The sequence below is a fragment of the Gymnogyps californianus genome, chromosome 1 (genome assembly GCF_018139145.2).
Source record: "Gymnogyps californianus isolate 813 chromosome 1, ASM1813914v2, whole genome shotgun sequence".
NCBI lineage: Eukaryota > Metazoa > Chordata > Aves > Accipitriformes > Cathartidae > Gymnogyps > Gymnogyps californianus.
The window spans coordinates 156,411,964-156,549,963 of record NC_059471.1 but is presented as its reverse complement, the minus strand read 5'-3'; the positions used below and the strand labels follow the sequence as shown (position 1 = coordinate 156,549,963).

General features: G+C 36.2%; 3 protein-coding genes across 3 annotated transcripts; 2 read left to right on the top strand and 1 right to left on the bottom strand.

Moving 5' to 3' along the window:
- Positions 1–52,852: 52,852 nt before the first annotated feature.
- PMCH (pro-melanin concentrating hormone) lies at positions 52,853–54,096 on the top strand. The gene is made up of 3 exons (XM_050894602.1): positions 52,853–53,101; positions 53,618–53,819; positions 54,047–54,096. Exons 1-3 carry the CDS (start codon positions 52,853–52,855, stop codon positions 54,094–54,096), a joined length of 501 nt encoding a protein of 166 aa, XP_050750559.1.
- Positions 54,097–54,108: 12 nt separating this feature from the next.
- On the bottom strand, positions 54,109–109,993 carry PARPBP (PARP1 binding protein). The gene is made up of 11 exons (XM_050894592.1): positions 109,962–109,993; positions 108,416–108,568; positions 99,372–99,602; positions 97,508–97,618; positions 95,769–95,939; positions 92,087–92,241; positions 76,352–76,535; positions 70,861–71,039; positions 66,340–66,421; positions 55,436–55,586; positions 54,109–54,791 (listed from the first exon to the last, which is right to left on the bottom strand). Exons 2-11 carry the CDS (start codon positions 108,563–108,565, stop codon positions 54,463–54,465), a joined length of 1,743 nt encoding a protein of 580 aa, XP_050750549.1. The 5' UTR covers positions 108,566–108,568; positions 109,962–109,993; the 3' UTR covers positions 54,109–54,462.
- Positions 109,994–110,122: 129 nt separating this feature from the next.
- On the top strand, positions 110,123–136,415 carry NUP37 (nucleoporin 37). Its single transcript, XM_050903606.1, has 10 exons — positions 110,123–110,159; positions 111,510–111,729; positions 113,985–114,109; positions 115,081–115,153; positions 121,226–121,320; positions 132,059–132,149; positions 133,979–134,160; positions 134,698–134,748; positions 135,133–135,226; positions 136,056–136,415. The coding sequence occupies exons 2-10, from the start codon at positions 111,574–111,576 to the stop codon at positions 136,167–136,169; spliced, it is 981 nt and encodes a 326-aa protein (XP_050759563.1). The 5' UTR covers positions 110,123–110,159; positions 111,510–111,573; the 3' UTR covers positions 136,170–136,415.
- Positions 136,416–138,000: the final 1,585 nt, after the last annotated feature.

Below are 138,000 nucleotides of genomic sequence, written 5' to 3'. Positions count from 1 at the left end.
CATCAGCCTTGTCTAAGTGGTGGTTTTTTTATTTGCACTTCTATACAAGCAACAGGCTGTTTGTTTTACAGTGTCTGATAACATTGTTTATCTACCCCTTCATATTTGCACAGTTTGACATTCCCAGTAACAGCAGCAGTAAGGTAACATATACAGTTTTAAACATCCATTAATTCCATCTGTGGCATTTTGACAGAATATGGGTTATAGATGCATTTGTTTTAAGACAGTTTTATTTTTCCTTCTCTTGCAAAGATGCAGTTTATTGCAATTTGTGAGACAAAAGATTTTTAAAAGCAGTTAAAGCATACATAGGCTCTCAAACCATTAATGATTCTTCCAGGTAATTATTTTGCAACAGTATAGGTAACTTCTTTCTTCCTCCATATAATGCAGTATGTAAATTTTAGCATATCAATAATACACATATATCAAACAGTATGTAAAAATCTCTGTTTTATAGTACAACGGTGCTATTTTATAGTTTGTTACATGAAAGGGTCTGGCCAAAACAGTAATAGGTAAAAGCAAATATGAAAAGATCAAGCCAAAGATTAAATAACAAAATAGTTTTAAAAATACGCAGTTTAAATGAACTAAAATGGCTTCAGATTCCACCATGGAAATAACTTTTCCATCTTCAAAAGAAAATTCAGATACTTTTTTCCTTTTAGATGTTTGAATGGTGGTGTTTTCACTTACAGTTATGTGGAACACAAATTCATAGATGCCTAGGCCCAGAGAAGACAATTTGAAAACAGCCCTCAAATGACTTCAAAGAGTAAATCTTTCTGAAGTATCATCTTTCTATTCAAACGTAACAGAGGGTTACCCAAGTTCTCTGCCATTTTAATTCTTCCCACAATCAGATGTGACTAAATTTACTGTTAGTTAGGCTGCTGCATCTCTCTGTAAATCAGAAAAGCTAATCTAATCACCAAATTACAGTGTAGAAAGAGTCCTCAAGAAGAGAGGAATGATAGTCCTTCAAACTGCTACTTACAATAGCCTTTCATGCACTCTTGTGGGAGACATACATTTCCGGATAATCTCTGCCATGTAACCTTGATAGGTACTGCACTGATTCTAGCTTGAATAACACTATGTCCTATGCTCCACTTTTGTAAATCAACTCAGTGCTAGATTGGCCATGCAGTAAAGGGGGATAGGTAGCCAACAGTGTCCCAAGGTGAGCAATACACTTCTCTGTGAGAGAAGGGAAGAGAAGGCAGGGGAGAATGCACTATTCCACCCCGTCCAGAACTGCAATGCAGTTCCACTCGATTTCTTCCCCGCATCACCCTGCACACGGTAAGTTCAGACAAGGGATGAAGTATCCTTAGTCAGCCCGAAAGAGGGCAGGGAGAATACTGTATGAAGGGAGTAATTAGGGAGATGTTAGATTAGATCTGTAAAGGAAGTACCTCTTTTTAGAGGCTCAAATCTGCCTTGCTTTCTACTACATCCACGGGGGTAGATGACTGAACTATTGATTAAAAAACAAGAGAAGAATCTCTGCAGACTGCATATTGTACAGCTCCTCAATAGTTTCTTGTGAAACAGACAGCAAAGGTAGGTCTAAAAGTCTAACAAATTATTATAGTTCCTTTTTTATTCCCATAGAAAATTTGGGGTTTGTATTTTTTCCAAGGAAAGTGCAATGTATTCCTATGCAATTCTTTAAACCCTCTGCTTTCTGTGAGATGCATGTTTATATGCACAATAGGCTGCCATTGCAATGTAAAAACAGAACAGTAAATGAATAAAAAGAATATGTCACAGCTGTCACTGACTGAGATAGTTATGTTGAAAAAGGAAGAAAGTACAGAGAAACAGATGGGGAAACTAACCTAAATTATTTACCACCAATTCAATAAACAGAGGTAGCAATTCTGATATCTATCACAGCTCTTACAGGCCTTTTTTCAATGGAGGGGATGGAGAGGGAAGTATTTTTAGTTCAATGGCTGTTAAGAATTCTGAAATGCATTCTAAGAATAAGCCATTATTTTGATGTCACAGACATAATACATATTTCCATTTCATGTCCCATGACTCTTTCTGTCCCCTACCTCCTCTGAAGTTCTAAGGGGAGGAGGGAGGAAAGGTGTGAGCGCAAAAAGCAATTTGCAGATCTCTGTGGTGGCAAGTTTCTTGGTAGATAACATTTTAATGATGCACTGTTAACATAACTGAATAACCATACATCATTGTGCTATTTAATTCCTGTAAATTAATTCAAATTTTGGTCTTATTTTGGGATTCATGCACTCACATTCATGCCACCGTATTTCTCCTGTTGAAAAATCATACTTAGAAAATGTCACTCATAGACAGTGATATCTAACATCAGAACTTGACAACTGTCTAAGCAAATTAGAACAATTCTTGAAAGCAACTACAATAAATAATGAATAGCTACAAGCTTCAAAGGCAACACTTTGCTTTACTAGAGAATAAACGGTATCACAAAATGGAGAGTAGCTCCACCACCATAGAGGTGAGAAATGCATGGATGGGAAATGCATACTTGTATAAGAAATCTCCAGTCATACGGCAGGGAGCACATGACATACCAGCCAGTGTGAAAGATAAAGGGCTGCATTAGCTTAATAATCTCAATAAATCCGCTACTTAAAGAAGTTGAAGCATGAGCCAAAACATCTCCCTCCCAAAAGTACGAAGTAGTCTGACTTGAAAAACTTCTAATTAGAGAAATTGAAGGGTTCAGCTGGATTTTCAAAAGCACTCCAGATATTTAGGAACAGGGCTCCCACTGGGTGCCATTGATTCTCATAAATCACTTAAGTGGTAAAGAAAATCCCACTCTCCATCCTTCCATATCATGTAAATCACATGACAGAAGTCACAGATTTTTGCATTCTAGAATAGACATAAATCTCCAATTATTACACAGAATGTCACTGAAGTGCAGAAGTAAAAAAGTGAATTAAGCATCATTATTTTCAGTTAGTTCAAAACGAACTGCAGATCTAAACCCACTGAAGTTAATATATCTCTTTCATCAAGGCAGCAAAATTTGAGCCTCATCTCCATAGTAACCATAATTAATCATTAATAGTTTAAATGGAAAATGAATAAATTCTACATTCTGCTCAAAATGTACTTACAAACCCACACTTATATTTGTGTGAAAGACTTGTATGAGGCTCATCTGTACCATTCAGTCAAGAGAGAGAAGAAAATCAAATAATGGGATATTGCATTCAGTCTCTGTAGATACATTGAAGTAGGCACCTTTTGCCCAAGACGGATTACAGTTTCAATTCCTTTTTTAAGATTAAAGGGTAAATTAGTGGTAGACTTTCTTTACAGAAGTGAATTCCATACACAACTAGTAGTTGTGTTCAGTTGCCCTATGACCTGGTTGTTGACTCAGTATCAGTGGTTAAAGCTGATTAATGAAGACACTAGGCCAAACACTGTGTTCTTCTTGGCCCTCCTTTTTAACAAGTAAGCGCATGATAAGACAAGTTCAGAAAAGTGTATGTGTATTTGCTTTACCTGTTACTGATTTGGCCAACAATGCCAAAGTGGTGCTATTGTTTTGTTTAAGAAAGTACTTGACTAAAATATAAAAGTAAGCATAAATATTTTTTTAATGTATGAAAATGACAATTATATAGGTATGGTTATTAAAATAGAAATACAACTAGCCATAACTTTTCAACTTTTTGTCACTCAGCAACGGCAAAGAAATCTTAAATCGATGGAGATGGGGCAGGAATAAGAGTCAAAATGCCACAAAAATTCATAGACTTGAAATGCAATTCTGAATCTTTACTCCAAGTCAGAAATACAGATGAAGAAAAGCATTTAAAGTCAGGGAACAATGGATATGACTGAAAGCCTGTTCAGATTAATGGGAGTCCTATATCATACCAAAGATTTTTAAGCCACACTCTAGCCGGAAATCTGTGCAGAGTTTGGCTTGAAGTTAGTGGCATGATATGATGGAGATTTTCACTGAGCACATGCTTTTATTTTTACCTGATTACCTTCTCTCTCATGGCATGCCCCCCAAAAGTCAATATTCTTTAAAAAAAAAAAAAAAAAAAAAAAGGCACAAAGAAATGCATCTGATTTTAAAAAGGAATGAAAAAAAAATATTTCTAACATGAAACTGATGCTATTTTTAATTCTCACCAGTTTCAAATTGTGAGAAAAAGTTGAAATATATGGCTAACAGTCTGTGAATTTTTTTTTAACTTTATGTGGTCACTATGAACACCCTAATGTGCAAAAATTCACATTTCATTGTTTTGCTTTGAAATGATGGTAAGTTAAGCCCAAATAGAGATTCTTGAAACCTATAGGCTAGATAGAATACTTACGTTCTTATGAAGGTATAATCAATATATTTAAAATGTTTTATTTTTAGTCTGAAAAGGAATAGTAATAATTTATTTGGGGACTCAACCTATACTGGTCCCTCTTTTAAGGATACTGTTCAGTGCAAACAAGTCTTCCAAACGCCAAACTTCTATTCAAAACAAACATTCATTCCTCCCTCCCCCTCCCCCCAGCAAACCTACTTAAAACACTATTGCAACATAATTTTATTGTTTGTCTGTGTGTTTTGGGGGTGGTTGTTTTGTTTTGATTCACTTTGTTTTGGTTTGGGGGGCAAGGGTAAGGAGGAGGACATGAGGCTTTCAAGTGATTAAGATTTTTTCCTCTCGGGTACAATCCACAAAAAATAAAGAATTTGCCTTGATGCGATTACTAATTATCCAATTCATCTGTAGAAGTAGCATTAAGTAAAGCAACTAGATTAAAGTTGTCTTGAAAGAAGGAAAAAAAGTTATTAACACAAAGTTTTTACTCATTCTAATCCTACACTATACATTTTGCTTCTCACAGCATTGGAATATTCTACTGGACTATAACTGTCCAAACACACAGTATCTGATATATACAAATCTTCTTTGATTTTTTACATGAAGGGTGTTATGGGAATATCTGAAACTTGATTACATATAGTACAGTATAGAGATACCAGTCTAGCAGAGACCAAAACAAGAAGGACCTCCCTAATGCTTACATTAGGAAATCTTATACTAGTTGCATAAAGGGTGTGTGTATGTATATATAGATATATACATATATAGACATATGTATGTATATGTGTATATATATAATGTTATAATGTGTGTATGTGTGTGTGCATGTGCGTGCACACATGTATATTATGCTTTTCTTCTTTTTCCTCAAGTAAAATTTGAACTTCTTGCTTTTTACACATTATTTCTTATGGATTATATTCAATAATCCAATTGGAATCTAATTTTAGAAGAACATTGTATAATATGGGTGTCACAAGTTAGGTCCTACCTTTGTTTTTCACACCTAAAGAAATGACTTGATTTTTAAATCATAAGACACTTTGCTGTCATCAGGCAGACCTATTTATCTGTTTAAGTATAGGTATAAAATACTAACTCTGAGGGCCTTATTATGAAAACATTGATTTAAAAATTTTCTTTTATTTCTTTCTTCTCCAGATAACTTCTGTTAAGTGAAACTTTTTAAGTGTAAGCATCCCTTCAAAGTAAGAATAATGGGTAATGTAAACAGAGAAGAATGAAAATTTCTGTCCTGTAATAATATCACCTCAATTATTCATTTGTAAATTACATGGTTTTTGTAAGAATAATTCATGCTTCTCTATAGTACCCTTAACTATTTCAGAAGTGGAAAAGACTTAGCACTGTAAATTCCTATATCCCAAATTATTTATAATAATTTTTGATTTCTCTGTATTCTTCAGTAACTTTTTATTTTGCCAGCTTGGCTCACAAAAGTCATAAAAAGCATCAACATGATACTTCTGCTGCTAAACATTCTTTCCCACAAATATTTAACAGATGTACACCCACCTACAATATTTACATATTCACACTTAATTGAAGTTCTTAAGAAACAGCACAGATATAGTTGGGAAATTTTTTTTTTTCCACATTTTAAAGCTATGAACCATTTTTTAACTAAATCAAAGACATTCCATCTTACTGTATTTTACATTCATTAGTATCATGTCATTCCTCTAAAGCAACAACAAAATACCTGCAGAACAAAAAGGACTCTATCTTGATAAATAGGATCATGCTTCATGTACTCGTGTTAAAGAAAAACGTTTAACCAGATAACTATATTTACAACTGATTCAATGAAATTCATATTTTGTAGTGAAATATTTAACTTTGTACATTTTAAAATCAAATGAATGTTCCACTCTTCCTGGTTTCCTGGCATTAACCTGGTTTATGGTATGAAAAAGCCCACTTTAACAACGATAAAAGAAAGAAAAAGGATTCAAGACCAATAGACTAAAGTGCTACCAATGAAAGAGGTACAATGTCCTTATTTTGTGCACAGGGACTAATTCTATCATCTTTTTTTTTTTTTTAAATTAGAATTTCAAATCAAATTGATATAAATACTGCGTAAGAATTATAATACTCTTCATTATTTCCACTTAGAGACAAGTTTGAATATAATAAAGCACATGCAAGTTACACTGCATGATACAGTATGTAAATCTTACCTTTTCATTTATTACCGTTTCTAAGGAATTAGTTCAACTGAATTCTATAGAAATCCTGTGCAAGACGAAAAAACAATTGTTAAAAGTGTATAATGATAATAGTTGCCTGATTAAACTAAGTCTCATGAAACATGAGTCATAAAATGCTTCACTGAAAGCATACTGCTACTTCATAATGTTCTGAACAGCTTCACCTATAGTCTGATACTTCGTGTTGCTTTTATCAGAATGTGATGGTTCTGTTTCATAGTTTCTTAATCCTTGGAGTCTTTGGATTGAATATTAAACATGTTTATCAAGCCTCAGGATTTTAGGAAACAAAGTTAAAGCAGAAGAAGCAGCACCACCTGCTGCTGATAATCAAATCGTATATGAGCTTTCTCTCCTCTCAAATTATCTGCAAAGCCACCCAGAAGTGCTAAATGAAGAGATCAATAGCACTTGGTTTTCAGGAGGGCAAGCTTTCCAATAGGAATATTAACTGTCCTCCCTTTCTTCACTGTTGGACTTCAATTGGTATCCTGACTAAAACTGGGGTTTCCATGATGCAAGCATGAATGTGGATACATGAATTTCTGATTTCACTACTGAATAATGCTACTATTAACATTTCAAGTCATTATAACCAAACAGTGACAAGTGTTAAATGTTCATTCACTAAAAACCATTTAAACTCTCTATTAAAGTTCTAACTGGATTTATTCTTTCTTTTTTATTTTCTTGTGCTTACTCATAATACAATGTCACTACTTGATGACAAATAATATTTCATACTGTGTATGTAACATCATTGTGTTGCAGAATCCCCCAAATACCTCAACAATGTCTTTGTTGCGCTATTCTCCCCATTTAGCACTTATAAGCTTTTCTAGTAACAACCAATAAATCAAAAAACGGAGCTCTTGATATGTACAAGTATAAAAAAAAAAAAGAAGAATTTTTGCTAGTTTGCAGTTCACGTAATGTCATCTTGACCATTCTCTTCCCTGTTCTACAAACTGTCTAGAACAGTAAACTTTGCTCCATAAATAATAGTGTATTCATGCTTTTAAAGGCTTTTATATGCATTTATGGTAGGTAAAGGTTGGAAGAGGTAGTTGACTGATTTTCACTTTTATCTACTTTGATTTCAGTAAAGGGCTTTGTCACTCTGTATACATAAAGGCTAATGCACCCTTTGGTTTGTAGAATGTACTGAAATGTTTGCAACCCTCTTGGTATCAGGTCCAAAATGTGAAGCATTACTGTTAAGAGGGTATCTTTCTAATGTATTTGTATGTATAGTTTACACCTCTGTGAGGTCTAATAAAGGATTATGGTTAATAAAAAATGCGTTGAAAATTCCTCAAACACATAGATTTTGCAGTAATTTGGATTCTTCCTTTCTTTCCCTGGCATATACATTTCAATTCTCAGAATACATCAAAATCAGGACATACCTTAACAGGATGAGCAGGCTTCACTCCTAAGATAGGACTGACATGGAAAGTTAACTAGTGGCTCAAGAGCCTTGATAAAATGAAGTGTCAGCAGAATGAATTATGGAACCTATAGATAAAATTAATAGTAATGAATGACCAGGAACAAACTGCATTCACCCACAGATGAAGATATCTGAACTCTGCTATACAGCCACTCACTCAAAAGCTCCTTGTTATATGAGAACTAGGTGGTAGCTAATGTATACTGACTCTTCCAAAGATATCCAAGGGACATTTAAGGAACTACAAACTACTATGCTTTATATCTCTATCACTTAAATTGTTCTCAAGAACAGAATCTGTGGGTATGTGAATAAATATTATAGGATAAATATGGTATCTTGCAGGAAAAGGAAGATGGTTGTTGTGAAGTTAAGCCTCAGAAATCTGTTGGGAGTTCTTTGGAAGAAAGGACAAGCATGTAGTCAAGGAAGATCAGGGTGATCTTGGATTTCCAAAATTCTTGTAAACTGGGTCCTGCATCCAAAGTTCTTAAAAACACTAAACTGTCATGGAATGAGAGGGAAGTTCTTCATATGTGCACAATGCTGATTAAAAAGCAGAAAAGATAAATCAGGAAAAATGGCCAGTCGATAGTGGAAGGGCACCATATGTGAAATCCTGCTGCAATTTGTTCTAGCACCCATGCTGTTTAACCTTTTCCTAAATGAGCTGGAGAAGGGGTGAACAGTAAGAACACAGAGTTTATGGGTGATATTAAGGCAATCAGGTCAATCAGGCATGATTATGCCTTGGTAAATCTATGCTGACTGTCCGCAGTTGCCGTCTTGTCCTTTGTATGCTTGGAAACAGCTTCCAGGAAGATTTTTTTCTGTAACTTTTCAGGTACTGAGACCAACTTGTATCTCCACAGATCTTGACCCTCTTGGATGCGTGCAATGTTTGCCTTTTTTCAGTCACTAAACTCTCACAGTTGCCATAACCTTTCTAAAATGATAGAGAACAGCCTCATAACAACACTGCATAGCTCCCTCATCACCCTCATATGTATCCCATGTGGTCCCAAGAACCTGTGTATCTCCATTTGGCTTAAGTGCTCCATAATTCCATCTTCTTTTGTTGTGGGCAATGCTTCACTCTGCCAGTGAACTCATGGTTCTGGAAGGCCTGAGAACAGCCTTACCACTGCAAATGCAAATAGACACAAAAAAGGCCTCTGGCCCAGGAAGTCCCTAAATTGTGAATCAATGGAGGGTAGGAAAGTTTCACTACATGTTGCCTTGTTCTAGCGTTTTTCCCTAGATATTGATTTTGGCTACAATGCAAAACAGTTTCCTGGACCGGTTTCCCCATCTTATCTTTACTCTGACTTCTTGTATTTTTATCCTGCTGGCACAGTAGCCATTCTAGACTCTAAGCACACAATCTCTAAGTGCACAATCCCTAAAGTAATATCCTTCACACAAAATTCTCTATATTTAAATATTCATAGTCAAATTTTTAAACCCACACTGTCTTATTGTAATACTTAAGCAATTTATGGAGATTTCAGTTTAAAAATAATCACCCAATAATAATAAACATATTTTCGTTGTTACTTTCTGATGATGAGATGCAGTTAACAGAGACCACAACAACTTGTAGATTTGGCAACGTGGCCAAGGAACATTTTAAAAATCCATTCATTTGTAATCTTAATCACAATTTTTTAAAGTTTTTAATCATATATATTGCATACATTACCACAAGTTTTCAATCTTGCATGAACATGTACTTGTTGATATGACTGTATGGTAAACTATGCTAACACAATCAAAATAAGAACAGTCCACAGGGATTAAGGAGATGCCTAAGAAATTACTAATAGTTCAGAAAAAAATCAAAACTTTAGTGGCCAGCTCCTTTCTCCAATTGTGCACTTCCTCAGATGTGAATAATTCAATTTATAGAAACTTTTGATCAAAGAGCTGCTGCAGATTAACCAAGCCTGGATACAGACTTACTGGGAAATTATCTTATTTATTGCCCTAACTTGGAACTGGTTTTGGATCATAGCTAAAAAGAAAAATCAGTCTAGATATCCATTGCTACTTGAAGGCCAGCAGGACTTCTGGAAGCTTAGTAAAAATTAGGACTATCAACAGCAGCTGTTAAAAATCTCATGGAAGAAATTCTTATTTTATTAGTGCAAAGTTTACATTGTGTGTGGAGAACTAAACTGATTTTTTTTTTTTTTTAAACTTGGGTAACTTCATTTTGCTATGTGTGTTTTTGTCCTGTATTTTCATACTGTTTTACACTTGGTTAAAAATACCTTTATTCACACATTATCGCCTTAATTTTGCCTTATGGCCTTATATTTTTACTTATTATATCTCTTGTGCATACCTTTTAGATAAAGTTGATTAGTGGTGATTCTAAGCCAATCTTTCATCTCTGTGAAAAGGAGTTAGCTCTGAGAAGTATGTTTTACCAACTGAGAGGGTGACAGATCTATTAACATTCATAACAGTTTGCACATGTTGCACTATGCATCAGTGGTACACAGATTTTCTGCTGGCTTTCTGAAAAGAAGTCATTTGTCATCTCTGTATTTTGACAACCAAAACATTGAGAAGAAATTGAACAGAACAGGAAGAAAAGTGTTAGTCAAACTGAGATGAAACAAAGATTAAAGCAGGATTTCCAGATTACCACTGGGTTGGTTTTGTTTGTTTGGGGAGTGCTTGGACTTAACCTTTAATACAACAACCATCTCAATTAAAATGCACTGTCTTTGGACCAGACTCCAAGCCCTCCAGGACTCGCCTTCTCAGCATGTTCTCTCTCCAGTAAGCAGTGTTTTCACTCTTTTTGTTTGCCTTTTCCTTCTGTTCTATATGTCACCTATTCTCGCTACATAGTGACCCAGTGCAATAGGAGAAGCAGCAAATGCCTTCCCAGTCCTTCCAACAAAAAAAGCTGGTAAGTCTACTGATTTGGGCATGCTGTCAAGAAGTGAGAGATAAAGGCTGGAATGCCATCAGGCTGAAAATGGAATCAAATCAGACCTCCCATTGATTCTATGCATACTGCAATTAGCTTGCAATTTGAAAAAAAAAAAAAAAAAACCAACCAACAATGCCAGCATTTTTTAGGTGCCCAATACTACACCATTAAGCATGCCCTCAGCCTTCCAGTGAGATCAAGACCTTTGAAGACTTAAATGCTATACAGGATGGATTCCAGATCCCAGTATGGCTTACAGAAGAGGGAGGTATTTTAATTCTTGAGGTGGAACAGCTCTAGGCACACAACACACTACACAACTCTAATCACTTTAAGATCTTTTAAGTTTAAAAGCAGTGAAAATCAACAGTTTCCACCATCATCAGGCCACAGAGAAGCTGCTAATTTTTGTTCAGTTTTGGTCTAGGCACTGGTATTTCAGATATAATTTTCTTTAATTCTTTCAAATATTTTATGTTTCTGTCACATCCATCATTTGTACTCTAGTTCACATTACAGAAGTATCAGTCTGTTACCTGTGTTTGGATTCACACGGATTTTATTGAAACTACTTGACTGCAGAATCCCTACCAAAATCTGTATTCATACTGTGCAAGGGAGATAGTTTTCTTCATTTCACATTCTTCAAATCCTTGCTTTTCCAAAAATACTTTATATCATTGCCTTTCCTGCAGATCTTCATCTGTATATTGTTATCATTGCTGGTACTTCCCAGCTTCAAATATTTTTTCATACACATAACTCATTCCTAGCTCTTAGAGCCAAATCAGTCAGTAAATTTCTTGGTAATTTAACATGTTGAACACAATCCCATACTGCTTTAAGCACATCCCATTGCTGTTTTAGCAATCAATAAATAAGCGATTGACTTCAGACAAAACACTTGAATTATCCTTTTCTGCAAATATAACTTACTGTCAAACACATTCCCTGCTGTTCTTGTTCTGTCTAAACAGCAGTTAGCTTTTTTACCCAGCTTTTTAACTTAGTTCAAATACTACATGTTTTCTGCTATGCCAGCCAGAACAACAGTGCCAGTTAATATTAAAACATTTCCTCCTATCCTTAATTTGACTTTTTGCTCTTTCTACTTCAGTGTCCATACTGTCTGTAATCACAAAATCAAGATAACTTAATAGCTGAACTTGCAGCATGCTAACCCTATCACTACCCAAGGACTCCGGTGAGTCAATAATTTCATCAGCATCTCACAAACTTAGATCTCATATTCAAATGGGGACATTTCTACTGCCTTTCTGGGTAACCACTGACATCTAGGGTTTTCCTTCATATCAGTTTGAAGCTCGTATTTCTGTATCCTGTAGAATGCCAGTGGCCAGCAAGTCTGGCTCTGAAATACTGCTGAAATCTTGAGGATAAGGTCAACCCACTTTCTAACCATTCTATTCTGAGATGGATTGGAACTTTCCTGGGCACTAAATAAAGAAAATCTCTAGTTGGCATGATTTGCCTTTCAGTCTTTTTGCATTTCTATTTCCTTTTAACAAGGAAACAGACTGGTTCTTTAAACTTATTTGCTCTAAGTGCCAGTGCAGTAACAGAATTACCAGTATAGAAATGCCATCTGAGTCTTTGACCAAGATTCTGTAAGACACTTGAATCAGTATGTAAATATGTACCATAAGTAGGCCCATTTAAAATGTTTCTCATTAATAAAAGTGATATTATTAAAATCATTATAATTCTATGTCCATAAGTATTTTTCCATGTAATGTAAGTCTATTAATATAGATGTACTATTATATTTTTTCTTTATTAACTCATGATATGCCTTTTGCTACTTCAACAGAAAGCTATGCAATGAGTTTTAGTCTTCTTTAATCTCTCTCTCTCGATACTCCTTTTACTTCCTTCACTGACATTTTTCAACAATATTTAATAAGAGGTACATTTAAACCTTATTTTATTTAAGGATTTTAAATTACTATATGCCTTTCAAATAAATAACAAAGTATAAACTTCAGGCTTCCTATATTTCATATAGTTCTGATTCTTTCCCCTGTCAGAGTACAAATCCCTTGATTTGATTTTGTTCTGCTAGTTACCTTTTTTATATATGCTGTCTTACTTCTTTTCTCCTTTACTTCTTCCTTCTTTCTATTCCCTTATCCAATGCAAAACCCATCAAATCCACATACTCTTTCTCTGATTTTTGAAAGAGGATTCTCATAGAATAAGGTTCTTCACTGTCTCCTAACAGACTCACTCTTAATTTCCTTACAGTGTCTGGTTTTCTTTATGCAGCCGGATCTTTGCTTTTCAGGTAACACTGTTAATTAGGGAGCTGCCACCACCATTTGTTAAAGTTAGCTTCCTAGAAAGTATCCATATAATCACATGTAGCTAACACAATATATCCAAGATAAGAATACTCTGTAAATGTGTTTAAATTTTCATCTGAAAGTATTTTTCCAATGTACTGACAAATTATTACTTCAGAAAATGTCATTTATTACATTTCTTGTTCTAAAACTATCTTTTCTGGCATATCTTTAGCATTCACCAGTACTGTAAGCACCTTCTTTCTCTCTCTGTTTCTTTTTCAACTGTTGTTTTGTGTGTGCACAAGTTTCTTTGTGCAAAAAGCATCAGTGTTAAACATTCTTTCCCCATGCCTCATGTTCCAGTAATTATACATCCAGAGAATCTCTCGGGAAGCATTTTCCATGCTATCTGGCTTCTGTGTGAAAGTAAGTCCAGGCCATGAGGGAGAAACTTTGTCCTCCCCTTTGCAGTGCTCATTATTCCTTCAAGCTTCCCAGCAGCAGATAAACACAGTAATTTATTTGCTTAAAGCTGAAAATTTCCAAAGAATATTACAAAACCTCCCTCATTATGGCTCTCACATCCTCAAATATGGGAAATGAATACCTATGTTTTCATTTTATTATGGGTTGGACAGACTAACTTCCCCAATATCATTCAGCACACTAGTGTCAGATACAGTTAAATTGTCCCTGGCACCTTGATTAAAAAAATCAGAGTTTAACCGCTGACACCACAGTGCTTCTCCAGCATCTTGTGATTTCTTCCTGACCTGTTACATTAGTTTCTTAAATTCTCTCAAGCACCAGAAAGGGTGAGAATCGTTAGAAGTACATGGACGTATACAGCACAAACTTGTGTAGATGAGGGATTTTCCAGCTGCACAAAAATCTGACAATGTGCAATATAAAATTTTGAAAGGTTCATAAATCTATCAAGGCAAACAATGGAACAAACAAAGGCAACTTTTATTTGGAACGTCTCTCCCATTCTAAAAAATTCTGTTCAATATTTGGCTAAAAACAATACTCAATAACTTATAATAATACAGTGGATTCTTTCCTATCCAGCTTGCCCCCTTACGCAGAAATATCTATTACTTGCCCAATTTCAGAGTGTACATACAATTACAGATACTACTCAGGAAGAGAATAAAACTGCAAAATTTTAACCTCAAAAGTTTCAGGAAACTGAAAGGCCAAATGCAAAAATGTAAAAGCTGAAACATAACAGTAATTATATAATACTCTATGATGAAGGCCCCTCTAAAACTCTCAGTTTAGAAATGTGTCATATGGTGCCTCAGATTACTGAAGCCTGAACACACTATTATATTAGTATGCCATATAATTTGAACATAACATAAAAAATTGACAGTAACTAGTACAGATAATTATGTTATGAGATCATGAATGAATAATTCTTTCTACTTATGGAACATCTCACAGTGTTTTTCAGAAGAAAATGAAGCAGAATTATCTTCATTTTGCATCAGACAAAAGTGAAAGACCAAATTCTAGCTAACTTGCTAAAAAATATACAGCTAGTCCATAACAGAACCAAGAGCAGCACTTGAGAATTCCAACTCTGTTATTATATCTGCTGTTAAGAACAAATATCTTGCTACAGACATTCTATTATTCTAGATTTGGGAAATAAAGCATCAAGTGTAGGACAGATCTGATGAGAAAGCTGCTGAAATCAACGGGAAGTACTGTCAAGGCCTTTGAAATGTTTATGACATCCTTTTCCAGTTACAAAGAGATTATCTATCTTTATACGTCACGGGACAATGCTACTTCATACACTTAAAGTTTGTTGCCTGTTTCTTAAGTTTGCCTTTTAATTGTTCCTAGTCACTGTTTCAAATTCGGTCTTTGTCAATGAAGAATTTAACCTGTGTTCTAAAATACATACATAAAGTCAACCCAGACTTTTCAGAGTAACTTCAAAGAAAAATTAAGCTATTACATTCATTTGAACATAGTGTTAGATAAACATATCAGGTATATATACAGGGAATATATCTATCTCACTTTTAACATATCATCCTAAAAGTTAAGTATGGAAGTCTCAGACATCAGAATCTACCAGACTGCAAATTCAAAAGGTGAAAGACAGTAAGCCGGTATCCTGACATCAGCCTAGAACTCTTACTGAAAACACCATATAGTACAGTCCTCAGATGTCACAGACTTCTAAAAAGTCCTACAAACAAACAGATGCAGGTTTCTACAAACACTGTAAACACTTAGATGTAGCAGTTTCAATTGCAATCTAAACTATATATGTACTCCTAATAGGTTTATTTTTATTATTCTTCTGCCAAAACATAGTCTCATTGGTCTCCTGGAAAAACATACACAGAAATTCAGCTACCAAGAGACGGTAAATGGGTTTTGTATCTCTTTCTTTAATAATCTCTTGAAAAATCAATGCCTAGATGGGACCAAAACAAGAATTTACATTATGTAAGCAGCCAAGTGATACTGAATTAGGAGAAATCAGCAACTGCTACATATTTCTCAACACTTGCTCTGTCAGTAGGGCTGCACAACAGATATTACTCTCTGTCAAAAGGGCAAAAGCTTCAAAACAGACAAAAAAGAAAAATGAGCTAATTCAAGAAGATGATAAACCAATATTTTTTGAATCACTGCTGAGACCCCTCTTGTAACCACCATGTGGCTGGTAAGATTTAAGAGTCTCGTAATATATTTATGAGGGAAACAAGAGCATCAGACAAACAAGCTGTAACAAGTACACACTAATTTATCAGCTGATTAAGCTTCCAACTTTAATTGAAAAAGGAAATGCTTAAAAAAGAAGTCTTACTGTGAAAACAATTCCTTCAGTCTCTGGAGAATAAAACTGTATTCATATAAGACGAAAGACTAACATGCAATTTAACAATGTCTTATCAAAAACAAAAGGAGACAATGAAAAACTGAGTATTCAATACTCCTAATGGCATTCACAGAGGTTTTTTATGCTTAATCAAATGAGATTTGGACAGTTTTTGAATATGGAAAAGACAATACACTAAATTCACATGCCAATTATTTGTCATGCACTTTGCTCAGAAAGACAAAGATTTTGCTTATTTTAAAGGCTTAGTAATGACATCTCTGTTTACATATTTTGTCAAGAAGAAAGCAGTAAAAGCATGTAAGCATCTCATTATTGATTGAAGAAAAACATTCATCTCACCTTAAATTCAAGATCTGAAGAAGATCAGATTCGTAACTAAGAAATGATAGTGTATGTTTTCCTACTTTAAAAAAAGTCAGATGACTGCTTCAAACTTACATTTGGAAAATATACTATGGAACATTTCAAGAATTTAAACTTGTCATCGCAAAAAAATTTCTATATAGAAGATTATGTGTGAAGTTTATGTATTGACAAAGAAGCATTTTCAGGTGAAAACATTTGTTTCAATATTCTCATTTTGATGTTCTAGGGCATGCAGAGGAGCTAATCCACAGTAGAAACTTGAAGAGGAATGACAGCTGACCCAGGGACACCTCTAAATTTCAAGTTACAGCTTTGAGGTTAAAGTACTAATTTTGGTCATCCATATCAACAAATGCACACCTATCCCACTGTAGAATTTTAGACATCATGAGACACTGAACAAATAATTTCTGATTTCTATATTACAGTTCATTTCTGCTGACTTTAACTGCTAACTTTACCTTAGTGACTGCTTGACTCACTAGAGAAAAAATAGAGAGAGGAATTTCCAAGAAGTTTCCATCTTCCTCCACTGTGGATTTGCACTTATTCACCACACCTACATGTAGCCATTGAAAATTTTAGTTTCCAGGCCTTCCCTTTAAGCAACGGAGAAAAAGGTCCTCTGAAAGTGCCATCATTTTGTCGCACCATACATAGGATGAACTTAGTAGATACTTAATATTTTAAATATTAATGCTTCACCTTTCTATTAGCACAAAATCTAGGACTCAGAAATTGTGACAAGCCTTCTCATATAGCAACTGAGGATGCCTTATCACTCATGTAACGTGATGCTATGGATCCAAAATTACAACTCCCATGCTGAGGAATTTCTCACATCCTAATATAAAAAGACCACAGTGAAGGAAAAAAAAATAAAAAGAGGCTCTTCTAATACTTTACACATAGATTTAATGATACAAGAAGAAATACTCTTCATCCTTAACAAACAAAATTCACTTAACTATTTATACCTTTTCTTAAGGAGCTAATTTGTGGTAAAATGCATCTTTCAAACTAGGGGAAGAGTGGAAGATCGAACGAAAACATAGCAATTTCAGAAGTGTTAAGGCTTCCACTGGAATTCTGCACTCAGTTTTTGCATCAAATTCCATAGGTGGTGTTGAATGGAAAGTACCCAAAGGGATGCAAAAACAACCAGAGGTCTAGGAAACATGACATACAAGGAAACATGAAAGACTTGGGTTTTTTTGGTCTTGGAAAGAGATGGCAGTGTAAATAAAACACATTAAAAGATTGTTGCATTCCATTAACTGCATTGTCTGACAGGCAAGTGATATTAATGAATCTATACAGTGCAAAACAAAAATATTAAACATTTAGCAGAATGTTACAGATATGCATAGTTGAGTTCAAAATTTATATTCTGCACATTTCTTTTTAATTCTGCATAGGAGATGTTGAAATCTGTTCTTACTGTAAATTTTGAAATTCATTATACACACAGCATTCTGACAAAACTACCTAATTTGCTGAAAATTATAAATAACCTACCTTCAAAACTTTAAAAAAATGTTTCTCTAAACTGGACATATATGTAACATAGTAAGCCTTATTGTACATCTGACAAACAAGAAACTATTTCCTTTGTGCAAAAGCAGTAGCTGAAATTTGAAACAGGCACAGATTTCAGATTCATTCAGTATCCTTTCTATGGCTATATTATTTTAGGTTCTGTCTCTGGTGCAAATTCTCAGCAGACACTCAAGGCTATGCTCGGCATGCAAAATGTTCTGCTCTCTAAAATAAGAATTTTTCTAAAAATGCATAATTTTGATCACTTGCTATCTTTCAATAACACAGAAATCAAGGCAAGCTCTCTACCTTCATAGCAGTGGAAATCCTAAAAGTTTAAGCACACTTATTACAGTGCCGGTGTGAACATATTCACAGCTAGTAGGGTACTTCACTGTTATATTTGTTGTTGATTAGAAAAAAATAATCTGATTTCTCCCCTTGGAATCCCACAGATGTGAGGCAGCCAAAAGTCAAAATTTTGCGTAATGCAGAATTAAGGACAACGAGACAGGAAAGGAAAGTCAAATATGCTAGTGGAGTGTGAACCGAGATATTAGAAAGTATCAGGCTGTTATGAGCAAGAAAGAGGAACAGTGATACCAAGGAGAAAACAGCCTGAGAAACTGATGCATAGGGAAAATATACCAGGGATGACTGACCAGAGTATCTCTGAGGAAGCTTAAGCAGTGCACTTTTGGTTCCTCTCCTCACTGATTTTAACAAATCCTTTTTTGCTTGCTTGCTTGCTTTCAGCCCTGCCTTCTCATTTTGCGCCTTCTCCTCCATCCCACCCCCATTTGCTCTGTAGCTTTACTTCTCTAACTTGTTGCAGCAATTGTAGCCTCAATATATTCAGTTCGGTGAGCTTCAGTGAATTTGGCACTCACCTGACTGTCTAATATGACAGATGCAGAACCTTTAGAGGGTTTTGAGAGGAGCTGCAGCTCCCTGACTTCAGTATAGCTGAATGTATGACAGCTCAAATGTGATGCAAGTCTGACTAACAGAATAATACCACTCATATATGCTATGTGCAGTAGGTGACAGCAGCTCTGAATATTTCAATTATACATTCCTTATATTAGAAAACTAAAAATAGTTCAGCTATAAGCCTGCCTAAGAGCCCTATCCAAAATCTAGTATGATCAATGGAAACCTCTCCTTTCATATTAATGGAACTAAAGAATGATTTTAGGTTGACTGGAGTTTGGTTTTGTTTGTTTTATGAGAAAGACATAAAGCGTGACTATTCTGCAAAGCAAATATTTTTACAGTCCATCAACCTTGTAACAGATAAGTAAAAACACAAGTTGGAGAAAAATCATCTACAATCATTCTGAATGTATTCATGTCATTCAATTCAAAGAGGAAATCAAGCCTTTCAGTTTTGGTGTCTTGTTTTGAGACTGGTTACTTGGACATGTTATTGCTCTCTGTACATTATCAGCTAGAGGTTCAGCTCCTACATGTAACAACTGATCAAAGCACTGTTGAAAGAAAAATCCTGAGTCTGTGCACAAGATTAAACTGGAAACTCATCCTTCCCAACATTATGAAAAACATACTCACGATACGGCACTGAGCTTTAGAGTGCTAACATTCCAAGGCTCATGCACCAGGCAACATTCCTGTCAGCCAATTTTACATGCCAGATGTCTTAGAGGAAATGAGATCCTGGAAAGGAAAACCAATAGAAAAGAATACTAGGTTTATTTCATGAAAACATGATCAAGTTCTTTTAGTACAGGAAAAACTACAGGCCAAATGCTGCAGGTCTTAAATTGAGCAAAACTCTCACTATAGTGAAGAACTTTAACTGATTAAAAATCATAGATTTTGGCTCAATGTGATTGACGCAAGACAGATCTGAAGTATCGTGCAGTTACTGAAAAATTTTATATGGAAAACATTATCATAACATTCCCCACAATAACAGAGCTCATAAACACATAGGCAAGGGGAAAAGGGAAGGGGGGGGGGAATTTAACCATTAACTTAAGTGGGTTTCTAAATAAAGCTATATTTGGCAAATGAAAATGCTTCCTAAAAGTTAATATGAAGAAGAGCATCACACGGCAGGAACCAGTAAGTTAGAAAAAAAACCCCTCTATCTCCATAGCTAAATTTGCTTAATTAAAAAACTGTTCATCATTCTTATATAACTATGAATTAAAAAAGTAAGGATAGGAAAGTCCACCATGGGGGTGGAGAGACACTGTGGACTTAAAAAGACTTCACAAAAAAAAGAACAGTTTTGGTGTGCTTGAGGCATGTACTTCCAACACTTTAGCAAAAGGAAAAGTGTAATTGCTGCAAAAAAATCAGACGAACAAAGAGGATAAATTCTAATAATGTGGTAAATATTTTACACTTAAATCAAGAATAAGAAAAAGAAAGTTCCTACTACATTATCTTATCCTTGCCTTGTTCCCTGACACCGTATGGCAGGGATACGGCTAACTGACCTCATTTCAGTTACTATCACAATGTGCGGGAATATGCCAACAGTAAAAAGAGATGGAGTTCATAGATCTTCATTTTCAAATCAATGAGGAAAAAAAAAGTGAGGATGCAGTATCCCTAATCCTGAGTACTTAGGAAACCACAATACCTTGATTTATTTCATAGTCATGTGTTTTATTATTTATTTTTATATCCTGCAATTTGCATAAAGGAATGATTCTTTTAAGGCATACTCCAATGAAAAAAAAAAAGTGTTCTGCTATTGATTTTTTATGTTTTCATTTGTGGGTGTAAGGATTTGCAAGAAAGAGACTGAAAACCTCTTACACATTTCTGCAGAATGAGATTCTAAGACGCTTGTCCAGAATGAGACATCTCCAAGTAAACACCTGAATTAGAGTAAAAATCTTAACATTTAGCACTTGGTGCTGTATGCAAGCCCCATGAAATGCCTTTTGCTTGGTCTTTTTCATCTGAGGTCACATTTCTTGTCCCTCACTGACCTTTATCTGTTCAAAGACAGTGCATAGAGGAGAGTAGATTAGAATGCAAACTTGCAGCATTTAATACAATTGGGGAATATTTATCTTGAGAAGTTACAGATAATTCAGGGAACAGAAATTTTGAAGAAGGAAAGCTAGTTATAAATATGATAGTGTTACTGAAAAAAGACATTAGGGAAAAACATAGATAGCTTCTGTCAGTGGTTTTGCTGGAATTTTAAAGCACTTAAATAAAAGAGCAATTTCATAAATATTAACCAACAGTGACAAATTTAAAGGGCCAAGAACTAGAGTTGATGTCCTTACAAAGTCTTTTAGTAAGAAATGAGAGCCTAATTCCCTAGGGCCACTTGAATAACCCCAGCTTTTGGCATTTACTGGGCAATTTCAATTCCCTGAATTCAAGTGGCCTTAAAGCATTTGGCTTTAATGGGATTCAGGGCTACAGCAACTAGGCTGCCAGTTTGGAAAGGCTAGCTTGGAGATTTTGTTTTTTAATTTTTTTAAAAATTTTTTTTTTTTTTTTAAGTCAGGCAGAAAAGCTGGAAAAGGCAAAGGGAGGAAATGCTTTTAGGCCATTTTGAGGGAGGAAAGAACAGATTATCAACCAAGAGGAAATGATTGTGTGAACAGGGTGAGCCACAAACACTAAGGAAGCATTATAAAAGAAAAACCAAACAGAAAACATTCCTACTCTTAAAAAAAAAAAAAAAAAAGATGGTGGAGGGATAGAAAAGGCACTGAGCAAGACAAGATTTTCCTAGTGCTGATTATGTGAAAGGACCACTTTCACCTCCTAGCGGCAGAAATCAAAAGCAGAGTAGACCTTTTAAATGAATGTACTTTAGTATTCCACAATATTAGTTCCAATCACTACAACTTAAATGTAGTACAACTGCAGACACTTATTGTAGTTTTTTAATTTTTCAAACTATAATGAGAAATATTTGATGATTAGACATATCCTTTCACTTTACACACTAAAGAGACATGCAGAGGACACAAGAGATATTTTAATAGGTGAGGAGGGGGGAAGAATGTGATGTTATTAGGATCAGCAGTGGCATAACTATAATAAAATTATTAAGAATAACAAAAAAAATCAATAAGGGAGTTGGAATAAACTTCAGAATTGTATGCAAAGATATAAAAGATGGTTTCCTCACCTATCCAAAATAATTTCTAACTTCTGACATAAGAGGAGAGGGTAAGAGATCTGGGACTGTTTAGCTATGAGAAGGTTCAGGGGAGATCTTATGAATGTGTATAAATATCAGATGCAAGGCAGCAGAGAAGACAGAGCCAGACTATTTCCAGTGGTAACCAGTGAAAGGAAAAGAGGCAATGGAATGTAAAATAATGGAAATTACACTCAAATGTAATTAAAAAAAACTTTTTTACTGTAAGGGTAGTCACACACCAGAACGGGCTGCCCAGAGAGGTTGTGAAGTCTCCACCCTTGGATATATTCAAACCCAACTAGACACGGTCCTGAACAATGTGCTGTAGTTGACCCTGCTTTGAGCAGGGAGGTTGGTCCCTTCCCACCTCAACGATTCTATGATTTCATAGCAACAGAATAAAATAAATGAGGTTCTCTGGGGAAAATTATAGTAGCTAATTAAAGTACTTACTTGAATTTATATTTACCAAAGGAAGTGCAATGGAATTACAGATACTTTAACAATATGTTGATAGGTGGAGAAATCCAAACAGCAAAGTTTGCTATGTCTATTTCCAAAATCACCAGTCTCACCCATTCTAAAAGAACTTTGAAAGCAAGAATTAATTTGCCTTTCTAGGTGTAACAAATAGCACACAGATGCCATCTTAGTATCTTCAAAGCAATTTAGCTGTATATTTGATTAGATCAGACTTTAGCTATTGTTAAAAAAATCTGCAATGGGTTGGCCTTAAGTAAATGAAGAATATGACAGAGCGCTGAGATGATCTAATATTCTTATGTCCCATGGTGCCTCTACTACCGTTTCTTACCTATTTAAAACATTTAAGTGTTGATCATTTTGGATCTTCTCTTCCCCAAGTTTATGTTGAATTATTATTAAAAAGAAGCTGCTGATTAGCTAAAGACAGCAACTGCCTCTTCATGATACATTTCTTGATACCTTTACCATAAAAATGGAATCCCACTTACATGTAAGAACAAATAAGCAAAGGACATGCCGATAGCATGATGCCTTCTAAATCAAAATGTCCAAATCTTTTTGCTTTTATTGCCAAACTTCATGTAAGTAAAATGTAGGCTGGTAGCTATCAGTTAAGTGCAATTTGTAGATGTCTAATGTTGCAGAAGGATTAGAGGTGGCTAGAATGTACCCAGATTTCTGTTTGAAGAAGATTTATTTGTGTTAGAGCTGTGTAAATCCCAGGAGTGAAGTGTATTAAATGTAGGCATTTAATGTCAACATGAAGATTTAAAGGGATCAATTTTATTTCTGGTATCCCTAGCAAAATAAAAGAAAATTATAAAGAAGAAAATAAAAATTATCAAAATAAAGGAGAATCATCAAAATTATAAGAAGAAAATTCCATTGCTTCCAAGAAGATTTTTCATATTGATCATCACACACATTCCCATGGTGGATGAGCCTTCCCCAATATTTTTTAACATCTTACTTGACCTACATTTGAAATCAACATTGAAATACTTATATTCCTGTGTTCGCAAATTAATAAAATTCTCCTAGAAGTTTCTAGTCCAATGTCCTTGAAAGCACTTTGATGATGAAGAAAGCAGTAACCAGCTGCTGCTTCACAGATGCTGAAAAAGCATGGAACAAATGATACTGATTGTAATGATATGTTGCAAAAGCAATAGCAGTGGAGCACTTCTGTTGAAGACAGCCTTCCTGTTAAACAGAAGACCAAGCACAGACTCTTCCTCTTGTTCTGTATAATATGACTGCTACAGATTGCAAATCTCTTAAAATGCCAACAGGGTTTCTGCCTAAAATTGAAAAGAAATTAGAAGAAATCCAGCTAAGGGCCAAACAATATGAGCTGAGACTCCTGTGTTAGTGGAAATTATATAAAGCTTTCAGTTAGCTAGTAGGAAATAGGAATTGCAATCAGACAACATCCAAGTACAGATTTCTTAAATTTAAGTTAATTTACTAAAGTTATTTTATTTTCCTTAACTTCTGCTGTTTGAGACTGACTTCCACTGACAGCTACTTTTAAATAAAGTGAAATCTTACTTTTAAATAAAGCTAACTTCCTCAGTTCTAAAAGAACTATCATTTTTTCTTAAAACACGTAAGTATATTTGATTAAAAACTGCAGATTTCCGGCTGCACAGAAAATATCAACACGAAAAAAAAAGGAAAAAAAAAATCCACGTAAAAGCAAAATAAATACCTGTCAAGAATTAGTCAACATTTAATTTTTCCAGTAGAGAAAAAAAGTATTCTTACACAGTGTTTGTTGGCCTAGATTAGAAACATAATTGGACATGGTGCAGAATGAACTCATACTAATCTTGGAGGAAATATAAGATGTTGAGCCATCTTAGGAGAAATAAGTAATTGAGTCTCATTGCCAAATTTTATGCATATGGAAATACTGACATTGATAGTAACAATTAACTTTTTTTAAAAAAAGATTAGTTATACCGAACTAAACTCCTTTGTGGAGTCTCTCAAAATTTATCACATTCGTACAATGAAGATAAATGTGCAGACAGTTATTACCACTGCTGCTTTGTGTGACAGTTCTCTGAAGAAATCTATAGCTTATAAACTGGGAATGATGAAATGTTTCCAAACATAAGATCTTATATTCTGTACAAAGAAAAATGAAGTTTTAGAAGTGAATCACTGGGTAGGTAAATAGTTGTATAGAAAAGAAGTTCACATTCCTTGCTGAGAGAGCATTACATAGTTTGGATCACCCCCGTTTGAATAGTCAAGGACTATTGGCTACACTACAGAGAAACGCATTTAATAACAAAAAGGGAGGGTAAAAAGTGGGAATAAATGAACGCTTATTCAAGACAAACTCTAATCACCAAGAACAAAATCATGTCACCAAAAGGCATGTAAAGAATTTATCTGCCTATCGCCTAGGCTCTTAGAGCTCTGAAATAAACTACAATTAGAATTTTTCATTTCTGAATGTATATTTAACCCAGTTGACATTACTCAAAACTGATGGGATGAGCTGCATGACTGAGCAATATCATCACTGATTCTAACCTTTTTAAGGAGAATCAAGCAGATAAAAAGGGAAGAGCAACAATTTCTGTAAAAAAAAAAAAGCAGTTTTGAGATTACTGACAAATCTGAAAACAGATAGTCTTTAAAGTTTATTAAAGTCCAAGATGCAATTCTTGTTAGTAGTTGAGTGCCAAATCAAGAAAAGAAGCCTTTAATTTTGTTCTCACCTAACTATCTCACTGCTGGGGCAGTTTCAACCCCTTAACACTTAATTCACTGACTCTGACAACAGGTAAAGATGTCAGAGACCCTTTGGGCTGAAATGAGAGGCAACAACTGTCCTGTCTAACTCTGAGACAAATATCACCTCTCTGTGCTGCCTATGCCTGGTTTTGGATAGGTGATATTATATGAGCCTCCCAAAGTAAGATCCGTTTTGGTGGGTCTGCAGGTGTCTTTCCACTATCACCAAGGCCAAAGGTGCTGCCAGACTTTATAAAAATCTTGACAGATGCAAGCAGAAGCTGAACCTTGATTTAAGGTCTTACAACTTCCTTCCACCTCTTAGTTGTAAGGACTGCACTTGGCCATCATACTGCACTAGATACTCTTTGATAGGACTCACTTGACCTTATGTTCCTCTTCTCCTGACAATCTTTTTTCCATCTGCTGATGGTATAAGAGATGCAATATAACTTCAGTGACCTTAAGTAATTTTGCTTCACTCAGGAAAATTCCATCTTGGTATCTACACATACCACCAGCTGAAGGATTTCAAAAAACAAGCTCCATCTTGCTGCCTTCCCTCTTTACAGGAGGGCTACTTCCTAAATTCTAAAAGTAAAACAGCTGACTAAAAAATGAACTCTGATTTTTAAACCCTTTACCTGCTTTCTGTTATTTAATTAGCTTTTCCATGGGATTCTTTCTCAAATGTAGTATGAGTGCAGAGCCTGCCCTCCACCTGGAGACCTAAGTCCCCATGCCGCCAGCCAAAACCAGATCATGCAACAGAAGCTAGGTGGCTCTCAGCAGCAATAAAGAAAAGCACTACCTAGGATCCTGACAAAGTTCTACACAGTAACTCTAGAAGAAAAACTGTCAAAGATAGCTTTTCCCTTATGATGGCCTATTTTAAAATGCTTTAAAATATTTCCTCCAACCGCAAGTTTCTTACTACATTTTCATAAAAGTCAAGTTTTCAATCAAACAATGTTTTCTCTTTTTACATACACCTATAACTCATTCTTACCATGTCTGGAATTTTTTACTGCTTTAATTGATTCTTACACTTTTAGTGATTAGGAAAGTTGCTTAGTAAAGGTTATTATGGGCAGACAAGAGATAAACCTTTAATGTATGTATTCTAAGATTAAAGAAAGAAGGACATAATGAGTCAGAATGATGAAATAATGCAAGAAACTAAATCTAGTAGTTGGATCCACATTCTAACAAGAGTATTTTAATTATTTTTGGCACAAAATATGACTAAATATATTATTTATTAATGAATTGCCATAACTATGCATTCATCCAGGCAAGAGACAGCAAAGTCTCTGGCACAAAACAATTCAAAATCTAAGACAATCCTGGGATTAGACATTTATATCATTAAAGCAAAGACAAGCAAAAATAAAAGGCACTGATGAATATAGCCATGACTGACTCAGAGATTGCTAGTGATGGTGATTCTATGACCTCCCCCTATAATCTTTTTCAGTGTTTTTGCATCACACTGGAATCCACAATATTCCAAGAAAACAAATAGGTTATTCTACTAATTACAAAATAGCCAGACACAGTACAAATGCTCTTCTGACTAGCTCTTTGGTGTTAAACAGAAACAAATTAAGATTTCACAAAAAACTTGGAGGGAAAAAAAAAAGAAATCTCTCTGACTTTTAATTACCAAATTAAAAAAATAAAATGTTCATTTTTGTTGCTATCAAAATGCTATCATCAAAAAAAGCAAACTTAAATGACAAGATGCAAAAAAACATTCCATGAAGAAAATGAGTTTCATCACCTAGATCAAGTAGACTCACAGTCATAAGCCTAACACAGAACTTTCAAAAAAGAGCTGGTGGGGATTTTCCTTTTAGGCAGCTGATATTACCCAGAAAAAGTCAGCTGTAGTTTAAGTACTCTTTTTTCCTGCTAAGACTTCTAGTAGATTTCTGACAGTCACCCAGATTCACTAGTAAATAGCAGCAAGCAGCTACAAAGAAGTTAATATCCTTTGTTGTAAAAGCAATATATTTAAAAATCATAGTAACTTCAATAGGACTAAGTAGTTATGCTTCCAAGTGCTATGAGTTTAAGCAAGTTCCAAAGCCATATTTTTGGACCATAATTAAGCACTTTTAAAAGAGATTTGGAGCCTAATTTAGAACCAGTCTAAATTTATATTCAAACAGCTCTGGCCTACCCAATGTACACTGATCCAGTAAAGGTTGGATTTTGGGGGGTGGGGTTACAGTTTTTGTTTGGTTTTGGTGTTTTAACCAATTAAAAAATATTTTTTAAAATAAACCAGCATATGAACATGTTGTAAGAGATGTTAGAATAGTATAAATTCTTTTAAGTGTTTTAAGTGTTTATGCTAAGAATAGTTTTGCCAGGTGTTAGAACCTAGCACAAGTATACAAAGCTATTTTCTTGTCCCTTTTAGGCAGCTAGATCAGCTGGTCCTATGAGTTCTCTCTCAGAATGAAAAATCCTGCAAGAAAACCTGTGGAAATACCTATGGTGAGGAATAAGCTTGTGCCAAGCTTTAGGCTCTACTACGATTTGCCTTGACAGAAAAAGAAGTTGCTCTCTGGTGCGTTACTTATATAAAAGAAAAAAATTGTACTTTGGAAAAAGCAGCTTAAGATCTTGAATTGCACTAAAAAAAAAAATCGTTAATAGAATCTGATTAAGAACTCTTCTATCATTCTTTGGTAGGAGGATACACAAAAGAATCAATGACATAATAAGCATGAAATTTAGTTTTTATAACACACAAAGGAACAAATCCTATAAAAGACTAAGTTTTCCTCATTAAAATATTTTTATACTGGTTTCATAGAGAAAAAAATCTTGCATGTTCATGATACATGCAGCAGTGCATCTATCTTTTTCTAACAACTTTGAACTGGCTGCAAGTTTCAAGAAATTTGGTAAGGTGTGGAGATGTCAAAGACAGTAAGTTTCTACAAGTTCTATATAATAATAATGGGTAGGAGAATGAGGTCCTCTTAATGCTCCCACAGAAAGAAGGGCTATGGTCTGAACTATAAACATAAATGGGAAAGTTTTCATGGAGCAATTTGGTTTTCTTTTTTTCCTGTGTAGTCTACAGTATTGATGAGTCATCATGATATTATTGTTAAAATACAAAGTAGGAACCAGTATCTTATTCTGTTCCAAACTGTTCAGCTTAAATTCTACAAGTTCTATCTTTTAAAGGCTACATGCTTTCCCAGCATTGCAGCATTTTTCTTCGAAAGAATTTAAGATCAGGTTTTAAACTGAAGGTACTGCTACTGTTCTGTATCTGAATGTTAGGAGTTTCTATATGTCCTCCAGCCATGCGCATTTTCTGGCAAAAAACTAAAGAAATAAAGCTGTCCAATGAACATTCTCCCTCCATTAAACGCTTATGAAAGTGCCCATGCTTATGAAAAATTAGTCATGAAACATTAGTCAAGAATTGTTGTAAAATATGAAGTATCATTATAAGCAGTATCACTGTATATCATGATTATAGAATGCAAAAGCATCAACAAATATGTAGATTCAATGATGTTAACACCACTGAATGTACAAAGTCAATGCTGGACTTTAACAGCACTAGTTTTAGTAGATGAGGCCTCCCAGCAGCAGAGGTTTATAGCAGCAGCCTTTCCTATTACTGTGCAGTCTGGAGAGCCTGCGCTAAAAAAGCTGGTACTATTCTCTCTTTTTCATGCTGCATATGGCTGCAAACACAAGAAAGGAAAAAAGAACTAACCAGGATAGTGTTGTGAACACTAGGTAGAATAAGAGTTCATGCAGTTTGGAATAGAAACAACTGAAAGGTTAAAATGGGCGTGGTGGGTTTCCTCTCAGTTTTCCGCAAGGAATAAATAAGAAATATATTCTTATGTAATAGCTATCAGTAAAGAAAACTCTAGATGTAATTTTATCTAGATTAAAGATCCCAAACTATCTGCTGCTAAAACAGGTTCATATCTATTTATACTGAAAATTACCCATCTAGATAAAAATTCTACTGCTTGGAACTGTTGTGTCAATTTTAGTGTAGGATAATCAAAGCCTATTACTCTGCCAAAAGAATTTGTTTTATCCGTATTTGGCCAAAATATTCTAATTTAGTCAATTAACAGAAACTATATTTCCATGGGATAGACCCTAAATTAATGATTTTCTCCCCATAAATGAAATCACAGTCTCTTCCACTTCTTCAGTTCCAAATTAGTGCTTCCTTTCTTCCTTTCAAATATTCTTCCATGGAAAACTCTACACACAGTGAATTCTGAAGAAAGATCTGTGTATATCAGAAAGCACTGGAGGTTGCGTTTCTTATATTCCCAGTTAAGGCTGCCTAAGAAGCAAAACAGTAAGTCGAAAATGGAGACATGCCCAGTCTCCTTAAAGTGTTATCTTGCCTCTTAAAGGAACTAAGGGTTAAATGATGACTAACGTTTTTTGATCACCTGCTAATATTGCCATCATCAACATACCAGTCCATTTCACATAGTTAGTAGCCCATTAAAGCAATAGACAACGGAGAAGTGAACTCCGGCACAGCAGCAGTAAAGGCACCGCTGTGTTCTATTGACAATGGGAACAGATGACAATTTCCACATGCAACCCAGAAGGTTGCTATGACTGGTCTAAAGTCATATTCAAGGCATAGAGTTGAATTGTGTGGGGAAGATCACAATTCTGCTGCCTGTACGACATCTGTTCACAGATACAAATTGCTGCTGCCTGTGCTGTGTCTGTTCAAGGACACAGAAGAATAATTTCAAAACTCTGAGTCAGTACCTTTTACCAGCACTAAATTCATATTTTGAAAAACAAGATAGAAAAAGGCAATTCAAATCTCTGATCATAATATACTAAATCAGAGGCAGTACTCTGAGCAAGCTACATTTTTTCTCCTTCAGGCTGTAATTCTTTATGTCACTAAGCTTTTGGTGACTCACACCACCACATTGTACCAACAATGCTCTCAAAATGCAAATGGCTAATGACTTCTTTTAGCCCAGTATAAATCTAGGAAATTCGATGCAGTATTTCCAGGAGTACCATAAAAATCTTTCCACATAAGTTTAAAATAATGGCAATTAAAGTTTTATTTCATGCCTAAAGCTATTGTCATACTGAATAGATACGATATCATATTTGAAAACAGTGGCGTTCTTGCACACGGTACACTACTTCAGAGTTAACATACCTTTTATGTATTTGAATGGGTATCAACAGAACACAAAAAATGCTTTCCCTTTTTTTAATACATTTTCTATTATTTTTATGGCTATTGTTTTATAATATTTGCCTTATTGTGAGCAACAGCAAAAAAATTATATTTTAAATTTCAGGTCCAAAGTTTCAGGTATATTAAGCCTATGCATGCTATTAAATCAAAATAACAGGATAACAATGAATTATACAATGTGTAAGAATTCTTGAAGTTCATAATCTCAATGTATATTTTGGTGCAAGGTTTTGAAGTTTAAACTTCACTGCTTAGAGCCAAGGAAGTTCAATTGCTGTTTTGCAGGCTATATTATGACAATAAATTATGTGATTTATGCAGTTAAATCAAGATTTTACATTAGACACTGAACTGTAGAAACCCAACCCATAGAGTCTAACAAAGGTTAATAGATGACTTAGTTTTTTCCAGTATAGGAAGATGAAGGTTTTAATACTAGGGTTTTTTTTCCTCTATAGCTAGCCAACAAAGAGATTGAAACTAATGATCAGAAACTCAATAAATTAATACGAGAAGTAAGGAGCACACTGTCAGAGTGAGGCTTCTCCTTTAATTTAAATCTTCAAACAAGGACATAGGTGATTTAAGATCCTTACTCAAGGTTATTTACAGATGTGTCTGGCATATAAATCAGTAAGTGAAGTTCATCAGCTAGGATATGTACGAACTACTGTGGCTTTAAATGTTTACAAACAATTTAGAAATTGTCACTGAAAGCATAATCATTCTATCTGCTAAACTTTGCTCTCCCCAGTCTTCCAGATATAGACATATGAATTCAATAAATATGACATGAATGATTCTTGAATGCCAATCAATGACTAATATATCTGTCTAGCTATCTATCAGTGTGTATCATTAAATGACAAAGTAAAATTAAGATTTTTTTAAAATAAGTGAGCTTATAACTTTCATTCAGCAAAACTTTCAAAAGCACCTCAGCAATTCAGAAAACGAAGACGCATTTTCAGAAGACATTCAGGTTCTTAAATCTTGACAGGGGAGGGAGAGAGTTAGCAGCAACTGTGTGAGGGACTGATGGACCCAGTTGACAAACAAAAGGCCTGCAGTGGTATGAATGAAAGTGAACACAAAATAGCTTAAGTAGGATCACCTCAAGTATTTGTATGTGAGCAAGGAAGTGCCGACAAGGAAACACTATGGAAAAAAACCTTCAAACCCTTTCTGGGAAATCAGCTTGTACAATAATGCCCACTGAATGGGGAATAAACATGAGGAATTCAGAGATCTGTGTGCAGTTGCAGGGCTATGATCTTGTTATGATCATGGAGATATGGTACAATGGATCATATATCTGGAGTGTTGCAATGGAGGGAAACAGGCTCTTTAGGAAGGACAAGCCAGGAAGATGAGGCAGTGGAGTTGCCCTTTACGTGACAGAACAGCTAGAATACATGGAGCCAACTGAGAGTTTATGAATAAGCATTAAAGGGCAGACCAGTATGGGTGACATTATATTGGGTGTCTGCTATAAGCTACCTGACGAGGAAGAACAAGTGGATGAGGCCTTCTGCAGACAGGTAGAAGTAGCCTCATGCTCGCAGGCTTTGGTTCTTATGGGGGACTTGAACCACCCCAATATCCTCTGGAGAAACAACACAGCAGGGCATATGTAATCCAGGAGTTTCCTGAAGAGCAATGATGATAACCTCCTGACCCAAGTGACAGAGAAGCCAAAGAGGAGAGGTGCTCTGCTGGACCTCATACTCACAAACATGGAAGGGCTTGTTGGGGATGTGAAGGTCAAAGGCAGCCTTGGCTTCAGTGACTATGAGATGGTGATGTTCAAGATCTTGTGAGGAGGGCAAAAAGCAAGATCACTACCCTAGACTTCAAGAAAGCAGACTTTGGCCTCTTCAGGGATTTGCTTGGAGGAGTTCCATGGGATAAGACTATGGAGAGAAGAAGAGGCCCAGGAAACCTGGTTGATACTCAGGCATCACCTCCTCCAATCTCAGGAGTCCATCCCAATGAGCAGGAAGTCAGGCAAAAATGCCAGGATGCCTGCATGGATGAACAAGGAGCTCCTGGCAAAACTCAAACATAAAAAGGAAATAATACAGAAGGTAGAAGCAGGGACAGGAAATTCGGAAGGAATAGAGACACTGTCTGAGCATGCAGAGATTAATTTAGGAAAGCCAAAGCCCACTTGGAACTGAATTTGGCAAGGGATGCCAAAGGCAACAAGAAGGGCTTCTGTAAGTACAGAAGTGGTAAAAGACAGACTTGGGAAAACATGGGCCCACTGCTGAATGGGGCAGGGGCCCTGGTGCCACAGGATATGGAAAAGGCAGAGATACTGAATGCCTTCTTTCCCCAAAGTCTTTACTAGCGAGATTAGCTTTCCAGAATCCCAGGCCCTGGAGACCAGGGGCAAAGTCTGGAGCAAGGAAAATTTATCCTCGGTGGAAGAGGATCAGGTTAGGGAATACTTATGCAAGCAGGACATATGTAAGTCCATGTGCCCTCATGGGATGTACCCTAGCACTGAGGGAGCTGCTGATGACATTTTGAGGTCACTCATTAATTTCTGAATGATCACGGCAATTGGGAGAAGTGGCTGAGGACTGTAGGAAATCAAATGTCATTCCTGTCTTCAAAAAGGGCAGGAAGTAGGACCCAGGGAGCCACAGGCTGGTCAACCTTACCTCTGTCCCTGGGAAGGTGACGGAACAACTAATCCTGGAAATCATTTCCAGGCACATGAAGGACAAGTCATCAGGAATACTCAGCACAGATTCACAAAAGGGCAGGCATGCTTGACCAACCTGATAACATTCTATGATGAAACGACTGGCTTGGTAGATGAAGGGAGCAGTGCATATTGTCTACCTAGACTTTAGTAAGGCTTTCATCACTGTCTCCCGTAAGATCCTCATAGAGAAGCTGATGAAATATGGGCTGGATGAGCAGACAGTAGGGTGGACTGAAAACTGGATGAATGGCTGGGCCCAGAGGGTGGTGATCTGTGGTACAAAGTCCAATTAAAGGCTAGTAACTAGCCATGCACCCTAGGGTGTAAACCAGGTTCAGTACTAGGTAAAATCCTGTTCAACATCTTCATTAATGATCTGGATGATGGGGCAGAGTATATCCTCTGCAAGTTTGCTCATGATACAAAATTGGGAGGAGTGATTGATAAACCAGAGGGTTGTGCTGCCATTCAAAGGGACCTTGATAGGCTGGAGAAATGGGCCGGCCAGAACCTAATGGAGTTCAACAAAGTAAAGTGCAAAGTCCTGCACCTGGGGAGGAATACGCCCCATGCTGGGGGTCACTGTCTGGAAAGCAGCTTGGCAGCAAAGGACCTAGGGGTCCTGGTGGACACCAAGTTGAACATGAGCCAGCAATGTGCCCTTGCTGCAAAAGAAGGCTAACAGTGTCCTGGGCTGCAGGATACTTAACTTAAATGGGAAAAAAAAAAAAAAAAAAAAAAAGGTCAGGAAAAGTAACTGTCCAGTGTCATAGAATAAATTACTGGGATAGCTGGGATTAAAGTTCCACCTCATGCTCATTTTTCCAAATGGTGTTGCATCAACTAGTACTCAGTTTCAATCTAAACAAACACTTCCATGAGTATTGGAACTAATGCTTAGTTTGCTTCAAACGTATGTCATTATTATGAGTTCCAGTTGAAGATTTTCCTGTAGTTGGAACTCTCATCCACATTCATTCCCCAGAGTCTAAGAGAGCATAAACTCAGACAGAAGCTTGTCTTTCAGCTGGGAAACTTAATGGGTCTCTCTTCTTCTAGCCACCTACTTTAATGAAACTGATAGGGATTTATTTATCTGCAAGATCCCTACTTCTCCTCCACCCTCCAAACAAATTTGGTTGAAATTGGCAGAGAGGTAGAAGCTGACAACACACTCTTACAAAACCTATACACTCAGTGTGACTGCCTAAGTCTCATTTCCTTAAGGAGTCAGGCTAAAAAGTCATTACGTATATGTCAGAAATTTTAACATTCCTTTTTGGGTTAGAGAACATTGAATTTCTTGTGGAACATCCAGCTTGTGCTCAACCAGCCCCAAGTTTGTTGAGGTTTCTTTGTTCATCTCACTATTATATACAATGATCTTCAGGGGAGAATAGGAACGGATGTTCACAGGAGCCATGATCAACTGTACTGTTTTCACTCAGTGAAAACTAAAAGATGTTCCATCAAAACCAAATAGTATACAAATTGCCTGACCATTGGGCCATGGGTAGAATGAGAACAGCATCATGATCATTTTGTGAATTTTGCCCCCTATTTGCAGATCAGACAAGGTTAGGTAATAAATTCAGCTTCTATTCAGATACAATGTTAAGCCACAAGTAAATTTCTCAGTGAATAATCTACAGGTGAATAAATTACCTGGGTCTAGTGAGGCACATGTAAAATATGGAGTGCAAATGCTCTTACTTTCCATGAGTTTCTGGAGCCAGCCAGATACAAAACTAAGAACTGAATAGGACGGTGTGTGTCAAAGAGAAGTACTTGTTCCCCAGCATTCTGCTAAAGAATAGGTTTTTTTCAAATTAGCGTAGGGTTGTATTAGAATTGAATTACACTCATGTAGTTTTTATCATTTGAGGGTAAAATTAAATGCCAGTGACAAGAACTAATATTTACCATCATCCTACTAAAGTTACCTGATTACACATGAAATCACCAAACTGGAACTGGGAAAGAGTTGTTATAATGTTACTGGCAACCCTATTGTAGTATACTACCTGCCCTAGTTATGAAACAGCAGTTGATGAACAGATATACAATAACATTAAAAACCATTTTAGGAATGTCATGGTTTAACCCCAGTCAGCAACTAAGCACCACGCAGCCACTTCCCCCTCCCCACTCCCAGTGGGGTGGGGAGGAGGAAATGGAAGAAAAAGTAAAACCCCTGGGTAGAGATAAGAACAGTTTAATAACTAAACTAAAAATAAAAATACACTACTAACTAAGAATAATAATAATTGCAATGAAAAAGAATACAACAACAACAACAAAAAGAAATAAGAAAAGACAAGTGATGCACAATGCAATTGCTCACCACCCGCTGACCGATGCCCGAGCTGCGATCCGCACTTCCTGGCCAACTCCCCCCTGTTTATATACTGGACATGACCTTCTACGGTATGGAATACCCCTTTGGCTAGTTCAGGTCAGCTGCCCCGGCTATGCTCCCTCCCAGCTTCTTGCACACCTACTTGCTGGCAGAGCATGGGAAACTGAAAAATCCTTGGCTTAAGATAAGCGCTACTTAGCAACAACTAAAACATCAGCGTGTTATCAACATTATTCTCACACTAAATCCAAAACACGGCACTGTACCAGCTACTAAGAAGAGAGTTAACTCTGTCCCAGCTGAAACCAGGACAAGGAACTTTGATGGCAATAGAACAGTGTAATCATCGTAACACAGGGCAGTAACACAGAACCAGTGCTGCAAAATGCAAGAGTTGCCCAAGTTAATCACTGGCTGTACCGTTGACATGCATAAGTTAGAAATGGGGTTAAGTGCTTTGTTGATCTAATCTACTTTTCTTTTTATTCTCTAAATAGGATGAAGAAAATGTGATTATTTACCATCTCTTTTGTAGCAGTTCTTTATCACCCCTTCCACGAATAGTATTCCTGCTACCAGTAGTCTCTCACTTTCAAAAGCACTTAGCACAAATATACTTCCACAGAATAAATTCTTAACAAAAAGTATTTTTATGGCTGTATATATATGTATTTTACATGAAAGGTCACACTATAACAAGTGTTCTAGTTAAAATGTGATAATTGTATATCTGTGAATGCTTCAGGCCTTATTTTGACTCTTATTAAGTGCTTAACTAACACATTTCACTTCTGGAAGTGGCAAATGAACCTCATGAATAAATTACACAAAATCTAGTTACGTTATTTACCTCACCCAGATCCCAAATCACCATACACAGTAGGAAAGTGATGATTAAAAGGATGAAGTTATAGGATTTAACTCAAAGCTTGTCTTATTAGCTGACTACAGCTCCAGCTCCTCTCTTAAACTTTTCAATTTATAGCTTAAACTCCTACAGATGGATTACTACTCATTGCATTATTATTTTAGAAGGCCAAATTCTCCACAGTGTTGCAAACTCAGAATATATTCAAGGACTGCAAATACGTTATATGGTAAACAAATGAATTAACAAAGAATAAAATATGTTCTATAATTTCCTAACTTCTTTTGTCAAAATTATCCTCCCAAATCCCTTTTTATCTTATTTTAATTTATCCTTTTAAAATTATCTTAATGTTTGTAGCCTCTGTTCCTTATAACTGAAAAACAGATACAGTGTACATAGGCAACTATAAAAAACCCCTGTGTTTCTTCACTAGCCTATAGCTAAAACAATCTAGCCCATATTTTGAGATTTTTTGAAAGTGAATTTAAAATATGCTAGCTAAATGGCACGTTACTACAGCAGATGCAGAAATCATTTAGAGAATTCTACAAGCTTTATTACACACAAAAAAACCCACCAGAAGTTATCAGGAAACCTTAAAACTACAATGCTTCTTATGAAAAATGCCAGGATGTTATAATGAGAGAGCACCCCAATGCTAGGTATAAAGTATACAGAAACAGCAGAGCATGTTACACTAATGGAGGAATGATAATAGATACAAAGAAAGATTAAGCTGTAGAAGTTAATGAATGGTTCATAACATTTGAAAGCATACTTTTGCATGTTGTATGCCAGAAAAATGTTTGCAAAATCAAATATAATACCTCTTGCATACCTACCTATGGCAGAGGGACAACATTAAAAGTAGAGTTCTGGTTGTTACCATCACAATTTAAAAACACAGCTTCTATTCTCTTCACTCCAAAGATTTTTGCTTATATGAAAGATCAAATACTGGGCTCCAGTCACATTCTCAGATATGTGTGCATGAACCTAATCACCTATGCAGGTATTTCTTTTGTTAACAGGATACATTTTTCAATGGCTGAATATCTAGTCAGTCATGCTTAAACATGATTGTTAGGCAACTACTGTGCAGTTCCAGTTTCTTGCTCTTAGTATAGCCTTTTGGATAGTTCACATAGGACTGCAAAGGCTGAAGAGGGATGATCTCTCATTAGTTTTGTGACTATCGAGCACCATATGAAAAACTGTATATAGCGTACTTCATGCTGACCCAAGCTTTATATAGCAAAACAGAGAAAAAAATATATTTCTGCATGTAATTTTTTTTTTGTTTTAGGCATTACAGTTGATTCTTTATTTACCAATTAAATCTCCTTCCTAATTTGAAAACTTAAAGGAACAGAAAGTTCCTAATTTACCATAGGTGACTATATAAAACTCTGGTTAAACTGAGACTTATCTATCAAAGAAAGAACTGATATCTCACCTATTCCCAGCAGCACAGAGCCATCTTCCATGAACTTCCAGAGTTATCTTGCATTTTCAACTCAATGTTGAAAAAAAAGTGCATTCCTCTCATAGGTTCTGCAAACAGAATGTCATTAAACAAGATACAGTTCCACTGATACTGAAGCTAATAAACATGCTTGATTTTAATTTACAGACTAACCATGCATCTTAGGAAAGAACACACAATTTAAAAACAAGCTATGTTTATAAGAAAAGATTACAGGAAAATGAAGGAGGATGATAATTTTTGTGAAGGTGAAGAAAAGAGGAGCCATGGTCCTCTTTTCAGCTGCAAAAATGATGTTAGACATGCAGGTAAAGGTACTATCAATAAGTAGAGAGAGTTTCTGTTTGTTCATCATGCAGGGGTCACATCAAGAAAGGACTTAGAGCCACAAATGAACATAAAAATTTAGCAGTAATAAAAGGAACCACTTTTACTCAAACAAGCAAAACATGAGCACTCTTCTCCAAATAGGACATAGCATATAATCAGCTTGAAAGTGAAAAAGCTACATTTAGTTCACAGCATAACCTTTCCTCATCAGCAAGACCTGCAAACATCTCTAAATCACAAGCCAGTCTTACAGTCTATTAACTTGATACTTTCCATCTTCACCAGCTGGTAGTAATGATCTTCTAGGCTTTCCCTTTGGAAGCCTCCAAGGACATATGTTCTTCTGCCCAGAGTAGGAACATATCCCTTTTCTCTTCTGCAAACTAGAGTGCTCACAGTTAGAATTAATATTCGCGTACATATCTGATCTCTTATTCTTCTTTTATAAAAGTAGCCAGCTGTCTCCAAGATCTGGTATTGCTAGACAGTTAAAGGTGATGTAATATTGCAAAATTTATTACTGACCTTTGACTGCATTACCTGCCTTTTGTCACCCTTTGCCAAGACTAACTTGCCTAGGATTTGGGGATTCACATAAGCTAATAACTAATACTAGTAACTGCTGTTATTACTATTATAAGTAACTTGACAGAGAAACATTTACACTTCTCCATGTGAATTTTCCTCCCAAACACCAAGCACTCCAACTCTAGGCTGAGTTCTATTCAGTCATATGCCAACAACATTTTTTTTTATGCTCATGACTTTTTAACACTTAAGATAAGATATTTCATTGTCTGGCTAAGCTAGAAATGTCAAGTCAACGCAAAGATCTCAGTGAGACCCATTTCCCAGTCCCAGAATACTCAAAGATAACTAACTTTGATTTTGTCTATGTATACAATTACACAGATAGTTTAATGAAAAGCTATTGCTGGTCAATACCAGAACTCTTTTGCATTTATGTTCATTCTGCTCTACTATCAGCTCTTTTGGACTAATAATAACTAAATATTCTGGCTGTTTTTGACCAAGGAGTGCAAGAAAGTTGCATTCAGACTTTTTAATTCTTAAAACAATTGTTCTATAGCAGATGGTATATACAGAATGTATTCAATGACACTACTTATATATGTCATGGATTTGACATTTGTGAGCGCGTAAGACCCCAACCTCCCATACATGATATTTCTGTGTGACAGAGACCCACTATGTTTTCAAACTATTGTAAATCTAGGCACATACACACAGGTAAAAAACCACTGCATTTTCATTTGCATGCTTAGTTCAACATATATCATACTTTTCAAAATAAACAACGGAATACATCATCAACATAAATTTCTTATTTTTATATTTAAAAATACAATTAAAAATTACTTTTGATATAAAAACAACCTGCTTTCTATTTCACCACATTTTCACTATTCTAGTTCATTATCTGATGGCCAAATTCTGCTGTTTCCTAAACCAGATATATGTCTAAGTCTAATCATAAGTTTAATTTCAGTGATCTCTCTTGGTTGATAAAATGCTTACTGATTTGACAAGCTTCATCTGTAAATGATTACAAGAAGTAACAAGTTAGTGTTTAAAATGGGAAGGAAATGTTATATAAGCTTCACTTGATAATTAAAACCAATTTTTCAATAAGCACTACAGTTCTCACAAAAATATTGAAAGTTAATGAAAATACCTAGCAAAATGTAGAGCTTGCCTATTTCTAATGAAAAAATATTTAAAGGACTGCAATTAAGTACGTCATCGGAAGCATGATTTTGCACAATCATCATGTGACAAATACTGCAGGGATGATCTTATTCAATATAATCGATGTCATATGTAACTGTTTAGCTTTTGTACCCATTTTAGTATGCTGATGATAAACACTTTCCTTACCATTCTAGAAATGTTTGCCTGCTTATGAAAGAAAATTCAACAACAGGAAAAAATCCAGATGATTGCAATTGATACATTTTTCTAACATCAAAACACTGTTGGTTTTTAAGATTATCTATGACTTCATCTACAAAAATATTCGAGAGATTATGTAATCAGAAATGATGGTGCAAGGAGAGTGCCAAATAAGGACTAATACGTAAGTCTTCTTAAGCACTGGTTTATTATAAAAATATAATAATGGTAAGAAACTTTTTTTTTTTTTTTCCCTCTTTCAACTTACATATGTGAGGAGGAGGCAAATGAACCAGCTTGGCATCTACCCTGAACATCTTCATATCTTATCACACAGTTCTTCACATATTATTCCATGATTTCGATAACATATATATTCAGTTTAGAGCCAATACTACATACTATGCATAAATCAGAAATTAAGTTGGATTCAGAAGTCAAGTAGGTCATATTCTTTGTACAAAACTGTCAAGAAGTGTGGAACTATACCACTTGAGTTGACTTCTCTGTATTTTCTCCAACTGCTGTTTCTAATCATGCTTAACAGCCCTATGGAATGTAATAAATATGTACTTGTTGCCCATTCATTAAAGATGAAGAAAAAAAGGGCTCTCCGCCACTTTCCACCAATGAATATATGGCTATATATACGGCTTTCCATCATTTGCCACCAATAAATATAAAGTTTCCATATTCAAAGCATTGTATTACATTTTCTGGAATGTTCTATGGCTTTATTAAACATATTAACATAAAATATGTTAATGTAATTACATTTAAAAATTAAAAGTCACGATAAGTGTGTATGAAGTAGAAGTCAAATACAAATGCTGAGAAAAGTTGCTAATTATTAAAATAGTTCTTGCAAAAAGCAGTGATATTGCAAGACAGATATTTTTGACTTGCAAGACAGAAAGAACAAGTTCATCACTTCAGGTTAAAAATACTTATGCTAAATGTTAAACTCAGACATTTATTCATTAAGTAAATGAACAAGAATAATTTTCATTACAAAAGATCAGAAAGAAAACCAGTTCACTCTGATCACTTACAGATCATGTTGTTATTAAACTTGTTTCCACTCACTTTTACATCCTGAAGAAAACATTTTTATCAAATATTCCAGATTCTTTGGTAGATGAACTAATAAATCAGGTAGACAGTGCAGGTTAAATATACCTCTGTTGAAGCAGGAGACATAAATTAAGAGAAAGTTAAGCTAATGGTATACTAATGTTTAGGAAAATGTAAATTTAGCAAACATGAGATTCCACTGAGATGTAAAAGTGAATTCAGAATTATAAATCACGGAATGGTTGAGGCTGGAATGGACCTCATGTGATCTTCTAGTCCAACCCACTGCTCAAAGCGGGGACACACCCCCTTATATAGGTCCAGTTTGTTTAAATGCCCCCTAACCTGATCTTCGTCTACCAAAGGAAAGTCCATATTACTCCAGATACTCCCTCTGGACTCAGGGACATACAATTCTTGAAGGCAAATCCTATTAGTAGAGATTGAGGCAAAACTTGCATTGAATACCCTAGCCTTTTTATGTCCTTTGGTGCCCAGTCCCCTGCCCCATTCAGCAGCAGACACATTTTCCAAATTCTTCCTTTTCCTGCTGATAAAGCTGTAGAACTCATTTTTGCCCTTCGCACCCCTCACCAGATTCAACTCCATTAGGTCTTTGGTTTTTCTAAGCCAGTCCCCACACACTCAGTGTCTCTCTATAGTCTCTCAGGTCCCTACTTCCACATCCTTTATGATTATGTTTGAGTTTTGTCAGGAGCTTCTTGTTGATCAACGCAGACCTCCTGCCACCTTCCCTTGACTTTCAGATGGACAAAATTTGAGTTTAGAGGAGGTGACCCAGCAATCCTGGACCCCTCTTCTCTCCAGGAATTCATTCCATGGGTTTGTCCCAAGCAAAGTTTGTTCCCTAAACAGAGCAAAGTTTGTTCTTCTGAAATTCAAAGTTGTGATCCTATTTGCCCTGTTCTCTTCTCTCTGGATCCTGAACTCCACCATTTCATGGTCACTGCAGCCAAGGCCACACCAATCTTCACATCCAGTTCCTAATTATTGGTACCAGGTCCATCAGAGTGCTTCCCCTCAGCAGCTCTGCAGTCAGCCTGTGTCAAGAAGTCATCATCAGTGCACTCCAGATGTCTCCTGGACTGCTTGTGACCTACTATGTTGCCCTTCCAGCAGGCAGGAATTTATAGATTTTACGATAAAATCCGATCTTAAAACCTGATTGTTCCTTGCCAGGAATTGCCTATTACCTTTATTTAAAATTGATGATTGTAATTATAGATGGCATCTCTGAATCAACAGGCAGTGGCAACCAATTCTTGATCATGACTGTATATTAGTAATAGCTTGGAAATTGTAAATGAGTTCAACTGAATCCAATCTTAGCAGTTCAGAAAAATAGCTAATGGCCAAAATTTTGTTAGGCAGCAGTTGTTAAGCATGAAATCTGTGAAATGATTAGTAGGTCAAGTGTCCAAAAATTTTTAATTTGGCTTGGGTAAGCAATGGGTAAATGCAATCTTTGTCTTCCATTTTGGTCAAGAGAAACATTTGTCAAAAACATAGGTGAGATTTCAAGTTTGTACCATCCCTACAAAATACTAATTAAGACAGTGCTGGGGATTATTTTGTTTGCTTGTTTGTTTTTTGCAATAGGCCCATTATTTTGAAGGGCAAGCTGGTTTGAAGTGTGATACAGTAAACAAGGGTTCAGTAGATGGTGAGGAACAAAATCTACCACTGAGTTCAGAACCTAAGTAGAACAACACTGGCAAATCACTATATATCCAAAAAGAATCACTATCCATGCAAAGTAGCAATAAGTCATCCAGCTGAAGCTGTAATCTATATTGGTTCTATTCTTTGTATATATGTAGCACTTCCCTTTAAAAAAATGAAGATCTTGTATATAAATATCATGTGTACTCAGCTGCCTCTTACCCACATGTATAGCATAAAGGGCAGGGAACCCTTGCTCCCTTAAAAGTCCCTTACAACTCAATGTCCATAGCAGGCAGGGCCAGCAAAAATGAAAACAGAGTATGTTATGGGACGCATGCTGATAACATCTCAGAGAATCAGACATACTGTCAGCAAGAAATTATTCTTTGAATGTGAATCAATGTGGATACAACTATGAATGGCAGACAGCACCTCCCAGAATGGTGAGACAGAGTAATTTTAGCTGGAAATAGTACTTTTATCCAAAACTTGGCATCTAAATGAATGACCAAGTTGAAGTCATAATGTTTGGCAAAAGTCATTGCAGCAGTACATTTCCCAAAGACGACAGCTGATGTCGCTTGCCTTTGGGCAAAATGACCCTTAATATTCAGAATATGAGGTATGCCAAACAAGCACGAAACACAGTGATATACTAGGCTAACCATTTTAATTTTTTGCTGGGGAATTAACTGAGTCTTACAAAATATAACTCTGGCTAAGGCAAACCTTTCATGATTCTATATCAATGCAAATACTTATGGATATTTCACTGACAACAATGCTATTTTCCATAAAAGACATCCCTGATAAAAACAGCATTGGTTCATAACTAGAAAGAGATAACTTAAAAGCAGGTTGTTTTTGCTTCTAATTAACTGAAGTTTTGTGTAATTCTTTACCTTGTGGCATTGATCTTTGTAGACCTTGATGCTCATCTGTCCAGTGGACTGCTGCCACAGTTAACAATCCCAGTGCCAGTGTTTATAGACTTGTTCAAAGTTGCTGAAAGCACTGGATAAAAACAATCCACCCATCTGGACTATCAACAGTAAAGAAGCAGACATCTGCCAGAGTAATTTGGCTGACTCCAACAGGCCCTCATTTATGGGAATTACAAGGCATGCTGGCATAGAGGTACATAATATGTCCAGAAACTTATGTGATTTCTCCTGGACAGCTTCCATTGGAATCTCCAGTGTGACTGCCATTCTGTGCAGTAACTCTTGAAAACTTTTATAAGTATCTGGCTGTACTTTTGAGTATCAATGGTAGCACAGTCTCACCTGCAGACAAAGGTAATACAGTGTAGAAACTGTATGATTAACAGCCTGCAACTCCTCTTCCTCAGCATCTGTGAGACAGATGTTTCAATCATATACAAAGTTCACATGCTTGGGATGAAAAAGACCTGACTGTAATTGATATAACAGAAGCAGGTACAATTTGGCTAGATTGCTGGCATAGATAATAGTGAAGAAAAAATGTTGCAAGGATACAATAGTCAATAAATCATAATGTCACTCCTAAATCTTGGATAACAATCACAAGCTTTGCAATGACCTACTGCTGTAATTAAGAGATCACAAATATTGTGAGGTTCAGTACACCACAGTGCTAATACCATATGAATGGCAGGAGTAGAATCACAGAATGGTTTGGGTTGGAAAGGACCTTAAAGAGCTAGTTCAAACCCCCCTGCCACGGGCAGGGATACGTTCCACTAGACCAGGTTGCTAGTATAGACAGTGTTGCTAAACAGTAGAATAGTCAGTATCAAGGACTGGTATGGCAAACAAAAGAAAGAATACTAAGTGGGTCCTTTATATTTGAATATGAGGTTTTGAATTTCACTTCTCAATAACAGAATGAAAAGATATCTGATTCCTTGTGCGAGGACCCAGGAGGAAAAACCCAGACCCACGCCTTAGGTATGTGACTCAGCTTACCACATGAAAAGTACACTAGAGCATTTCTGTGTTCTCTTTAGGCATCACAGCTTATTGTAAGCACCTCTGACCTTTGTGTGCATTTCAAGAATTACTTACAAAATAGCATATCTCAAGAATGTACCTCACATCCAAAGCAGTGTAAAAATACTTTGTGGACTCATAATGCAATGTTATTGCTTCACAAGAAACATGATTCTTAAAATCTGAGGCTTATACTCAGTCATAAGAACAAAACATTAGTAGAAACAACTCAGATGAAAATACAATTCTTTTCAAAAGGGAATGGAATGTAAAAAAGAACTAAATAAAAATTAACATTATTGATTAAAAAAAAAATCAGGTAACAACCAGTTGTTCGGATTTTTACAAAGTGCCGATTTACTGTACACCTGGTCTGTGAAAAGGAATTGTGGTAGAGTTGGATTCATTCATCTTATAGCCCCGTGTGAGCAATATGTCAACTCTCATCATGCAAACAGACTCAAAGAATTCAGCTCACTAAAAGAATCTGTACTGACATGCGTGGAACACAAATACACTTCCAGTAGAATTTATGGATAAAGCCTGTAACAATATTGGTAATAACATTCCTTTACCTTACCCAGACTTCTTTCGTATAAAGTTGGAAATAGAAGAACTGCTGCTCCTCTCAAATGCAAGCCATGGTCAGTCTTACAATCATTGTGTATCAGCAATAGTATTCACTGCCCTTTAGAGGGCTTGATCCACTATGGTTCCAGTAGCATCAGTCCAGCATGTTCAAGAGGCAACACTTCTGAAGAAATTCTCCTCCCTCAGTGTTAGTTACGCAAAATATATGACTCACCTCAGCACTATCAAAACCATATGAGCAGTAACGGTGAAGAGTAGAAATCACAGGAATTCTAGCAAACTTGCACTGGATAGCCAGGTTCATGGCCTCTGCCAGATACCACGTACTCACATGAAGTTCAAAACTGCAGTTACATCTCCTGCTTTTTCCTATATTTTTTCTTGGCTGAAATCCTCTCATCCGCCTGCAAAGAAAAGGGGCTCGGTCCTTAGCCTCTTTATTATTCTTATAAGGAAGTTCCTGCTGTTGGTTGGTTTCAGAAAAATTGACTGTGGCTCATCCACAATAATTTTGCGCAAGGGACTTCTCTCAGAAATGCAGATTCTTATGTCAAAACAGACTAATTCAAACTCTTTTTACAAAACACGAATGTAAGTGCAAAGATGGACATATAAAATTGTATTGCATTTGTATGGCAAGGTTTTGGTACTGGGGGAGCTACAGGGGTGACTTCTGTGAGAAGCTGCTAGAAGCTTCCCCTATATCCGATAAAGTCAATGCCAGCCAGCTCCAAGAGGGACCCACCGCTGGCCAAGGCCGAGCCCATCAGCAACGGTGGTAGCGCCTCTGGGATAGCATATTTAAGAAGGAGGGAAAAACCTGCGCAACTGCAGCCGGAGAACAGAGGAGTGAGAACATGTGAGGGAAACAACGCTGCAGACACCAAGGTCAGTGAAGGAGGAGGGGGAGGAGGTGCTCCAGGCACCGGAGCAGAGATTCCCCTGCAGCCCATGGTGAAGACCATGGTGAGGCAGGCTGTCCCTCTGCAGCCCATGGAGGTTAATGGTGGGGCAGATATCCACCTGCAGCCTGTGGAGGACCCCATGCCAGAGCAGGTGGATGCCCAAAGGAGGCTGTGACCCTGTAGGAAGCCCACACTGGAGCAGGTTTGCTGGCAGGACTTGTGACCCCATGGAGGACCCATGCTGGAGCAGTCTGCTCCTGAAGGACTGCACCCTGTGGAAGGGACCCACGCTAGAGCAGTTCGTGAAGAACTGTAGCCCATGGGAAGGACTCACTTCGGAGAATTTTGTGGAGAACTGTCTCCCATGGGAGGGACCCCGTGCTGGAACAGGGGAAGAGTGTGAGGAGTCCTCCCCGAGGAGGAAGGAGCGGCAGAAACACCATGCGATGAACTGACTGCAACCCCCATTCCCCATCCTGCTGTGCCGCTGTGGGGGAGGAGGTAGAGAAAAATCGGGACTAAAGTTAAGCCCAGGAAGAAGGGAGGGGTGGAAGGAAGGTGTTTTAAGATTTGTTTTTATTTTCTCATTACCCTACTCTAACTTGATTGGCAAGAAATTAAATTAAATTTTCCTCAAGTCAAGTCTGCTTCGCCCATGACAGTAATTGGTGAATGATCTCTCCCTGTCCTTATCTCGACCCACAAGCCTTTCATTTTATTTTCTCTCCCCTGTCCAGCCAAGGAGGGGAGTGATAGAGCAGCTTTGGTGGACACCTGGTGTCCAGCCAGGGTCAACCCACTACAAAAATATAGTTTGTTTGATGAGGTACAGTTGACTGAAGGGAAACCAAACAGTCTAAAAAGACATACACAGACACAGCAAAGCCTTCTAAAGGCAGACTAAGGTTAATAAAGCTTAAAAAATTACATAGCGGTTTCATCTATACTCTGAAGTCCAAAGGTAGTAATCAGCTTCTCTGCTTACAGATTTATCTTGAATCTAACAGCAGATAAAAATTTATTTGAATCTGCTGTAATCAATGGATCAATATTTATAATTCTGCTATTCAGTTCTTGCCTAGTAGTCTGTCTAGCTTTTATACAGCATGTTTGCCACCACTACTGCTTTTTTCTTCATTAAGAAGATAATATTGCTTGAGGAATCTTCCTTCCTCTTTCCACTTTACTGATTAATTGGGAATCCCTTAATAGAGTTACATATGGACTGTTTTGAAAAAGTTCTTTCGGAATAAGAAACTTAGCTGTTGGGAGGGGGGATTGGTTTCAGGGATTTTTTGTTTGTTTTTAAACAGTGAAAAGAACAGTTCAATTAATTTTGAGCATAGCGTATTGGCAAATTATTCCCACAAGAACAGACCATTTTATTCAGTAGGAAGAATACTAAGAAAGGATGGACACAATGACCAATATGCCTATCATTATCTTTTGCTAGAAGGAACTATACATGCATTACTCAGTTCTGCTGTACAATTCCTTAAGAAATATGTATGTTTCTATGCAGTTCCTCCAAATGAAATGCTGAAATTCCTTTCAAAATAACAAAAAGCAGAAAATATTTTAAATTTTTCCCAACTGTGAAATTTATCTGTAACCCAAACAAATGCAGCATTTCAGTCTATAAATATATAGACTATAATTCAACAGAGGACTGAAATGGCTATTCTGGATCTTGGGCAGAAATTGAGTAAAAGTCACCTAGTTTGCGGGGATTCATCCCCACCCTTTCCTTGTACATTCTCCTGCCACATAAACAGACGATGACTAAGTTGTCCAAATATTTAGAGCTGTGCTCCTGCAGAAGTCCAGAGCTGTCCTGTTATAAGCAGCACAGTGCCTACTTCATGCTAAATCAACTTGCTGATTCTAGATGACCACCAGTTCAGCAGGGAGGAACAATGAATCGGTGCCAGGCAAGAGTCTGAATTTCCAACAGTCAGTAATGAAGTGTGCTCATTACCTCTGTTATGTCCTGTGAACTGCTGATCAGAAGTTCTTTCCAGTAATAGCACAGGGAATCTCCACTTTAACACCCGCTTGTTGGATTAGGGGTGGGAAGGGTTTGGAACTAAAACACTTATGTTAGGTATTTAAGATAGACAGTCTATATAATGAGGTGCTAAGGTTACTCAAAAGAAAGGGTGTCCACCTTCAAGAGAAAGTTCCAGGCTCTGGGTCCAAAATGAGCAAATGCATGGGTAAATATAAGTGATACAGCTAATACCCAAGAAGAGGTTGGGATTTCAGATACAACTCATAGCCTCATTACTTCCTACTGACCAGCTGTAGCCAGCTTCTTGTCAAATGTGGTTCCTAGATTCCATTTACATTCTAGTTTGAAACAAAACAACTGGCTAGCCCAAAACCAGTAGAGAAAATCCAGGATTCCTCTTCAAGGCTTAAGAAGGAATTGCAGTTCTTAAGGAAATAAATCCTTTCTGGAATTTTTTTACCTCCATTTGTATCAGTGCCAAACAAAATGCACAAATCAATTAATACCACCAGTCTATTCTTTTTACCCTGTCCAAGATCACAAGAAAAAGGATCGGGGGAAAAGAAAAAAAATCTATGCCTAAGAAATTAAAACAGATTCACCTAAGTCTCTGACACAATGCATACTGTTAACTCTATTGCCAAAGTTGATCTCTTAATAAAATAAACACCACAAATTTATTTTTTCTAACACAAAAAATTGAATATATTCAGTTATTTATCAAGGTAAGAAAATGCTATGTTGTTACTCAAAACTACCCAAATGTTTTAAGTGCCCTGGAAATACATGTCTCATGCACATAACTCCACGCTTTTACATTCTGTAGGGATAAGACAGCCTGCATTTCCTTCTCTGCTACTATAGGATCACACAAATGAACAAGCACATTATGAAGAGTTTGGGTTTGATTTTAAATCAGTCTTCTAAAGTCTCAGTATGTGTGGCTCTTGGTTCAAATGACAAGTATCTTCTAACTGCACTCAAAAAGGACTGAAATACAGCTGTTTGTATAAAATTTACAAGATCCAAACTAAAAAACAAACAAACATCAAAACCCAAAAAACCCCACCACCTTTTAAAATCAGAAGTAGTATGCTACTGGGCAGATTAACATTGACCAAGTATTTTTGTGCTATTTTAAGATCCAGTAAAATGATTTGTTAAGGTTGCTTAAATACTCTCTCCTGCATTGCAAAGTTTTTCAATTCTGATAATAGTAAAAAAAATATTTGGCTTTATATAAGACACACGTGTTTTATTTATTGTTCAGTCAATACTAGGCATTAGGCTCAAACACTTCTACACAGCAATTACGGTAGTTACAAGACCAAATAAAACTATTACAATTGTTTCGTAACCCACTCCTAGAAGAATTCAAAATGAGTATGAGACAAATTCCAGGCACATTATCACCTAGATTTTATTTACTTACATATACCACATCAGATTTTAGATATTAAGAGTTCATATTTCATTGTAACAAGAAGCAATGTAGAAGCAAGAAGAGTTTCTCAAAATAATTGTTATTGTTCTGTAAGCAGCACTAGGTTATTATTTACTATAAAAATAAAAAGCCAATTTGATAAACAATGATAAAACATAGAAGCTGGTATGTTGAAACATTTTACTTTTTTTACTAGAATTGAAAGTTTCAAGATGAAAAGGAAAAAACGCAGACATCAGAGTGTTAGGATTCCCAAAGGCATTATGAAGAGATGTACACAGTGCATTGCAAATCTGCAGGTGCACAAGTGTTACCTATTGCTCTGAACAGGCAGAAGAGTCACTGAATTTATAGACATATGCTATTGATTTCTTAGCAGTCTAATTAGGACGTTCTACTAATTATTACTAGAAGCACCTCAGATCTTCAACAATCCTTAAACATTAACAGCCAGTTCAAGAAGCACTACAGGATACTTGGGGAAGTACCATAAGTTTGCCCTGATCTTATATTCTTCCATAGACATCACCTTATAGACACATTAGACAACGAAACAGACACTGTAGATGGACTTTCCAATTGATCCAGGTCAGTTGTTCTTGTTTTAACTGTGCTTTGTATTAAATGAAAGAGAAGCACTGGAAAGCAAGCCACGCGTGATATATGCTGCGTATCTGTGGGTACTATAGCTTCAGATAAGCAGAAACTCTTGCCACATACACAATTACTGGGTGGATAGCTTGTTCCCCAACTCTTAATTCATATACCAACATATAAAGAGAAAGGTTTGCTGCCAATGGCAGCTCCAAAGCACTCCTGTTCTGCCTAGGCTGAGCTAAATGAAGAGTACCATTACAGAGCATACATGGCTTTTGCTTTATTAATTGCACAAAACTGTACAAATACTGAATGTGAGGAAAGAATACAAATTAGCAAAGGGTGGTTGGATGAAAAGTATAAAACCGTACACAATTGACTTTCAAATTTGTCTCCACTGTAGCCAGGCAATTAAAGTCAAAGAAAGGAAACCAATTCCCCAGAGGCAAATACAGGCTCTACAGCAAGGAAATAAAAAGAATGAGAAGCAATAATTCTATTTGTCAGAGATGCTCTGCCCAGAAAGGATTAAATGCGCTTTCCTCATCTGGGGAAAAGTGGGTATACCCAAAATGTCTCTTAGTCAAAATCTGCTTAGTCCGGCAGGACATATTTTCCCATGAAACTTCTTACCAAGAAGTTACTTTGGCAAGGCGGTCTGCTTTTCCAGGAAGCTTAGCAGTGAATAGTGATTAAAAATACCACAGTTCCAACAATGCTGGTCAGTTCTTCTACATAACATCCTCAGTCTGTGGATTAGTGTTGTATCACTGCCTGTTTTCAGCAGGAATCATTATTCTTTCCTTACTTCCCTAAGACTATGCAACAATTCTCATCAGCACTCATATTTCCTCCTTGGACTTCTTGTAACAGGTATCAAGACAAAGTGTATACTTGCTATCTATGACTACCGTTGATGTGTTGTAGACTTGTCTAGACTATTAAATATCAATCTTACTTTCTCCTTCACACCACTTCAGTGGTAGGTACTAGTGAAGACCATCAGAAAATCAGTATTAAAAAAAAAAAAAAAAAAAGAGAACCACTGTAAGAAATCACTTTTGCTAAAAAAAATTTACATTTTGTTTCTAGTGTATGACAGTACAGAGAAAAAGCAGGAAAAGCAAAATGGAGACTGAGGGAGAAAAACAAGGGGGAAGCGGTACTCTTTCCGCTTAGTCAGTTTCTTGGTCAATTTCCTAGTGGTTTGCCTTGACTAGCAGGATGTTTGGTTCCCTGCACTAACCTAAAGGTTAAAACAAACATGAATTTAAGAGATGGGTACCAGCTAAGAGGCACACAGCCACTGAATAGGTGGTTTGTATCACTGATATTAAGAGACTAGCTAAATTTGAGCTGACCCCATTTGCTTTCCTGATAAGGCAAAAAAACCCATATGTTATGCAGAAACTCCTGTATTTCCTTTCACAGGGTAATAGGTAGACTTTAAAGACTTTTTAAATGAAAAACTGAAGTTTACTTTTCTTTCTGCATTCTTAGCAAGCATATCTGACTATACTATATTTGTAGCTGGGAAAGGTCCATTTTCAGAAAGAAAATGCAGACAGATATAATTACTTAGGTATTAGTAAAGATTTCTAGACATAAGCTCTGAATAATGTAACCTGACATAATGGACATCGAAATACAAATTAATGATCTCAGCTCTAACACAACAGCAGTCTAAGCTATTGTTAAATTTCAAGCTTTTCAACTCTTTAGTGAAATGGTTTTGATCATAAACTACGATAGATCACACCTTTACAACAGTCCTGCTTACTTATGTAGATTAGTTCCTTTTCTTAAATTGCCTTAACTGGAGGTAAGGCTTTATAAACAACACAAATGGACATCACTTTCTGTGAACTTTGTTATACTGATCCATCAAAAGGAACTAATCTGTGCTGTTCTAAAGACATACAAAGAAACAGATTATCCATGCTAAAGAAATGTTTAAGTAGTTCTAAACAACAGATGGGATTAGAAGGATTATAGAAAAGGTTACTCCTTAATATGAGTCATTTTAAAAAAGTGAACTCATCAGCTATTGAAGTAGTTTCCATTCAATCTGTAAAATATATAAAGTGGGCACAGATGGAGAACATATTAATTTACAACTGGAAAAGCTTTCTTAAAATTTTAAAAACTGCTTAACTTCTATGCAAGCGTTAAGTAACTAAGAATGTGTATCTCATCATACATGCTAATTCTCTCTCTCTCTCTTTTTTCTCAAGGTTTTCTACTCTCAGTTTCAAAATCTCTGCAAAAGGTAGAAGATGAAGATATGTTGCTAACCACATTAAATCTAGGAAAAACTCTTCGAAATGGAGATAGAACTGCGAACAGAGGAGCTATACCTTTTCTGAAGCATTATGAGACTGAAGACAGCAGTGTTTTGGATGAAGAGGATGACAGAAACATGAAGTTTTTGGTGAGTTTTCAGTTTTACTTTTCGGCTTAGTTGTAAAATGGAAATTCTCTTTATAGCCCTTTAGAAAACAAGTACAATAATTTAAAGCAATAACCTGGTGAATATACAAAAATATCAGTTTAGCATACTATAGTCAAGAATAAGTTTTCAACTGTAAGTATCTAATTCCAAGATTTTAAATGTGTAACTTGGACAGTTGAACAAAAGAAATCTGATTTTTACAGAACTATATGTAGCCAAAACTTGTGGGGAAAAAAGCCTATATTTATGTTTGATTCAGCATGTCCCTATATGCAGCAACAGGTTTTTAACTTCAAATATAAGACTCAGTATTTTATCATGTTCTTTACCATAAAACCATTTGAGCCAAAGACGTAATGCATTGTTGTTTTTAAAATATCATCTTGAAAGAGAAAATACTTGCACAGCTAAGTATAAAAAAAATCAAGTATAAAAAGTGAACATAACTGACTTTAAATAAAGATAAACTGCTACTCTTGTTTTCCTTTAAAACAGGACACAGGTTCCAGACATGATTTCTTAAATCATGTTATGCCAATCAACTTAGGTAGAAAGCAACTACCTTATCTTGCACTGAAGGGAGCCATGGCTTTTCCAGCTGACACTGAAATTCAAAATATTGAATCAATACAGGAGAGAGAGACTGCAGATGGAGAAAATTCAGCTAAATTCCCTATAGGAAGAAGAGATTTTGACAGTAAGTATATTTTCATTTTTACATAAAAATTATTTTGTTCCGGTAAAGTATAATGCAATGTCTATATAACAATTTCATAAAGGTTCATTTAGAAACTCCATGTCTATTGTGATTTGGTGCACAGGGGAAGAAGCATGTGTTAAATTTGTTAAATTAGTATTTCCAGAGGCCATGAAGAATTCTAGTTCTTTGATGGTTTAAACTTTTAGATTTTCTTTTTCCTGTAGTGCTCAGGTGTATGCTGGGAAGAGTCTATCGACCTTGTTGGCAAGTCTGAAAACTACTGATCTACACCACCTTCTTTAAAGATTAAAGATTTTATTATGAATTTAATGTAATTTGAAGTTACTGTGTTTTAGTGTGGCTATACATATGCATCCAGAAATACTTTCCCATCGCATTGTAGAGGGAAACGTAACTCATTACCAAAAAGAACACAGCTGTAATTACTAATGATGTATTCTTATAAAAAAAAATAAAAGACTTCTGCATAATCCAGACTTGTATTTGTCTAGTATTACACACAAGCTACTTCAACTTATTTGAGTATGAAAGGAAGCAATGAAATTCACTCTTTTCTTGAAAAATTTTACAACTTCTGAACCAGTCAATGTACCATGTATGTCAAAACAAAAACTTATAGTCAAAAAAAGTGAGTTAATTTTGCCTGACCCGCAATCAACTTATTCTTGCTTGCAGTTTTGCTGTGTTTTCTTTTTCCACCGATTTTGCTGTCCAGTTCCTTCTGAGGGTTGTTTGAAATCTTAGGTCTTTTAGCATTTTTTTGCAAAGATGGTTCACTTTCCTTATCACAGATTACTTTGTTATTATTCAAATCCATCTGTTCATTCTTGGAGTTGTTCTTTCTTGGCTGACAAGTCAGCTTTCCCATTTCGGTATAACTTCTAGTCTGGTGAACATTTTCAGAAATAGTTCCAAGCACTGGTACATCAAGACATGAATTCATACCTTCTGTCATGTAAGAATATCAAAAACATGTGTGAAGAAATAAAAAGTTACCTGGGATTATTCATCCTTTTTCTATCAGAGGACTGTCATGTGATTTTTTTAATCAAAATTAGTGCTTTATCAGTAAAACAAGACTATGCTGGTCATTGCAGTTACATTTGCTATGTGTTCATAAGCGTACTGCCAATTAAAAATGACATTGCTCAAAAACATGTAATAGCAACTAACTTAGGGAAGTGGATTTATAACTTTAAGATATTGGAAAAGATGCTTGAAAGGCCTAGAAATTATATATATGATATGGTTTATACTGGAGCAAAACAAAATTTTCCCTTTTTTTAATGGCAAAAATACAAATTTCATTTATCTTACTTTTGTAAAATAAGAAGAAACATTATGTATGTAAAGTGTATCAGTTTTTTAACTCAAAATAGCATCAATATATATTTTTCAAACAGATTTATATTTTCAAAGCATTAGCATTACAATTTTAATGCAGACATTTAACTGATCATAGCATGCACAGAGCAATGAGATGTCTTTTTTTCTTGAAAACATATTTATACTTGAGTTTTACTAAAGCCTTGTTTGATAACATTTGAAATATTAGCTATCACATTTACTTATTCAATCCTACTACAGCTTACCTGTGAGATATCCAGCTTTTAAATGTTGCTTTGGTGCAGGAGGTATGCAGGTTGCAATTTGGCTACTGCTGAGGAAATGCTGACCCTTTATTTCACTCAACTCATTTTTATATGTACATGCAAACTGAGATTTGATTGAAGAGTGCTTCATCTGCAAATAGCAATCTGGTATTAGCTTTAATTATTTACAAAAGTAAAAGCGAACACCTGCAAAAGTAGTAAAATAAGAAGTTTCCCCATTCTTCTGTCTTGAAAGCTTTTAGATTATGTAAAATACCAGAAAAATAAGCATGCTCACATAAAAAAAAATATTTATGAAGTAGTCATTTACAAAGTGTAAAGGCTTTCAAGAATACTAACAAATTATTCTATTAAAGTCCTAAAATAATTCTAAAGTCTTTTCATCTCTTTCAGAAAGTTACACATTAACTTTTAAAGCTTCAACCTAAGATTTTCTGTCAAAGTTAGCCCCCTCTTTTGATAGACTGCAGACTCTACCATTTTGAGTAGCTGTCATAGCTCCTACAGTCAATTATCATACTTCTGCAGGTCATCATCTTTGAGATGTCAGTTCATAAATGCCAAGTATAGGATGAGTCTCAAAACTTAACCAATTTATACATAGAGAAAAGCATAATAGCAACACTGAAAAGGAATGATAGATAATATAAACTAAGCTTCAATATACTTATACCTAAAACTGGAATATAAAGTATTATTTCAGATCTTTCTTTGGTAAATTTCAGATTTCCCATTTACTCACAGAATAAAGTCATTTCTTCATTGAATGCCAATGTCTAACTCCACATTTGCAAGACATACCCATATCGTGTAAGTTGCCAGAAATCTACAGTATTGAAGAACACTATTGTATCTGGTTCTGCACGCTCATCTCCACCTCCTAGTCTTGGAAGCAGGGAACCTAGTCTCATAGCACAGGTAAATCAAAATATTTGGCTCATCTACAAAAAATTAAATAAAATTTTTCAATATATTCAATATATCCATATTTAACGGAATCAATGGTTACAGGTCAAACTTCCTCAGTTTACACTAAAGTTACAGCTTCACATCAGCTTAGAATTTCATGGTCAAGCTTTGTATACTTTCTGGCCAATTTATCACAAATGCTATAGACTCTGTAAGACAAATTCTGCGCTCACTTCCATTTGAAAGTCTACTGGATTATACAAAATATGTTGAAAAGTATAGCACAGAGCAGATAATTACAATATATTAGGATTTTTAGCTAATAATTCAATTACAACAGCACAGATGAATTCAAATTTGAGCTGAACAGGCGCTACAGTACAAATATCAGGAAAAAGAAAAAGCAAGAAACATTGTCACAAAAGAAAAGTTGTTATATTTACAGATAACAGGAATGATTTGTCAAATAACAGGTTTACAGCCACTTTTCTGATTAAAAAGTTTGCATTACGCAAGTCTACTTTTCTTCTTAACACAAGCATGTTTAAATCTTATGGTTCAGGTTTGACCCTTATAGATACATTTTTCTTCCAACTCAAAATCTCAGATTTAGACAGAAAAAAAGAAAAGAATATGTTCCCAGAAACTTCCTTTCACAGGGGCCTCCATCCACAAAATTCAGTCACAATTTATGCCACTTTCATCAGATACTGTTTTCATGCATATAAGCTAACTCTAGCTTTTTATCATTGAGGTGCAACCTAAGTATCTCTTCACGATACTGCAGGTGGCCAGGTGAAAACACCTAGTCTTTTTGGAAAAAAAAATCCCATTTATTCACAGAAATGTAGTTCTTCTTTCTGACTTAATATGTCTGTACATATATAGTTTTACTTTAAACTCAATATTCCCTTCAAGAGTTAAAAAGACCCAATTTTCCCAGTTGTCCATCACTCCCAAAGTGCAATTTCTCTGAGGTAGATAACAGCCTGAAAAAGAAAGGCAGATTTAACAGGGAGAACTAGCCAGCCTGACTCTCAACAATTCTAATCTTTTTTAAGCATTAATCTACTCTGTACTTAAAATATTTACCATAAGGCAAGACTATATACATAGACATTTATAAGGCTTTGTGTGCTTCAAGTTTATGCCTTAGCTCACCGAGTCATTAAGTGTATGTCATTAACTTTCTACTCTTTTCAGAAAGTGTTTTGAAGGATAGAGAAGCTATACCCAGAATAAACTTAAGAATTTGAAATAATTAAAAATGCAACTTTAATCTAGTTTAAACTTAATCAACATCCTATTGCACAATTACAATATTCAGAATTGTACAAATACAATATTCAGTATCCTGGGCTGCATCAAAAGAAGAGTGACCAGCAGGTCAAGGGAGGTGATTCTGCCCCTCTACTCTCATGAGACCCCACCTGGAGTACTGTGTCCAGCTCTGGAGTCCCCTGTACAAGAAAGACACGGACCTGTTAGGGTCCAGAGGAGGGCCACAAAGAGGATCAGAGGGCTGGAGCACCTCTCCTATGAAGACAGGCTGAGAGAGTTGGGGTTGTTCAGCCTGGAGAAGAGAAGGCTCCAGGGAGACCTTATAGCAGACTTCCAGTACATAAAGGGGGCCTACAAGAAAGCTGGAGAGGGACTTTTTACAAGGGCATGTAGTGGCAGAACAAGGGGTAATGGCTTTAAACTGAAAGAGGGTAGATTTAGATTAGATGTAAGGAAGAAGTTCTTCACTGTGAGGGTGGTGAGGCCCTGGAACAGGTTGCCCCGAGAAGTTGTGGGTGCCCCCTCCCTGGAAGAGTTCAAGGCCAGGCTGGATGGGGCTTTGAGCAACCTGGTCTAGTGGAAGGTGTCCCTGGCCCATGGCAGGGGAGTCGGAACTAGATGATCTTTAAGGTCCCTTCCAACCCAAACCATTCTATGATTCTATGAATATAAGGGGCTTACATTTTCTTTAAGCTTAAGGTTACTGTAATATTAAGGAAAAATATTTTCCTGTATTTCCTATGTTTCTTAAACACTTCATCTTAATCCTTTAAAAATTCCCTCAATTCTTAATTATTGTTCAGCAAATGACACATGTCAAAAATTACACAACAATAACCTGCACAGTTCTATCACATATTCATATTGCAAGAAGTAAATAAGCTACAATTTGTGCTGAGTTGATGAAGCTATAATAAACACAGCACCAAGAACATCAAACTTGAGCAAGAAAGCCTGATAGTTACCATTCTATAACCAACAATAAATCCAGCTATTTTTGGGGACATCAGGGTTTCTTTTTACCACCTCCATCTGACACTTCACTAATTCAGTTTGCAGGGATTAGAATATGTGGAGTCAAAGGACAGAAATCAAGCTCAAATACTGAAAAACTTGCAGCACAAACCCATCTGTCTGTTTCAACTTCACTGAATCTTGAAATATGCCTCAAAACTTCGCTCTGTATTGCATCACATACCATTTAGTCATTTGCACACAGTGTACAAAGCTCTACCAAATATGACTGTTTCAGCTGATGCTAGTGCTGATCTAGAGGGTATATATAAATCAAGAGCGCAAGACTGAATTTGTTGAAGCAGTCAAACTTCCCAAGTAGTCTAGGAATGTATATTCACTAGTAAAAACAACCATATTACATTGAGTGAGGTAGCAATAAGTAAATTTTAACAGCCTGAAGGCAGAACAAGAGAGCACAAGTCTAGCACTGAATTAAAAAGTAGAGCTTCACTGGAATGTTTTTAAAGAAAAAAGAGCAACTTAGAACTTGATTGAAGCACACATAACTAAGCCTGTCAACGGCTTGAAATAGCTTTTAGAAATTAGAGTTCTTTTACATTAAATTCCCTGAAATCCACTGCTGTGAGGCCACCACCCCAATGACCCACAGCTCTGGGAGAGCAAAAAGATGTTGGGAGCTCAATTTGCTAATCAAGCAGTTGCACACAAATGGCATGCAAAGAACTCAGACTTACTATTCCCTCTCCTCTCCATAAGCAAGTGGGATGTTGCTGTTATCCCTATATAAAGAAAGAAATTCTGCTGCATTTCAGAAAAAGAGGTTCGTTGTTATCGCTGTTCAGTTGGAAGAAAGTATGACAGAATTTACGACAGTTTTTCAGCACATGTAGGTCAGTTAGTAGTCCTAATGAGCAGATAAAGTAGGACACTCTCCCACCTTGACTTCTGTATCTAGAAAACTTTTTCAGTTGTTCAAGATGCCAATATAAAACATTCACTTTTATATGAAATATTAATGGTGCATGCTCTATTTATTTCTAAAAGTTAGTTGATAATCTATTCCAGATCTCCTTCCAGCATCTGCATACAGACAGTACTGCCAATATTTAGTCACCAAGAATGTTGAGATTTGGTTTTTATACACTGGAATGGCATAATAGAATTTGAAAACCTACATCAGTAACAACAAACACATGTTTTTATTTTCTAGCCAAACAATTAGAGTACTATTTGGAAGAGGAAGAGATAAAAAGAGAAAATGTCTCTTCTCCACCCTTACCCTTGTCCTTTTAGAAAAAAAATAAAGGTAAGTTGAAAGAGAAATTTGAAAAAGGGAAGGGATTGCAAAGGAAAAAGTAATAAAACAATAAATGGTAAGTATCGTTGCCAAACCAAGGCATCATGTTATTCAAACATGAAAAATGTCCTGAATATCTCAGGTAACAGCAAGCTTTTATTGTACTGAAACTATCAAATTTTTTTAGCATGACATTGTACCAGCCTTTTGCTATCCCAAATTAACCTACTACTGTTTTGAGAACATTTAGCCTCAAATCACCTCATTATTGGGTTTCAAAAGTACTCAAAACTCACAGCTACAGATCCTAGGAAAGTAGTTTAGGGGTCTTGTAGAAACAAAAATGATATTTTCTACACAAGTGTGGTTTATCAACTGACACTAATAATAAAGTCTTGCTTCAGATTTTGTGCTGAACATAACCTTTTTCTCTCTCCTCTCCCCTCTCCTCCAGATACTCATTTTTAGCATACTCCATACACATTGAAGCTCCTAGTCAGCTTAGTGTTCTGCATAATTATATTCCACTTAGAAATAAATATTTCTTGCTACAATAGATGAGACTACTACCTGAGGAAGATTGTTTTCTCTATTACTACGAATTTTCTGCTCACAATTATAGTGGGCATACAGAAAACTCTTGATAACTTCCTGTTGATAGTTTTCCAAGTCACAGTTTATTTGTACTGGAATCACAAATAGGCAAAACAATTCTCTCAAGTAACAGCATTTAGAGAACGAAGCAATGAAAAATAACAGCAGTGCATGAAGCTAGATATTAAGTCATTTTATATAGGCATGAACAAATCACATGAGAAAGGCAGACTGGGATTTTTTGCTTTGTGGAGCTTTTTCCTTGGAAGGATTTCTATACACAGTAAAATTACAATGAACTTCAAGCATGCCAAGATTTGTTAGAGTTCTTAAGCCACAAATTCTTTTTAAAACTAAAACTACAGTTATGTTCCCAATTGGAGGGAAATAGTGCCTCATATAGGAAAGGTTGTCTCCAGTTACATTAAGAAAAAAACATGCCAAACTACTGAAAGTCCTTGCAGCTGTTTCAGGGTAAATGTGTTAACAATGCAGCAGGATTTCTAAAACAATGTATCAAAAGGCCAAAACAATCCTAAGGTTACAAAAAAAGATCTGTTACTCTCTCATGTATTGCATGCTCACAATCTAATAGCTTTTGTTCCTTCCTTCTTAACTCCTAAAGTTCTCAGTTTCACCCAACCCCATTAGTTCAGGAGCAGTATTTTACCTACAACTTGAAAGTCTAATTAATCTTTTTCTGGTGCAGAAAAAGATGAAAATCTTATTATGCAACATTTTTGTTGTCCTAAATTGCTCTTCAACCTAAACAAAGCAGGTGATTGTAACAGTCCTTCCATTCCTCTCTCTCACCAATAAGCAGGACTTAGATAACCCCATTGAAATCAACAAAATAAGTAGACAAACAATAGGATATCTACCCATTTCAGATAAATGGAAGTATGATTCAAAGAAGTAGACATAAGGTTGGATGAACCCTTTTTAGATAAAATACCTCTCTCCTGTCCAATTAAACTTTCTACGTATTTTTATAAAGCAGAAAGGAGTGATAAGGACAACTGACAAGAGACATAACTCAATAGATGTTCTACAGACCTTTCTGAATTAAAAGACTCCTCCTACAAAATACCATTCACCAGAAGATACTTCACTTAAACAATAGATAACAAACTTGAAACTCTAAATTGTCTCTCAAAGGAACATTGAGTTTCTTATTACTACTCTTAACCTGCTTCTGCTGGAGGGAGTGAAACAATGCAACATGCTAGTTCCCCAGACTTCTTTCTCGTCAAGGGATAAGAGTGACAGCTTTGCCTCCTAACAAATGCCATTACAGTTAGGTGATCTTTCTGCATCTCTTCCAGTATTTAATGAGGACTGAAAGACAAAAATATCTCTTGTCTTTCACGGTTGCCAGGAATTTGTTTTGGCACAATGGAAATGCCCACAAATTTATTTTATTTTTAAACACCAATTCCAGTTCATAGCTACCTGTATACTTTATCCAGTCTCCATATTTTTAGATACTAAACACATATGCATGATGGTGTGCCCTAGGTCTAAATATTATCAATCTGCACTCCTCCACGTAAGTCTGCAGAAGCTGAGAGATCAGTTCCTCTTAAGGAAGGAGAGGCATAATGATTTCCGTGCCTTCCCCCCCCCCCCCTTTTTTTTTTTTTTTTTTTTTAAATTTAAAGAACTGTTTCTCCTTTCACTTTCTAGTTTTTCCTAGATTTCTTTATTCAACATACACTTCTTGATAGGACTCAGCACACAACCAAACTAATCATCACTACTGTGTTTTTCTTCCCTTCTCAAATATCATTGAAAAGGAGACTTATGGAACAAGTTCTAATGACAGGTCATGAATTTGTACTACAGACTAACCATCTAACCACCTATCAGAGGCAGCATGGTAAAAAAGTCCTTAGGACAATTTTATGGGACTAATGCCACCATCACACATACTGTGTAAGAAACTTCTCAGAAGAATCATTGACATTGAGAAGAAACATCATGTTGCTATTGTCTTATTCAAAAAACAAATGTATGGTATCTCTTCTGAGTCAACTGTTAAAATGAGTGCATTATGCATTATTAAATTTTGTTATCAAAATTCACAGCTGTAAATTTTACAAGCAACCTGTACACCTTTCAAGATGGTTGTATGAAATAATAATGAAGACTGATATTCAGTGGAAAAAGGTTATAAATATTACTACCGCACTTGAGATCTATGGTCATGGACAAGGAATTCATTGTGCTATGTGCTGCACAGTAAAGACAGAAAAAAATTTATTTCTACCAAGAGACATTACAATCCCAGACATGAAATATATGGATTCACAGAGAAAGGAACTGAAATTAGTCATTGTAATGGGCATCCATCTCAACACAAAGCACTGCTAAGTTTTGGGGAGAGGTTGATTTAAAGATACTGAAAAAGGTTTTAAAGGAGGATAATGAGTTCTGCAGATACCTAGAGGAAATCTCTTCAGCCATAAGAAACAGTATAAAACAGACAGCTGAAAGAGTCTGAAAATTAACAAACGAACAATGAAGATTGGTATTGCAGGCTGAATGTAAGCAAGGACAGGTATCTCAAAGCAGCAAATCAGAAATAATCAATGGGTTGGGATAGGTTAAAACAAGTAGCTTATGTACTACAACTTAAAGGAACAGATTGAGATGCAAACAGAAGAATGGCATCTAGCGTCTAATCACTTTGATAACAACTTTTGGTAGAGGAATCTCAGTGAAGAAAGATAGGCCAAAGCTGCAACTATCAAGTCCAAGAAAAATACACGGCAGCACATCAAAAAGCTAAATGAACATTTAGTAAATTATAGTTGAGTGGACATACAGATAGAGAAGAATATATTTCAGAGGTGTTATGGAATGAAAAAGTAACAGGTAGGATACCATCCTCAATGTTAAATATACCAGGAAAGATAGACATACCACCTCAAGATCAACAGCTGGGTATTCACAGGATGGTATAGAAGTAACAAAAGATGTCAGTTTTGACAGAAGGGACACTTAGGTCAGATGTAGATCTGTGAACTGTTCATATAAAAATGATAGCTGAACTTCTGTTTGTAGATTTATTCATCCACAAAGAAGGTACAGAAAGAGAAAAGAAGAGAAAGACAGGGCCCTATAAAGTCTTCATAGAAAAAGGAAGAAAAGGAAGGAGTAGAAACATGCAAAAGAAACTGTAGAAATTGTTAGAAAGGTAGAAAGAAAACCAGAAAAAGACAAAATGAAAGATGAATGTTTCAAGAGAGAAAGCAGGATTTTATGTGAGAGGATGGAGATCAAAAGATGAATGGCAGAGAACTATCTATCTGAGCTGTAGTTAGAAAAGTCATTAGTTGTTTGGCAACAGCAATTTTAGTTGACTGGAATGAGAAGTAAGACTAAAGTGAACATAGGAATACCAGAAGAATAATTCCAGACTTCAAAGGAATATAGTGTAATTGAGATGGCAACGTTTGGCTGATACACAGAAAAGAGAATTGCAAACATAATGTGAAACACTCAGACATCTTATCTTGAGTAAGAGGACTCTACGCTGAAACATACTTGAGAACATTTACACTCTGAACTACACAATTTTTATTTTCCCTTTTTTAAATGAAAAAACATCTTGAGGTATTTGGCCTCAGTTCCATGCTGTACTTTGTCTCTCTGGTACAATAGGATACGCTGGAAGAAAGCCATAAAGAAGACTGATTGTGATTACTAGAGGCAGTTTAGCAGCCTCAGTGTTGCTCTAAGATATGAGTTGTATAGCCCCAAGCAGCCATTCAGTTTAACATTTTAATCACGTTACCATCCACATTGCTAAAGTAGGGCAAGAGAGTCCACCATCACAGATTTAATCTACAAAAAGATAACACTATAAGCAAGCGTTACAGTCTTCTAAGATGCCAAAAAAGTTTAGAAAGTATGAACCACAGACTTTAGAACTCTTGTTTGTTCTCTTTGAATTTTGGTTTTCATAAGACAAAAGGTCATTTATAATTCAATATAGTCATCCTCAACTATATTAGGCACCTGGTGAGCATCAAAATCAGTTCTAGAAGTTGACTGAAAGATGTCAAAAATTATTGGCTAAAAACATTGGATGTTTCATTCTATTTTGCTACAGGTACATTCTATTTCATCAATCATGGTAAAGCCAGACTAGGACAAGAGTCCTGCAGAAAAAGTCAGATTCTTGTACTGTATTAACAAAGATCATAGCAGTCACAGAACCCTTATTAGAGTCAGGCACTACAGAAGCAGCACAGGAGAATGTCATGATGAACCTTTGCATGCAATTCATGCTCCTGAAGTAGAATTCATTCAATTATTCAGAGACCTCTGAAAGAACTACTATTTGCACAGAAATTATGGGAGCTAATCTGGTATTTTTTATTAGCAAAAAAGTATTTCCAGAAAAGTTAAAATAGTTTCATAATATGAATCAGTCTTAAGACTCATATTTTTGATAGTTTCTGTCAAAAACCTTGTAAGTTTCCAATAAAGGTCTCAAACGTGACAGGTAATTATTTTTAGATAATAATTTTTGTACTTTGATACTGAACACAGCTGTTCATGAATCCAATTACAAAACTTCCATTTAGATAAGAAGACTATCTATTTCAATGTATTATGCAAACAGCATATCACATTTTTGCTATTTGATGCGTAAAGCTGCAAATTAAATATGCTGTTTATCGTAAAATTAATATAATGAAGATCCTTTATCAGCTTCAATCTTCCATAATTTGCCTATGAGTTTTAAGCTAAATTTCACCATAATTAGTGCATGTGTCCAAAACACCCATCATCCACCCCACCCTCATTCCAAGAAAAGCACTCAGAATGAAGCTGGACTATATTTAAAAACACATGCTGGAAATACTGACAGTGCTTTTCATTTTACTTCCTTTTAATGACTTTCTACTTCTCAAACATGTAATATGTTAAAATTTCCCTCATGTCCAGTGGCAGAAAGATATTTTCCATTGTGCTGTTCGAGGACTAATTCTGACAGCTTAAAACACCTGTTTTCTTCCTTATATACTAATTACATTTGTGCTTTTACCTGTTGTCAGGACTAAGTTTGTGAAAAAATATTAAGTCACTACTTTTATTTAGCGCTCTGTTGAAATGCTGTGGAAGATACAAGCTCTGCCTCTTTCCATAGTTCCAATGTTCAAGTTTGACAATTTTGAGGAAAAAAGACTATGTAAAATGCAGTACACTGGAAGACTGCAATTTTCAGAAACATTGAAATTGTTCTTTTGAATAGTACCACTCACAATACCAACATACTCTTGTAATGTTCCATTTCATCTACAAAATAGCAAACATTAGCATCTTTATTTTATTGTTCACAAAGCAATGTTATGGAAATGTCCTCAGAATGTTGCAAATAAAAAGAATGCCAAAAAAATGCAATGAAAAAGTCATTATTACACTTTTAGAATGCCTGTATTATCAGAACTGAAATCAGATGCCTGTGTTCAGTTTTATCTGTTTTCACACAGCTTCCGTTTTATTTCTATAGTCCTGAAATACACAGATGGTTAAATGAAGAAATATAGATTAACTCAGTATATCTCCATTAAGAGATCTTCATTAGGAAGTACTTTTAAGTTTAAAGCCTTTGTCTTCTGGAGTTTTATATATTTCCATTCATATTACAACACTGTTCAAGTTGGGCCAATTACCACAAGTTAATCACAATTACATTTCTTTAGCTATGGAATATATTTCAGCCAAGTATTTGAGAATTTTAACACTTATTTTCATTTTAGCATTATTATTTCAGTTCATCTATAGTCGCATACCGATTTCTACACAATACCTTGATTTTTTTTTCATCCATAGATTTCTGAATACGTTGTCTAAGAGGTTTTGGAGAAGATCCATTGGATTGTGCTGGAGATCTATATTAAAAAGAGTTAAGGAGTATTTAGAACATGTAAAAGCAATTAGTTCAAAAAAATAGTTACCACACCAAGTTCCTCAGAAACAGGAAGGCCAGTATCTTTGCTCTCCAAGCCTTACTTCGTTTTCTCCCTTCCAAAGTAACCACATGTACTGTGACAACTGAAGACACCATAATGAAACCAAACCTACAGTTCCAATTTCTGGTATCATTTTGCAGTGTGTTTACAATATTGTAGTTCTGCAGCCACAGTAGTATTATTTGTAATGCTGGTGATGAGTTACCAAGTCACCATTCTACTTACACCCCCTTGAATAGCATCTGGTTGACATCCAGAATTATTTTCCTCACATTTACAGACTTTTCAATAGAAGTACTCACACAAACAAAATACTTCCACTCTCCTATATTTCAGTATGTGAATAGTTATGTACATCAATGAAAAATGTTGATGCATATAATGCAAAAAATTATTGATGCATATAAGAAGGGATTTTTTGGTCTTGAAATAAGAACTAATCTGTGCATCTGTAAATAATTTCTTCTCTGCTTATGCTCATGGCAGGCCAGTGTGCATACGAGGACTGTTTTTTCAAAAATAACTCATTCTTTATTTATTTAGCTCATTAGCTAAATATTTAGCTTCAATTATTCCATAAATAAAATTTATTTTATTTAGCTCATTCTTTATTTTATTTATTTCTATTTGTCTGTGGTGCAAAAATTTCTGCAGGACCTTGCAATGTTTTTGCTAATTAAATTGCCAAAATACATAGCTTCAGCATGCTCCTGTTTACACTGTTGTTCTGCTTCATGAGTCCTCTTTGTCACCCATAATGATAAAATTCTCAGCATCCCACTTTTCCAATAACTAATGATTCCTCAGTTAAGCGACTCAGATAAGCGACTGATTAAATCATCACTGCTTCTCCAGTGCATGGATAGGTTACTTTCCTTTTCAGTGCCCGCAGAAATGCGTTTTCAAGAGATTCTTTGTTCTGTACACAAGATCAACACGGGTATTCCTTAAATAGAAGGAAATTTTTAAAAAGCAAGAAAAGAAATAAGCAAGAAGTAATGACTGGCTTTAACATTAATAGGATAGGAAGATGATGGGAATGATATAAAAAAGAGCAGCAAATAAAAAGTTGCCCCAAACCCTGAACACCTGTTGAACCTGCAAAACCAGAAAAAGAGAACCTCTATTGCAAAAAGTTATGAAAATACATAATCCATGGTCATGCAAAATTTAACTCTAAAACATAAATAATATCCTTAATTATATCACAATCACCTTACTTTGATTTTAATATCATCGCTACATTTTTATTTTTGCTTAAAAAAATTTAAAAATACTATGGGAAAAATAGCACACTTCTGCCTTGCACGCAGCTTCAAAATACAAAAAAATAGCAAGAGAATTTTATGTGAACTTCTATAATGCATATCTAAAAAAGAATATTTTCCAGAAGATTGAAATGAGGTGCTTACAGAAGGAAAATATTTGACAGATATACTAAAGGACAGATTAAGTAAGAAAACCTTCAGCTTGGTTAGGATGTTCTAACACACTGAGAATGTATTGTCAGTGCTTACATTTTCAGTTCCCAACTACGCATGCGTTTCACAAATTACAATGAATATATTTTTAATTAAAGAAAGCCAACAAAAAGTTAAACAACACAATAGCCGCTTCTCAGCAGTAGCTTTTTTGCAGGATTTCAGTGCAGAGATAAATCTACTTAATTGATTTAGAAGTTTATTAAAAGAAAAGTAAACAAAGCAAGAAAAATTCCTGAAATGCTGAAGTTTTGAAAAAGAGGTGCTCTCATTTAACCTCATTCTTCACCTGAAAACTAACAGTGCGCTCTCAAACTGACCAGAACCCAGACAAAACTGCTCACAAACTTTAAACATATTTTGGGATTCTTCAGTAATGAAATCTCTAAGAAATAACAAAACAGCATTGTGAAAAACCTCAAAACAATAACTACGATGTGATCAAAAACCATAAAACAATAACTACCATATGAGGTGACCAACAATCTGATACACAGAATCAGATTAGCAAAAAGAATCTGAAAACTGCAGTGACATTTACTGCCAAAGGTACTGCCATTTATCATGTAAACTGTTCCAGATTTACTATTAACAATAGATTGGCAAAAAGACTGAAAACACTCTAGAGCAAATATTTGAGACATAAGCATTAACAAAAAATTGCTGTACCATAGAGGTGCCTGTACATTGATGCAAATCAGAGTGACACCTTAGCTACTATCCTGTGTAGTATTAGGGTGTTCAGCATTCATAAAGCAATTAGAGCCTTATAGTAAAGCTGCTAGAGAAATGCATAACACAAATTTGATAAAAATTGAGAACAGGTGTTGTTTGCAAGTTTCATTTCAGTTTCTGCAAAGTTTTTTATTCCTAAAACAATTATTTACAATCATAAATTCAATACTTTTAATAAATTACTTCTAAATCAAATTTTTAAATGGAAGCACACAGATAATATTAAAAAAATTATATACTGGAAAATAAAATCTAAAACAAATTGACCACTAAGAATTATTAAGGAAAAACACAAGAATTGTCTAGATTACAATATAAATTCCCAGATAGTAGTACCTGCTTACACCTACACCGAGAAGATTTTAAGTCAAACAAATGTCTTATCCTTTGGGGGAAAATTCAAGAAAATTAATTCAGCTGGAAAATCAAATGAGGTAAGTGAAACCAAAGCACTCAGTGAGCACTCTTATTCAGAAATAAGTGGTTTAAAACCCATTTTAAATTAAAGAGTTACTTTACAAAAAAAAAAAAAAATCAAGATTTCTAGCTCTGAATAATAGCAGCATTTAATTCAGAAGAATTCAGGTGGGCCTTGATTCCATTCACACAGAGCATTAACCTAAATCTGATTAAGCTCCTTCTCATTCTGATAAAAATACAACCATGGTGAGGTTTATTAAATTAATGAAACAATCTAAAAAGTAATGTGGATCAATTTTCCTGAATCTGAAGTAATGGAAAAATAAGAGACTGAAATCAGGGTTATTTTAAGCTTGTTACATAATGAAATAGAAATGTATAGCTACAGCTATCCACAGATATTTGAGAGGTGAAAGAAATTTTCCACAGTATGTGGAATATAAGCTGCCTTTTATATTAAAAATCATTACAGGTTTATTTAGAATTCTTAAAAAAAATAGTTTCATAAGTTTTATTAGAATGTGCTTGTTCCTTTGGTTTCATAAAAGAGGTCGAACTATAAATCTAATGGAACCCTTAAATTCTTCGACTCTCAGGATCCTCCATCTTCCAATTTAGGAGCTATCACTGTTTTTCTCTTTCCTTGCTGTTATCCTCACAGCCTTGCACCTGCACACTCCGATAGTGTTGTTATGGTGGGCTCTCATGGGAAACAACTGCCACTGGTATAAGAAACACCCCCTTCTTCCCCACTTTTCCTACCCTTTTCATTGTAGCTCTTCTTTTATGTTAGGGAACCCGAAAACGTGCACGCACAGAGCTTAATAAGCAACTGGCCACACAGCTGCTGCCCTGATGAACAGATGCTCCAATCACCACTAAAGGCACCAAAAGTGGGACCGACCAATAAGGGGTTTGAGCAGGTCCTTATGAAGACAATATAGTTACCCTGGGAAAAGCACTATTGGGGAACAAACCACTGTACTTCAGAGGATGCTTGTCTGGGAACTCTGGCTGCTTTACTTCCCAGCTGCCCACCAGGGAGAGTTTTCTTTTCCCTCTCCTCTCCCTCCTCTTTTGATTTTATTCTTCCTCAAAAGCAACTGTCACCATTAGAGTCAATGTATGCCATCAGCTACAGACCCTACTAATAAATATTCATGCATGTGAATTTGTTTCAACATCCTTTGTGCATTACTGTCCTGATTGGTGGATCATGATATGAAAAATTACTTAACCTTTTCAAACTATCTCCACAAAATAATTGCTATGTAGGAAGAAAACAGGGTATAATCCAAAAATCTCTTGTGTCATAGCTAGACAAAGAAGGCATCTTCAAATTGAATAGTAATCTAATTAGCTACTGAACAGACAGTATTTGAACTTAGGAGTTCAAACTCAACTTAAGAGGTGATTATTTGGAAGGTTTGTTGCAAAGGGTATTCCTTCATGCATTTTGTGCATCCCAGAAATGTACTAGCTCAAAAAGTCCATATTACAAAGCATCTTGAAGATACAGAAAATGCGAATGAGGAGGTAGAATACCTTTGAGAACTTGAGACTGTTCTAAGAATGCTTTCCCTTTACACCTAACCTCACAACAGACTGCACTTTGGTCATTTGCTTTGTGTAAGTAATATCAATGCTTTGTTAGCCACTCAGTATAAGATCTTTAAAAACAAAGAAATCCAACACAAACACAAAAAACCTTCTAGTACTCACCTGAAGAGTGTCAAAACAGAGGCGATTCCAAATAAATTTAAGCTTTCGTCATCATATAATAGTTCTGCTTTGTTCTGGGTAGGAGGATTGACAGCTTCTTCATCCAGAAGAACTAGTAAGACCTTTACAGTATCTCTGCCACAATACACAGTGCCATGATTTATGGAATGCAGTTTTGGCTGAAATTAAATAAAAGGAACATACAACAGGAAAGGTCAACAAGCCAGACCAATAGCTCACCTCCGAAAGCAACCCATATCAGCACAAGGTGTGAGAATCCCCTCCATCGCTTTCGCAGTAAGCATTTATGGGGAACCTGCCCATGGGCAAGTTTCTTCCTCATTCCAAGCAATTAGTAGAGTTTAGATCACTGCCTGCTGGAGGTATACACTGATGAGCAAGTCACACAGATAAATACACAAATCTGTGATAAAACCATGCAGCAGAAATTAACATATTATTTTCTCACAACAAATTTGAGTGCTATGGGGTACCCAAACACCTTCTGGTGAAGTCCAACTCCTCTGACTAACTGAATCTCCTAAAGCAGTTGGTTAAAAGCAAGATTTCCATCAAGATTTGACAACAGAGGTACTTGGCACAATCTCCTGTTGTTTGGAACAGGATGAATTCCTCACGATTTTCCACAAGAATAAAGAATTCCTTAAAGAAAATAATAATCCACATCTGGAAGTGCTCAATGCTACAGTCAGCAGTACAGATGTAGAACTCCATAGCCACTATGGGACTGCAAGAATTGCAAGTTTGTTATATTTTTCTTTAAAAGTACGAGGAGTTCCATAGAGAAATTTAGGGCTTAATACACAGTAGTAGATTTTAAAAACTATAGGCTTTCTTATTTACCAATACACAGAAATGTTGAATAGCCTGACTTTGTTCAGAAGGACAGTTCAAGCAATGAACTACATTTATCTAATCAGTTAACTGCTTTTAAACACAGTCTTGAAAAGATCAAATTCTATTTCTTTCTCTATTTGATTACATCAATTAGTGTATGTAGCTTTCAAGAAACCATAGCAACACATGTCAGTCAGTTACTATAAGTTATAATCAATAGCTAGAAATAGCAATTACAGAAATGGTTGTTACTTGGCTTTACAGAATTGGCCTATTTCAGTACCATTTAATTTCATCAAAATTTATTCTGAACCTCTTCAGTCATTACATCACCACATCATAGATTTTTATAAAGTGTCATGTGTGTCACGGTAAATTTGTCTTAATGAGAAAAGTACAAATTTGGCATCATCTTGAGTGATTATACACAAAGGAAAAAAAAAAATCTTTAGAATATAACATAACTTCCTAACTGCTAAAAGATGACCTTCAGAAATCTCATGTACTACAGCAACAGTGATGGTGTACTAACCATGGACTAAAATCCTATTGTCCAAGGCACAATAAGAACTTTAGGCAAGACAACAATCCATGCCATAAAAATCTTGTTTATTAGTAAGCTTAAAATCATAATTCAAATTATTTTTTTGAGAAAATAGTTGATCAGTCTTTCAAGGGTAGTGACCATTAGCTACTCCAGACTATTCTGGTTAATTCCAGAAACACCAGCCAGATTCCATTTACGGTAGTAATTTTCTCAGGAAGAAATTAATCATAATTCCTATTAGTCACTTGTGCAGGCTTCAACACAAAGTAGTGCTTCCTGCTGCATAAAGTAATAACTTTTCCTGGAGCTCTAGATTCTTATAAAAAAAGGTATTTGCAGGAAAACTGAGCAATAATGGAAGAAAACTGCCACTGCCAGGAGAAAAGCAAACATTTTTCTAACAAAGTAATTCTTTTCAGGTACATTTTATGAGGAAGCAGCCTTCCCAGGAGCTAGTGGAGGCATCATTTTCAGCTCTATAGTTAAGATCACATTTTAAATTTGCACTCAAAGAAATGATTCAATCTCTTACATATGAAAAAACATAACATCCTATCAAAATCAGAACTTATTCTGAATATAGAACAATTTTTCTGAAAAATTACAGCATCAGGGCTGGGGAGTTTCTTTATAAAGTAAAAAATAAAACACAATAAATAAACCAAGCTATATGTGAAACAGCACAGAGCATTAATCTTTGCTGTCCTGAGATCTTAATGGAAAAACACAGATGCTCTAATTTTTTTATATAGCTCAAATTCATTTGGAAAACTTATGGGGTTTTTTGGTTTTGTTTGTTTTGGTTTTTAATTAATAATGGTAACCTACCCCTCTATGTAAAATGTTCTTCCACACCAAGCTCCACCAAAATATGCAATCTGGTATTAGTCCCTTTTCCACCCCTCATCTCTGTGAATCAAATATTTAAAAATTATCATTAAAATATACATTCATCACACAATCTTCACAAACTTCATTTACACCAACAAAAGAATTCCCCACAGCAAAATCGAAATAGCATCATCACAACACCAACAAAGGCAGACAATTTACACACACTCCACCCCTCATCCCTTCACCACAATTACAAAACCAAAAATTTCTCACACTTATTCCATTCTCTAGCAATGTTCAGTTCACATTTTGCCCGTTACCTCTCCCAATTACTGTCCTTATCTCTAATTCCTCAGGCCCCAGATTGAGCACCACAAAGGACTATGGTGGGTTGACTTTGGCTAGCTGCCAGGTGCCCACCAAGCTGTCCTATCACTCCCCTCCTCAGCTGGACAGGGGAAAGAAAATATGATGAAAGGCTCGTGGGGTTGTGATGAGGCCAGGCAGTTCACCTACCAAGTACCATTATGGGCAAAACAGACTTGACTTAATAAAATTAATGTAATTCATTGCCAGTTAATCAGAATAGGACCCCTCCCTTCTTCCCAGACTCAGCTTCACTCCCAACTCTTCTGCCTCCTTCCCCTGAGTGGCACAGGGGAATGGGGAATGAGGGTTGCAATCAGTTCCTAATGCATTTTCTCTGCTGCTCCTTCTTCCTCACATGCTTCCTCTGCTCCTGTGAGGGGTCCCTCCCATGGGGTACAGTCCTTCATGAATTTCTCCAGTGCAGGTCCTTCCCTCAGGCTGTAGTTCTTCAAGAACTGCTCCAGCATGGGTCCTTTCCACAGGGTGCAGTCCTTCAGGAACAGACTGCTCCAGTGTGGGCCCCCCATGAGGTCACAGGTCCTGCCAGAAAAACTGCTTCTGCATGGGCTCCTCTCCATGGGCTACAATTTCTGCCAGGAACCTGCTCCAGTGCGGGCTATCCACAGGGTCACAGCTTCCTTTAGGGCACATCCACCTGCTCCAGCATGGGGTCCTCCACAGGCTGCAGGAGGATATCTGCCCCACCATTAACCTCCATGGGCTGCAGAGGGACAACCTGCCTCACCATGGTCTTCATCATGGGCTGCAGGTGAATCTCTGCTCCGGTGCCTGGAGCACCTCCTCCCCCTCCTTCTTCACTGACCTTGGTGTCTGCAGAATTGTTTCTCTCACATATTCTCACTCCTCTCTTCACCTGCAATTGCTGCTGTGCAGTAACTTTTCTCCTTCTTAAACATGTTATCCCAGAGGTGCTACCACCGTTGCTGATGGGCTCAGCCTTGGCCAGCAGCAGGTCTGTCTTGGAGCTGGCTGGAACTAACTCTGTCCAACACGGGGACAGTTTCTGGTGTCTTTTCACAGAAGCCACCCCTGCAGCCCTCCCTGCTACCAAAACCTTGCCACATAAACCCAATACAGCACTAGATTTGTCAAGCCAAGTGGCACATCAGTCACATCCAGACCACAGTCATCTCTGATGGCCCTCAGTTACATCCATACTGTGGTGAGTATGGATGTACTGTACTAAGTATGGTGAAAAGGATTAGCTTAAAGCCCATCATTCTCTGCTAGGTACTCAAGTTTCCTCACTGAGAAGAACTATAGTAGAATCTGCCCATCCATGAGGAGATGGGATGTTCCAGCAATCAATTAACTTAAACTCAAGAACTGGCAAAAACTTCAACATAGAACCACAGACTCACAGTAATATAATTAAGTTCATAAGCTGCCCTCAGGTGCCCATTTTGAGAAAAATATTAAATTCACACTGCTCTCAATGGGATTAAGTATTTAACCACATTTCCTAACAACATCAGGATACAACCATCTTTGCTATCTTCTGCCTCAACAAGGATACTGGTAAACATTTCTACGGAGTCAGACTATGAAATTGACCTATGGAGAACAATAAGAAACACAAACCATTTTGGAAAAGCAATTTTTTGGTGAATTTCTCTGAAGAATGAAGTTTTATTAAAATAATTTTACCTGGCTTATAATGATCTAAATTTTTTAAAATTTTATCAGTAATACAAGTAGCTAAATAAAGACAGAACAGATAATGGTGATCAATTTTTCAGATGTAGAAGAGAAAGAAATAGGATATGAAAGGTAAACAGGGAAATATAGCGATGAAAGATTCAGGGGAAACAGGAAAATGAGGATGAAATATATACTCCAACTGCTCAGTGGAAACACACATTTAAACCATTTTCACTAGCCACTAGGGTCTGGCTGGTTTTAGCTCTCAGAAAAGAAAAAGAATATTGGAAGTCTGATTAAAATTTGTTAAAAATCTTATGTTACCATGGGGTAATTCCAGTGATTTCACAAAACAAAGCATTCTAACAACGTACACACATTCGAAGTGTATAAGTTTTAAAAAGTTTCCTAGGCAAAAATACATGACATTAGATATTTTATATATATCAACAATGTAAAATAAAATAAAGCTAGCTTACGTTTTCATCACAAAAAAGATCATAATATAAACCTGAGTAGATTTAAAGTACAGAAACCACAAATAGAAAGCCTGTATGCTGCTCTCCACACCTGACTTAAGAACTTTAAATACCCTGATTCCTTCCATGAAACCAAAATCATTAATAGCTTCATTAGTGTCTTGAAACACTAAAAGAGAAAAAAAGACTTACATGTGGATTGTTCGGGGTTTTTATTCCCCTCCCACTCCCCATTTTCACCATGGTTTGGAATTCTTTCATATTTAACCTTACTTTGAATTCCTTACCCTCAGAAATACTCAATGCTGAGCTAATTAAAACCTGTGTATTTTAATCAAAATTACTGATACATGTTCTCAAATCTTAATTCCACATTCATGACTTTTTTTGTTTGGAAATTTGTTATAGCTCTACTGCCTTGAAGTTAGTGGCAAACCTGACAGTTATAAGTATCTACATCTATAACAACTGCATGAACAAATTAAGTTTTGAAGAGCATTTTATTTACAATTTTGAGTTAAGTAGTAAATCAGCTTTTTGAACTCCACACTGTAATCCTCAAGTATAAGTCTTTCAACAAGTTTAAAGCCAGTGTAGAGGAAGTGACACTGTTCTGTACTGTTAGGAAAAGATAATACTCTATAGAAAGTCCTTTAAAAAATAAAAAAGAAACAAAACAGGCAAAAGACATTTGCTTTCTTGTAAAGCTAAATAGCAAAAAGAACAAAAGAAGTCCCATTACCCGTGCTGGACTGACTCCAGTAGTGCTGGCAGTCAAGACTTCATGTTGTGAATCGATAATATTTTTAATCTTCATATCCAAATCTTGTACAACATCCTCTACTGCCTGACAGAAAGGATCCCCATTGCTTCGGCCTTTTATCAAATGCATCTTCACTGTTGACAGAATTCGCCCCCCTGCGATTCTGAAAATAGGCACAGGGTCATCTCCACATTAATCTTGGCAGCACTTTAGTATACCTATTAGTGTTGAACATAGCCAGTCTTCACAGTTAATCAAAACTCTTCAGAGAACAGCTTTGATCTTTTAAATCAAACAGCAGTGTAGAAGTATTGTCCAACGTAATAGTTTGCTAAAGAAAAAAGAGTATAAGGAAAGGTAATGAATTCAGCATTTAGTAATACTCTGAGCTGCAACACAAAACTAATTTCTCCATAAAAGTTCAAAGAAAAGTACTTCCTTTAAACTACAGTTACTGTTTTGCTCATAAGCTGTTAAGTGTAAACAAAATGTTTCACTGGAACATGCATTCCAATTTAACAGCCTATTAGATTTTTTTGAATCTTTTGTGTTTCATGAAAGTGCTTCAAAATATCAATCTGCTTTCAATTTTATTTAAATAGATAGTAATTAGACTAGATGAACATCACTGTTTGCCATAAAGGCGCACACTATCAATCTCTTTTTCATCAACTAGAAAAAATGCCTACAGAAAAGAACTTAGCAGTTTAATTATGAAACGTCCATGCAGTTTGACATCAAAAATATAAATAATTGAATCTGATTGATATAGGGGCTTTATTTCAACTCTTCTTATAGAAGGATAAGAAGGCATTTGTGAGCGCATCTAAACTATGTTTAGACTGTTAATTTCATTTTGTGGTCCCGTACCTTGAACCATCCACATTGCATGTATGATAGACTACTTTTGGGATCACTTTTGAATTAGAACTACCAGGTCTCTCCCCAGTGAAACTCTTGAGTGATTAGCAGTTACAGTTGTACAGGTGATGCTCCAATAGGCAGTATTGAGAGAACTACACCATGTCTTGCTCCCTCAGACTTGCAAAATCCACATATTCTATAAAAATGGAAATATAACAGGCTGCCAGGTAGACTGCATTACCCTGAGTATGTAAAAAAAGAAAAAAAATAATCAATTATTGAAGAATCACAAGAAAACCCAAAATCTTGTGTCCAAAAAAATGGCTACAGGGACTGAGACACTTGTGACAGTGCACCTTAATTTACCCAGACCTGGTGAAGCAGTTACAATTCCAAGAATTCCATTGGCCATTTATAAGTGCATCTTTCCACTCAGGGGTGGAAAGTGCTGCCCTGAACAATGCTGCTCAAAATTGATAAAATAAATTAACTTAAAGCTTATAATGAGAGCGAGCATAGTCCCATCACAAGAATGGAAAAAACCAAGTGTTAGGAGTGAGTTGCTCATTTTGCAAGTGTAACATGTGATAAGTAGGTGCAAAAGCCATATGGAGGTACGAAGGTAGGAATCACTAGTGACAAGGCACTACTATGAACTATGACTATGAACCAGGTTAAGGAAATTAGCTAGGGGATCACAGATCTTCTCAAAGATGATCAAAAACTATACTGAGACAGCAAATGTGTCTTGACTACTTTAATGAAGATTTAGTAAAAGACACAATAAACCCCTTAGTTTAACCCCTTAGAGTTAAAAGTTTAATAATTTTGTCCAGTACCTACACAAAACATTAAGTGAAAGACTGTATGTTTTACCATTGCTTAAGTTTGGGCAAACAAAAAAAAGCATTACAAGAACCACTCAGCTCTCCTACATCATATTACATCTCTTCCCAAAAGCTTTTTGAAGTTGCATGCTGTTTGGAAACTTTATCATCAATTCTCCACTCTTCTCAGAACATGAACCCATCATCCAGACCGACAAGTTGATTATAATCAAGATTCCCCTCACCCCACCAAGCAATCATTTATCTTCTGTTTAACATCACGTATATAAGGACTTCATTATTTCCCTGTGACATTTTGTCTTCAATTTCATTCTCTTTCTGCTTATTTTCCTCAACCTTTTCAGAGTATGGTAGTCAATATTTTATTTTTAGCTCTAATTTATAGGGATTTTTTTTCCCCTCCCCTTTTACTTTTTCACATACATAGTTATTTTCACCTTTGAATACCTGCTGATAACACATGTAAGAATAAAGGAAGAAATAAAATCATAACAAGAGGCACAAAGGACCCATTCTTTAAAAAAACTGATTCCCAGGAAAAATAGGTAGAACTCTGTGTTCCGAAAATACCCTGAAAAATTAGAGATTGAGACAGCACTCAGGAGAAGTATGATAAACGTTTTTCTCTGTTCTTACAAGGCATGTATTTATTGCCAGTGTTGGAGACAAGATCCTGTGCTTGTGGACCCTTCTTTTGAAGTTGTACAATCACATTTAATATCCTTAAAGTAACATAGATTCTCTGCGGTGACAGTAGTGACTCAAAAAATTAAATTAAAAGCAAGCAAAAAAAACCCCCAGCCTTCCAGTCACCATGTTTTTGACAAAAAGTTTCCAATAAAGCCAGATATGCTTGCAATACTAAGTTCAGTTATGAGACTGATTTCCTGTCAGATTTTTTTTTTTTTGAGTTTTATAAAGCCTAAGTATAATGCCAGGCAAAAGCAGCAAAAGCAACAAAAGCAATTCTGTTCATTCTGAACTCCTGCTCTAAGAATTTTTCCTTTGCAGTCAGTCTGCTTCATGATTATTGCAATAATCCATCTTCCCTTTCCAATTAACCTACAGTTTCTTTTTCAAGACTTTAAGAAACACTAGTCACTTTCCTGCAACATCTAATAATTGGGTAGGATGGCCAACCCTAAAAAAGGGTAGCTTGTTAAATCTTGCCTTTAACAGCAGAATTACTGAAGTTTTACTTTTTTTTCCCCTGAGTTAGGTTTATAGTCCAAATCACAGCAGAAATGCAGCATGTTGAGTGTAGCCTAACACCAGTCTATCTATCTAGCTCAGATACCAGTAGTTTTGATTTAACAATACCATGGACTGTACAAAACAACTCCATATTTATTCACACACCCTGAACTCTTGAGCTGCTATTGGCATCTACAGTAGAACTTTTAGGTACATCTATGATGCTGCAAAATCACAGCTCTGCCAAAAACCCAAAGCAATGGCAATGGCTTTATTACTGCAGGTGACATAGCCAAGAGTGAGATGACTAATTTTTCAACTTCCTCCATGCTCCTGCCTACTTACCCTAAAAGGATACCTTGCAAATTGAAAGAGAGGTATATTTTGTACGCATTAAATTCTGAAGATGAATTTTACAATTCTAGTTGGGAGAACCTCCATCAAATGAAACTCTGTGTGTTTACATTCATGTAAAATATAAAATAAGTGGGCAGAGCTAGGTAAGAATAGGAATAGAGTCAGAGGAAAACTAGTTTGTTTATATTGTTTCCTGTCAAAATACATGGAGGGAACTGTGCCAGAGACCTTGCTGTTTTGGCTTATTCTGGCTGAGCAAGACTCCTGTAAATAACTTCAGGTTTTCTAAGTTAAGTTGAAACTGTTTTTTGGCTTTTTTCCAGGTCAAAACCAAATATTTCCACACAATTCTCAGCTTTAACTTTTACAGATTAAAGATTATTCAATTCACATTAGATTTCCAGTCTTGGTTAAACAGAAAAACTTGTGCTTTGCAGAAATTTAAGCACAATGTATGCACTTAGCCAAAAGAAAAGTCACCATGTGAAGTCTCTCTGCACACAGGTCAAGAACCATCCGGATCTTAGAAAGGATAGTTTAAAAAAAAAAAAAAACACAAACCAAAAAAAGAGATGCTGGTGTACCTCTGCTCCAAAAACCACAATTCAGTCTAACCACAAGAGAATGAAAAGTTCAAGGAGAAAAAAAAAAAATCATCCAGTGCAAGTTGTCAAGAGGTAAGAAGAGAGGACTGCTGAAGAAAGTTCTGTCCCAGAGATGCATAAGGAACTGTAGCCAAGTCTCCTGATGCTTCTTGCCAAACTGCTTTATTTCCCTCAGCCCTAAACTGACACTTACCAAAATAATACCCTCAAATGAGAAAAGCATTGTATTAAATGAGTAGTATCTGTTCCATAAATACTGTGCTGAACATAGAACTCCAAGACAAACCAGCAGGTGAACGAATTGACTGAAGTTGTCTTTGAAAGCCAGGTTCAGTTCTTTCTGTCTACAGATATCTTGAGCTTATCTACATCATTATAATTTCCACACATTTTACATACATATACATGTATGTATGCTGTAAGAGAAAGTATAGTATGCATATAGCACTGGGCATCAGTTAATTAAGACAATCATGCCCTCAATTTAAATGCTATGCCCTGTGTGTGACTCAATTACCTTGTAGCTTTTCACTGAGGGGAAAAAAAAAAAAAAAAACCAAAAACCTGTGATAAAAACATTTTCTATGTTTATTTTTTTTGCCTCTACTACCCCATGCCAACTAAGGATATTTGCTATTAGAAGTAAAGTTCATTTAATCTCTTTTTCTCCCCATATTCCTTCTTTTCAAGGAAAGAGTTGCAGTCCCCCATCAGATATACACAGTACTAACTGGAGCAAAGAAAAGGAAAAGTTTATTCATACTTCAACTAGAATTTATATAAACAGGCCAAGACATAAAATGCTGATCTAATGTGTGTGGATTAGTACTGAAAGACTGTGCCATAGCTTATGCCATTTTACAACAGGATATGATATAACAAAATAAGTTATGTTGTGAGGTTTATTAGTCTTGAATATATTTATAAACTGTTGAATCCACCTCATTTGTGCTATTTCACAAATATTTCAAAGCTTACTACAGAAAGCCCTAACTAACCATGTCTAGCAGTTTCAAAAGTATGGTCAAGCCAGTCTCAGTAGGAGAGGCATTCTTTTAATCTCTTTATATATGCCATCTAGAGCATAAATGGAGATAGCTAGGGCTCTGTCCATGTTTATAGAGTCCTTTCTGTGGTAAAAAGAGTATCTTCCTTTTCCCAGAAAAGACAAGTCACTGGATCAAAAAACAACTTAAGAAATAACGATCTTGAAGATGAAACTATAAATTAATTCAACAATAAATACAATAGTTCTATTTAAAGCAATCAGATAAGTTACCTGAGCAACTTCAGATCCACTAGTAGGACTTCACTGTTAGTGAGGTTTAAAAAGATTAACTAAAAGCACAAAGATAAAAGGAAAATGTGGTAAAAATGCAACTTGGGTTTTTTAGGGTTTGTTTGTGGTTTGTTTGGTTTGGGGTTTTTTTGTTTGGTTTTTTTTTTACAAAAAGGAGACCCTATGCCAGATTGCTCTGATATTACTCTTTTATAGGTTTATATTATGTAGAAAATCAGTTGAACTTAAATAACTGTAAAATATCTGGCATTGTACTAGAAAAAAAAAATGTTTATATGAACAGAATAAGGTTGAAAACTGTTATCCCCTTTGCAGTTCCTAACAGCTAGAAGGGCAGCAAAGGTTCATTTTGAATATGGAATTACATGGGCAAAGTTATCTGTCTTCAGATAATTTTTACAGCAGCAAAAGTTAAGAATTTTAGTTCTTCTTAATTCTGAAAGAGGAGCAAGAAACCTAATTGAATTCAAGAAAGAACCTGATACATTAAACAAAGCAATGCCATTTGTCTAAGGCAATAGAGAACTGGAGAGACCTTGTCCCTTTCCAGTCACGGTGTCTCCTACCAAGCTTTCTCTGATGTTTCATTCAGATCATAGGCTGCTGCCACGAAATACTCTAGGATAAAGTGCTTCAGTCTCGCATCCATGGTCTTTTAAATCATATTGAAGGAGGACTTTTATCATATCCATTTAGCAGTAAACATCTGTCAGTTACCACTATGACAGATGTTGTAAAATAGCAATTTTTTTTTTTAAAAGGCTAATAATATGATCTTCTGTTCAGAGTCACATGCAACAATATTTTGTTGTTCAAAAGGTATGAACTGAAAGAAACCTCAACTAGAAAACCCACTGCTATCTTTATCTATGATAGAAATAACCAAACAAAATGCATCAGATAAATTATAACTGCTAAAAAACCCAACCCTTTAGAAACAACCATCTTCCATTGTCCGGCAGAGAAGGTTCAGACACAAAAGCCTGGATCCAACAGTACAGTGGTGATCTTCCACTGAGTGGACTCAGCAAAGTCCAAATGTGACCATCAGCATATCTGTCCAGTATTCCATAGTAAGTCCATAGCAAGTCCATTGCAGAAGAGACCTAGAACTGAGCACCCTTTCCCTTCTTTGATGGCCTGCACTATTCTCCATTTGTTGGAAAGGGTCCAACAAACACTACTATCTTCCATTACACATGCTCAATTTACACTCTTATTTCCTATCCACAAAAGCCAGGACTGCTGGATGGGTGGGTGAGGGCAAAGCATGTGATTGCACAATTAAAGACTATGTTAATGCATGCATCTCAGGCAACTGAACTAAGACTTTCACTGGCAGTTTTTAAGTGTTTAGTTTTACAGACAATGTTCAGTTAACTTTTATTTTAAATTAACAAGTTCCCAAACATTTCAGATCAACTGACATAAGGAATGGCTTACCATCTTCAGCATGAACCAGCACTAAAAGAGGAGTAGACAGTTCAGGTGGGATTCATCTCACCTGTCTTGTAGCCAGAGAAAAAACAGATGTCTACATGAAAATGAATCACATGCTAAAAATGCCTTATTTGCATCAGTGCTTCTAAAGGGAGTTTAAAAAAAAAAAAAATAGTACAATGTAAAACTCTACTTGTTAACTAGGCATTGTATAAATCATATCTTCTGTCACTGGTTGCTTCTACTAAAAATATTCTCAGAACTTGTGCCTGCTTGAACCCTTTTGCCTTACATCATCTGTGTCCCAGTCCTATCTATCTCTATCAAACCATCTTTTCTTATGTTGAGGTAACTAATTTATAAGAAACTAATTGCATACCTTGTCTATTTTGTTCCTACTGAGATTATCACATAAGCAAGCTCCTCTGCTTACCTAAAATCTAAATGACATTGGCAAGAGCTCTTCTTATAGAACTGGGGCCTTAGTGTGCAAAGTTAATATGATGCAGAAGCACTTTTATTTATTTTCTGGAAATACATCTTTTGTGGAAAACACTGAAGTAGCATACAGAAGAAAAAAAAAAAAAGAAGAGTTGAGGATATGGATGGTATTCAAAACATGATAAAAAGCAGAACAGACTCCTGAAACCTACTCCAAGAACAGAAAAGAATATATCAAAATTCTATTATACTAAGGTCAACATTTTTATTCATTCGTTTCAACTTCTCCAACAGAGGTAAAAAATAGATGACAAATATATAGCTATCTAACTTAAGTAGTAGGAACACAAGTCTTAAAACAGATTACAAACACCTAGTGATCATGGGGTAGGAGGGGATCACAGCCTTTCTTTGTTATGGATTTAGAAAGCTGTTTTAGAACTTGATAAGAATTGAATAGTTATCCAATTTTTTAATTTAGAACTATATGAAGAGAGTAGCAATCTAATTCTATGCTCAAACGCAAAGAAACGGGATGTCAACTAGAGCTTCATCTACCTGGGTAGAAGAGTGAGACAAAATTTATCTAAGAAACAATACAAAATACAAATGCTCTTAACAGAGCCGTAACTGTGCCTTAGAGCAAACTCAATGTTTTTTCTAATTATGTTATATGCATACATTTTAAAATATTAGTAGTTCATGTTAATTTAGATTTCAAAATTTCAACAATAAAATTGTACCAGTGAACTTATCTAGATTTAAATATAGCTGTAAAAGAAAAAAGTAACTATATCAAAACACTCATAGTATTCAAAAATTCCACCTCAAACAATAGACACATGCATTATTACTCTAATTTTTTAAACCATACAGAACTAAATATTAGGTGGGGACCCTACCTTAGGCCCTTCGGAGTTTTGCAGTTTAATTAGATCCACAATAAAAGCACAGCAAAAAAGAATCCTGTTGCTAAGTATTTTTCCATGTTGCTGCTGCTGCTTTTGCTGTATTGCCAAGAATTTCTACATTTTAGCTTGGTGTAAGAAACCAGAGTGACTCTTCCTCAGGAAGTGCCACCATTTAAAAGATCTGGTACCTTCCCAAGCACTTAGTGCAAAAAACAAAGTTGGTGTTCTGTCAGTGTCTGCTCTCACCAAGATTGATTTTCGATGTTCTCCATACCAAGCAATGCTCCTCGAGTCCAGTGACAAAGCTACTATAAAACTAAACAAGTATTCTTCTAAGAATAAGATTCTTGATGAGCAGCCATGTGTGTTCCATGCTACAGTTCCATTGTTCCACCATAATATATCCAACTTAATAGTTCTCATAATAATCACTTTCCTGCAATTTACCAACAGTTATCAGGATTGAAATTATGGGCAGGTAGCTGCCAGACTGTTTCTCGAGTCTGGATTAAAGGGAGGCCATGGAAACAGATGAATTAGTAGTTTGAGATCTGTATGATGGCATAAGGGTAAGATTTTTCAATCCAGCACTGATATAAAAGTGCCATAGAACCACAGCCTCCATGTCTTCTTTTTAATTAAGGGACAATACTTGAATTTCAATATCTAGGACATAATGGTCAGTGTATTCTCCAGCACCAGCCTAAATTAGGAAGTTAAGGAAAGGGACAGCAAATTACAAAAATCACAGTTTAATTAAATGCAGTATTGTACAATTGGAGCACTTAAGATACCACACTTTAACTGTGATGTCTTAAGTCAGGTTTACCCTCAAAAGATCAGCTTTTTTAACCAAAGTTTTCTATTTTCTTGCAAATCCAATTTAAACCACAATTAAGTTTATTTTTAAAATTATTTACTTCTAAATATATTTTAAAACGTTCTTGACGTTAAGCTTAAATGAAGACAATCAGATTAAAGTATATCAGTATTTCCTTTATGAAGTTAAATGTGTGGGTAAAGCAGATAATTTACTTCAAAATTATGTTAAAGCACGTTACTCTTTGAAGTGGCAAGCATCTTCAGGGAAAACTTTTTAAGAGCCTGGTTTAAACCTGATTTTTTTTCTTATAAAATAATTATTTTTTACGTAAGCCTTTCTGATATTTTTCTATTTCTTCAAAATGCAAGAACATTTTTAATTAAGTCACAAGCACAATGTTTGTTAATATGGTAGAATGGTAATATATTCTTAATTTGGGTCATTCTATATAATCAGTAACTTTCAACTGTAAATATTTAAACAACAAAATATTCAAACACCAAAATATTCTTCATTTCAATGATGCTATGAGTTGAGAAACTAAGGTTATAGTGTCTAAGTTCTCAGTATTTCACTGAGAAACACCACATTGCAAATACTCTAAAACAGTGTAAAGAGATTTATCCAGTAAAACACAATAAAACAAGTTAGAAGGAATATAAGCTCCTCGTGGTTACAGAACTACGACTTCATTGGAATAACCAAGACATGGTGGGACAGCCTGACAGCTGGAGTGCTGCAAATGATGAATACAAGTTCTTCAGGAAAGACAAGGTGGGGGAGTGCCCTCTATATGCAGGAGCAGCTCAGAGGTATGGACGAGCTCTTCTATTGGACAGACAAGAGGCTTGTGAATCAGGGTCAGAGTTTGCTATAGACAACCCAACACACGTGAGGAAATGGGCGAAGTATTCTTAAAGCAACCCTCAGCAGGCTCTGTATTCACAGACCCTGGTTCTTACAGGGCACTTTACCACCACTACTCCAACATCTGCTGGAAGAGCATCACAATGGGACGCAAGCAGTCAAGATTTGTAGAGGGTGTCAGGGATACTGGATGGGCAACACACAGGGTTACACACAGCTGGGTCTGCTATTCACTAACAAGGAAGAATTGGTCAGGGATGTGGAGAAAAAAAAGAAAATCAATGGCAGCCTTGGCTGTAGCAATCGAAGTAGTGGAGTTCAAGATCCTAGGGGAGCGAGGAAAGCAGGTAGCAGAGTATAGACTGTGACTTTAGGAGAGCAGATTTCAGCTTATTCAGTGAACTAGTACATGGAATCCCATGTGAGAAAGTTCTAAAAGGCAAAAGGAGCTCAGGAAAGCTGACATGTTATTAATGACAGCGTATTACAAGCACATGAACAGTCCATCACAATACTCAGGAAAACATGTAGAAATATCAGTAAACCAGCTTGGCTAAACAGTGAACTGATGACAGAGTTTCAATGAAAAAGGCTTTACACAGGATGGTGAAGAAGGGACCATACAAAGAAATAATCTAGAAACATTGCCCAGGCATTTATGGATGTTGTCAGGAAAGCCAAAGCTCAGCTGGAGTTGAGATTTGCAAGGAAAGTTAAAGTAGCTTCACCTGCTGCTTTTGTATTAGAAGGCTGAACAAAGAAAATGAGGGACCTTTGCTGAAAGGCAGGAGATTTTGCAACAGTGAACACAGACAAAACTGAGGTAACTCAATGCTGCCTTTGCCTCAGCCTTCACCAACATGGTCTCCCAGGCCTCTGATTAGAGAAAGTTTTCAGAGGAGAACTGCCAGCAGTGGATAAGAATCAAGTCAGGGTTTACTTGACAGAACTGAGCCCATATAAGTCCATAGAACCAAATTGGCTGCATCCAAGAGCACTAATAGAACTGGCTGATGTCCTCATAAGGCCACTCTATACCATCTTTGAAAAGTCATGGTGATCAGGGGAGGTCCCTGACAAATGGAGAAAAGCAAGCGTTTGCAAAAAAGACCAGAAGCACAGTTTGGGGAACCACAGGTTCAGCCGCCTCGCTTTGTTCCCTGAGAAAATAATATAAAACTCCTCTGAGAAAACATTTCTGGGCACGTGAAGGATTAGGTGGTGGCTGGTAACTGTAAGCATGGATTTATCAAGTGTAAATTGTGCCTGACCAATCTGTTTGCCTCCTGTAATGCAGACCAGGAGAGAATGGTGGATGCCATCTACCTTGATCATAGCAAGGCTTTCAACACTGTCAGAAAATACTCTCAACACACAAATTTGGATGTTACAGTCTGGATGCATGGACAACTAGATGAGTTAAAAACTGGTTGGATGATCAGGCTAAGAAGGTAGTAAACATGTACTGTATCTGGAGGCCTGTAACAAATGGCATACCACAGGGGCCTATCCTGGAACCTGTTTCTTTCTTTTAAGTATCTTTGGCAGTGACTCAGTGATAAAAATACATGCTCCTCAAGTTTGCAGATGACACCAAATTGGATGAAAAAGTCAATATGCTTGAGGGCAGAGCTGCCATGCAGAGATACCTAAACTGATGGGAGGAATAGGCTGACAGGAACTATATGAAATTCAACAGGACATGCAAAGTCTTGGAAAGGGATAACTCCTTGAAATGATACAGGCTGGGGAGCAGCTCTGTGTAAAAGAATCTGGGAATCTTGGTGCATGTTCAGCAAGCCAACCGTGAGCCAGGAGTGTGCCTTGGCAGCAAAGAAGGCCAACAGTATCCTTGGCTGCATCAACAGTAGCGTAGCCAGTAGTCTGAGGAATGTGATTATCCCTCTCTAATCAGCACTCGTTGGACGAAGTTTAGAATACTGCATCCAGGTTTGGGCCCCCCAGTCCAGGAAAGACACCGATAAACTGGAGCAAGTTCAGCAGAGGGCTGCCAAGATGGTCAGGGAGACATGCCCTGTGAGAAGCAGCTAAGGGAACAGCTTGTTCAGTCTGGAGGAGAGAAGGCCTCAGGGGGGTCTACTAACAGCTTTCCAATACCTACAAGAAGGTAACCAAGAAGATGGAGCCAGGCTTCTTATGTTGGCAGTTAGTGGAAGGAAAAGGGACAACAGGCATAAATTGAAACAAGAGAAGTCCCAACTTGATCTAAGGAAAAAAACTTTTCACCATGAGGACACTCAAGCAATGGAACAGGTTGCCAAGAGGGAGATTGAAAACCTCCAAGGATGGAGACTGCACAAAGCTTAACTGGATAAAGCCCTGATTAACCTAGGCTGACCCCATAATTGACCCACCCCATAACTGACCCTGCTTTGAGTGGAATGTTGGACCAAAAACTTCCTGATGTTCCTTCCAACTTGACTTATTCTATGATCCTAAGTTTAAGCAGTCCTATAGACAATGTTTCACACATGCTTGCACAACTTTCCAGCAACTTTAGAACACAAGAGTCCAGGGCTGCATGAATGCTATGCAATTAACTCAAACATTCAGCACAAGACCAGATAAAGTCTCATGTGCTTTCTCTCCCAAAATACTACTGTATCTCCAGATGCAATCACAGCTTCAAAGGCAACACATAAGAAATAGCATTTTTCCTGTCAAGGGAAAGCTCAATGCACTAATCCACGTGCATGATCAAGTCAAGCTGTATAACTTCTACAATTGACTGTAGAAGACTGCTCACAGACATGAAATGAAGACCCACTCCAAAGCATCACACTCGCTCAAATGTGTTGAATGAAACAACACAGCTAACTTTAAACAGCTACTAATGTGAGCTGTGCAATAGTGTCACCTAGTGGTCAGCGCTTACAGCAAAGTCAGGGCCCAATTCAAGAAGAACATTTACTGCCCATCTACCAACTTTGCTACTCTACAAAATCAGTGGGGACTTTTGAAGTATATGTATGTATATATATACACACACCTATCTATATGAACCATCAAGCGCAGTAACCAATAAGACAAATGCCTTTCCATCATTCAGTTTAAAATCACACACGTCTTTTATGAACTTGAAAAAAGTCATTCTAAAAATAGAATAACTAAGTTCTTTCCAGATGCAAGAAGCATTATTGTCTGGCCTAAAAGAGAAGCATTTCCAGAATGATGGGTTAGTACTGCACTTTTTCATTTATACCACAGAAAAGAGTTTCCAGATCCTCAGGTGTATAATAATCACCCACTTCACTGACAAATACAACATTGATATGTTTCCTGTCGAGAAACAGGTACAAAAAGTAGAACATCCAAGTTCTCTATTTACTGCATAAACATTGTCCAAGTCTTATATGTACAGGATCTGTAAATAGTTTTAGGGTTACAAGTTTTACAGCATCCCCAAACTTTAAGGAATGTTCATACTACTGATTCTTAAAAGATTAGTGATTTCTTCTAACCTTAGACATCTGGAGAACGAGGAGAGGCAAACTTGAACTATTTCAAAATTCCAGAGATTTGTAAGAATGTTCTTTCTGCTCAGTGAATACACCTCGAAATTACCAAAGTTCATTATATCTTTCCATTTCTCCTGCTATCAGGTCTGCTTACCCTTTGTGCCATATTTTAATCAAATCATCACAGTTTCATTAAATTTCCACTCTGTTTGACAGCTTTGCCTTCCCTCATCTCATCTACTGTTCACTTTCTTAGCCGAATGACTTGGGGATGAGAAACACTTTTTTGTTATTTTCCATAGGTTGGCAGATACTTGGTTGCACCATGTCTCCTACCGTGTTCAAAATATTCCTAAGCACATCCCATCACTGTCCAACATCTTCAATTCTGCTTCTAGGTTTCCAAAGCAAAGGAACTTGACTCAGGCAGATGAAGAAAGCCTCTTTTCAACGCATGTTGCACAACCACCTGGCATTTGTTTGACTACTTTGTGTTTTATGCAAGTTCAAGTTTTGTAAGATCTCCACTGTAACAAGATGAAACTGAAATAACAGACTTCTAATCATTAAGTGAACAACCAAAAATACTGCATTTTTCTTGTGGCATAGCAAATACTGAGACCTGATTTTTGCAGCTTGGCTAATCTCTACATCAGAGAAACAGCAATACTGCAGGTAGGTTGTCCAGTTTGCTCTTAGATTTCTCAGCAAGCTTCTAAAGACTAACCAACTGAAACTTTTGCTGCATTGTCGCTTTTTTTCTTCTGCTCTTTAGATTGCAGTAGTAAAAGAACTAGAGAAATTTCTCATGTAAAACTGCATCTTCTGGAATTCATAACAACTGTCACATCACAGGCAGCAAATACAGACAGTCCTCGCTCATATGGCTTACCAAACAGTTAAGAAAAATATCTTTCTGTTCACCAATGTTGTGATCCTTACAGTTTCTAAGCTGTGTACTAGTCTCATAATATTTGAGAACTTCAGCATACTAATGAAGATTCTTTCAAAGACAGCCAACTGATTGGTATACTTCTATAAGCACTGAGCTACTATACAGATACATATATAAAAACAATAGTAGTATTTTACATCGTAAGGTCATAAAGTCTATATAGAGTACAAAAGATACTAGAAACACCACAGTACAGCTAGCTTCCATTCTTGGTCAGCGATACAACTGACGACACCTACATGTATACATGCAACCTAATGAACATGCCAGAATCTGACGTTAACGAGATTAATAACCCAGAATAAATGGGACAGCAGGTACAGCAGAGAAAGCAACAGAATAAATAGCTGAATACTGAAAAGAATTTCCAAGCTCTAGAGAATTCTCCCAATTAGAAACTGACAATTCCCAGCAACTATCCCACTCTGATTTTTCTCACATGCCTCAAACAGAAGGGTAATTAACAAGATGTAGCATTTTATGTCACTCTTTGCTGAACTGTATATACCTGAAAAAGCGGTCTTTCCACCCTAAAAAGTAAGTTCATACACATAAATGTTTTTTCATTTCTCATTTTTATCAATGTACAGTGCCAGATACGATTTAAATAAATTAAAAAGCATACATTAGATGTTGAGTCAAAAGTTTTCTTTAATCACCAGCACAGACAGCATGTCTCTGGCATCCAGGATGTTGAAATGAAAGAATAAAGAAACAATTAAAAAGTAAAACAAAAGCTGCAAAACAACTTCAGAAATACTTCCCACTTCCAGCTTCAATGCAATCTGAACAGTAATTTAAATATGCTTATGGTTTGCTTATAACATTTTGTTTTCAACTGTGTGGATTAGATTCAATTCAAACTAGAAAAAGATCCTTCAGTATCAAGGATAGAACTATTACAGCTGTTTGCTAAAGTTTTGTGTAGAAAAATTACTGATTATAAATGAAAAAAATTACTAACTTCTATAATGCTTAAGAAAATTGCTCTTCTCTCTGTACTAATGCCAGCACTTACCAATTCAAATTCCTGCATTACACTTACATTTCTCTCTAATCTCACATTTATAAGCCTGCCCAAAAGACTAACTTCAGGTCTTGAAAAACATTCAAAATCAGTGACTTCAGCAGAGCCGTCCTAAGAAATAATTCTTACGCTTCGCTTATGTAGTTAAAAAGAAGAGAAAAGAAAGGCTAAATAACCAATGTCATCATTTGTCAGCAGCAATAAAGACACCTTTATATAAGGGTATATACAATGAAATGACAAAAAGGAAGTAATTAATGAGCATGAAGTAAAGCACATATCAGTTTATGTACTTACCAGACCCACAAGATTGAAATCTTTGGAAGTTCATTTACAACTAGGGAACTAACCAAATAGCCATACATTGATTTGATAAAAATTTAATACAAAGAATAGCCACAAAAAAAAAAAAAAATCTATAAGCTTACCCCAATTGTTTTTCAAATATTTATGTTTTCTAATAAGGTTTAAGTTGTAAACATTTACTCTGAATTATTAAATAAGTAAATGATTAAATTTTCTTTCATTCCCCCTCCCCAAGACACATGCACAAGAAAAAAAAAGGTGCTCAACAAGACAAAAATAACACAGAAATTCTATTACCTTGGATTTAAGATTTCACCAACAATTTCTTGCAGCTTGTCAATAAAATTAACAAAGTTTGAAAGCCCCTTTACATGGACTCTTAAAGGATCAAATAATGAAGATGCACAGCCTCTTCCTCCAAGTTCTACAGTTCGGATAAAAGATGTTGCCATCTATTAGGAGAAATATTCAGAAATATGAAACTATAGACACACACGAAATGTATGCATGTTGAAGTGAGCCTCTCCTACAGATTTGCAAACAGTGTATAAAAGCTGGTTGATAGCAGAAATAATTTAACTGAAATCAATAGAATACCTCTTAATGGCAAGCTTTGTACATCTCACCATAAATATTTGCAAGATCAATACTTAAATAGTGCAGCAGTATAAAAAAAACCCACAAGCCAAAGCAAAAATGACCCAGCTAATTTGATATTTACATTGGCCTTTTGACGGCTTAGAAAAAACTTTATTAACACAGGGTATAGAATTTTTTTGTTGTTCCTGCTGTTTAAATGCTTGTGCTGACCTTACAAAAACTACTTTTATATTCTGGGGGCTGTCTATGACCCAAGAACACTTAACATAAGCATGTAAAAGTGGACTTTAGTATATTCATTTTCAGAGGTGCAAATAAAAATAGTGTATACTCAAAGTTTCTGAAAAATTATGACAGTTAAGGCTTCTATTGTCACAGGTACCCAATTCTGAAAGTTTCCCTATATTTTTTATATGCTATAAAGACACTGAAAAAAAGAGATGTCCCAAAAGCAGTACACCTTAGAGGACAACCCCTCAAATTTTAAGGCAACAGTCAGAATAAAAAGCTTAGTTGTTCTCCAGAAAGGTGAAAGTAAAGATAACAATCCAATACGCTTGACACAGATGCAGTAATATTAATTCTACATATAAATTTTAATTTCAGACTATACAGCCAAATCATAAAGCTCTTAGGACTGGAAAGAGTACAACTGTAATTACTCTAGCAAAGAAAGTAAACCTGCCAGTATTCCTGCCTTTGTGCTAAAGATTTCCTGTGGATCAACTACAGCTCATAGGAGCTTGCCTTCCCAATGGAAAATATTCTGGCTTTGCAAGATCTCTACAAGACGCAGATGCCAGAAAAGAAGACTTCTTTACACGGTAGAGAAGTTTCCCCTCTGGCAACTGTGAGGAAGAGGTAATAAATCCAGTCCAAACACATACTGTTTTTTATACAATGTTAACAGAGCATTAGGAGCTAAAATAATTAATTGTGGAACTGAGATTTCACAAATTTTCCATATTTATTCAACCATAAAAATCTGAGAATGCAGCTGCTTCAGTGACTGTTACATACCCATACTGTTTTTCCTTGGTCTGCTGTTGTCTGCACTGAGGCCACCATGCATGCAAAATTTGATTATTTTGAATATGAGGGACTACAGTGGTTCTTTGGAGAAAGAATTCTTACTCATCTTATTCCAACTATTTTTGAGATGGTCTGTGCTGACTTTAACAACTAAGTATAAATGCACCTCACATACCAAACTAGATTCTTCAGCAACAAGCCTCTGTGAGCACTGCACATTGATGCTGTAGCTTTTTATATTCCCATACAAGGGCATTGAGGAAAGAGTATACCACTATCTCAAGCTTTTTTTCCCAGCTCTGTGCCTTTGAGAATAAAATTAGCAGGAACGTCCCATATCAATCACATCCTAAAGAGTATTTCAAGACTGATCAAGCTGCAAATGACTGGAAAGAATTACCCTCCCCAAACTCTGAGTCAAAGCTGAAATAACTGCAATACTGCCTTTTCAAATTTTGGCCTCTGTTCTAGGGTACATGTCAAAGGCAGGGTTTTGTCACCAGGTTGCTCTAAGAAAAGCAATTTGTACACAGAAATACTTTAGGTTCCAGATGTCTCAAGTTTAACAAATGCACAGAAAAATGCTGGTTTACTATTTAACGAAAATACTTACTTACAGCACTTTAAAACTGAAACGCATTGTAATGCATTGTTAGTGGCTTGGTTTTGTTAATGTTAATACTGCCTTGTGATATTTATTTAACCCAATCTCATTGCTGTATTGGGTTTGCAGGGCAAGGTTTTGGTAGTAGGGGGCTACAGGGGTGACTTCTGTGAGAAGCTGCTAGAAGCTTCCCCTATGTCCGATAAAGTCAATGCCAGCCAGCTCCAAGAGGGACCCATCGCTGGCCAAGGCCGAGCCCATCAGCAACGGTGGTAGCGCCTCTGGGATAGCATATTTAAGAAGGAGGGAAAAACCTGCGCAACTGCAGCCGGAGAACAGAGGAGTGAGAACATGTGAGGGAAACAATGCTGCAGACACCAAGGTCAGTGAAGGAGGAGGGGGAGGAGGTGCTCCAGGCACCGGAGCAGAGATTCCCCTGCAGCCCATGGTGAAGACCATGGTGAGGCAGGCTGTCCCTCTGCAGCCCATGGAGGTTAATGGTGGGGCAGATATCCACCTGCAGCCTGTGGAGGACCCCATGCCAGAGCAGGTGGATGCCCAAAGGAGGCTGTGACCCTGTAGGAAGCCCACACTGGAGCAGGTTTGCTGGCAGGACTTGTGACCCCGTGGAGGACCCATGCTGGAGCAGTCTGTTCCTGAAGGACTGCACCCTGTGGAAGGGACCCACGCTGGAGCAGTTCGTGAAGAACTGTAGCCCATGGGAAGGACTCACTTCGGAGAATTTTGTGGAGAACTGTCTCCCATGGGAGGGACCCCGTGCTGGAACAGGGGAAGAGTGTGAGGAGTCCTCCCCCGAGGAGGAAGGAGCGGCAGAAACACCATGCGATGAACTGACTGCAACCCCCATTCCCCATCCTGCTGTGCCGCTGTGGGGGAGGAGGTAGAGAAAAATCGGGACTAAAGTTAAGCCCAGGAAGAAGGGAGGGGTGGAAGGAAGGTGTTTTAAGATTTGTTTTTATTTTCTCATTACCCTACTCTAACTTGATTGGCAAGAAATTAAATTAAATTTTCCTCAAGTCAAGTCTGCTTCGCCCATGACAGTAATTGGTGAATGATCTCTCCCTGTCCTTATCTCGACCCATGAGCTTTTTGTTATATTTTTTCTCCCCTGTCCAGCTGAGGAGGGGGAGTGATAGAGCAGCTTTGGTGGGCACCCGGCATCTAGTCAGGGTTAACCCACCACAATTGCTTTTAGAGGTGTTTGGTAAGCAGCAACATCTAGTCTAATGCCATCTTTTCTTCCTTTGTCTTTTTTCTTAGGTATGCATATTCATGACCTCACTTCACACTATTTAACAAGATTTCAAAATTTTAAAAGCAATAATAAAAAGCATATCTTATATTCATGTTTAAGATAGTAAACTTTTTCAGGATTTCAGTCAGTGTTTGGGATGAACAGTCTCCATGCCTGTTTTTACGATATCACATTTTAAATCTCTAGATGTACACATGTACACAATTATTTTTCAATGCAGCTTTAGATCGTATGACCAAGCAAGCACCCATTTCTTCACATACAATCTCTGTTGTGTCTTTTTAACCTAGTGTCCTGGTTTCAGCTGGGATAGAGTTAATTTAACCATGTTAAAATAACCAGTTATTGGTGGTATTTGACTTGGCTTGCAAATGTCGGTTTTGCACATGAGATTAAAGCAACATTTTATGCTTATAGATCTATTTCATTGTCTCTGATCTACAGCAAGTTTCACTTGACACACATACCAGGAAAATGGACATTTTTCTCTTCTGTGAAGCATGTTTTAGGTTAGTGAAGGCTTCTCTACCAAGTCCTCTATCAGGAATATTTAGAATATGAGCCAATGCCAGATCATCCTTAGAATTCACCAACAGGCTTAAATATGAATAAACACACTTCTTTGCCAGGATTGTCACCTGTATAAGAAAGCAACACACAAATTGGTCATCCCACTGCTAAATATATTCTTTTTTTTTTAAAGCTAATTAGATATGTACTGATATGATTTTTGGAAGAGGAAGAATTTCACCTTGCATAATTTCAAAATGCTAATTTATCTATGGGGATTCTGGAAGTATTGACAAAAGTAAGCATGATTAATATGTTAAAATTATGTATACTATATATAAATAGTATACATATAGATACATGTATATATACTATATATAAAACTATATATAATATTCACAAAACATTTGAGGGTTGGATCTCTAGCTGTTAAAATTGGCTATCAATTTCTACTTAGAAACCTCTTCACAGATATTCCTTTTCTATCCCAAGGCAAAATACTAGCACTATTAAACCACGTAAGAATGTGTCATTAACTTCAAATTGGCTAAGATTTTAAACAACTCACCAGCTCTGCACCAGATTCAGTAATTTTTCCCTTGGTTCCCAGGGGATTTCAATCACAGAAACTCCACTGATTGAGTTTGAACATAAACTGTGACCCAGTTCCACCCACATAACCAAAACATAACATTGTAATTGCTTATTGCAGCACTGTTCTGGACCCTGTAAGAACAGTCCCAGAACTGAAGAATTCACAGTTTTGTCACAAGCAAAGACAAGACCGAAAAAAGGCCATTAACAAAAGGAAAAGTAATGAGAAAACATATATTTGCTATGGAATTTCTTCTTATTCAATGGGATGTATACAACAAAAATGTAGGCAGTAAAAAAACCAAACATGTATGTGTGACAGTCTGAAAAGAGATTTAAGAGAAGGAAAAAAGAGCATGGAATATTTTTACTACACAAGTCAGAACAGCAAGAAAGCCATTATGTTAGTGGTAGAAGTGCTATCTAGCAGAAAACCTCAGTTCAGAAAATATTTTCTTGTTCAGAAATATTGAGTTGTACCCAAATATTGAATTGAAATTGCCACTTATCATGAGAAAAGCAAGTTTGGAAATGACTAAAGCTCCAGCATTTCAAGCATTGTTATATAGTATTCTGAGATTCTTGTTTTGCGGGTTGAAAGGGTAAAAGGAAAGAATTCCCAGAAAGTCCTCAAGTCCTCTACTGGGACAGACAAACCTTGTTTGCTTTGCTACAGCTACCACTACAGTGGCTATTCAGATTTCTTCCATATGTAAGGGAGTACGAGCTAATAAAATGAAATGAAAGAAGTTTACTTCACCCACCACTTCACTTTGCAGCATTGGGCAAATCATTTAACTCTTAGTCAAGACAATGTTTGAGTGATGGTGTACTTGTAGAAAACTTTATTCCCTGGTGTTTCACAGCAGATTAAGTCTACATCAAGTGCCTGCCATAAAAGGACTGTCTTCCAGAATATAAATTTCTGCACTTAGCCCCATACACACACCCACAATATACTCAAGCAATACAGAGTTTGAATACACATGTTCTGGTTTTTTAAATCAGCAACATTTTAATGCCAATAATTGGAAAAGGAAACTATGTTATATTTCATCTTTGCAATATATACAGAACATTACAAGAGACAAATAATTTTTACCTTCATATTCTCCTGGTTTGGTCTGTTGACTGGTGTAGAAGGAGTAGAAAGAACAGAACCATTATTTTCTTGTGCATTCATTATGCCAGAAATAAATTCCAACAGTTGAACCTTTAATAAAAAGATTAGAATAAACTTAAATATGAAGATGACTAGAAAGCAGAAGTAGTATTAAAACCTGGTGAAACTATGCCTCCGCCAGTTTGCTAGTGTTTTGAGGTTAATGCAGTCCTTACAACCTACTTATAGTTTTAGTCTTTAAAAGTACAACTGTTTTAGTACAGAAATGAGGTATAAGATTCAAATTAACTTGGAAGAGATATCTCAAACAGTTATGTAATACCCTTGCACTAAAAGCAGCTGCTTATATTTTGGAGAACATTTAATATGTTATACCATGTTTAGGAAGAGCTCATTAACTCACCCAAGTTCTCTATCTTCCCCATGAAAACAGGAAGTAAAAAAATTTTTTTTTAAAAAAATCGCAGTTTCCATGCCCTTCCTGAACTTCAGTTCTCCTTATAATCTCTTTTGTGCCTAATAATCACATGAGTGTTTGAGTGTAGGTTCTCTGAACGTTCAAGGAAGTAGGCAAGCTGGTTACAAGCATACTTACCATAGAATCATACAATACTTTAGGTTAAAAGGGACCTACAGAGATTATCTAGTAAACACCCATGCTTGAAGTAGGACCAGTTTGACCAGGTTGCTCAGTGACATGCTGAGCCAAGTTTTTAATATCTCCAAAGATGAGATTCCACATCCTCTCCGGGCAACCTGTTCCAATATTTGACCACCTTTTCATGGAGAAAGTTTTTCATTCTTACTAGGGCCGGAAGGTAAGCAGTTTTAATCATGCTGTAACTAGTAATCCATGGTATGTTCATAATATACCTCAGTTCAATTAACATTCAGTTACTGATATAGCTTCCCTCATTTTAAAATGACCATCTAATTAAACATACAGCAAATTCAGAAGATGAAATAAACAGTAATTTGTTTAAGTCTGCAATGCTGAGAGTGGGCAGTAAAAGCAGACAATTAACTCCTCTCTAATTTTCATTATAAGCTACAAGTATGTGCATCTAAATCCAACATTCGTTAATTTTTTCAGTATCAATATCCTTTGTCTTGACCTTTCCATGCTCTAGAGCACAGAATCAAATAAAGTCATGTGGAATGCTTGTGTTTCAAACTTATCTTAATTGCTACTTACATATATTTTTATCCAATAACAGAGATTAATCAAATTCATTTTTCATAGACTTTCATAGTCTAAGAATGGAATACATACTTCTCCAGCCTAGAGCATGGCCTCACATGCAGTGTCATAAGAACATCTGAGCTGCAATAAACTGCAACAGAGCTGCTGACTGAGTGGCTGAAGTGGAATCTCTTCTGGTTTCTGGAAAAATCTAACATGGAACTACATGTAGCATAGGGAAGTTTTTGCTTTTAAAAGCTTGGTATTTTTCAGATGATAACCATTAAAAATACTTTGTATATCAACATACAACCAAAACTCCATGACAAGTGTTTATCACTAAGCTTTGTTCCAGTCTTATCAAATCTCTACAGTTCATTTTTCAGTTCCATTTCTGGCAAAGACTGATATACTTATAGAAGAGCTGTGGGACCCACCCATACAGCTGGACAACTGAAATTCTTAAATTCTCTTTAAAGAGATCTTTCTGATCTCTTTAAAAGATTTAGTAATTTAAACTCATTTGCTTCCCCAATAGAAGAGCAAAGTAACTTGTGAACAATTCAGAGCTCCTGTGTATATTTAGAAGTGTCGTAAATCCATAACTGGAATCAAAAATATGTCAAAACAATATCAGAGATCAAAAAACAAAATACTTACAGGGGCTATGCTTTCATCTTCAGATACAAGTCCAAGACCATAGCACTTCTGACATATGTCTATTAGATCTAACATATTGCTTCTTGCTAAGAAGGCATGATAGGCTTTTTTTAGGTCAGCATAATTTTCAGGTTCTTTCATGTTTTCGTATGATAATCCCAGTTTGTCATGTAACAAATATTTCCAAGTTTCCAACACATCACTAAGTGATACTGTGAAATCTCCATGGTGCTAATAGAAAAAAGCAAAAATATTGTGTTTTGTATTCAGCATAGCTTTAAAAATAACTTTAAAACAAGTGGCATATATATTTTTAAAAAACCTATTATAATCTAAATATTTAAGTTTAGAATAAACAAAGTCTTACTTATAGTTGAAGTTCTTCCAGTGCTTTGCCTTTATAGTTGAGTTTTGTTATATGCAGTATTTGTTCCTGATCTTTAAAATACCAGGTATGTATATTGAACTTTACTCATAAGAAAAGACATATTGACTTTCGCAGGACTACTGTTTACATGAAGTTATTTGCAGAAATAGTTTTCAGCATGGCAGGCATTTACATCCCAAAGGCAGCAAATATAGCTCTATTACCTTGCTTCAAGCAGTAATCTGGGAAAATATATGCCATGTCCAAAAAAAAAAAAAAAAAAAAGAGCTTTTTCCTGTGTTAGCACAGTTATACTTTAGCATAATATTGATAGTGTTGCTACATAGATCCAACAAATACATTAAAGCAATGCACACCTATCCATTACTAGTATCATAACTAATATTAACTATACAGTATAGGCTACAATCTCATACCCAGCTTCTGGCCCACTCTCCTTGTCAAAATTACTAGATTACATTCCATGTGCCCCTCTGCCTTCTCCCCAACCTCCGAAAAGGAAAAAAGAATTACAGCTTTAAAGAAAATTCAAATTTATCCCAAAGTAACTTAAGAGGCTTGTATCACAGTTAGAAGTCCCTTTTTTCTTTCTAACTCAAGAGAAGAACTCTGCTGACCTTTGGTGGACAGAAGCAGAAAATCTATCAACAGGAATGACTAAAATCATGTTTAATTTACATATAAGTTTATCATATTTTTTCCAAAGGATTTACATCAAAGTGGGGACATCTGCTATTACTATATTTATATGTAGCAGTGTATTAAGTAATCATGCCTAAGCACTGCTTAGAAGAGTGAACACTTAATTGTAAAGCAATAAGCTTTCAGTTTTGTTGTGCAGTTCTAAACTAAAAGGATAAAAGAGAATAAACTTTTCTTAAAAAGTTATCTCTACCTGGGAGAACAGAAGAGACTAAGAATGAGAGAGACTGTATGTAGTCCATAATGCTACATGTAATCTCACTTATGAAGCAGGACTAACTAAAAGAAGTAACTAAAGAACCAAAGTTGTTAGCAAACCTGGCATGGTTGGAGGTTACAAGTATGGCAGCAGGGCACAAATGGCAAACAAAAAGATGAAAGTGTCACAGCAGATAGGAACAGATAGTGAAGCTGGAATTCACAGAAATGTAAAAACAAGCAGAGTAAGTGACAAAGCCCTGTTATTTGAATCACAGAGTGATGTGTTACTGAAGGAAGTAGGGTGCAAGCCAGCTACCACCCAGTTGTATCAGTAAAAAGCTAGAGGAGAGAACAGTTATTGCTGCACTCTAAGAAATAAATAATTAGGTACAATACATAATCCTATTTATTTAATCCCTGACATTGTCTTTTTTACTTTCAGTGAAGTACTGTTTTTTAAACCAAGTGCTTCACAGTTGGAGTGGGGATGGGGGGGACGGTGGGAGGGTGGCGCCCAGAATCAGCTCACTGAGTATCAGACATTTTAATTAAGTTTACCAGTTCAGCATGGGGGTACAAGGAACTGCAAGAAATCTGAGCCTGTCTCTTGTGGCTGTCAATAAGAGAGATGAGTATATTGTCAATGGTTAAAGACTGCAACACTGAGGAAGCCAGAAATTCAGTTCCAATCCCTGTAAGCCAAATAATGCATGCAAAGAAAGAATTACATTAAGATGCTACTTATATAAGTGAAAATACATAGTAGCAAACTACTAGTTAGATTGAGCTAAAGGTAACAGAGACAAAACACTGGGTTTCGGATGCAGGATTACATACATATTTCTGGCCTCTGTAATTCAGAATTTGGTCCTCTATTCACTAATTACTTGTTAACCTGTTTTTCATCTCTTGACCACTGACCCTGGACTTTCACTCCTGTACTGTTCTCTGCCTTTCCAAAATTCTAGCTAGGAGTTGCTAATCTCCCTACACACCCATACCTCATTATATTCTGAGTCTGTTTTCACCTTGCTCCCAAATCTTGGTGTCTTATCCAACATCCATCACAATCTCTGTTTTCTCATAGCCATGTTTATTGCAGACCTTTCCATACTACCATACTCCACATCTCCCAATGCCACTTCCCCACCACCACTTCCTCTTTCCCCTGAAATCTGTGACTTCCTTACTACTTGCTCTTATCCCCTCCTCTTTCACAACTAGACTCCTCATTTTCATCCACACCCTGCCCTTTGATCAACATACCAGTTCCCCCTTCATGCTGTTAAACTTTTTCAGCTGAGGTCCTTCTATTTGAGTTAGACCTCAGAATACATGCAACATGTAATTTTGCAACTGTAGCAAATTTTCCAGTTTTCACCAAAGAAACAGAGTTCATACTACTGGTATCTAAAGCATTCCCCAGTATATGGCAGAAAAAAAAAAGGCAATATTATACGGTCATGTAATTCATTATGTTAGATGATATAAATGCCCTGCAACTGAGTGACAAGCCTTGCTTTGCTATGTCAATAACAGCAGATAACTCCTGTCTAGTGCAAAGGTTTTATTTTATTTCATGACATTTTCACATTAAGCAACTTTAATCTGGATAAAATAATTACCTACAAACACCATCAGCAACTGAATACAAAACTAAATACAAAAAACCATCAGGAGCGATTCTAATTTAAGTTGTTCTAGCCCAAAAGATCCCTCCTTAGGGTTCTAACATATTTAGCACAACTTTCCCAATAGACCTGGTTAAATATATATTCCAAAGTCCTGAAAGTCAACTATTTTGATATTACCTAGACAAAGAACTAGGAGACAAAATGAAAGTACTCGTGCATATTACTTTCAGAGCACTTTTTTGCCTTCTAATTTGTGCACGGGTTACGATAATTCAGCACTATGAACTTGCATGCTATTCCACACATTACCAGAACATTAAAATGGCATATGTTTTCTGAAAAGCACTTGTTTTCCATTTCAGTCCCTCAAAAAATTAAACATGTAATCATATTATAACCCAATTTAAACAGATCAAACCAGCTGTAGGGTGGGGGGGGGTGGGGGGGGAAGAGTTGTTTTCTCACTTTGTTTTGAAACAAAATCCTCCAAGAGTACCAAGTTAAAGTACAACTTCAGTATGGTATCTAATAAATCAGAACCTTTCCTCACCAGACCAAGGACCTGCAGAGATTAGCAAAATTTATATTAGTGCTGCAAAAATATTTTAAATCCAAATAAAATTGCACTCCAGATATTAACCTTCATGATCAAGTGCTCACCGTGACAGTGTATTCTATTACTTATACAGTCAATTTGTCAAGAGTGTCTGGTTTTAAAATTAATTAAAAAAATAATGTGGTGTTCTGCAGCAAGCATATGCCACCTGGCTAATAGCTTCAAAGCTATTTTAGCCAAGTTCAAAAAGTTCCATACTTTCATTCCATGATAGACATTGCAAGTGTTGTGTTTCATAGGCATAGAAACAATGAAGTATTATAAAGCATCTTTACTTCTTGGTAGTGCAGTATGTTAAGTTTCCTTGGACTCTTATTTTAGAATGCCTGAAATCCAGTAGCAACATTTCATGCCTAAAGACACCATTTTTTAGTATTTTGTAGGTATTGCAAGCTTTCTAGGGCTAACTACATAGCAAAGCAGCTTCTATTTTGACAGAAAATTGTTTTAAAAAACAGAAAGCGATGTGTATTTCAGCAATATCATGTTCTCTCCTGCCTTCCCCAAACAAATGGTCACTAACCATTTTTGGCATATGTGTCTTCAAGACTGCTGTGCTTAACCACAACCCAGGTGTTGTCTCTAGTTCTATTATTTTCAGGTATACTCCTAGACTGCAGTATTGTTGTCTGGCATTGCCCTCGAGTTGTGCAATTCTGCAGTCTTGTTACCTCTGGTCCTACTGAGCATTTGTCACTTGTCTATGCTCTCATACAAAAGAGAATTTCCCAAACTGTGGTACATAAAGCACACTAAAGTAGTATAAAGCAGCATTTTTTAAATAAGTTTCCCATTCCAGTGAATGTTGATAGTGCCGTGCACAGATTTAGAAACTGTTTCATGTGAGCACAAGTGTATAGACATAAGCATCTGATAGTTGTTATATTGCAATCTGCCAGAAGCAAAGCCAGTGAAGTCACAGGCCAATATCCCAAGCTTAGAGAAATGCCAGTATACCTTGCCTGGGTAATTGTTTGGGACTAAACACTTTTTTTTTTGGGGGGGGGGGGGGGGGGGGGGGGAGTGGGGGTGGGACGCGGGATGGGGGACAGGGGACACGGGACACAACACCATCGGACAGACAACAGTGGGGGGTGTCAAGGGGAAAAGTACCAGGGTCAAAGAGAGTAGAGGAATGCTCTGTTTGAGGAGGACTGGAGAGCTACAGTATGTATGGGTCAGTAGAACAGTTAGTAGTTGCAAAAATGGGATCCTGAAACAGACAAAGTAAAAATTGTACTCATCCAAGCAACAAACTACTACTTTCTAAAGTCAACACTATCAACTATAGTGGTAATAAAAACAAGATAGAAAATTTAGCACATTTTTGGTTAAAAAAAATCCACACACCACATTCTTGCTTCCCCTTCCACCCCTCAAAACAGAAACCTGTAATACTATAGAGAAGGGCAGTGGGAGGGAGAAGAGAAAGTCCAACTGATAAGCTAGGGAGGATGCCTCAAGATTTAAGTCGCAAGAGTTTTAATACAGTTAAAACAACTCCAGATGTTAAGCAACACAAAAATACAAGAAACAATAACTTAACTACTTATGATTTAGTTACACAGAGTAAGGGAAAGACAGCAGAACAGTCTCAGTATATCATTTGCTTTTAAAAAAATCCAGTGAAATATTCATTACTTCGACATTTTCCACAAAACTTCAACATTTTTTCTAAAAAAGAGCCTGTCCCTTGTAGAGAAGACTACCTAGCACTGGTGAGACCACATCTGAGTACTGTGTCCAGTTCTGGGCTCCTCAGTATGAGGGAGACACACTGACATACGGAAGAGAGTCCAACAAAGTCCAGGGAAGCATCCACAAAGATGATTAAGGGACAGAGGCATCTCACATATGAGGAAAGGCTGAGAAAGCTGGGGCTGTTTAGGCTGGAGAAGAGAATGCTCAGAGAGGATCTCATCAACTTATACAAATATCTGAAGGGAAGGTGCAAAGAGGATGGAGCCAGGCTCTTTTTTAATGTGCCCAGTGGCAGGACCAGAGGCAACAGGCAAAAAGTGAATGAAACACAGGAGGTTCCCTCTGAACATCAGGAAACACTTTTTTACTGTGAGGGTGATTGAGCACTAGCACAGGCTGCTCAAGGAGGTTATGGAGTCTCCATTCTTGGAGACATTGAAAGCCATCTGGACATGGTCCTGGGCAACTGGCACTACGTAGCCCTGCTTGAGAAGGGGGGTTGGACAAGATGACCTCCAGAGGTCCCCTCCAACCTCAACCGTTCTGTGATTCTGTGAAAAATTAATGATACTGAAGAACAGCCAAGACAATGTCTTTTCGTAGCATCATTACAATAGGTTACAAGCAACATATCATATAAAATTACTACAAAGTTGGTAGGAGTCTCTCATTACCAAAAGGGAGACAGATACAACAGTTTAAGGGAGTAACACCATAAAACCACTTTGCATTTTTCTTTATTTGCCAACATGGAAACAAGATTATTTGGGAAAATGTTTCAAGAAATACAGGATACTGAACAGAACATAATATTCTTCAGCGTACAAAATGCACTCATGGAAGCACAGGGTAGAACTAAACCACACACCAAAACTGATTTCATCCAGAATAAGAAAGAGACAAGCACAAATTTCTAAAGGGAAAATACATTTCTGAAATCAACAATGAAGCACTTTTTCCTCCAGTCTCACAGTCCTAGTGCTAGAAGAGAGATTTACAAAACATTTAAGACAAGTCTGAGAATTTAAATTCACAGACTCAGGAAAAACAATTGTTTTATGTGATGTCTCAGTTTCCCCCACGACTAGCTAAAACAGTCATGGTCTGAAAATGACAAGTGATTATTTGTCATAATGACCTATCTTCTGCCCCTCCTGATCCACAGGTGCAAACATAGTCAACTTAAAGCAATTACCCTCAACTGAACTTCAACTTGAGAATTGTTATTTCTATTTCAAACCTTAAGAAAGGTGTTTCTTGAAAGTTTTCCTAGATTTTAGATCTATACTAATTAGTCTAGGTAAAAGGTATTAACTTTCACCACAGACCATATGCCACTTGCCTTTATGCCACATGGCTGCAACTGTGCTACAACACAAAATATTTTCAGAGGAATTTAAAGCGTAGATTTTTTTCTTCCTTTCATCCCTGCTATTTGATCACTGTTTATCACACTGTTTGCTACCCTTGTTCTTGGTGAAATTTAAGACTAATAAATTATGAGACTTTTAAAATTTCCTGGAGTTCTCCAAAAAGCTTTGTTATTTTTCATTTCTGCCGCAGATACAGATAACAGTTAAAACACCAAATTCATTAAAATTGTCCAGGCTCCTAAAGAAAGAGAATAGCTTTTTGTTGTTTGTGGTAGGTTTTTTTTTTCCATTCCAGGCAGTCATTAGCCTGTTAGTACAGTTATTTTTCTTGCAGTAATTGACTTTATCATAACAGACTTCTATTCTACAGGTGTTAACAATACAAAATTATTGTACTTAAAATCAGAGACCTAACAAGGGACATGCCTACAACTGTAATACTCTGCATCTTAGTTTGAAGTTTCAGTGCTGAACAAAATAAAACAGCCATGTTTTACTCTAACACTATAAACATCAATATGGACATCCAGATGAAGAAATTGAACTTCAGAGGCAGCACATGCAAATGCTAAAATAGTTTTAATCCACATATGCAAGACAAGGTTTATACATACTGCTAATTTGTCTTATTAGACCCACTAGTATAATCAGAAAAAAAAAATAGGTTTTGAGCACTTCGTCTTTCTTCAGATTTGAAGTAAAAGCAGTGTATTTCAAAATTAAATGAGTTGAAAATAATTACTTTAATTTTTGTTAGATCATCTCTGAAAGAAAAGATACTTTTAGAGGGGAGGAATCTTTGCTGGAGGAGAAAAAAGGAGAAAGTAGAATAAACTAGTTACCCCTAGGGGAAGGAAAGAGCTTATTGTAAGCTGTTGGGAAAAAAGTTGCAATGAACCACAAAAATATCATCTTTATCGATAATGTCTGTAATTTTTGGTATCCAACAGAATAACACATTTTAGTTCCCAGAGTTGGCTTTGGAAAAATGTTTGTAGTTCTCCCTTGAGAATCACAACAAACATGACAAACAGTGATTGCCTCCACAGGTAGTTTGGCATTACTGTCCTTTATCAGTTCTCCAAGAGTTAATTTTGATGCACAATAATTTTCTGGTTTTACCTACACAGGTATTGTGAGGACACTGGGATCCTGGCTGGAATATATTACATTCTATGAAGTACAAATGTAGAATTTTGCGATTCTAATAATTCTGCTGTAACATTTATTACAGTAGTGATGAATTGACCAGTTTTATATTTAATGTTTAGACAAGAGATACCCCCATTCTGTACATTTTAGACTACAAAGCTTTTTCTGGTGATGAATTCAGTTAGGTTAAAGAGTGGTTCTGGAACTATTTCTTCCAAGATATAAGCTTCTTCCAGTACAAGTGGTAATTTTTTAAATAATACGTTGCAACTAGGAGTGCACAAACTGAAGCTGGTTTTCTGTTTGTTTGGGGTTTTTTGTTGGTTTAGGGGTTTGGTTTTGGCATGGTTTTGTTGTTTGTGGTGTGGTTGTTTTTTTTTTTTTTTTAAACTAAAGATTTGTACTACGTGTTTAATTTACTATGCAACATTTAGGTAAGTCTTCCAACAACGGTAATTTGTTTTCATAAATAATTAAGCTTATTTACCTAAAAAGATATGTTTAGATTATCAAAGTGACTATTCCAATTGTTCTCATTAGATGAGACACATGCAAAGGCCTGCCTGTATGTTGCAACAGTTTTTGGTATGTTTCAGACGATTGCTAATGCCCAGCCTTCCAGTTGTGACAAGCCACAGTGCTTCTTACAGAGGCACTTAAGGGTTACATCTTCTATTCATCATTTGACAGACACTTCTTGTACACATTCAAAGAAGGCCATATATTTCCTACTGCTACTGGGTGAACACTCACGTAAGTCTTCATCTGATGACCCTCAGGAAAAACAGCAGCCAAGAATGGACTGCTGCAAGCACAACTCATGCAGCCTATACCAAATCAGTTTTATACTCATATTCTTCTCATGTCATTCCAAAGCATTTTCAGAGCACTCAGAAAAAAGATGCATCCCAAATACCATAGTTCTCCCACCCTGATCTACAGCACAGTAGAAACATTTGATGGAAATAAACGGAAGTTACATGATCAGGAAAAATACACTAGCATTTAATATTAAAGTTTAGAACTCAGATATACACTTAAAACACTTCCATCCTCCCATCTGTCTTGCAGTTCTTTTTCTAAGCCCTGATTCAACAGTGTGCTTAATCAATTTAATTTTAGTGCCTTGCTGCGTCTGACACTCATTTAAAATAATTTAAAATAACAATGAAGTGACCAAAATGGCTATTTCAAGTAGGTGCCTAAGCAAGAAATCCAGTAAGTGAACCAAGTTTGAGATGTACTAAGTACCAAGAACGTACTGGAAGAATGCTAACCTGTTTATTGACTTCAGCCATTGACAGTTGTAACACCATCAGCATGCAGTCTGCTCCACATAGAGTAGTCCTTTCAGAGTTTGAAAATAAAGGCCACTGTCTTCTGAAACACTTGATCAAGTTTAAAATTTTTTGCTGGAAAGCAATCATTATCTAGAGTAGAAGATAGAAATAATTGAGAGAAATAAAAATGAATATAACTATGCAAGAGGCCTACGTGCATCTTCACCTTCCAATAAGCTGTGCAAATCCTGTTGTATCTTCTTGCAGATCAAGTTCCTAGAATAAAGTCTTCCCACTAAACCAAAAGCCTAGTGAGACTCGCCTCACTATGGCAGAGCAACTATGAAGATAAGGGGTTAAAAGTGCTTATGCATGACATGTCTTCATGAAGACCCCTTACTTTCCTTGTACATTATGCCAACATAAAAGAATAAATGTTATCACAAACATGACAGTCTTTTGTCTCTGAAAGCAGCCAGTCTGAATGCCCCAGAGTGTCTTCTGTACTATCCGCATTCACTATACATTCAGACCAGTGTCTATCAGAATGTTTTAAACTTGGAAACAGGAGATTCAATATTTCTAAGACTCACTAACAAAGACATCTCCAAATGCTTTTGTCATCTATATAGTCTTTTTTCCTTTTTTTGTTCCATAAGTCATTATCTCCCCTGCTTGCTTTGGCAATGAGCTTCAGTATCAGTTTTGAATTTGACTGCTTCATGCCTTGGTCTTTTTCACCTTCTTGCATTTGTCAAGACACAGGTACACGAGACTTTTTAAAAATTTGCCTTCTTTAAACTTGTTCTTTCCTGAAACACAGTTCCCTAACACTGAAGTGACAGTACAGGAGCAATACCCATACCATTTACTTTCAGAACACAAAACCAACCTTTGCCCTTATTTCACCTAGCTAAGACACAGTCCACAGCAGTTTTTTTGGTGATTGATACGATCAGGAAAAATGATGAAGCATGGGAGAGGGGCAGGGAAAACAGGAGACATCAGGTAACAAGCAAGACTGTAACAGCAACTGCAATTACTTACTCTCCAAAGTGTTTGAAGGAGACAACCTACTTTATTATTTTACGTTGACATGAACGAAACATGGGGGCCATAGAGGATGAAACAGGTGGGCAGGTGCAAGTCAGTGTGGGGCAGGCAAAAATCTCTCCGGCGGCGTTTCTCTCTCCCCCCCCTCCACTCTGAGAGGTTTCCAAGGGACAAGACCTGTCACTCGGAGCGAGCGCCCAGCGAAACAGCCCGAACAAGCCAAAAAGCCCGCGAAACAAGCCCCAAATCCTAAACCCTAAGAGCCGATATTACCATTACCGTCACCCCCGTCCCGCTCCCCCAGCTGAAAACTCCCGGCTGTGGCCGCCTCAGGGTCCCCCGTCCCCACCCCGGTCCAGCCTTGCGCAGCTCCCCCGTCCCAGGGACAACGCGGGGCCGCGGCACCCCCGCCCCTCCCGGAGGAGGACCACAGCCTTTACACCCCACCGGCAGACCGGCTGAATTACTCCTGCTTTCCTAGCGGAGCTACCTGCGTGACCGGGAGGGTAGAGCCGCTCACACAGCGAGACGATTAGAACGCGTAACTGCCCTCGCCGCCGGTTTAAATTTAAATCCTCCGCAGCTGCCCAATTAGAGAGTGGGAGCCGTTGACCCGGAAGCATAGAGTTGCTGCTCCTGGGGTGGGAGGTGCTGCTAGCTGTTGGCGGGAGAGGCGGTGGCGGTGCCGGTGCGTGATTTGGGGCGCAGAGGTGCGCGTGAGGCGGGGGTAGGGGGGCGTCCCGGCCCGAGGTGAGGGGGAACTCGGAGCTTCGCCCGGTCAGACCCAGGAGCCGGGCCGGCCTACCCGCCGAACGGACGAGGCCGGGCCCTCGCCCTTGCCTGAGGACCGGTAGCGCTGTGGGACCGGCACAGGCTCTGGCAGCCTTGCTCGGGAGTAGCAGCTGGGCCCTGAAGGGAAAAGGAGGGAGTCGGAGGTTAAAGGGGGAGGTAACGGGCACCCACACGGCTCAGTTGCCCGAATTGTGTTTCCTAAAGGAACGAAGCTAATAGCATTCTTGTTTTTTTCACCTAAAGCTAGTCTGGTGGCCTGTGTTCGTGGGAAGCCTTAAAGGAAGAAAACTACGGATAGGGTTAAAATTTTCACTTGGCCTTAGGAGCATGGCTATACAAGTTATACGGCTAAAGTATTTGTGTTAATGTGGTGCTTTCTCATATTAATTAATAAACAAACATTGCAACTATGGAGAGCCTCTTTGTGTCTCAGTGATGCCCGTGTCAAACCTGGGTGGCTCCCAAGCAAAATATTCAGTCTTGGATGCTGAGACCTTCAGATCATTAACACAGCAAAATCTGTCAAACGGCTGAGATTTAAAGCTGTTTTTCCACATTAATTAATGTGTGTAATTAAAGGTCTGATTTCCCAAAAAGGCTTAAACTAGTGTCAAATCTGTACTGGGACTAAAAGGAGTGATTCTGAAATCAGTTGTGTATCTCAGCCTCTTGTGTTCTATTATAGGAGCCTGATTTTCTTGAAAATTGGTTGAATACAGCAAAGTACAAGTTCTTTGGTACACAGAGGTATAGGGGCTCTGTCCTCAGGTGGGGTGGCTTAAGTCATGAAACCGTGTTTAAATATTATGCATGACAGTATTCTCACAGTTTTGCAGCCTTGATTAACTCTGCTTTTAGTTAGACACATACAGAGGTACACAAGTAAAGAGAATTTGAAGGTAGTAATGTATCATTTCTTGTCATTTAGTTGAAAATTTAAGAAATTCTGTATGTCATTTCTGGTGTGTACAGTTCTTGTCTTGGTCTTGGGTTGCCAACAGTAGCACAAAATCTGCAGTTATTGCTGAAGTCTGTAAAGACAGTTTTGAATGTATGTTAGTTAGGTTAGTTAATCTCTTGATTGATAAAACGACATGCTACATCTAAAAATAATGAGCTTAAGTGCAGCTTTTGTGTTCTTAAATATGATGTTGCAGGAAATTTTGATTTGTTATGCCACAAATAACTTCTACATTTTTTCTTTATGCAAATGAGTAATGCATGCTTTTTAAAACTTTCTGTGTAGGAATGCAGATTTTCATCCTGGAGAAGACATCATTTCCATGATACCTTGACTTAGTCCACTGAAAATGAAGCAAGATTCTACTAGAAACACTGCTTACACTGTGGATTGTGAAGATTATGTGCACGTGGTAAAATTCAATCCATTTGATAGTGGAGATGCATGTTCCCTCATTGCATATGGTGGCAATAATTACGTAGTTGTTGGGACGTGCAGATTTCAGGTTAGTTTGTGTTACTGTTGATTTTATTAGTTGCTTCCTGAAACTTTCTTTGCCAGCACCTCTACTGCACAAAACCCCTGGTTGCTTTCCTGTTTCCTCCCCTCCCCATGTAATCAGGTGGGGTTTACTTGTTTATTACATTAACAAGTCTGGGATATCTGTTCTTCAAGAAAAAATATATAGAAGTATATATAAAAAATACACATTGGTATAAATTACCATCCTGCTGGTATGAAGTTCCTTTTGAATAGAATCATAGAATGGTTTGGTTTGAAGGGACCTTAAAGATCATCTAGTTCCAACCCCCCTGCCATGGGCCAGGGACACCTTCCACTAGATCAGGTTGCTCAAAGCCTCATCCAGCCTGGCCTTGAACTCTTCCAGGGAGGGGGCATCCAGAACTTCTCGGGGCAACCTGTTCCAGGGCCTCACCACCCTCACAGTGAAGAATTTCTTCCTTACATCTAATCCAAACCTACCCTCTTTCAGTTTAAAGCCATTACCCCTTGTCCTATCACTGCACGCCCTGAATAAACTGCAAAGAAAACAGAAGTGCTCTACTGGAAGACTAATCTCATTTTAGTATCTCTTGCTAATGTTGGTGACTGCTATCTGAGAACTTAAGCGTGCAGCTTTGGAAATATGTGACTTAATATTTTCTGTACATTGTTCTTTATCATCACAGGGTAATTGGCTCCTTTTTTGCACAGTTATATTTTGTTCTATGTACATTTGCTATTTAGATTAAATTATCTTCTAAAGCATTCAGTTAGCTTGCAAAACAGCAAAGATTACAAATACTTTCAACTTTACAACTAAAGTGTCTGTGTTAATTTTATAGGTATTTCTTTTAAGGAAGGACTGTAGAAATAATTACCTAATATTTTTTTTGGTTTCCCAATTGTTTTTATTGGATCTCTCTCACAGACTGTTAGAAACAGTAAAATGTGTTTTCTTACCTTTAAATTATTTCAAGTCATCATATTATGAAAGTTTTTAAAATGTAAAATACTCTGTACTGTATATTTTTTCATCCTGTATAAGATTTTTTTTTAATTAGTGGGTTTTTTTTGCCTAGATGCTTGAAAATCAATAGGAGACAACTGTTATCTTTGGAATCTATTTTTAAGCTTTTTTCCTTCAACTCACTTCTCTGTTATACAGTATTTTTGTACTTTATCTAGTACGTATAACAGCATAATTGGTCTTATTATTCCCCAAAGTCTTACTGTTGGAAATTTTCTGAAAAGCACCTAGTGCTAACCACAAAAATCTATTGTCATCTGTATTGCCCTCTATCTTGTTTCTGGTGTAGGCCTTGAAAAGAAACTAATTAAAATTTTGACAACCACGGCTACAAGGTAGTTTTTCTGTAATTTTCATATCCTCCCTTCCCTTCCACATGTGGAGTCATTGAGTATTTCAAAGTAGGGGAAGAAAATGCTATTCTTGCTCCTTGCTTCAAGAAGCATTGAAAAACTCTGGATAATTTCATGCTTCCTCAGCTAGGTTCTTCCTAGCCTCTACATTATGCAGAGGGCATACAGAGACGTTCTTTACCTTAAAGCAGAATCGTGACATAGAGAAAATTTTGTAGAAATATCCTTTGAGGTGCTCCATTAGATGTTTTGAAAACTTTTTAAAGTTTTTTAGAGGTCAACTGATTGACTGAGTCCACAACCCCAACTCTTGTTTCATCTTTCCCACCATCCAGTGTGCTCACCAATGGGAAGAATAGACAAGTTGGTAATTTTGGTCATGTTAGGTGACAGAGGGTACCTTTCTAGCTACTGCTGTTTGAAGAACGTTGTTCTGGAAGTGCTAGCATTTTTCCATAGTGTAAAAACAACTTGGAGAGAAGATAGCTTAAATGATGTGCTTGCTTTTGTTCCCATTGTTTCTTCTCATTGCGGTGTGTACGTACTTACCACGCTGTTATAAGTGGCTTTAGTTGTATCTGTGAAGATAATTACTTGTGCAATGAATGGGCTCAGCATCTTTGTAGCTCAGTTCTGATTTTTGTGCTCTGCATTGGCCTCTGGCTTGAGACTGCAATCATTTCATGTATTTTTAAGTACTTACATATTTCAAGTTAATACTTTCTTTATGTTCCAGGTTTTCACTTTGAGGGTGTTAGAATCTAAAAAGATCCCAGATACATGTAATTTTGAAAGCTTTTCAATTTCATATCGGTCTGAATTGTTAGAAGTCATCAAGATGTTGTTCTGGATTAGCTAACTACAATATTTCTATAGGAGGAGGATGCGGAAGTGGAAGGCATGCAATATAAGGCGCTAAGAACGTTTCATCATGGAATCCGAGTTGATGCCATAGCATGGAGTCCAGAAACTAGACTTGATGCTTTACCTCCCCAGATAAGGTATTTATAATAAATGAGTACGATGAATCCTTGTCTCTTACCTGTTTTCCCTAATTCCTTAATATTGGACTAAGTTTAAAGCTTATGGGTGAAATCCAGCTCTTTGGAAATCACTGACGAAGTCTTTGAACACTTCAGTAGAACAACATTTTCATTCTTAGAGTCATGCTTTTTTTGGTTTTTGTTCTACTTCTTGTGCCCCTTGCCCCTCCCCCCAGTGAACTAGCAGTAAATAATTTTTTTTTTTCATTATTTTAATGGACCTAAAATGTAGTTAGTTCCTTCTTTGTACATCTGTGAAGAAGGAATTCTTTTAAGAACTTTACTAAGGATGAGACTATTGTGATGGCCTACTTTATAATGCTATTTGTAATGGTCTGCATAGTATGGGCTGTGTTTAGGAGTAGGTCAGGTGCTATTTGTGAGACCCGTTGAGGTGTAAATCTAGAAAGATAGTTAACTAAAATATGCACTTAAGAATTAAAATGTTCTCAATAGCTTGTAAGCCTCTTCAATATTATGATGGTTGCTTACTGCTGCATTTTTGTACAGTCTTTTGTTTAAAATATGTTAGAAATTGGTTTATGTTTCGGTATTTTAAAACACTGATAATGAGGGTTCTTTTTTTGTGCTCTGCCACTTAACTTCTTCCAAGGGAAGTTTCAGTGGCAGTTACGAGAGATATTTCAGGTAATTGGTAGTTGATTCAGATTTAGCTTTGTAAAATGTTTTGCGTTTCTTTCCATGAAAAAGTATTCTGCGCACTTGATACACACTGTCTTATAGGTAAGTTCCGATTATAACTCTGCTTGTTGCCAAAGCAGAAAAGTTAAGATAGAAGCTTTTGGTTTTTTTCAAAATCTGAATTTTCCTTTGCATGTTACTTTGCAGATTTAAACTGAAGGGAAACTGATAAAAAGTCAACTATTGCAGTGTTAATTGACTGAAGGGCTTTTCTTTGTTGAGTGTAGGTTTTGTACTGCGGCTTCTGACAGGAAGTTAAGGCTATTTACTTCAGACCTGCAGGACAAGAATGAATTTAAGGTAAGGGCAGCTAAGCTGATTTTTTAAAAATTATTTAGTCTTTAGTGAACTCTAATCTTTAACTGCCCTTCTGCCTCATTTTGCTTAATGTACTGCATGAGATAGAGCACTGAACTGTGACAGGTCCTATATCCATCATCTCTAAGGAAAATCATTGTATTGTATATAACTTTCTGTCTTTAAAGTGGGAATAACTAATTATCAGCTACATGATCTTTTGATTAAAAGTATTTATGTAAGAATTTAACCAAATTGAAGAAAAGCAAGTAGAGGCTTATGGATCATCTAAAATATATTCATAAACAGAATGTTCTACAGGTGAATTTCAAGTACCATGTTGGATAAGGTCCCTTTATATAGAGACCTGTCAAATTTTATGTGGTACTGGTTATTGGACTCATCTATAAGAAAAGCAAATTTAGTAGTTTCTCTTTCATGGGGAACTGGAAGTTGCAATTCAATTCTTTCAAACAGTAGAAAATTTAAAGAAAGAATACTGGATTTAGTACATAACTGCAGACAGGTACACTAAACATGCCCATAGGGTGTCACTTGTTTATTTCTAACATAGAAACAAAGGAAATGTCTACTTCAAATGCAATTTAACTTCCTCTTCTTTCAGTGTAGATGGTAGTGTTCTTAAACCAGTGATATAAAAGAAGTGAGGTCTAAATACTATCTTCCCTTTATAAGCTGAAGATTGGTTTTCTGGAGATTTCTTTTGATTGCAAGACATGTCAACTCCTATGTCACTTGGATGTGTACATGTTCTTCAAAATTCTGCCTTTGAAACAATGTCCCAGTCCAAGTACTAATATTAATTAGATGTTTGTGCTAACCAGTTTGAATTGGTTTTGTTGACGTCTCAGCCAAGAATAAGCAAGGCTAATTAATACTAAAAAATCGAGGGAGAGGGTTCCTTCTTTTTTAGTACTTTGGAATACGATAATGTCTCTTTTGGTGAGAGTTGTGTATTGAGTATAAAGGAGAAAATAATAGACTTTCATTTGTGATTTGGTAATTTATATTAGTAAGACAATGATATTTGTCATACAAAAACTAAGTGAATTAGAGATGTCATTTATGTGGCCATACTGATAATGGAATTAAGAAAGGCATGGCATAAGAAGTAAAGATGGATGTTACTTAAAAGCAACGTCTTTTCTTTAAAGAAAATACTTTTTATGTTACTTCATACATGCACATACCCTTAATTTCCTTCTTTCATGTTTGGCCATCTCATATGGCTTTGTCACCCAGGCAGTGAGATAACTGACATAGTTACAATCAACTTGGGTGGCACTTCTGACAAAATATTTCTAAAAGTTCTTAATGCTGTTTGCTTGTGATGTCTGTCGTTCCTTATTAAAGTTATCTATTTATATAGTATCTGCCAGTTTTATGATATTGCAGACAACAGGCTTTAAAGTTGTGAATTATATCTTTTAACTTTTTAGCAGAATGTAAAGTTACTTATTAATTACGTATGTCTATTGCAATTTAAGAAATTTATAGAACTTCATAAGCACACAGAAGAAAGAGAATGGATGAAATCATTAATAACAGTGTAGATGATGGATGGTTAATAAGTGGAAATAATTAAACATATGGATGAACCTGGTACTACAGGCTCTATTCAGCTAAATTCAGCATCTAAATTCTAATTGTTTTATTTATTTTGGATTAACGAGGGACCTGATGGACTGTCTGCTGAAATCAATGAGAATTCTCTTGACTTCAGTAGACACTGGTTCAAGCCACGGATGAGTGTCTTTTTCCACATGTTTAATAAATATGAAACCTGTTAATTATTTTTATTGGGGGTTAATTAATGATCAACAATTTCATGTGTTTTTGCCAAAAATTGAATGTGACAGCTGTGATAGTTCATAACTTTCATACTTCTTCCTGTCCCTACATCATCTGGTCCTTAGCAACAGGTACTCTTCTATACATTCCAGAGTAGACTTCATGTCTGGAAGTCTACATACAGCCCGGACTTAACACTAGGAATTACCAATGGGGTCTGCCATTTTGCTCATTAGGAACTAATTGCTTCCAGAGAATTAATCAGTATTATAACTTCACACTTCACTTAAGCTTTTAACATACAAGTTCAAATAAGCAAGTTTATTCTAATGAAGAATTCTAGTAAGCCGTTTATTACTGAATTAGAATGAGACTACAAACAACACACTTTTAAAATAACAATAATTTTGAATATACCCAATGAGGTGATTCTTTTCTAGCTTATTATCAGTGCATGATCTATATTACAACCAGAGAAGCAAAGGGGGCAACTCAGTAGCACAGTCTGCTGAGTGCTGTTTTTTCAGAATAGAATTTCTGTGATGGGTTATTGTTTTCCCAGTTCTGACAAGATTTTTTTCTGGTATCTGACCAACGCAAATGACACTTTAAAACATGCACTTCTAATTTAGGGGAATTTATTACACAGTAGCTTTGACTGGATGCCTAGAAATAAATTTGAAATGCCACATTTACATTTCCATTAAGATAGCAATTATTTTTCCTACAAAAAGGTTTGTTGGAGAATCGATTCATCTACCCTTAGGACTTCTTTCTGCACAAAACACTCTGACTTGCAGTTATAAACTTCTGCTGCAAAAGTATGTTCATTGCATAACACATCAGAATAATTTTTTATGGTAGGTAGTGAGTATAGAGACCGCAGAACATTAATACAACAGGTGTTGAACATTCAAATGTGGTATTTAGGCTGAACAGCCACAGCTGTAAGTACCAGAAGTATAGAAGTTATTTTGCCCCAGAAAGAGACAAGTAATTACAATATCTTAATTATTGAACTCCAGTTGATATGAATAACCTCCTCCAGTGTCTAATGTAGACAGAAGGATCATAGAATTTGATTTTTGTCAGCTGAAGATATCATGGATGCTTCTTCATTTTTGACACTAGAGAATAAATACTAAAGATCGTTTGGTGCTTATGCAATACAAATGAGAAGTGTTGGCTTGAATTTAACAGTAAAGCTATTAGCTTTGTTTATGCCAGCTCCATCACTGGAATTAACAGTCTAAGAACTTCATTAAGGATGTACTGAGACTGAGGAAAAAGTAAAAATCCATGTTGTTAATGGGTCAGGCTTGGTCTAATGTTAAAAATAATCAGAAAACAGCTAAAAAGACATATTTTTACCTAATAGTGAGGAACTCATTAGGGAGAAGGAAGAATGTGGACTAGTGTGTTTACATTGGTAAAAATGTTGTCTTTGAGACTATCTTCTGGGGTTTTTTGACAAAAAGTGTGGAAAATACTTTCTCCGGGTAATCATCTTCATTTCTTATACCTGGATGATCATTGTACTATACACTTCTTGTCAAGAAAAAAGTAACATCCAACTCTGATTTAAAGTATTTGCAAAATCTCAGATGTTCACAAATACTCGGTGAGCTATGCTGAGCTGGCTTTCAATGAAGTTTGGTACAGTGGTTTCTTAGTAACAGTCAATTGATACCTCAGAAAAGCTATTTCATAAACCTGAGGTTGAACTCACGATGAACACATGGAAGACTTTGATCCATTGTACGGTGCACACTTTACACATGGGATTTTCAGGAGAGGTACAAAATATGCAAACAAAGCTGAAGGAAGTATGTGATTACAGTCAAAATGTAATCTCTGAACATTTTGTCTTTTATAGTAAACAATTAGTATGTGTTGCTTCTGGAGGGATAGACGGAGTAATCTTACTCTGTTTTCCCAGTGGAAAAACTGTCTTGATGTAATTATCAACAAGGAACTTGAAGCATACTGAGTTTTCCATTACTTTGTCAACACGACTAATCCAAAATTTATGGGTTGGATCAAGCCCAGAACAACAAACAAAAGGTAAAATATGACTGATGGATCTTCGTGAAATCTTTTTCTTCTTTTGAGGTTTTCATTTGGAAATGAATTGTGGCTTCCTTCTCCTGCTTCAAATTTTGTTTAATAAAAAGCATATTTCATCAGAACTGTGGAAGTAAAATGAGGCAGGATATTTGAATTCAGAATGCTGAAAATTTGCAAAAGACTTGGCATTTCTGTCTAAATAGTTTAGGGTCATCTTAGAATGTATTAGTTCTAGTATAATCCACTAGGTTTTCATAAAATTATGAGCTATTGGAAAAAATTAAGTTGGCTGCTGACAATGTTTCTGTATTGATGAGGCATTCATAAAATTTTTAGAGAGGGGGATTTAGTTATTGTGCATGCTTGAGAGATTTTTTTTTTTTTTTTTGTCAGTTCTGCATTTGTTCTTCAGAATAGCTACACTTAGAGCACAGATAGTGTGTTTTCCTTGCAGAAAACTGGAACTGGTTGTTTTCATTCAACCTTGTTTTCCTCTGCAGTCTCTCTGTGTTATGCTATTATCAAGACGATATTTTTTTCTCCTTTTTATGATACCTTGCTGGGCAAAACAAGCAGCTATGCCTTGAGACTTAATCAGTGGGACTGAAGAGGATGGAACAGTAACAGATACAACATCTACACATGGACGTTTGCCTGACTTAAAATTTTAAGTGAGATTTCTGTCAAAAAGACCGTAGATGTAGTTAATGAGAGAAAATACGTGTAAATCCTCAGATGGAGCAAACTGGTATCTTAACTAGCTACAGATTTTCTAATGAGACCAGAGATGATTTATTCATACCTAGCCCCCACGTGAATGAATTTGAATGTACTTTAAACTTTGACTGGACCCTAAATGAGATGAGTTTTGCATGCTTGCTTAATGCTAAATGTAAGTTCTTTAACTTAGGTTTTTGAGGATACTGTAAACCTCAAAAGATTACTGATGTCTGTAGATAAGTACAAAACACTTAATAGAATTGAGAAAAAAAGGATGTCTTGATATTGTGGCCAAGACAGCTGAAAAGCCTTCGAAATACATAAAAATTATCTAACTTTTAATTTTTACTAAAACTGGGATTTTGCTTTTATTCAGAAAAGCTATGCTGCTAAGTCGTTTTTTGTTACAGATAAATTATTCTCAGTACTTTGAAATAAAAATGTCATGATTAAGAAGCTTTAGGCGAGAACAATTACACAGTACCAAGGTGTTCCCTTTGAAATGACTTCGTGCTTTCTGATACAACTGTAAATGTTTGCTTTTGAGTGACAGTTCACATGTACATTCACACCATGAGTGCTCATATACTATTATTTGAGAATGGATGATCTATTAATTCACAGTAAAAGAAGACTGTGCACTATACCCCATTTTCTTCCGTCTTCAGCACAACAGCATATAAAGCAGAGAGCACAAAGCACTGTGTCTGTTCTTCTCAAATGTTTAATAGAAATTGTGCTTAATTGCTAAGGTGTTGTATGGCTTGCTTGGTTTTGCTTGTACTGTTGTTCCTCATTTTTGGTTTTCTTAAAGTCTTCAGCATGCATTGTCTTCTGTTTCACCTTCTGTCACTGAGAGTTTTTTCACTGTTTTTTCTAAAGGTAGCCTTTTGGTCTGCCATCTTTAGTGGACATATCCTCTTAGGCAATTTGTGTGTTGACTGCTTGGAAAAGGGCATATACTGGACAAGTGGCTGGTTTATTGCTCCTTCAGGAAAAAACTCTCTTGCTGCTTGCAGGAACCCCTAGTAAAAACTACTATTCAGAGATAAGAGTTACTTACAGTAATTAAAGTTCTTTAAGATATGTAGATCATGCATACATTCACTTCCTGCTCATTCTCCTCTTTCTTTCTGAGATTTATTATCTTCTACCTTCAAAATTCAGTGGTTGAAAGGAGGATAAAAAGTTCTGGTGCGAGTCACTGATCTCTGTCAAGCAAGAGCATCAAGCTGACCTCTGTGGTAACTACAAGGAGTAGTGGGGGGTCTTTTCACCTACAGTATGAATCTATACATGAATTAGGTATTTTAAAGAACTCCAGTTACTGATAAATAATTTTTTTACCTTCCATGTAAAATGATAGCTTTATCTTAACACTCATACATCTTTCCTTTAGTGGGTCTATTAAATACATTGTGGACTGATGGAACAGTCAGCTCTAAGGCAAAAGTATTTCTTTTTTCTGGTTGACAGACATTTGATGGCCACTCAGATTACATTAATGATCTGGTGTTTGCTCCCAAAGAAGGTCAAGAAGTTGCAAGTGTAAGTGATGATCACACATGCAGGTATGCATTTCGTTCAAAACGTTATTGAAATAGTAGTGTTCGGCTTTTTCTGTGTGTGTATGCTTTATATGCTTGCTTTTAAGCATTTATTTATTTTTTTTTTTTAGTGGGCCTTCATAGCCCACTAACAAGACTAGTCCACTAACAAGACAACAAGTGGACTAGTCTTGTTAACTAGGCTTTTTGTTATGACTTGTGGGTTGTTTTTTTTCAAAGCAACATTTTGAACTAACTAGATACAATGTGAAGAAAACTGTTCTGTCTTGAAATTACGTACACTATAATTTCCCCTGCTGGGACAGGAATAAAAAGCATGAGAACAGGAGAGAGGAGACATGCATAGCTCAGCACTGAACTGTACAGACCCTCTCTATTCATTCTGTCATCAGATGAGTCAAGTTTAAAACCAGTATATGTATGTGAGCTTGTCCACTTACTCAAATTTATTAGCCTTACTAGAAGGTGGGATTACATAGCCCAAGGACAGTACCATACTAATACAGTGATACTGGCAGCTCATAATACCATAATTATAGCTGCTTCAAACCCATGTATTTAGTTATTTGTAACTGGAAGTAAAAGGGAAACATGGTTAAATACTTTGAAAAATGCTGGTTAAGGTTTTGTAATACAGGAGCTTTTCCTTGTCAAAAAGTCCCTCATCCTCCTCTTATAGTAGTGCCCATGAATCTATAAAGCTGCTATTCTTATCCTCCAATGCAGCTCACAGTTGGAGAGATCAGGAGGGCAGCTATGCAGGCTTTGCAAGTAATTCCAGTAGCAGCAAGACTTGAGAAAGCATCATCTTTGACTTTTCTTTGTAATAGCTGTGATAATTCAAAACTTGTCTCAATTAAGGAACTGTTTTAGTTTTTTCTCTGATACTATGAATTATATATTTGCTCTTTGAAGTTACCACCATATCAATTCCTACATAAATGACCGGGTAGTACTTAGGGGAAAAGAAAGTCATTTTTCACTTAAGACCTTTTCTACCTGCCAAGAAAGAAGGGAATAGCTCTTAGAATGATTACTCTGTGTATGAGATTTTGGAAAGGGTAGATCATCAACTGGTATAAATCACTGTTTAGTAGCTTTAGTTGAGCTACTCTGTCCTACATAAATAGAAAATCTAAAAGGCCTGTGATTTTAAAACCCTAGGGAACTCAGAAATACTACTTTGAACAGTAGGCAGATTTTCCACAGACGCCCTGTCCATATTCCCAACAAAATCATTAGGAATGAATAGCAGAAATGTATGACTTATTCGTAGCTTGTTCTGATTTATTTCCTATCCTTGATTTCTTCATTAAATCTAAACTAATATTGGGCTTATTCAGCAAAGAGCTGTTTGAATGTGTGTCCTTTTTTTGTTTATTTTATGAAATGCTCAGTGTTCCTGGGATGAAAGAGAACTGTTTTAAAACCAGTAGTCTAATTGATACTAAATTAGAAGAAATATAAATTATATAATTAATGTATACTATCAAGATTTCAACTTAGTAACTCTTGAAAGACATTTTATGCAGTAAACCGTAAAGTCTTTGGTTAAAAGCCATGGGAAATAAGTAGGCTTTTTTTTGTCTACTTGAGTTCTTATTTTTTCCATTCATGCATGTGGAGCATGAAGACTTTTTTTATTGAATTTAAAGGTTACACTTTCAAAACTAATGGAAAATGCATTCCTTGGGACTTACCAAATCATTCCTTACTTACTGTGTAATTTGCTTCAGCAGTAATGTAAGAAGAGGAATAATTCTTCTGTCTGTACTGGGTTTCTATCCTGAAATTGTTCTCAGGATACATCATCTGTTAATACCTTTGGAATAAAGTTCTAGAACAATTAGTACTAGAACATGAAGTTTTGAATGTTTGGGTATTGTTCTGTTAGAGTTCCACTTTTAAGTCTTAATAAAGTCTTAATACAATGTCTCAGTATGTACAGAATATATATGAACATGTTTAGATCTTCCCTGGTTTTCACTCAGTAGTAAGTTTAGCAGAGATCTCTAAGGAACTCACATTTTCAGTTTTCATGCACTAAACAATCTTGCTACAAGCTGCTGCAACAGTGACATCTCAGAGCTGGGTTCAGTCATTTTGGTTGGAAGACAGTGTGAGTCAGATACTGGTTATATTCAATGTTCTTACCTTTAAATTGCTGCTGTGTCATTCAGGAATTCTTGTTTCTTGCACGTAGTCTTTGTTGGCCTTGTTGGTCTCACAACACAAGACTTTTTCCTAGCTGTGAAGTAGAACTGAATTAAAAATACTCTTGCATAAAAATAATTGCAGTAGCCATCTATGTTATGTAGTTGTGAATAAAAGCGTTATGTGCATTCATAGACAAGTGAAGAGGTGTTGGTATGTAAATATGCTGTACGCTTTAATAATCTCACGTTTCCCTGCACTGAGAATCTCAAAACTAATGTAACCTTAAAAAGAATAGCTTTTCTGAAAGAAGACACCTTTGGAAGACTCTTAAAACCCACCATGTTGCACTTATTCACAACTGTATATTAAAGAACAAAATTCCTGTAGCTAAAAATTACATCTGCAAAGTTGATTGAAAAAGTCAAATCCTTGGTCCTAAATATCATGTATTACTTCCTTCATTTTGTCCCAAGGATGACTATGTTCCAAGATGGATGAAGCTGTTCATAAGCATATAGTTAATGTATATATTTGGCAGGATATTGTAATTTTCAAATTTTGCTGTATTTCACTTTTTTACGCATTTCCTAATTGCTTTACTCTTTCTTAAAAAGTAGAATAAGAAAATAAAATTATTGATTGCAAAATTCTAAAGAAAATTATAAAAGACTGGCAGAGGAAATAGCTAAAATAACTACTGTTATATTAAACAAAAATTTGACTCAGTTTTATTTATAAGTCATAGGTGTTAACATATTCAGTACAATTGAAGTAAAAATAAATAAAAGTAAATATCTTGTGTATACAATAAAAAAATCAAATTTAGAATATTTATACATTTCTGCTGAAAGCCAAATTTGGTCATGGCAGAAAAGTAAATTACCTCTTGGATTTAATCTGTTTTCCTTCAAATCTAGTTGTTTTTTCTTCATGATCTACCTTTCATATCTCAGTTTCAAAATTCTATATAATATTTATGTGTAATTAAAGTAATTTGCTTGTCCATTTCTTGGTATCATAAGAGCATGCTTAATGAATAAGAAAAAATCTTTTATGATAGCTTTAAGGAATATTTCATTTAATTCCTTAAAATTGTAAAGCATTATACACTTCTCTGAATATTTGCATTAAGTGTAGGAACGTGTGCATCCTACTTTCCTAATGAGAACTCTGTGTGCAACTCCCTGTGCACCACTCAAAAAAAAAAAAAAAAAAAAAAAATTATTGCTGGCTTTTTCGTTATGATTTGGAAACACAATATAGGAGGCTGCAGGGATTCAGATGTACAAATCATTTTGTTCTGATACTTAATGAAGCCTCTGCAAAAAGAACATAGGAAATGTTTGGAAAACAGCACGACCTTAACGGACACCCCTCCACTGTTAGTTTTTGCCACTAGCTGATGTTTCTTGAATTATTTCATGCAAAATACCATCCTGGTAAAACCCACTAGTCTCATATGCAGGCTAAAAATTAACCTCTGACTGTTAAAAGGTTAATTCAATCTGATTGATAACCACCTCATCCTCCATCCTCATTGTCGTGGTTTAACCCCAGCCAGCAACTAAGCACCACGCAGCCGCTTCCCCCTCCCCCTCCCAGTGGGGTGAGGAGGAGGAAAGCAAAGGAAAAAAAAGTAAAACTCGTGGGTTGAGATAAGAACAGTTTAATAACTAAAGTAAAATATAATACTAACAATAGTAATAATGAAAAATAATAATAATAGTAATGAAAAGGAATACAACAAAAAAAGGAAGGGGGAAGGAAAAAAAAAGTGATGCACAATGCAATTGCTCACCACCCGCTGACCGATGCTCAGTTAGTTCCCGAACCGCGATCCGCCCCTCCCGGCCAGCTCCCCCCTGTTTATATACTGGGCATGACGTTCCATGGTATGGAATACCTCTTTGGCTAGTTCAGGTCAGCTGCCCCGGCTCTGCTCCCTCCCAGCTCCTTGCCCACCTGCTTGCTGGCAGAGCATGAGAAAGTGAAAAGTCCTTGGCTTAAGATAAGCGCTACTTAGCAACAGCTAAAACATCAGAGTGTTATCAACATCATTCTCACACTAAATCCAAAACACAGCACTGTACCAGCTACTAAAAAGAAAGTTAACTCTGTCCCAGCCGAAACCAGGACACTCATACTGAACTAAAAGATTACTGCCAGTGTCAGGCCCTTAATAATGGCAGCATGGCAATTTCTTATGGTCATCAAGTGCTGGATTGGCTTGTATTTTAGAAAGCTGAAAAGGACTCGTCCGTCCCTCTCTCTCCCTCTCTCTTTTTTTAGTTATTCCTTAAACTATATCCTCATCTTCTCTTTTTGTGTGTGTAATAGAAAAGAATGTACAGTTGACTTATCTTCCACTTTATCTGTGAATGTACTTGCTCTGTGAATCCTTTCTGAGTTCTGTTCAGTTACTAATGCTGTGGCTCATGTTGCTTCATAGAGAAGGACTTTGTGAATTTATTTATCAGTCACTGTCAAGTTCAGCCTTCTCTGTTGCACATACCACAAATGCCAGTCCATCAGAAGGTTAGTTTTGCTCCCTGGACAGAGATTCAGGGGAAAGGTTTGATATCACTGGAAACTAAATTAACTAGAGTCTCAAAATTTATTGTAGTGGTTTGTCTGTTTTTAGGATTTTTTACTGTGTAGTGTATTTGTTTACATGGTACTCTTATGTCTTAGTTGTTTTGTGTAGGTCTTTCTCTAGACAATATGAAGGAAAGCCAATGGTAACTCTTGTTTGGTTTTTTTTGTCTTGTGTTCTTTAATGTGTTGCCAGCACTTGTTGCACTTGAGTCTTACCTTGTTAATTCAATAAATATTTCAGTCTTTAGCTATATTGAAAAGTTGCCATTCTAACTTATTCTTGCCTCCAAAATTATATTTTATTTGTATCTTCCCATTCCTAGTGCACTCAATTATGGATTTTTGCCAAAATTTTAAAAAAAGGTATCTTATTTCATATTGTTCTATCTTCATCTGTTTGTGTGATAGAATTCCCCAGTGCCTCTTTGTATAAGAAATGTCATACCAAAATATTTGTCATTTCTGAGGTTTGCTGATTACAATTATCAAGCTAGTTATGCATTATAATTGATGAAAATAAAGAAGAGTCTTGGATTATTTTTAAGAGTCTAGTCTTTGACTTTGCACGCTTTTTGTATGCATCCCTGTATGTCCCCCAAATGTAGTCATAGACTAATTCTGTTATACTTTACAGCCACGATGCAAGTATTAACCAACAATTTCTGTTGTACTTCTCAATCACTATGCAAGTATTAACTGGTCTCCTGTTACAGTATCCAGTCAGCTTAAAAAAAAAAAAAAATCACTTTCCAAATCAAATGTTTGGAACGTTATTTCAGTCTGGTCTTAAGTGTGGATGAATAAACCTTTAGTTAGGGAGTCTTCAGAATATGTGGATGAAATGGTAGCTATTTCCTGTGTGACGCATTATGACTTATGTTAAGGGTCACACAGTCCTAGAATGTACTCTAGCCTATAAATTGTTTTAAATAGAAATCATTGCATTAGATTTGTTTAGCAGGTACCTTATATTTTAGAAAGTCATTGGCAGAACTGTAGTTGAGTTTCTCAGTAACAGTCATACCACAGAAGCATTTCGTTTTACATCTACATTGGAAACAATAAGCTGATAACTAACAGCTAATTTTTCTTTGGTTGAAAGGATACAACTGAAGCTTCATATTTTTTCAAAAATACTGCTTAGTCTCTGGCTTTGCTTTCGATAACTTTAAGGGTATTTCAGTAGTAGTACTGTATATTTCTTGGACTTATTTCTGAGTGTGCATGTTCTGAAATGCATACTAGTGAAGAACAATCAGTTGAGATGCTTGAGATAGTACATATGCAGTTCCCCTGCCTCTCCCACTTCTATCAACATTGCAGGGGATAATCAGAATTACATCCCACAGTTACCAGTGAAAAATAGATCAATGCTTGTATATCCAAGTAGATATTACAAGAAGCTAGAGGTAACATGGATTTTAATGCCAAAACCTGAAAGATTCTAATTACTAATTCTTTAATAACATTGACATTTCCTTTGACCACCAAAAGAAAATGGTGAACATGGGTCAACTTTCTGAAAGAGTATTTACACATTTACTCTATGAAAAGGCGTTTATTTCATGGATCAAAAATAAGTGAAGGAAATGCTCTACAGGCACAAATTTAGGAACCTGTATGCTGAGTCAGGAGATAGTTTAAGATGGCTGTGCCTGGTGGACTAGTGCTAGGCAGCACAGATGAATTTCCGCTTTCTCCCCACGCAAGCACTTGTTTCGCCCAGTGTGCTGAACAGGGAGTTCTCCTACCTAATTCTGCTACAGATTCCACAGCGGTGAACCATTAGTTGGGCAGGTCATTGCCTGATTTATAAAAACTTACTAGAAATTTATCTTGAATATTATACCTTTCTCTTCTCCTGAACAGCTAGAAGGGATTTCTACAGTTCCACTTCAGCCTGCTGTTCTTTCATGTCCTGCCTAGTATCCTCTTCAGATCTTTGATAACCACGTCCATATGGAGTTGGCAGAAGACCTGAGACAAGGCCAGTGTTGGCTGTGTTCTCCACAGTGTTAACTAATCTCTGCACTTCCATTTTCCTTTTCTGAGATCTTCCTCTCCTCCCTCCTTGTGCTCAATGAGGAACAACTTCGCTCTTTACCTTTGTTGTGTGGTCTCTGTAACAGGAATCTCTCCCTTCTCCATAGTCCTCTAGGCTTTTCAGGGGTGATAGTATTTTCCTCACACTTGAAATATGTCTGATGGAGATATAAAGAAACATCAGCAAGGGGTATTTAAGTTAGGTATTATTAAAAAAAAAAAAAAACAACAACAAAAACATGTTGGGCATTTTTAAGAGTACGTCAGACATTAATCTGTGAGTAATGGTTCAAGTATAGTTGATCATGCTTTGTGGTTGGGAATGCTATCAGATATCAAGGTTTGTTCTAGCTGCCACCCCACTCACTAAAATTGTTGGAAATCTTATGTTGAAAGAATTCCCTTTTTACTTCCATCTTCTGGGGATTTGAGAAATGCCTGAAGGTTGCAATATGGTTTTGTTCTTTTACTATTGCAAATGATCATTTTTATTCCGTTAGGATTTGATTTTGCTCTCTAGTTAGAATCAGAAATCAGAAAGTTAAAATACGAAATAAGGATAATCTCCATTGCTACAAGACAGGTTTTCAGATGTTCTAATGAATACTTTGCCAACTTTAATAAAAGTCCATTGTGTGATAAAATTACTACACATATGCAGCATTTCATTATCCATATTCATGCATACGATATAGTTGTTCCATCGTAGTTTGGATATCTTCACGCTTGAGATAACTGCAGCTGTCATTTGTTTAATCATAGGATGTGAGTGACAAGAGAAATGTACTAATATCTCAGGAATTTTCTTTAATGGCATTTGTGACTATTTGTATTTTGTGTTAGTTTAAATTTTGTGAGTACTGCAGTATATAATTTGTCAGTCCTTAGTTACTTAAAAAATAATGAATTTACTGAGCAGATTACATATTATTTTTGAGGCTTTCCATTATTCAAACTTTGGCCGTTATTTCAACTGTGGTTATTCCAATTTTTCTCCTTTAAATTTATTGTGGAAGCTTTTTTAAATAAAAAAAAGTACCACAAGCCCAATAACAAGTCTATACAACAATGGTTGGTGGAGGGAGGAGGAGAAGTAAGAGGGTAACACATTGCAGGGTTACAGAAAATAAGGATGTTTGGAGAAAAGTAGAAACTAGTTTGCTTTGGTATAAAATCATGGTAATATTAGTAAAGTTTCAAAGGCTTTGAATGGGAGACAAAATGCTCAGTCTTTTTGGATTGATTTACATGATAGGAATGTGGACAAAACTAGAGGAGTTTTTAGCATCTGTAGCTGATTTGGTTATGATTACTGAGTAATTGAGTAACTGAAATTCAGTTTGGCTAAATGTTTGGTCTTTGCACATTTTTTTATACTTGGGTTAGTCACAAAGAAATATTGAAAAGAGTTAATTGAACACATATGTAATTGTAAACTTCCCTACCGGCATGGACTTGATGCATTCAGACAAGGATCTGTTTTGATACGTATTGCCTGGTTTGGTTTTTTTTTCCAACACTAAATGATACCATCTTTCTTATCAGTAAAGAAAGAAGAAAATATAAGAGGAGCATTTATCCTTTTTTTCCCCCTCCTATACTGTTTGTTACTAACAATCTTACCATTCTTACAAAGTAAGAGATGCAAGTTTGGCATTTTATAAATAACAAAGTTAGGGAGGTAGAGAGCATAAATTTCTGTCTCAACACCTAATAACCTCACTTACTTCAGGGAAGGAAACATGATGGCATGCTCCTTTGGCCAAAATGATTCACCGTCTTCTGTTATATCATAATTTTCTCCCTGCACAGTAAATACACATGGAAAGTGTTGATTTGACTTGGACAAATCTACAAGGCAAAATTTTTGGCAGTAGAAGAAAGTATTGTATGTTTCTAAATTACCTAATCAAGTAGATATTTCATTTTTTAAACAGTTGTCAGGTTTTTGTTTTGACTTTTTTTAATAAGGACACTGATTCTTCAAGATTAGAGACCCTGTGTTTTATACAGGGAGAATAAATATTTGCTCTGTTGTGGTTTGGCATAAGAGAACAACACTGTTCATTAAATATATTTACTTTATTCCCATATATTTTGTCTAGACTTATGATGTATTATTTAAGAGTTTTTTGAAATCTCTTAAATATAAGGCTCTAAGCACCCTGGTGAGATATAAACTGAAAGAGTCTGAAGGAAGTCGGCAAAAGTCCTCTAGAATAAACAATAACAGTACGTAGCCACTCATCTAACTCAAAAGACTGGGCAGAACACTACTTTAAAAATTGGCTGTTTCTAAGGTTTTGCGTGTCAGGGAGGAAGGATATATGTGTATGTTTCAGTGTTCAAATGCATATAAATAGTACACAGCCTTGTGGTTCAGACTGATGTTCACAACTGTGATGTCTTTGTCCTAGAACTGAGCTACTGATTTTGTAGGAAAAGAGGCAGTTGAGCAGTGGCTGTGAGGTAAAATGGTCTCAGTTTTGGTTTTGTTGCATTTTATAAATGAAGTAGCTTCATGGCTCATTAACACTCATATCGAATGCATCCGAAGAAAACTCACTCATCACCTAACCTAGTTTTGGTGTTTCAGCATACACTTCCCGGTCAATTCATATTGACCAAATATTGTTGATTTTTTAATTTATTTTTTTTACTGCTTTATATGTACTGTAGGTGCTTCTAAAGGAAAAGATTAAACTGGCACATGTGATTTATTTTTTGAAAGCTTGCTGTCGTGGTTTAACCCCAGCCAGCAACTAAGCACCACACAGCAGCTTGCTCACTCCTCCCCCCTCCCAGTGGGATGGGGAGGAGAATCGGAAAAAAAAGTAAAACTCGTGGGTTGAGATAAGAGCGGTTTAATAACTGAAGTAAAATAAAACATAATAATAACAATACTAATAAAAAATATAATAATTGTAATGAAAAGGAATATAACAAAAAAAAAGAAAAAAAAAGAAATAAAACTCAAGGAAAAAAACCAGTGACGCACAATGCAGTTGCTCACCACCCGCTGACGGATGCCCAAGTAGTGATCCGCCCCTCCCAGCCAACTCCCCCCTGTTTATATACCAAGCATGATGTCCTATGATATGGAATACCCCTTTGGCTAGTTCGGGTCAGCTGTCCCGGCCATGCTCCCTCCCAGCTTCTTGCACACCTGCTTGCTGGCAGAGCACGGGAAACTGAAAAGTCCTTGGCTTAAGATAAGCGCTACTTAGCAACAACTAAAACATCAGTGTGTTATCAACAGTATTCTCACACTAAGTCCAAAACACAGCACTATACCAGCTACTAAGAAGAAAATTAACCTTATCCCAGCCGAAACCAGGACACTTGCCAAGACCCTTTGTGGCCTAGCGTTACCTCTGCCGTAGATCCTTTTGTTTGCCTTAGCTTCATTTTTAGTTTCTTATATTTCCATTACTCAATCTTGTCTTACCAGGAAAAAATGGAAATTTGTAGATTAGACAAGCAAAATAGTGCATGGTCTTATCCTTTACATGCTAATGTGGGTGATTTAAGTTGCTTGGTACTTCACTCTAGGTTGCTTGTATCAGCTAGACCAACACTGACCTTCCTGCTTTGTATTGTCTCACTTGTTTATGGTATAGTACAAAGGCTGTAGTGTTGACTGATGAATAAAGTGGGATCGTATCATCTAGATTTCATGTCCAGACAACTAAACTTGCCAAATTATTTGGATATTGCCCTTTTAAACAGAGGCTCTGCCTAGTTCATCAATGTTAAAATACATTATCTTCAGCACTGACCACTTTTACTGACTTCTTGAAGTGATAAAGCACAGACATTATTTCATTTGGTCACTTCCTTTGTGAATGTATTAAGGCACTGAAAGTTAATGTATTTGCAGTCAAATGGCAATAAATAGTTTAATACTTTGCCCTTTTTTTTTTTTTTTTTTTTTTTTTTGCTTTAGGGTCTGGGATTTGGAAGGAAATGAGAAGGCTCATTTTGTTTTACGTTCTCCTGGAATGAGTGTTTGCTGGCATCCTGAGGAGGCTTTTAAGGTTGTGTTTTCCAGCTCTTCACCCTCACCACCTTTAAAATAACAGAAGGGTGGACTTATCTGAACTATGTATCTTGATCCTGTAGTAAGATTGAAGTTTGGGGAGCTAGTGTACATTGTAACTGGATATTGGTTGGATCTGCTAATGTGAAGTCACTGTAAATGAATTCTCATTCCCATTCTCGTCACTTTACCCTCAGTCCCTCACTCCTCCCATCAGAAATATTCCTTCTTGATTACATACATCAATTGTTGTTGATAACTATTCTGCTGATTGCATATTAACTTACAGTTACCAGAGAAAAGGTCAAGTTTTTCTCAGTTATGGTATCACGGTTCACCAATAACACAGACTCTTATAAAGCATGCCAAGTTTTGAAAAGTATCTGTTTGAAGTTAGCAAGGGATTTTGTTGTTGTTGTTCTTGCTTGGAATATATGAAATATTTGCTGAAAAATCAAAGCAAATCAATAAACAGTGATTTTATACTTATCTGTTTATTGTACTAGGGAGGATTAATCAGCTGATATATACCAAAATATTCAGCTTCATTAATGGTCTAGTCCTTGCAATCTGGGATTTATTATTCCTGTTGTGTCAATCAATAACTGCCTTAAGCAGCTACAAATAGGTGTTCAGATTACCACAGACACACACACTTAAAACAGAGAAAAGCAGTCAAATAAGGTATCAAAATATTTACATAGCAATAGGGAAGAAGGATCTCTATTCTCATCACACTTTCCACCAATATCAATATCCAGTCCTTACTAAGAAAACTAGGAAAACTATTGATTCAGGTGGTATCACAACTGAATGTGTTTGCTACTGTTTGCTACTGGGCAACTTTGTTAGCACAACAAAATTACTAGATTTGCCCCAAAATATTGCAATATTACACCAATCTTACCTATTAGCTTGTCTTTTCTTTGACCCTTATCAAAGAGTAGGCACAGGATTTTATTTATTTATTTATTTATTTATTTATTTATTAAGAAAAACCCCTTCAAAAAGCTAGTAAAACTTGACAGACTTGATGGTCGCTGAAAAGCTTATTGCAGGTCAAAATGCTTACTGCACCATGTCCTTTAGTTTGCAGAAGAGCATGTTTTGGTGACAGCTCTCTTTTTCCAAACAAACTTGGATGTTATTGGAGTATTGTTTTTAATGCTTCTTTGCCTTCCTTAATTATTGTTCATGACTATCTGAGAACCATCGTCTTGTCATGGAGAAAATGTCTTTCATCATTTAATCAGGAAGCTCTTTCTACAATACTTAATAAACAACTGCTTGAATATATTACTTTAATGGAAGAAGTTTAGATAAAATCTGTTGCAAACTGTTATAGGATGAAGTAAAGAGATGTTATATAAAATAGTGTGAGTCCAGATTCTGCAGTTACACTGACTAATACTGTTGTTTCCTTGTACAGCACTGTGTCTGTCAGTCAGTTCTTTGTACTCAGAACAGGAACTTTTTAATTTTAAGAGAATAACTTTTTGCTTTACAATTCTAAAAGCACAGTGCATTGGTGGTTAAGAACTGGTGCTTCTAAGCACCAAAATTATATACATAGATATCTAAAGATACATATAGATAAAATAATGTAATCATGTATAACAGTGTGACAGTAGTATAGATTAAAGTGCTTTTTATTTATTGGTGGAAGAGTGTTCAGGAGAATGTTTTCTGGTACAAAATGAAAACTTGTACCTATTTTAATATTATCAATAATTGCTTGAAAGTATGCTAGGTTTGTTATAGAGTAGAAAAGATATTAAGATTCATTACATGCTAAGTTTACAACATTCTGTTAATTTCTCTGAACAGCTGATGGTAGCAGAGAAGAATGGAACAATACGATTCTATGATCTAATTACACAGCAGGCCATTCTCTCCCTAGAGTGTGAACAAACGCCACTGATGTCAGCAGACTGGTGTTTAAAAAATACTCTTAAAATTGGAGCAGTTGCTGGAAGTGATTGGCTAATCTGGGATATCACTCGCTCCAGGTATTTTTATACACGAGATAGGTGTGTTTATTTTCTTCTTAAGCAGTACATGAAGAGATGTGGCTACTTTGCTAATATAGCACTTAAATGCACTATGTATTATATCACCTATTCCATAAATAAATGAACATTCATCAGGAATTATGAAATCCGTACAGATCGTTCCCTGGTATTCTTTGTTTCATCTTTATCTATCAATATTTATCTGTTAAAAATAACGTTGTCTGTCTTTTTGTCCATTTGAGACAGCATGTCACTACTGTTTACCTCTCACTGTAAGTTTTATGTGTTTGTTAAAATTTCATTCTAAGTCATAAACAGCTAATTATTGAACCATAATAAACTGGATAACTACTTCAGTTTTCCTACTCCAAATTGAGATGTAAGCTGCAGGAATGCTCTGGTTTTCCCTCAGCTTCTTCACAGAGAGCAGACAATGTGTCCCCTTCACTGTTGAAATGATACATGCTTTTGGTACTTAGAGTATGGGCTGTAGTTGTTTGCAGAACAGTTTTTTACCCTGAATGTCTGTTTTAGTTATCCACAGGATAAGAGACCCGTCCATGTTGATCGAGCCAGATTATTCAGGTACAAGTGTTGTCTCTGTTCTGGGGTTTTTGGCTATATAAATCTATGTATATGCAAGCAGTTGTGAGTTTAGGGACCTGGTCGTGTCTCACTTTAATAATTTTTAGGGGGACCTGGTCTATAAACTTTGTGAAATTTGTGAATTACCTACATTTAGTATATATGTGTAACATTCCCATGATTTTTTTCTGTTTTACAACGACATGCATACAGGGCTGTGGGTGGTGAATCATTTACAAGCCATTTCTCTGAATTTCTTTCTCTGGTGTTAGTGGAATATCTGACAGCTTCACACAGTTAACCACAAGGGAAAGAACTCCACTTTGTGTGCGTTTCTGATAGTCTGATAGGGATATTTGAAAAGTACGTTCATTTTATTCATAGGTGGTCCCGAGTGAATGAAAATCTGTTTGCAACCACTGGATATCCAGGAAAGACAACTACTCAACTGCTTGTTCATCATTTAGGACATCCCCAGGTAAATTTTTGAGTTCAGCTTTTGACTGGAATTGCATCTGTTCTCTTCAAATCAGGCTCATAAATAGTTAAAAGCTACAATTAAAAACTAGCCCAAACCAGCAGAAATGCTGCTTGGTCTACCTACTTTATTTTGTTTTGTCATCCATGCTAAGGAAAAAAAAAAAATCACACCACACTTAACCTGCTATTTTAAAAGCTGCTTGATCTATGTTTTATTTTGCTTTGCCTCATCAGTGCTAAGGGGAAGAAAAACACATTTAACGTGTTATTTAATAAATTTTTCAGTATTTCTAATTCTAAAGAGGCTAAAAACAGCTCGTTGCGTATTTTACAGGTTTGAACTAATTATATTTTAAATCATTAATGAAAATATATCCAGAGACAATGAACGCAAAACATAAGAAATATTTTGGTTTTGCTGGAGTTAGTATACATTTGTAATGCTTACAGTAAAAAAATTACCTCTAAACATACTAGTTGTGAGTATGCTTAAATAACAGGAAGTAATTTCATTAAAAAAGGTTTCTAAGTTTGAAAGCATGCCTTTAAAATAATAATAATGTTAATAATGAAAATAGTTGAAACAGTTTGTTATCATGGAATATTATGCTGTATCTTACTTAAATCTAGTCAGTAGCTACTGGAACTAAGTAGCAGATAATCAGATTTTTCAGTTGGATTTCTGTTGTATTTTAACTGTATTTGTTAAGGAGTACTAAATCTATGGTGTTTATTTGTCTATGCAACTTGGTATATGAGGTATAGAAATTTATATGGTAAGTTGTATTGATATTCCTCTTTTTTTTTTTTTTTTTTTTTTTTTAAAGCCCATTCTTACTGGCACTGCAGCTGTAGGTTCTGGTTTGACATGGCATAGAACTCTTCCATTATGTGCAGTCGGAGGAGATCATAAAATTTTCTTCTGGGTAACTGAAATGTAAAGTAAGCATTTGCCTTCAATATGAAACTTTACAGCATAATGTCTCTTTTCTAGTAAACGGAAGGAATTTACTCTTTGTACTGATATTTATTCACTTGGAGAACATAAGAAAGGAAGAAGTAAAATATGGAACATTTGTGTTTGATTTTTAGCTTGCAAATACAAGAGCTTTTGTAAAATCGGTTATCATACATCTGATACTTGGTTACTTCCCTTAAAATAAAATGTACACTTTTGTAACATGGTATTTGGTGTGAAATGAATTTTTAAAAGTGTTTTTTTTAAGAGATTTTGTATCCAGCAATCTCAGTCTGGCAATCTTGCTCAGTTAACACAGCTCAAATACTTTGAAATTGTCCAGAGTACCTACGGAAAGAACACCTGTCTCTGTATTAACTTTCCCGACCATCACTATCTTATAAGAAAGAAATGCAATAATGTGCTGTCATAAAATGTTGTCTGTGAACCTATTTGCTGAATAAACTAGTTACCACTAACAGTGAAGAAGCTAATGATATAATCAGAATTATAATTTTAAGAGGTATTATTTCTCTTAAGATGACAGAAGTATTTACTTCAAGTATGCCAAACAGCATGTGGGTTTTTTCTGTTTACAGCCTTTTACTTCCAGCCTTTTACAGGAAATCAAAGACATTCTGCTTTGTAGAAGCATATTTTTCTTGTCCCTCCCATACAAGACCCAGAAATGAAGTAAAAGAGGAAAGAGTAAAAGACAGAGACAACTCCTGTCTTCAGTATCCTTTTTGCATGCTTTTGCAAGTGAAGTGATATCAAGATGTTCAGCTAGTGTAACAGCTCCTTACGGCATCGTAGCCATCCTTGGTAGCAGTAGTTAGATTTTAAAATACTCTTTTGTTTGTCCCTATTTATGCGGGACACATACAACCAATTCAGAATTAGGACAGCAAAAAGTGAGATTACAGTCACCTTTTAAAAAGTAAGACCATATTTTATTTCTCATCATTTCTTATCCTTGAGAAATTTTGTTTTCCAACTGCCACCAAAATTTACCTAAAAGACGAATATAAAGTTCCTCATAGGTTCCAGTCTTGACTGGTGTGTGCTTAAACTGTAACATAAGCATACTGGAGAATGTTTCAAGATACAGCAGTTTGTTCATCTCAAATCCATAGTTTGACCAGAGAGTACAGGCTTAACAGGAGGTTTAATTGGCTCATAGACACAGCTAAAAATCTTTGTGGGTCTGAGAGGAAGGATTGGACTGGGGCACTGCTGTCCTTCTGGATGTGTAGTGAAACTGAAACAATTTCTTTTTTTTTTTCCTGCCCACTCAGAGCAAAGCTTTACATAGCATCTAGCGATGCAGAATATCATACACTATACTCAGTACCCATATTGACAAAGGCAATTTACATTAGGTATGTGCAGGTGCATTTTGACTGAGGCTTTTTTTATTTAGCATTGCTTAAAACCCAAGGGGGCAGAGGGCAGAAATTCTTTTGTTCTGTAGTTAATTCAGAAGCCAGGATGCTTGTTTTTAATACTCTGTTTTTAAGGACTACTTAAAACTATTTACCAAGGATTGGCATGAGCTTGCCAAGTTCAAGGCTCTTCATATTACTTCTTTCCAGTATAAAATGGGTATTTAGAAAAAAAAAAAAAGAGCAGCTAATGTTTTTAGCATGTTCCCCATGTTGTTCTGTACAGAACAAAATAATTAGTTAATCCTCTGACGTTGCCTTAGCACAGTACTTGGAAAACTGAAACTCGAAGAGCCATTTTCAGAGAACTGCAAACCATTTATCATTTAATTTCTGTTTTATTTTTTTTAAATGAACCTACATAACACC

Coding starts and splice junctions, on each gene's coding strand:
- NUP37 (XM_050903606.1), top strand. CDS start 111,574: ATGAAGCAAGATTCTACTAGAAACACTGCTTACACTGTGGATTGTGAA. Junction 134,749..135,132: donor GATCGAGCCAGATTATTCAG/GTACAAGTGTTG, acceptor TTTTATTCATAG/GTGGTCCCGAGTGAATGAAA. Junction 135,227..136,055: donor ATCATTTAGGACATCCCCAG/GTAAATTTTTGA, acceptor TTTTTTTTAAAG/CCCATTCTTACTGGCACTGC.
- PMCH (XM_050894602.1), top strand. CDS start 52,853: ATGTGTATCTCATCATACATGCTAATTCTCTCTCTCTCTCTTTTTTCT. Junction 53,102..53,617: donor ACAGAAACATGAAGTTTTTG/GTGAGTTTTCAG, acceptor CCTTTAAAACAG/GACACAGGTTCCAGACATGA. Junction 53,820..54,046: donor AGGAAGAAGAGATTTTGACA/GTAAGTATATTT, acceptor TTTTTCCTGTAG/TGCTCAGGTGTATGCTGGGA.
- PARPBP (XM_050894592.1), bottom strand. CDS start 108,565: ATGATTGCTTTCCAGCAAAAAATTTTAAACTTGATCAAGTGTTTCAGA. Junction 99,603..108,415: donor TGGCTGAAGTCAATAAACAG/GTTAGCATTCTT, acceptor TTTTTCTATTAG/CACCATGGAGATTTCACAGT. Junction 71,040..76,351: donor CTGGAGTCAGTCCAGCACGG/GTAATGGGACTT, acceptor ATTTAATTTCAG/CCAAAACTGCATTCCATAAA.